The sequence below is a fragment of the Rattus norvegicus genome, chromosome 18, assembly GCF_036323735.1.
Source record: "Rattus norvegicus strain BN/NHsdMcwi chromosome 18, GRCr8, whole genome shotgun sequence".
Lineage (NCBI taxonomy): Eukaryota > Metazoa > Chordata > Mammalia > Rodentia > Muridae > Rattus > Rattus norvegicus.
This window is the reverse complement of record NC_086036.1, coordinates 11,758,348-11,894,430: the sequence shown is the minus strand read 5'-3', so window position 1 is coordinate 11,894,430 and position 136,083 is coordinate 11,758,348. Positions and strand designations below refer to the sequence as shown.

The following is a 136,083-nucleotide window of genomic DNA, read 5'->3' as shown; positions in this document are numbered from 1 at the left end:
GGATTTGTTTCCGATTCACAGGGCCACTCTTAGTTTTGGTGATCAAGATCCTAGTATTTAGCACTAGGGTTTAATCAATATTGTGAAAAATTTATAGAAAAGATGACATTTAAATTATTTTCCTCTCATTAAATGTTTCAAAGAGGAAGTAGGGATGGACACCAGGCACATTCTGACTTAACGTTTGTGTTTAGGAGAATGAGGGAGCCCAGGGAAGTCCTCACAGGCATCAGGGGCCTCGACAAGAGTATCGAACTGAACTGCACATGTCTGTAAATATCTGCCACAGCTTAGGAACCCCAGAAATTCTGCCATTAGGTGAGACGCTGGGACACTTAACACTCAGTCAGTGATGCTTGTCTTGTTGACAGCCTCTCTCGCCTGCTGTGAAATCTGACTTCATAAATGAGAGAAGCTGTCTGCAGAGACCGAGAACACCAGCTTGCAACGTGCTGCTGCTGCCTTTAGGAGATTTCTGTGTGATTGTGTCTGAGATGCTGGGGACACACGTCTGCATAAAGGACGCTGAGGAAATATGGATCTGTTCTTTGCCTGCCTGTGTCAGAGCCGAATGTGCTGTGAATAATTACAGTTCTGTACTGGAGAAGCCCGTGAAAAGGGCTGTTATGCCATTAAGAAAAATGTTAATAAAACTGTGATGTGGATAGAATGTACTTTTAAACATCATATCTGATATTGCTGATTACAAGTTCAGAAAAATTAACCGATTTATCTGCTCAGAAGGGATTAGATGATAAAAATCACTTACAATTTCTCGTATATCACATAGCTGGTGTTATGCTGTGCTTTACTCCATAAAATGTGAAAACTTTGGTTTTATTTTGAAAAAAATCATTTTTCTTTACATTTGATGGAAATATTGCTGATGATGCTGAGGCTGATTCAAGGTCATGGAGATTACCAAAGTAAATCTACCTAAAAGTAAAAATCAATGATTGATAATAGAATCCTCAAATTTCCTCAATTCCTACGACTTGAATACAACTTTAATAGACATGTAATGATTAAAAAGCAGTTTCTCTGCAAAGATATGGCCATGTTTCTGCAGAAGCAGTATTCCTCTAAAATGCACACAGACTATATCAGCATTCTTCTAAAATGCGCGCGCGCACACACACACACACACACACACACACACACACACACACACTATACCAGCAGATTTTATGTGGGACACTTTATAAACCACACAGTAATTCTTTCCATGGACCTCTGACACCTAGGTCCAGCCCACGCTGCTCAGTGTCTTTCAGAGGAATAGAGGGGAATGTGCCTGCATCTACAGACCCTTCATACCACGAACCAAGGACAAATCCCCTTTACTTATTAATTTGAGGGCAAAGCATTCTTTCGTCTTATTTGTGTTTCAAATGGGAATTTCTCTGATTTCAGTGAAGTGGAGGCCTCAGAGGTTTTATTGGTCATTCGGGCTTTTCTGTGATTGTACACCTGGCTCAGAGGCCTCCTTGCTTCTACTCTCCAGCAGCTGTTGGGCATGTTTTTCCTTCTGAGCCTATGTGTACTCTGTTAAGAAGCTAGGGTACTCGCCCATGGGCTGTTGGGGTGCTTCTGTGAAAGTTAACATTACTGGATGCCAAGAGTTGTTAAGTAGAAAAATAATTTATTGTTTGTGATACCTGATGTTTACTGCAGTCACTGTGTCTGCTTTTGTTGGGACTAAGGCTCCTGTCACACTGCTCTGACATGATCTGAGTATGTGATTCACAGCACCAGAGACACTCAGGAACCCTCGCCTACATATGATAATGCATCTCCACACTGGTAAGATAGTCAGGGGGGAAATGGAGAATCCTGTCTTGTATTTGTGAAAATGGCATCTATTTCAATGTGTGTGGGGGTGATCAAGGCTCAATGAGATGAGGAATATTCCCTCTTCAGCATTCTGCATAGTTGGAGGCCAAGCCTTTTGCCCCTGTAGCAACACTGCCATCTGCCAGGTTCCTGACTGAGAACCGTGCAGGAGAGCTCGAAGGACAACAGCACCTTCCTAATGTTTCAGTTTATGATTGTGTGTGCTTGGCTTCTTCATAGCTGTTCTTGGTCTCATGCAACCTGTGGGCCATGGATTGGGCACACAAGGGGTTCCATGGAAACACTCCAAAAATATACTTAGAGCTGTCCGAATTCGTTTGTGCTATTGAGAAAAGCAAATTGTCTGGAAACCCTAACCTTTACCTGATTACATTTGTTTAGGGCCTGCCTTTATTTCACGTGTGCAGTTATATGTGCTAATTCTTTCTAAAGACAGAGAACATGTGTGTGCCTGCATGCACATGCACACACACACCCTTCCCCTACGATGCAGCGCTAATTCATATCTATGACACTGGCCTTCTATCTTATCTGTGCTATTAGTCATGGCTGTTGTTGAGACGATCTAAGTGTTTTCATTTGATTCTTTACTCCTAAGACCAGCTCCTATTGAATGTAAGCATGTCCAATAGGTAAGTAGAAGAAGCATGAGCTACTGTAGTTAGACATTAAGAGTGCAAGGCACATAGCCCGATAAGGAGGAATGCAAGTCTGGCTTTCAGAGGGGTAATCGCTAAGGAGGTCTAGCTTGTTTTATGCGTAGCAAGTGGGATCAGCCCATGGACACAATGGCAGGCTCCGCTGGCTTCTCAGAAGCTTCCATTTTTATTTTATTTACATTCAAATTTACATAATAAGAACCAACTTTAAAGGAATAAATGGACAAATAGTCTTTTAAAGTGTAGTAGATAAATAAGGGTTTAAATATTCTCCAGAGAAGACCCTGAAGCTAACTGCATGGACTTGCTGCTAGACAACCCAGGTCACTTCCGCTGTTGCCCCCAGCCTGCTGGTTTCTGAGCATGAACAATTTTCCTTTTATTAGCCATGAGTGGGACAAAGCTCGTGTGCTAAAACTTGACTCTTGGCTAGATCCAGAAGACCAAGAAGTTCACAGAAGCCTTAGAAATTCCCAGCCTTACCTGAAGAATTTCCCAGGCTTATGCATCTATAGGACCTTCCTATTCCTGGCTTCCCACAGAGTTCATGTAACTCGAGCTTAACAGGAACAGGAGTCAGATCACAGATCTACCTCACCGCCCTTGGTTACAGCAGACAATATGGGCACCTTACACAGGAGTCAGGAACTCAGCTTCTTAGTTCTGAAAACTTTCTGAAAACAATTCTGAGGTCCAAACATCTGCTGGAGGGAATATTAAAATCGACACTATCTGGAAACCATTCTGAGGCTTGAGGGGTATAGTGACGGGGACTCAGTAGACCTACCCATCTGAATGGGTTTAAATATAGATCTTCTGTGTTGGGAATATGGCCCATGGTTAAAATTCCATAAAGCCTAGGGTTTGTATCCTCACTGTCTATCTCAGAGTGAGGTAACTACCTTAGATCTGAGAGCTTCAGACTTGCCACAATTTAATTTGTCTAATATCCCAAGTCCATGCATAGTGAACTTCTCTTCAAGATCTCTCTCTTTACATATATATATATATATCCAGGGATTTGTAGACTCTACCAAGGAGCTACATCTTATTAGCTCATTCCTAAATACAAATGCCATAAACTTCACAGCAACTCTGAAAGCTAGAACACAGAAGAAGAATAATTTTAAACGCTCATGGTAAAATGACTGTGTACCCTGAGTTCTGCTCTTAAATAAACTTTCAGTTCAGTATAAGGATGCCATGGTTAGATACTCGATGTCTTAACCATTTTTCCTGATGTCTTTTTTTAAGTTAGTAAAAGATTTCATTAAAATGAGAACTAACCTAAAAATGAGATGATATGGAGCTAGAAGTTAGGAGAGTCAGCATAAGAGAGGAACATGTGTGGGTTGCTGGAGAAAGGAAGACAGTCTACCCAGAGAGCCACGAAGATATCAGTACAGAGAAATATGGGAACTCCTCCCCAAGAAACATCTTAGGCTACTGATGCTTGAATTGTTTTCTCTTCTCCTTAAGACTTCAGGATGGCAGATATATGAGTTCTGGCAGAGAAAAGTCTGAGCTATCAAACTCACTAGTATCTTAGTGTACCAAGAGTGTTCTGCTGACTGTGTGCTTTCTGTCTAATGGCACATAGCTTTAACTTGGAACACTGCAGCCTGGGGATGTACCTCATTGGTAGAGCTCTTGTACAGCATGCGTGAGGCCCTGGTGCTAAATTAATATGTGTTTTCCAATATTATAGTTCAAAAATGTTTACATGAGCTGGACAGTATGGTGATATTTGAAAGGAAATAATTCAAGACTATCTTCTGTCAACCATAAGGTTGTCTTCCTGATTTTTACCAACATGCTTGCCTCACTTTTTTAATCATTCAGGATTTTGCCTGAATATCAACAACACTTGGTTTAATCTGTAAAGTAACAAAACAAAACCGTAAACCACCCCCCCAAACAAACAACAAACAAAAAACATGTCCACAGTCATCACTTTATACTAACTTCCTTTCTTTATGACACATGAATTCCCAAAGTGACATGTGCATGTTTTGTGGCTGGTTCTGCGCTTTGTCCAAGAACTTAGAACATGCTCTGGTATGTATTTCATTCTATACATACTATAGAAGGAAAGACCCAGCCGATGGTGAGTTTGGCTGGAGCAAAGCCCATCTCAGACATCATTTTCCCTCCAGTCCTTCACCCATATCTGTAGGTCTAGCTATTCCAAAAGCACATGCTGGCTGAATAAATAGATAAATGAAATCTAGGACAACAATCTCACAGGACAAAATAAAATATAATTTTACAGTATTTGAGGACTTAACTAAAGAGGAGTGACTGTCTCACTGAGGCTCAGGATGCATGGTTAGATGCATTTTTCTTCTCCATCAGGGAGTTTCAGAACCTGGGCTTCAGGTTCTGGAGACATGTGGACCTTCCCTTGAGAGACTGGATAGAACCAGATGAGTGTGATTCCTGGCACGACTAAAAAGGTGAATGGGCACACTCCATGGTCGAGGTCAACTCTGTCCCTGTGCAGTCCTATCCAGGCTGGGTGCCCTGCTCCTTTTTAAAAATAATTTATAAATACTCAAAAATAAAGGCAGATATATTTTCATCTTCTATATGAATAACACCTTCAAGATTCTATCAATTCTCCTTATAATAGTATGAAAAATGATGAGTATTCAGAGAAATGGGACCATCTGTGGCAGAAAAATTGTTAGGTATGGACAGGTCTTGGGAAGATAGACCTGGGAAGTTCAGCAATAGTGTGAAGTGAGGTAGAAGTTTTGACATTTTTACTTCTCTCTGCAGAAGTGTTGCACACTAATTATATATGTATGTATATGTTCCTATATATTTCTCCAGGGTGAGTTTCTTGATCAAATCATATATATATATATATAAGATATCCATTAAAGAGATAGAAAGAACCCAAATCAAGGTTTAAGAAAACCCTGATGAAAATTAGATGTCAATGCTCATGCTAATGTTTTAAAGAGCCAAGGGTGTGCTCTGGGAGGTGTACTTTCAGTCAGCAGTCTTGAAAAAGCAAGGGATGTAGTTGCCCTTAGGCCAAAGGCAAGACCCAGCTCGCTGTTTATGTGAGCCTTAGTGTGGAGTCCCACTTGAATACTCAAATGAACTAGATGAGTAAAAACTTAAAATATGGTTCAGAATAGAAGTAAAATCCAAGTCTAGGACACACACACACACACACACACACACACACACACACACACAGAAAGAGAGAGACAGACAGATAGACAGACACACACACAAATACACACACACAAAGAGAGAGAGACAGAGACAGAGACAGAGAGAGAGACAGAGAGAGACACACTATAGGGGATGCCAAGATAACGACAAGCTAAAATGAGTATTTTATTTATATGAATACATTAGCTATTTTGGATTATTAATAAGCATTCACAAGTCTTTTTTGAAAACTTGACTGTTTTTATGCTAATTCTGGTATCTTGTTTGAAAAGGAACAAAGGATTACTCCTGGTCAACAGTAATTGCCCAATCTTAAATAATGGGCAGAAAATTTGGATAGATATTTCTTAAAAGAAGACATTTGAGCAGATAATGATTATATAAAAAGGCCAAAACGGTCACCATCAAGACAGCGAGCATCACTGAGACGCCACCTCACATTTCTTAGAATGGCTATCACCAAAACACTAAATTAGTGTTGGTAAGACCACCTACATACTGTGAGTGGAAATATGGGGAGTTTTAGCCATACCAGAAGACAATGGAGGCTCTTACAGAATATAAAACAGACCTGGTGATCTGGCTAAATGAGTTCAGGCAGTTAGGACAAATTCTGATAGCTCAGGCAATATGCCTGGAACCACATAGTAGAAAGAGAGAACCATCTCTCAAAAGTCGTCCTTTGTCCTCTCTATGTACACTTCCCCACCCAAATAAATAAACCTAATAAAATTTAAAAGATTAGAGCTCATGTGGTGGCATTTGGCTGGAATCCCAGCACTTGAGAGGCTGAGGTCGGAGGATTACCCAAGTTTAAAGCTAGACTGGGTTACCTAGTAAGACTTTGTCTGAAATAAACAAATGAATGAATGAAGAAATAAGTAGTAAAACTGCCAAGTGATCCAGCAGTGGCCTTGCTACTAAATATATATATGGATGACACAGAATTGCAAAGAAATGTCTACACTTTCATGTTTGTTACTTTGTTATTTCTAACACGAGATAAAGAAATGAAAGCTGCTAACAGATGAAAAGTAAATGAAGTGTGTGTGTGTGTCTATGTGTGTGTCTGTGTGTCTGTGTCTATGTGTGTGTCTGTGTGTCTGTGTCTATGTGTGTGTCTGTGTATGTGTATCTGTGTGTGTCTGTGTGTGTGTCTCTGTGTGTGTCTGTGTCTGTGTGTGTCTGTGTCTATGTGTGTGTCTGTGTGTGTGTCTCTGTGTGTCTGTGTCTCTGTGTGTGTCTGTGTCTATGTGTGTGTCTGTGTGTGTGTCTCTGTGTGTCTGTGTCTCTGTGTGTCTCTGTGTGTGTCTGTGTGTCTGTGTCTGTGTGTGTCTGTGTCTGTGTGTGTGTCTGTGGGTGTGTCTCTGTGTGTGTGTGTCTCTGTGTGTGTCTGTGTGTGTCTGTGTGTGTCTCTGTGTGTGTGTGTGAGTGTGTGTGTGTGTGTGTGTGTATTCTTTAGCCATTAAAAAGAAGGGATTTTTTTTTCTACTTTTACAGTGTACATGAACCTGGGGGACACCTGGCTAAGTAAAATAAACCAGTCACAGGAAGGCAAACACTGCACAATGTCACTCACATGTGAAACCTGAACTTTCAAAGTAGAGTAGTAGGTGTCATTTATTTGATCTCTGTTTTTCTTAATGGTTTTATTTCCTAGTTTTTATTTATTTCTTATTTTAAATGAGAGTTATTTTAATTACAAATGTTTGTGGGCATACAATGTGGTAGTTTTTTTTTAATGTAGTATACTGATCAGCCAGGATGATTAATGTTTCCATCTGCTCATTACTTTGTGTTCAAAATCTTCGAGCCTCTTCTAGTAATTTTTATGATTTAGAGCAGGTTGTTATGAGCTGTGGCCATCACACTATGCTACAGAAAGTGGTGGCTCACACTTGAAATGTCAGTAAATTGGAACTACTTTCTGTGATTTGTCTCTGAATCAAAGAATGAACACATTCCCCTACCATCATTTATAGGCAGGACTTCATTTTGGCCATTGGATACATGTTAAGAGGATTGTGGATACTAAAACCTTCAAGTGATTTAGCCTCAAAACAAATCAAACTTGACTTGATTTTCATGTAAATGATCACTTTAAGAGAACAGAGGAAAATATGCTAACTTAATTAAGAGTTACCACATTAAGGAAACCATTGTATTTCCTACTCCAAATGGTAGTGACACAGATGTTAATTTAGCATTTTCTAAATCTATAAACAAAGTCTGTAAGACAATGACTCTGGACAAAAAACAAGGGTGATGTGTGATCTTGTCAGACATTATTCAACACCGAAAGGCTGCATATGGCCTATAGAGTGTAGAATTCCTTCACTATAGAGCATCATTCGGAGAATTTGATGTATCTTAATTAGATTAACACCAGAGAGTAATTACTTGGATGCAGATAATCTTTTACAAACTAGTAAGAACAAAGGTGAAGGTGCTTTTCTTGCATTTCTCTATTCCTTGCTTAGTGTCTAATAGAACAGCAAATCTAACTGCTGTTATCCTCACTCATCTCGTCTTCAACCACTGTTACACCATTCCAAAGCCTTATCTCTTATGCCTCAGACCATTCTATGGAAGTCTTCTACAGTCTTCTTACTCCTACTGCCAAGTCTCTGAGCAATTTTTAATATAGCAATTGGAGTGATCCTTCAAAATATTTAACCAGATTACATCTTCATAGTATTTAATGTATTGTTTTTTTAATTTTAAAATTAACTTTATTTATTTATTTAGAATGGGAGGGAAAATGAGCCACAATGCAGTTAGAGATCAGAGGTCAACTTCTGAGCGTTTGCTCTCTCCTTCTACTGTGTGTGTTTTGAGTGATTGAACTCAGTCACCTGGCTTACTGGCAAGTTTGGTCATTCGTCTACTGAGGATTTCTACCAGCCCTCACAGTATTAGTATGAAGCAGAAACATGTACATGCACAAATAAATCCTTTTGTGAACCAGCTTCTTCCTACCAGTCTGACTTCATATCATTTTCCTGGACTTCGACTGTCTTCCAGCCACCCTTGAGATCATCATAGCTAGTTAGGCGTCACTTCCTCAAGGACCCTGGCCATACTATAACATTCCGTGTCCATTACTCACAGATCACTCGTTTCTAACGAGTATTACTCTTGCTCCACTTTATGCAGACAGAGCATATGCTACTCTGTACTTACATAGTTTTGTGTTCTGATAGTCACGCTTTGTGCAAAGTCCTCCTTGGATATAGAAGGGATCTGTCAATTGTTCCTAACCAATGTCTGATAGCAATGGCGGTTGCCTATCACTTTCACAGATTACAGCAGCAAAGGCAGTAGGACGTCACTGGATTAGGACACGTTACAAAAAAAATTAACTAGGTCTTTACTTTTTGCTGGCTTTGAAATAACAATCTGTTAAGCTTTGAAAGTTCCCTCTGAAGAAGCTTGCATGACAAGCAACTGTGGGTGGCTTCTGGTGGCTGAACAAAAATCCAAAAGTTCAACAATCGCAAAGAACTAATTACTTGGAAGAGGTACGAATCTCAGGTAGTGACCCAAGCTTTATTCGTAGTTGATGGCATCTATACAAGACCTAAGCAGAGTTTCATGTTCCACTCGTGACCCACAGTAGCTGTGATAATAAATGTGTGTTGTTTGACTTGCAAAGGCAGTGGTAATTTATTAGAAAATAGACAAGAACTGTACAGTTTTATTGTCTCTCACTTGCTAAATTGTAGATTCCAGTGCATAGACTACTGGCCACATAGTCTTTAATGGTTATTTGTGAAAAGAATGGACTAGATTGTGAAACAGTTGAAATGATTACTGAAATGCAATAGTGAGTCAGTAGAAAGCACAGACAATATAAATGTCCAAATGATAAGGCTGAAGCTTAAGTAAACCTTGATTTCAACACCAGGTTCTGCTGGATTGCCACAACAAGGAAATTGTTTTACCTCTTTTTTTTTAATTGTTGTTTTTATTTTATTGTTTTCCTTCCTTCCTGTCCTTTAGATTTATTTTTGGTTTTATTTATTTGTGTGTGTGTGTGTGTGTGTGTGTGTGTGTGTGTGTGTGTGTGTGTCTGTCTACCTGTCTGACTTCCTGTCTGTGTTGTGAGTGTACCCATGCATGCCTGCAAAACCCAGGAAAGGGCATGGGATTTCCTTGGACCTGGAGTTACAGAAAGTTGTGAGCCACTAGATTTGGGTACCAGGAAATTGGATCCTCTTCAAAGCAGTAAGTGTTCTTAATTGATGAGCCATCTCTTTAAATACACTTACTTCTTAAATGATGATGATAATGTTTATTTCATGTAGAAAGTAGGTTATAGGGAGGGATGAAAAACACAGTTTTAATTAACACCTAAAGCATCATGAACAAATGAGAAGCAAAATAGGACAGAACTCAACTTTTCTATTTGTTTTCAATTTTCTTCCTCAAAAGGAAGTAGAATTTGTAAATATCATATACTAATGAAATTCTTAGTACTAGCTCACTGAGGGTGTTTGAATTTAAGAGAAAAGAAAGTTTGATATAAGGAGAGAAGACAGAGGCTATTTTGTAACTTCAAGCCATAATTTTAAAAAGCATCAAAAAATCATAAACAGTAAAAAAATCAACTTTTAAGAAATAGTTGGGGAATTTAAAAGCTATTCTGAAAATATATAACTGAGTGTCAGGTATCCATCACTTCTTGGTATGAATATACACTTTTTTTACTGGAAACATTTTATTGATGAGACCCCACCAGCTGCATAAAGTACTCCTGACATCAAGCACCTTCCTCCTTGGCAATGCCATCTTTCTCGAGTGGTCCCATGAAAGCTTTCTTCTCCTCCATGGTCTGGAGGCGACCATGTCCGAATTTGAAGGTGTTGTCAATGAACTTCAGTTCAATCTTCTCTAGATCCCGACGTGTGGTCTGGACCAGCAAGGACTTCCGAAGAGCAAGCACTCTCTTCTTGGTTCCCACCACACAGCCTTTGAGCATGATGAAGTCATTGGTCACCTCACCAAAATGGACAAAGCCAACCAGTGGGTTGATGCTCTTGTCAGACAGGTCATAGTCAGTAGATGCATTGTTCTTGATCAGTTTACCGTCCTTGATAGATGCGTTGTTCTTGATCAGTTTACCGTCCTTGATGAGGTAACCTTGACCAATCTTGTAAATCTTCTTGTTAATCTCTGCTCGGTGATGACAGCCGAGCCACAGAGAAGGCTACACCGGCAGGGTGCCAAGCTCCAATACAGGAAACTTTGTGCAGATCTCGATGGGTCTTTCGGGCAGTTTCTTCGTATGCCAATGACTGATCACCTCTTTGTAGCCTTTGCCTTTTGTCAAGCCGATGATGTCAATCATCTCATCCTGCCCAAACATCTGGTTCACAGGAACCTGCTGCTCCAGCCTCTCTCAGGCCCAGTCTAGCTTCTCAGCCACAGTGCCCCCAGTCACCTGGATCTCCATCAAGTGTGCCTTCTTCTGGAGCAGAGGAAGCAGACGCATCTGAGTGTGAGCAATTATGCGGATGACCTGGCAGTACTTCTTCACGCTGTTGAAGTCCTTCCCCAGCTGCTTCTTGCCTGTGTCACCTCGCCATTTCTTACAGTATTTGGTAAAAGCCTTCTTAGATTGGTGCCAGTTCTTATAGAAACGCCTTTTACACTTATTGCTGATGTGCTCAGCAAATACAGTCTTGTAGGTCCAGAGGCCTCATGGGGTTTCTACATATCACACAGTGCCCACAACCACCATGGGTGGGGTTTCCACAATGGTCACAGCCTCCATGACGTTTTTCTTGCTCACCTAGGTCCTGGTCGGTCAACTTCCCAGACAATGTATGGGTCATGCCAGCCTTGTAACCTAGAAAGGCTGTGAGGTGAACAGGCTTGGAATGGTCATCCTTAGGGAAACTCTTCACTTTCCCATGATGCCAGCTGCTGCACTTCAGAGGCAAGAAGCCCAGGGACCCATGCCTAGGAGCTGAGAATTTCCTATGAGACATATTGCCGCCACACGCCTCCGACAGAGCATGAATATACACTTTAGCATATATTCATTTAATGTTCACTATAAGAGCACTGCATAATGGTGCTCATTCAAAGATATTAAGTCACTTGCTTTCGGTAAGATACGTATTACTCGCTCTTTTCTTGACCTCTCATCATAACAGCTACATTTATACATTCCTGTTCTCTAGCTTCTGGAGTACTATAATCAATAAGAGGCATTGAGGAATATGGGAAAGAAGTAGGAGGGAGAGAGGGAGAGAGGGAGGGAAGGAAGGAGGAAAGAGGAGAGGAATGGAGGGAAGGAAGAAGGGAAGTAGGGAGAGGGAGAGAGGGGGAGGGGAAGGAGGAGAGGTAGAGCGAGGGGAAGAGATTAGGTTATGTCTCCTGCTCTCTTAGCTCCCAGGATTCTCTAGGAATTCTTTTCCCTTGGCTGTAATACCCACCAGGCAGGTCATTTTTATGATCTTAGCTACATAGTCATCTTTGGTTTATCTTCCAGTGGATACTCGAAATATCTTTGTCTCCTGATGGTCCCCCTGGTCTTGAATAATAGACCTTATTGTTATGAATCTCTTTAGTCTTATGGTCCTCTGATGGACAACTGAGCAACTCTTGTTTGAATAACCAACTTCCTAGTTAAGCTTTCTTTATTTGAGGGATTAATCCATTTTTACTTTTAGCTTTATTCCAGCTCAAGTTTTAGATATAAAATTCAAAGAATCTTCAAAGCCTGTGCTTTTATTATTATAATGAAAATCCTTTGTTTCAAAGGGCAGGACAAAGTAAGCATGGTTCACATGATCATCTGTCACAGGGTAATTAAATATAGTTAATTATATAAAGACATGAGACTGTCAGTGTTCATTATCACACCATCTAAAAATATTTTATTTTTATAAACATTATTGCTTAAATCGTCAATATTGCCTGGACTTTTTTTTGTTATTTTCACAGTATGATTTTTGCTAGGTAGTGTACCAAACTAATTGTATTTTGTTGACAAAATTTTATTTATTTTTTTAAAAGATATCTCAATGCCCATAGTTCTATAAATTCTAATATTCTTTCTCTTGCTATTCTATAGGATTGTAGAATCATAAACACTTTACAATTGATTAACATAATTAGTGTTGTTTTTAACTGAAGCCAAGTTTGATGAAGGAAGGCAAAGAAAATGACCTTAGTCTTGATGGTTCATTGAGAGCACTAGGGTCAAAGTAATATTTTTTTCAAAAATACATATTATTTATTATAATATCTATTTTTATTTTGACTTTCAGATTTATACTCAACATTGGAGACATATCCTTAAAAGATGGCAAGCTAATTACCTGCAATAATTACCTGAAATAATATAAGCCTGCCCAGATTTTAAATGTATTTGGAGTTGAATTCACAGCAATGATGATATGGATTGATTATACAGAAAATATTAAAAACTGAAATACTAAGGCTTTTGCTTGCTACTACATTGAACTAAGTAATGGTTTAGAATTTTTCACCCCAAAGCCATCGATTTAAACACTGCTTTGAATACAATATTATATATAACGACTATGACATTCCCAATACAGTCTTCATATAGCTTCAAATACAACTTTAAATTTTCACATAGTACTTTCTTGTGTTTTGAAGCAATCTGTAAAAATAAGTTCAGAAATGAATATGCATATTTATCAGTTAGCAATAGCATTCATATCTTTTCAATTATGAAAAATTCTTAGGTAATTCTTACTCCAGAAATTTACTGAATTGTGGGATTTCTGGTGGTCTTCTTGGTTCTTAGCTATTCTGTCATGTATAGAATATTATACCCTTTCGTATTTCATTCAAGTAAAAGTGTGATCTTATATTTTAATTTGATGGCCTCTTTCTTTGCATTCAATATAGACTAAATCCTCTATTGAGTTTTCAATTTTCATCATCTGTAAACAAATTTGGAATTGAGTATATATACCTCTGTTTTGGCCTTGTCTAGTTTTGTGATTTCTTTCTTTACTAAGAGATTTTTATTTTACCTCTGTATTAACTATATTCTTAAAATAATTTTCAGATTTCTCTTACATAGTCATTTGACCTACAATAGTTTATTTTTGATTGTTCATATCATTTATTAACGTTATCACAGTCACAGAAGCTTGCATGTTCTGACATTTTAATTTTTGAGCTCAAATATTAGTCTACTCTCCTCTCTCTCCCTTCTCCTTTCTCTCTCTCTTCACCTTCTTTCCTGAGTTTTGAGGTGACTGACAAAGCTTCAGACAATCATTAGGTGAGTGTTCATAGCTTCATGGATTTAGAATCCTGTGCTGTTGCTGTCGACATACTGGTCTAGCTAAGAGTCGGGAAACGCAGAGTCAGCTCCTGACTGGAAAAGCCTGTTGGCTTTCTCCAGCATCCCCAGTGACTTTGGCTTCACCTTTGAGAAGAGTTAGTTTGAGCTTAGGTGGAGTTTCCACTCTACTGCCCTCGCCTAAGCAACCAGCCAGGTTCCCTCCCATACTCAAGTGTCTAGAGGCACAAGTCATATGTCTACATTTGTGTGTGTGTGTGTGTGTGTGTGTGTGTGTGTGTGTGTGTGTGTTTATCCTTCTCCAAAATAGAATAAAGGCTTTACTCCACATAACTACTCATTCAGGAATCTATTTCTGAACACAGGCATGTTTATCTTTTCAACGCACATTGATACATTTTTCTTTTCATTAAAATGTGTTCTCTGTATGAGAGTGATGTGGCAGTCATGGAGTGCATGCTACAGAGTATCCTTATATCACCTCTTACTATTTCTTTCCTTTATTATTGTAATTGAAACAAGTATAAAGACATTGACACAATTGTCCTGGTTTGCTCTAATGACGATTAAAGAATTTAGTCTCAACTGCACAGAAATTCACCTGTCCCTGACTGTCACAGAATTTTAACATTTCAAATGGGCACTAAGAGAAAAATTCACTTTTAGAATAGTGTTAATAAATAGTATATGCAAGGCTCTGGGTTTGATTCCTAGTGCTACAACAAATAAAAATAAATGCAGTTAAAACTAAAATAAATGTAAAGTAGTGTTAATACCGTGACATTATTGGGAAAAATGTTTAAAAGATATTTCATACTTATTCTTCTTTCAGGAACTGGTTGGGTTCATACACAAATATACCTGGACAACATATCCTATCAAAACTCTTCAGGCCTCCTTTGAAATAATTTTCAAACCCTGTACTAAGATCTCTGTCGACCCTTATGATGTGTCTGTTAATGATATATTTGTTGTTTAACAACAGACAGAAACCACTGAGAAACAAACCTCTGATCTGTTGTTTAAGGTCGGTGAGCTGTTTGACAAACATGACCATATCAAAATTAGAGACCAGAGAATCTCTTTCTGTAACTTTTAAAATAGGTCTAAAAATAAGTTTCAAAACTAATATTTAGAAAATTTTCTATGGACATAGAATGGCTCAGCAAGGAAAGGTTCCTGTTTCTAAGCCTGAGGACCAAAGTTCAATTCCTGGGATTCACCAGGAAGAAGAAAACAACTTTTTAAATTGTCATCTGAACCCCACATGTGTGCTAGTATGTAGGCACATGCGCCAACACAGAGATACATAAATAAAAGACCCTCTTCTATGCCAGTGTGCCAGCTCTCTGGAGTGTGGACTCTCTGCCCCAAATGTTTGTTTAAACAGTAGATCCTGTTGTTTTGCTTGAGCAATATACAAAACTATTCAATTATGTCTTTGGAAAAGAAAAAGAATCCACAATCAGGATGTTTAGATTCAACTCTCTGGATTTACAGGAGTGTAAATAACTCTGGCCCTTGAACAAATAGCTTCGAGTCACCTAGGTGTCTCATGCAGCCAAATGGCTGAGATGGACACCGGGATGTGAACTGGGAAAAGATCCTAAAGTTGCCTTTAGAGTGTAATTGGCTTTCACATCCTCTCATGTAACTTAAAGGCATTCCCGTGTGTGTGTGTGTGTGTGTGTGTGTGTGAATTCTGACCTCAATTGAAAGAGATTGAAGAAATTGTTTTTAAGTAAGTTTTCTCATTGAACTGTTTTTATTGCATGCTCAAGTAGAAAATTCAACTTCAACTTTATCCCTAAAATAAATAGCATGATCTTTTCTTTTTTACTTTGTGCTTTCCTGGAACCACCATGCCAGTACCAAAGCACTCATTTTACTCCAAGGCTTTGGACCAGCAGAAAACACACACACACACACACACACACACATGCACACAAACACATACTACTACCACCACCCCAAAACAAAGCTTATCAAATTAATTCTTCAATCCCTACCAAAAATATGATCAGTGAGAATGGAAACTAATTTCACCCCACCAGAAATGATGAAAGGTCACCTTTAAAAGTGTTGCTGCTATATTTGCATATGTCTAGAATCATTTTGTCATTTAACAGTTAAATTATATTGTTATGTAAAGTGTTGTCATGCAAACGTTAAAGATTAATGAGGAATCAGCTTAAAGTTGATGATATCAGAGAGTTCGTCAACTTGACTGGGCTATGGAGTGCCCAGAGATTTGGTAAATATTATTTTGTGTGTATGAGAGGTATTTTTTTCTGGATGAACTTATCCTTGAATTGAAAGATCAAGTCCCCATAGGTGGAGAAACCTTATTTAATTGCAGGCAGGGATAGAGCAAGAGGATGACCCTTGCCTCCTGCCTTTCAATTAGAACAGTGAGTGGGGTTTCCTTTTGCCCCTGGACTCAAACTCAAACAACAGTTTTTCCTAGGTCTTCAGTCTCCAAGCATTCCCACTGATATTACACCATCAACACATTCCAGAATTCTGAGTCTAATTATACCCTAACTCCTTGGGTCTCCAGTGTGGTGACTCATCCTTCAGAGCCTAGGACACGACAACCTGCAGAAGGACCTGATTTGATTCTTTTCATTACATCTCTTCTTAATGCAAATGGTTTAGTTTCAGATACTCATTTTTGGGAAACAGAACCTCATTTTTAACATAATAGCATCCCTCCACACCACACACACACACACACACACACACACACACACACACACACACAACCCCTAGATATATGAATAAATGAATAAGTGCTAGCTTCAGAGTCCAGAATTGTGTGGTGGGATAGCTCTATTTAAAATAAAACAACATACAAACAAATGGAATTTGCAAGTGATCTCTCCTAACATCGGAGGAAAAAAAAACACCCTAAAGCTGAAACAGGATATTATACAAAAAATGCATTGGTATTTATTAGTGTAATTATTATTTTCCGTGTTAGTATAGTTCTTGTATCTTAGGTGCTAGATCTTGAGAGAGAAATAATATAAACACAAACCATTTTTAAAAAATTACATATCTGGGGCTCAGTGGGAAAAGGTGCTTATCACCAACCCTGGCATCCTGAGTGTGATCCCTGGATATTGCTCTGTGGAAGGTGAGGACCTAGTCTTACAAGATGTCCTCTGACCTCCATAGATGTTCTGTGACACATGCCTACACGTCCATAAACACTCACACTTGCATGTACAATAAACCAGCTAGTGTATAAAAATTTACATACCTTCAGATGATTGACTCTTTCTTGTTTAGTATACTGAATGAACCAGTACACATGGTGGTTATGGAAGACCCATCTCCTTGGACAGTATTTAAGGGGAAGTTGTTCATTTGCCATATGTCCGCCATCTTGCCAAGGAATAGAGGGAGAGTCTGATCACCTGCCATTGAAGTATGCGTGCTTTCCTCAGCAGGTGTCCGTCAAATGTCTCTGAGAGCTGAGTAGACCATGATAATAGTTGTCAGGTGCCTCCTTTGCTCCTCATGCCATTGTGGAAAGATGTGTTTCACGAGATAAAGCAGAAGCAAGACTTATTGACACCTATCACCTTTATTACACGAGCTCTAGAAAAGGTCATAACATGTGTTGCACCTTTGATTACAGTGGGTCTGCAGAGATGTTTGCTATGTCTGCTTTTCATGATGAAAGAAAGAGTGATAAGAGGGTGGACAATGCTGGGCTTCTTAGAGTACATCTGCAAGAGGCTGTCTCTGACATGTGAGGTCATTTCTTACCTACACGGTGAATTGCCTCCACACCCATGAAATCCCATTTTTCTCTGCTGACACTGCAACTTAAATTGATGTTGGTTGTTGCAAATGCCTTTGAGAAGGTGGAGCCAAGCCATTAGAAGTTGACGAGGGAGGCACTTCTAACACTGCTGGGTAGCAGCTCTGACTTGGGGTCCTATTTTTCTATGAGGAAGTGTTTGCTTGCAGGACTAATTTCTTAGAGCAAACAAGAAAAACTGTAAGGTGTGTTCTTCAGTTGACTTGTCTTAATGGTGGATAAATTATTTACAATTGGGTGAGCTAGCTCCCAAGAGAGGAATGTCTAAGTAGTTGTCAAGGCTGCCATGGTGTCTCTCTCTGGAAGTCCATGACATTACCAGGGTAATGACTTTCATGGATCATTCCTTTTACTTTTTTTTTTTATTTATTTACTCTTTGTGGATTTCATAGAATATGTTTTGATCATATACAGCTTTTTTCATCTCTGTAACCACTTAACTTTATGTTCTTTTTCTCCTTTAAACATCAACAACCCACTAAAAAAAATAGAAACTCTGATTTGTATTGGCCATCTACTCTGAGTGCCCTGCCCTAGAGTGTGGTTCAATAGCCAGTGTCACTCCATTGAAAGAACCTGATTTCTCTCTCACAGCAGCTATCAACTATAAATAGCTTCTTGAGAATCTGTGCTCACCTCTCTGACTACTTTTATAAATCTCAAATCTCTCTCTTTCACTCTCTCCCCTCTCCTTTCCACTCTTCCTTTCCCCTTTCTCCCCCTTTCTCTCCCCTTTTTCTTTTTCCCTTTCTTTTTGTTATGTTTCCAAACTTGTTGTCTACAGTGTGTGCATCCATCTGGACAGAAGCCAGAGGTCAACCTGTGGTTTGTAACAACTGACCACCTTGGTTTTAAGACAGTGCCTTACCCATAAATTAGGGTGCTGGCCAACGAGCCTCATTCACGTCTAGGTCTCCCAGGCAATGGGATTACATGTGTAAGCCACAATAATATCAGGATGTTTTATGTGATTTCTGGGGATCAAACTCAAGTTTTCAGACTCCCTAGCTCTTTATTCTCATTTTTCCCTAGTCCTTTATTTGTAAAGGATCAAGCAGGTGTGTTTTTCTTTTTTCACTAAGAAATATTAATATCTCACTGGATAGCAAATTCTAATTATTGTTAACAAATGAAAAGATTTGTAGTTTCTGTGGGATTTAACCTATTCTTTTCACACAAATGTTCAGGTTTTCTGCTTGTTTTCCATTTCTTTCTGAGGTTGCCAGGCAAGGCTTATTCCTAAAAGCAGTCCTCTAGCTTTCTTGTAATGTGTGGACCTTGAAGAGAAGCTAAACTCCTAATCTAATAAGCACCTCCCCTCTAATTCCTCTAGGATTACCTCTGGCTTTTACCATCAGGATCTCTTACTTCCTGTTTTGCGAAGGATAGCAGATGCAGACAAAGAAATGCTGCTGTGAGGAGAGCCATGAGGCACATTTCCCCCATCTGAATCATCTTCTCTGTGAGGAATGCTATCTTCCCTTCCCTTTCTGTTTTCTTTCTCCTACATAGACTCTCTTGTAGCAAAGCTCTGCCTTTTCTTTTGCTCATTCAATTCTCTAAGCTCCATACATAGTGGACTTGGTACCCATGCTCCATGGTACCAAGGCATCTGTGGCTAAAATACCAATGCACTGTTTCCTGTCAGTGTTCAGTCATGGGGAACTGGGCCACAAGATACTCTATAAGGAAGACTGAAGGTACAAAGTGTCAGGCAGGTCCAAAGGGTATCCCAGTCTCTACAAAAGGGTAGGCCCACTGACTCATCCAAAATTGAGTCTAGGCCCAGCTCAAATTTGACTATAGGAATATCTTTGGCAATTAGATAAAAACCATTACTCCTAACGAATTTGTGACGCCTGTTCCCATCTCCCAAAAGTAGTCTTTTTCATTTCCTCTGGCAAAAGGATCATATGCCTGTCCAATTAACATATACCTGTGGCACCTACCAGTATATCAAGGACTGGGCTAGGCTCCAGGCTCCCTCAGTCTTACTCACAAGTACTTGCAAGCTTCCCTTCTCCCAGCTCCTTATAACCTGGAGATGTCTGCTTTTCTGAGAGAGAGCCTTGGCAGTTTGAAACTTTTCTTTTTCCATCCACGGTGCAGCCATTTTGGATTCTCTACTGCAACTCCTCAAATACACAGAACAAGGTGGAAGATGTTCTCTGCATCATCAGCAGCTGAGAAATCCTCATTTTGAGACAAAAGTTTTGAATTCCAAGTATGTTTGGAAGTAGAATATCTAAGGTAAAATATTTAAGTAGGATATTTAAGTCACCCAACCTAACAGCTGAACTACAAGTTAAAACAGAGTAAAGAAATGATAGGATTGTAAAAAAAAAAATGGAAATAAAAATAATTTTCAATATAACATGGACTTTAAGACATTCGGACAAAAATTACGTAGCAATGGAAGCTGAATACACTCAAGGAAAAAAGAAGCCACACCCAGGGGAAGCACTAGCCTTGTGGGGTGTTTAGGTGTGACCAGCCGAGAAAGCTACTTTGAACAGTGCGAACAAGGACCCTCAAACTACTTTGATTCTCATGTCCTCTCCAACCATTTTAGTTTTTTTTCTTTCTCATTCTTTCTCCCTCTTCTTCCACCTTCTCTTCCTCCTTTTCCACTTCTCCTCTTCCTCCTTTTTCTTCTTCTTTTCCTTCTCCTTCTCTCCCTCCTCATCCTTCTTCTTCATGAGGGTCTCTTTATTATGTCTTGGAATTTAGACCAGGTTGGCATCAAACTCACAGAGCTCCACCCTCTTTCTGCTTCCAGAGTTCTGGAACTAAAGGCGTATGCTACCACACCCAATTCTTTTTAATGTTTTCATTCTTTTTTTTTTTTTTCCCGGAGCTGGGGACCAAACCCAGGGCCTTGCGCTTGCTAGGCAAGCACTCTACCACTGAGCTAAACCCCAACCCCCTTTTAATGTTTTCAAGTACATAAGACATGATTTTATCAATCTGTCATACATAAAGCCTGAAGTTTACTGAGGAGAGAAAGTTCATATAATTGAACTAAAAAATTTAAACTTATGATTCCTCTGTGTTAAGTTGACTAACATGTCCATCTAATAACTATAAAAATAATTCTTGCATCCTGTGCATGTACCAGACAAGCTAAGGAAAAGCCAGTTCATGTTAGACTAAGAAAATGCCTCTTCCAAGCGAGTGTACTGTGAGTCATGGTTCACATTTGAGTGTGGCAATTAAATGTCGCTTGATTCCCTTCTCTGACTTCCTATGTTTCTATTTTTTCTCTTACAACAATTACTTTTTCTATTAAGGTCAGAATAAAATTTTGCTTCTTCTTCAAGCACTTTCTGGTCACCTTTTAAGAAAATACATTTATTAAGATAAGAAGTCACTGGGTGTAGATTAACACATCTTTTAAAAAACCCTTGATACAGGTAAGTTCTTACATTTGTCCAAGTCTTTCTGATTTGCCTACGGTTCATCTCACTCTAAGAATTTCTTTTCTGTTTGCAGCTGAAACATTCCTGGACACATTCTAAAACCTGTAGAAAGCGCCGGGCTTGATCAGGCAAGAAGGATTTTTGAAAGGGAGTGTGTGCGCTCATGTTGGCAGCAAAGACTGATATTGCCTGTCGAGCCACTGGGCAATCTGAGGCTCAGAAATTTCCTTTCCGTTGAAAAAGCTCTCAAAGAAGAAATTAAATCACGCCAGACAAGAGATGCTTGTCTAAGAAATCAAAAGCATAGCAGACACAGGTCGACTCCCTTTCCTTCACTTTTAAGTCTCTCTTTCGAAATGGCTGCTACTTAAATGTCTACTTCCTGCCAACACTTTCATTTAGGGGCTGCTGCATCCTGGCTCCTGCCCTCAGAGTTGCTATGCTGGACAAACTGTGTAAGGCGTTGTTCTGCACCATTCCAAAGTCTGCCAATCAGCACCTGTGCCTCAGCCACATTCAACCAAGACCAGCAAGACCAAAAGACACAGAACATTCTTGTCTCTCTGTACTGGGATCACATTTCCAGGAAGTTTGGTCTGATCACCTCCTTGGCAGTTCTCTCTGCAGTGGCTATCTCAGAAAGCCAGGTACTGCCCTCACATGAAGCTATTATTAGGCCAGTGCTGTGCCAAGTACAACATACAGAGAAAGGCCAGGAGCCGTTGAGGTGCTCGGCTGCACAGGTCCTTGCAACGTAGGGAGTATTTTCATTTCCTAACCATTTCCTCTTGGATACTTACAAGAATTCCATACGTCAGTCACAGCACCCCTTGTTGGCATTTAGTGTAGGCTCTGCCCTACAGTTACCTAGCAACAACCAGGTGTGCCTGCCTCACTATAAAAGGGGCTGCTCGCCCCCTCCTCTCTCTCTTTTTGCTCTCCTGCCCTTGCTCCCGTACCCTCTTCCCTTCTTTCCCCTTTCCTCTCCCTCCTCTCTCTCCACACACTCATGGTTGACCTCTACTACTCTCCCCTCTCCCCTCCCCCCTCTCTCCTCTCCCCTCTCTCCTCTCCCCTCTCTCCTCTCTCCTCTCCTCTCTCCTCTCCTCTCTCCTCTCCTCTCTCCTCTCCTCTCTCCTCTCTCCTCTCTCCTCTGTCTTCTCTCCTCTCTCCTCTCTCCTCTGTCCTCTGTCCTCTCTCCTCTCTCCTCTCTCCTCTGTCCTCTGTCCTCTCTCCTCTCTCCTCTCCTATCTCCTCTCCCCTCTCTCCTCTCCCCTCTCTCCTCTCTCCTCTCCTCTCCCCTCTCTCCACTCTCCTCTGTCCTCTGTCCTCTGTCCTCTCTCCTCTCTCCTCTCCTCTCCCCTCTCTCCACTCTCCTCTGTCCTCTGTCCTCTCTCCTCTCCTCTCCCCTCTCCCCTCTCCTCCCCTCTCCTCTCCTCTCTCCTCTCCTCTCTCTCCTCTCTCCTCTCTCCTCTCCTCTCCTCTCCTCTCCTCTCCTCTCCTCTCCTCTCCTCTCCTCTCTCCCCTCCCCTCTCCCCTCTCTCCTCTCTCATCTCTCCTCTGTCCTCTCCCCTCTCCCCTCTCTCTTCTCCCCCTCCCCTCCCTCCTCTGTGCATTTCTCTCAACTCCCCCCAATACCCTGAGGGAAGGGATGCCTCAGTATTTATAAAACACTACTCTGACTCCGTCCTCATTCTATCCCACTGCTATTACAGGGACAAATTGAACTAATAAGGTTTCAGGAGTAGCAAATCTCAAACCTGCATCTTCAGACTGCTTGCATTCTTTTTCACACACAGAGACCTGTTTTTTTGCTTTCTCTATGATCCCTTAAGCCTCTCAAAGTACAGTCTCCTCAAAAGCTAAGAAAAATAGAGAGGAAGAGATATATGCCAAGGGAAGGTACTGAAGATGAATTTGAATTAGAGATAAATTGGCTGTTCCTTTTAGAACCACTCTGAGTGCTTTCTTCCATGAGAAAATCACTTGCCTGATAGGACCAATCCTCTAGAGCAAAACACCTAAGATTATGCCAAGGATGCCACTGCTATCCCTGACCACTGAGCTGGCAATCTTACTTCAGCTGCTTCTGCCCTTGGTTGGATGACCACAGCTCTGTCCCTCCTGTGAAAGCTGGCTCTGTTCTCTGTGGTTTCTCCTCCCCTTCCCAGGCTTGTGTTTGTTTGATACTAAGGAAAACAAATGACCCCATCTCCAGTTCATGACACATTCTTTGTGTCAGGTTTAAATAGGAAGTCTTAACTTGTGTCTTGTCTGGGCACCCGTAACAATCTGTCTGCGGTATCTACACCCCTTTGAAACCGCAGACCAAACCTAGTTCCAATTTCAAATGGAAAGCTCGTTACTGGACTCAGAACCCTGGGCTTGTGGATGAATTCCAGTTTGTATCAGCAGGCATTCCAGAAGTCATGTGTGTCAACGGCCTTATTGGCTGAATAATTAGAAAATGTGGAAAACCTTGAGCAGCGTTTGAAAGAGATTGATTACAGAGTCTCATACTTAGAAATAAAATTTAAATTATGTTTATGTGTCATTCTCTATATTGGCCCTGAGCAGGTGGCAGCATTTCCCCAGAAACCGTTCTGAAAACAGAGCTTGCAGGGCTGTGTTTATTTACAGCTGTTTGAGCCACACTGCCGTGGGATGTTTAAGACTTGAAGTGTACCATGGTCGGTTCTGATAAGCACGCTCCCGTTTCAAGGAGGCCGGCTGCATTCTATTTGAGACAAAGGAGAAATCAGAAGCACATAAAGACGTCGGAAGAGAGGAGTTAGCTTTGGCCTTTACCCCTGCTGCCCTCTCTCTGTAAAGATTTCCACAACCTGAAGTCAACATATTTTTTACTTACTTAAATCACTGTATTTTCACTTGTCCCACCTCCCATACATTCACTTCATGAGAGCAGAAATACCATTTTACGTGAAAGATACGAGTGATGACCGAAATTACCTTCCAACAGTGCCTTGAGTCACTTCACTACATGCAAAGGCCCACTATGCTAGCAAACTAATCGACTAGAACGTGGGTGCCCCTGAGACTCCAATTCCAGGGCTGCTTATTACCAAATGATCATCTACTTAAGTCCACTCATTCGGAGCTTATCGATTGACTGTCAGGATGTCAGGCACCTCATTACGTGTGGTAATTAATAAAAAATGCAGTTCTACTCTTCTTGCCTCAAGGAATTTATTACCTAGGAAAAATAAGACAACAGCGCATCACACAGGAACTACTCCCCTAAATGGGTTACTCCTCCATTGTGAAGACAGCCACTAAATTCTTGGCCGTATTTAACGATGACATAGAAGTCTGCTCACATGCTTGGGTAGAGTGAAGCATGTTGCACAGTGTATCAGTACCCTTTCAATCCGTCCACCTTTGACTCTTCCCAAAGATGTCATTGCAGCCACTCCGAGCGCCCAGTTAGAAAGCCAGCAGCTCTTTAAGTGGTATCATTGGGTGTGTCTTCCAAGTCGCCACACTTTTTTACATCTTTTGTCACAGAATTTACTGATCTCCTAAGGGCCACCATAAAGAAGGCGTGAGAGGGGGACTGGAACACATAATGAGTTAGGTTTTTATTCCTGGGTTCTTTTTAAACAGGGCCTAGAATCTTTGGCGAACCTGGGTTACAGTCGTTAATACCGGGTAGGCAAAAATCCCATGTTGTCAGCAAAACTTTGATGGTATCAAAATACATGTGAGTCACCTAATTTCAGCCTTTTGGAGGTGGGGCTTGGGAAACTGGAAAAGAAGCTTTGCTCACCCGCCAGAATGAGACACCACCAGGCTGTGGGACAGAGGGCTCCTTAATGGCTCTCTCTGAATTCTCAGGCGTAGAGCTCAACATGAGTGAGTCTGCGCAGTCCTGTGGAGGATTTCCTTTTGCTTCTCTGTCTTCTGAGGCTGTGGGAAACAGGCTCCTGTGAATCCTGCAGTCTCAGGCAGATCAAAGATGAGCAGAGGTGGAGGTGCTGGACGGTTTCATTGCTCCAGGCTGATTATTCAGTCACAGGAGATTCCACCCAGGGAAGTTGCTGAGCCTGTTTGCGGCTGCTGGGTAGAGCCTTTTAAAGGGACATCGCCCCGTTCCTGTACAGAATTTTATGAAAATGATGCTTGGAAATGAAGTGCATGCGATGACTTCTAATTGCCATCATCCTTAAAGACTGTTTAAAAAGGAAAGGATGAACCAGACTTTGTTTTTCATCAAACAGTCCGTTCCAGGGGCGGATTCCAACGTGCCTTTTAGGCAGCGTTTTAAACCTGTGAGTGGATGGGGACAAGTTGGAAATGTGCCGTGTATTACTGTGGGAAAATTACGATAAAGCATAACTCAGTGAATCCCAGTTTGGAGACTAGACACATATGAGTACACACACACACACACACACACACACACACACACACACGCATGCATGGACGCACACGCACGCACGCACGCACGCACGCATACCACGAACAACTGTGCTTCCAAAGCCCAAAGGACGACGTGTTCTTGACTCCTAGCTTATTTTTATTCTTTCTTGAGTGAAATTTGCCTGGACAAAAAAAGAATTAAGAAAGGAACTCTTACACAACCAACGTTGGTTTTCTGGGATCTTTGACAGAAATTCGGTGTCTTCCATGCAACTTCTTCCTGGGTCTTAACAGGAGAGTTGAAAATGTTCTTCTAAAGATTATAAAATTATGACCTGGTTCAGAGGTGCGCTTACCTGTAGTCCCAACTACATAGGAGGAGGCGGGAGGATCACTTGAGACCAGGAATTAGAAAACAGACTGCTCAAACAGTGAGACCTCCATCAACAAACAAACAAACAAACAAACAAACTTGTTAATAATTAATTGTTTGATCTAATTTAAAGACACTTGGTTTAGGGAATGATAAGCAGAATAATATGGGAAGCTTTCTCGATGGGTCTTCATACATCATGCGCTCTCACTTGTGCTCGCTCTCTCTCTCTCTCCCTCTCTCTCTCCCTCTCCCTCTCCCTCTCCCTCTCCCTCTCCCTCTCCCTCTCCCTCTCCCTCTCCCTCTCCCTCTCCCTCTCCCTCTCCCTCTCTCTCTCTCCCTGTAAGGGCTTATGTACGTGTTCATACATGTGGAGAGCAGAGTTCACTGTTTTACTTTTTTTTTTTTTTTTTTTGTGACAGCATTTCTCACTAAATCGTCTCTCAATTCAGCTGTACTGACAGGCTAGCACGGCTTTTTATACATATCCTAGAAATCAAACTCATGTTATCATACTTGTGCACTAAATACTTTATTGGCAGCTATCCCTCAAGTTCTAAGAGCTCATGTATTTTCTTTTAGTATTTCATCTTTAGCAAGAGATCATCATCATCGTCAATGATCATCATCATCATCACCATCAGCATCACCACAATCATCATCCTTGAGAAAGCATGTTTCCAGCCAGCTGTTTAATACATTATTGATTACATAAAAGAAACCAAAACCGAACCCAAACCCAAATCAAACTAAAAGCCCAACTTTCTTTTTGCAGTGAAATGGATCTGAAGTTGGAGTTTGGTGTGTAAATACTTTGCTTTTCTGTTGATGGCACGGGCTTTATAAATGTCTATTCTTTATGATGCATAAAGTCTATAGTGGAATGTTTTTTGTGGTCTAATGAAGATTTCAGCATCTCCTATTAAAATATTACTAATTTTGGGTTAAGGAGTAGAAGAATGTCTTCACTGTTTTTGTATGTCACCAGATTCAGGTAGAATGATGGATAACATCTGATATCAAATCGTCTATGTTAAGGCACTGCATCTCATAAAAATATCATCCTATGGAGTCACAGGAAACTGGAGCTGTAGTTCTGCCCATGTCATGTAGATGAAGAAACTACAAAGCAGAGAAACTTCCAGTTAACAATGGGTGGGGCAATCATAAACACATTCAAACCTTGTCTCTGACAGTGCCCTTTGTGTACATCTTTTAACATTTCCACTATACTTACCCACATCCTTGTAATTAAGAGTTATTTCTTGCTAACTATAGCAGACTAGTCTTCCCAAGAGAAGCTATTTTGAGGAAAAGGAAGGATTGTAAGAAGGGGAAGGGAGGAATCAGAGACGCCATGTCTTTGCTTTCTAAGTGGAGGAGAGAATGTCTAGTTGCTTGGGGTAGTTGGTTTGGTATCACCATTACCTGGCTTGGACAACTTCAGAGAGAAAACCTGTATTTTGGGGTGCAATTTCAGATTTGGAGTAGAGTGGCTTTGGCCATGGGAGCACAAGGTAGAGGCTGTTCACATAAAGGGCCAGGAAGCAGAGGGCTAGAGGCTGAGTAGAATATATAAAAGCCTGCATTTGGGTGCCTGTTTCTTCAAGCTAGTTCCTACCTGTTAAAGCCTTTAGAGTCTCCCAAGTGGTATTATCTGCATGGAGAAAACATTGAGAACACAAGCTTGTGTTTAATACATTTCAGAGTCAAACCTTAACCTTCTACCACTGACCTCAAAGTTTAATCTTAAGAGCTCCCTCCCACATATACACAGTTCCAAAGTTCAATCTGAAACCTAAGACAAACTCTCCACTATGAGTTTCGTGATATCAAAAAGAAAGTTACATACTTTAAATATAACACAGATTAAGTGTTCCAGCTCCAAAGGGGAGAGAACCATAGAATCACAAGGGATGGATGAAGTCTAATGTCAAAGAAGAGCTAAAGTCATTAGAACAAACAGTAAGTGCTATCTAGCATCCAGGGCACGTAGTGTGGTTTGAGCAATCACACCCCTGTGGCTCTGCTGCCACACATGTCCTCTCAGTGAGGTTAGCAACAAGCATTTCCTAAAGATTTCCTCAGCTTATGCCTTGTGTTCCTGGCATCTCCAGTTCAGTGACTCCATGGTAACTTAGCCTTCATTCCTACAAATTCAGACTTCAGATTGTTAGGCACTCCCTGCAGGAAATGTGAGGTGAGATACACACCTGTTCTCATAAGCACTCCTTAGCCAATTGGGTAGAAACATCCATCGCTCTGTAATGCTTGAATTCTGCAAGCTTGAAAAACTCGCACCTTCTAGATGATGTCAGGTTCTGCTACTAGCTTGAGAAGTAGCTTGGAAGGCTTGGAACATAGATGCAGAAGCCTTCTGAGTACCCTGTCAGCTGAGTCTGGGGCCAACAAGGGACCAGGAGAGGGGCCTTTAATGGGTGGTCCTTGTTCAACAGAGTATTTCTGTCACAGTGTGTTTACAAATAGAAGTCTTTCAAATGTGTTTTTAATTCATCCTCTGGCATCTGTGATGGGGGAGGATCCTTGCTACTGTGCCAGTTGAAGGTGTATTTAATGATGCTTCTATTTAATATACTAACTGTTTAGCAGTTATAGATTCTTCACCTGCAGTTGCCTTGTCCACCATTTTCAATGTGTTGGCATTCTTTTCTTCATTAAACTCAATGTCCCCCACATATTTCTCTTCTACTTTCTGAAATAGATTCCTACTGTAAATCTGGCTAAACACAGGCAGCAACAACCATGCCACAGCTTACATGTTATTTTATTAAAATTTACTTCGTTAAATAAATTGGTTTGTTATTTTTTTAGTTCAGCCGCACACATGTTTTCAGTACATGGGTGAGACACAGCCAGGTCCTTGGCCGGAATGTAACATGATTGGTCTTTAGCTGAAGTCTCCAAAGAGTCTGTTCCCATCTGAGACTTCATGAGCACTGTTTTCCCTTCCTGAACTGTCATCAGAGCTGCTTGTTTACACTGCAATTCCAACCCCATCCACATTCTTCTCACAAAGCAAGCCCAAAGACCTAAGAATCTCATGACCAGATAATAGTTTCAGCAATGATCCCATCACTTATGGTACTAAGTGTCTGTGACCACATGACTCCTAGCACTAATTTTTTGTTTGTAATTTTTATATTGCTGTGAGAAAGCTACTTGATACAGATGATTTGGGAGAAAAGATTTATTTTGGCTTAGAGTTTTAGACATTTTAATTCACTTTAGCAAGGAAGGCACTGTAGCTGCTCCATTCATGGAGGTAGACCAGGAATTAGGAAAATATGAGGTGAAGGATCAGGAGGAGGAAATTCATCACATTCATAGGGCTCTGTGTGTGTGTGTGTGTGTGTGTGTGTGTGTGTGTGTGTGTGTGTGTGTGAAGAGGAAGAGAAGACTATGCAGCAGGACTAGATGAGATATTCACAATCTTTGCCTTCAGTGTGTGATTCAGCTTGGCTCTATCTCCTGAAATAGTGCTACCAGTGTGGGGATGAACACTCAGATCATATGTGGGGCATCTTATATTTAATTTGTAACTGTATTTGTGCTTGTGTTTATGTTCAGTTAAGGAGGACCCCTGGGGAGGTGGAAAAAAGGAAACGAGGGAAGAAAAGATTATGGGATAGGGGGAAAAGGGGATAACATTTGAAATATAAATGCATAAAATATGCAAGAAAAATAAAATTAAAAAAGGCAGATTCCAAGAATATGAGGTTGATTGATTTTAATAATGTGAAGTGGAGTGACACATCTTTAAACAGTAAAGTCATGCTCAAAGAAATGGCTTAAATGAGAAATGTTCTCCCTAAACATGTGTGTTTGAACACTTGGTCACCAGTAGGTGACACTTTTAGGAAGGTTTCGAGCCCTCATGAGGAGGAGCCTTGCTGGAGGAGGTATGTCTCTAAGAGCAGGCTTTGGCTGTTTATTGCCTCACTCCATTTTCAGTTCACCCTCTCTACTTTCTGCTTGAGCCTCCTCCTGCCATTCCCCAGCCCCCAATCTGGATGCTCACTCTGGAAAGGTGAGCAAAAAATAAACTCTTTCTTCCTTTACTTGTTTTTGGTCATGGTGTTTATCATAGAAACAATAAGCAACCAACACAACATAACACAACATAACACAACACAACACAATACAATACTACACAATACAGGAGTAATTTCTAGCTTATGCTGATTAATTTAAAAGAACCTCTGTATCTTCACATTCTATTTCATTGACATTTTCAAGCTTATAAGATGAATGTAGTTACAATGAGAATGACAATTAAGAAGAATATGATTGAAAAGACTATTTGGTTTGGGGGAAAGGATAGGAATTTTTACTATATGGAATCAAGAAGTATGCAGGTTCACCTCCTGCAAAGCAGTTTGAGTGTTGAAATCGAGAAAGCTGACACACACTTTTGTTCATCAAGTGCAACACAGAGTCTGAGCTTCCTCAGTATATGTGTTTGTAGAAAAGGAGCCATAAACACCTCTCATTTCCCTGAACAAATAATAATGTATGCACCTGAAGATTTATACCAAATGTTAACTGACTAGATTCCTTTTCTTAGACTACCTGGCTTTATCTTTACTTCAGTAAACCATGAGTCAGAATGGATGCAGCTGAAGGCAGAACTTTTCTAAGTTCAAATGATATTTTATCATCTACTCATCAAATGACTTCAAGTATCTTACTAATGTAGCCAGGTGTCTGATATTACACCTGTTTCATCAAATTCATGTGGTCCCTGTGAAGACTGAAGAGGTGAATGCTACGGTATGATCAGTTTAGTGCTTTGCATCCGAGATCTTCGTCCATTTTCCCCCACAGTGGACTCCAACAGTCTAACTAGTCTTCAGTCCACGCTATAGTTAAGGTTCCAGGTAAGAGTACTTTAGGATTCCCACTTCCACTAAATCCCTGCATTCATTAGACAACCTTTTTCATCACTAATCAAATGTCTGACAAACTTCAGGGGTGAAGGATTTCTTTGACCCCCTATTTCAGGTGGAGCTGTAGCTGTGTGTGTGTGTGTGTGTGTGTGTGTGTGTGTGTTTGTGTGTGTGTGTGTGTGTGTTTGTGTGTGTGTGTGTGGTGTGGTGTGTGTGTGTGTGTGTGTGTGTGTGTGTCAGCTGCTTTTTAAGATGTCACTGAAATGCTGTATCACTGAAAGCAGTGATGGGATAGAATAGAAATTAGGAAAGACGATGGAGCCCAGCACCTGCCCTCTAGGATCCACCTCTTCCAGGGAGGCCCAGGATGGAGTCTGCTCTCTGGGATCCATCCGCCCCAGTAAGACCCCACAATTTCTACAGTAGCTCTCACTGGGGTTCAGCTCTTCTGACCCATGAGCCCGTGGGGCACATTTTACATACACATTATGGCAATCAGAGATTAATTTGAAACCTATCACTCCTAATTCCTAGACTTGGTGGCAAAGCATGAATGGGGATCTTCAGTAAGTCTTCTAAATAATTGGAGTCACTTTTCCATCCGTATATGCTTCTTCTACACACAGTGACTGTTTAGTCTCCTGATCTATAAGTCTTTAAGTGACGAGTAATTTATATGAGGTCTGGAGAGATGGTTCAGCAGTTAGGAGCACTTGCTGCTCTTGCAGTAGACCTGGCTCTGTTCCCCAACACCCACATGGTGGCTCACAACCACTTATAATTTTAGTTCTAGGGGATCTGATGCTCTCTTCTGATCTCCATAGGCTTCTGCATGTAGTACACATGAACTCACATAGGCACACACACATGCACACTATAGGTAGATAATAAAATGAGCACTATTACAAGTATTTCTCAGGTATTAAACTGAAATGTAATCCACCCCAAGTGATTAGAGAGTAGAAAATTCTAATATGGGAAATGTTTGCTTTTAGAAAATTAATACAGAGAGTTAATATTGACATTAACTTGGGCTCCCATTATTCAAATAGTATTTTTTGAACAGATAGAAAAGGAAAAGCATAATTTTCATATATATTCTTCTAAAATATTCCATAAAGGCTCCCAGGTGGGAGGCATCTACAGATGGAGTCCTCATGAGAGAAGCCGTAAGAAGAGGGAGGCGTGGGAACGCTGTACACAGCTGAGGATTTCCCAATCTCCATTTCGTCTGTAGGCATCAGCACCAGGCACACTAATGAAGCTGACCTCTGACTGCTTATCCCCTCACATGACATTTGGAATAGTTGCTAGAATGTAATGCAATGGAATAATTTTATTGCACAGTGCCAAATATATTTTCTTAAGTGTCCTTGCCAGTCTGGAATGTGATGTTCTGTTCCTTTTGTGGTCTCACAGATGCTTCATGGCTTAGGCACTCAGGCCATGGTTACCTTCCTGCTATCTATGCTAACACACCGCTGAACTAACAGGGGTAATAAAAGAATTACAAACCCAAGAGTCGTTATGAGATGACAGTGAGTCACAGAGCAGTTGTAGAGTTCACCCCTAAACACTATTGGTGAAGTGTTAAGATAATAAATAAAATATGCAATAAATATTAAAATAAAGATTTAATTTAAAATTATAGTGTTAAAATACCTTATATTCTATGCTAAAGTATTGAAAAAAGAAGACTGGGAGTTTTAGGGTGGTCGGAGAGATATGGTATATGTCTGGAGTCTAAACACCAGAACAGCAAGTATTTGGTGATAATAAGGTTCAAATTCAGGTTTTTGCTACACAGCTAGACTCTTTAAAGAAAAACAAAATCAAACAAAACTAAAACGCAAGTATTTACTCCACTATTCCTTTCTATCTTTTCATATCTTATCACTAATTAACGTTCCATTAGATGATGGAATCTTCCTTTTAAATTATTCATCAACCATGGAATACATTTTCCAGAGTGAAAGAGAAAAAACTACTTACTTTTAAAATGTCATTAATTTCTACTTATTTCAAAGTTAATTTATTTTATAGTAGCTAAAGTATTGAAACTATAAAACCAACCTAGGTCATAAAATAATAGGAAAGAGGGCTGCGTGAGACAGCTCAGCAGGTAAGGACATCTGTTACCAGGCCTGACGGTGTGAGTTCAGTACTACATGATACATGATTCAAGAAGAATCTCACAGGTTACCCGCTGACCTCCATTTGTGTGCTATGGCATACCTACTTATTCTCTCTTTCTCTCTCTCTCCCTATCTCCCTTCCTCTCCCCCCTCTCTTCCTTTCTCTCTGCCTCTTGCTCTCTCCCTCTATCTCTTCCTCTCTTTCTTTGTACACACACACACACACACACACACACACACACATATACACACACACACACTCCAAAAAATCAAAATAGTATGAAAATTTAAAATGTTGATTAAAGTAAAGGAAAAAAAAGACCATAAATTATTTGGGAGTTGGGAATAAACAGGAGCAGTTGGAAGGAGAGATCACACAGTATAGAAATTATGCTAATGTAGTACATATGGTAGGAAATTCTCCAAAACAAAATTTAATCTACAACACCACCACTATATACTATGGGAAAGAAGGGGGCAGATAATGTACACCCCAAAGGGCTGGGTCTTGATAAGTTTCAATATGAAGCAAACATTGTTGAAGGCTGTGCAGGAGGAACAACAAAGGGCTTTAGAATTCATAGACTCTGGCCACCAGTCAGTACATGGATGGATGGATGTGTTTTAGATTTTTATGATTACTTTTAAGATAAATAATAAAATAATTGATTCTTTTTTGTAACTGCAAATTATACTCTGCAAATAAGAGAAATTGCTAAGAAAACTACCTTGCTTGTTCATACTTTGTTAATCTGTAACAAGTCGTTTAGTTACAAATGTCTATGAGTTCTTGGCAACAAATTTTTTAACCTGTGCTGCATGATTTTCTTCATGTAAAGGTATGGGGAACATACTGGTTTTTCATAATCATTCAGTAGAAGAAAAATAAAGTGTAATCACATTGTAACTTTATACTGCTTGAAAGGATTTGCTGGGATATATATGGTATAGGTGCCTGCTCCACCAAATATGTATGCATGTGTATATATGCAAAGTTGGTTGGAGCTTTGCTCCATGTACCCAATGTGTGAATGTGTGTGTGTATGCATGTAAGTGTGTTTGTATGTATGCATGTATGTATGTGTATGTGTGAAATTGTTGGAGCTTGTCTTACTCCATCCATTCATCCATCCATCCATCCATCCATCCATCCATCCATCCATCCATCCATCCATTCAGTGTGTGTGTGTGTGTGTGTGTGTGTGTGTGTGTGTGTGTGTGTGTAAGAGAGAGAGAGAGATTCTCTCTCCCCTTTCTTTTTTCCCTTTTTCTTTTCAATAGCCTTTTGTGGGCCCCAAAGGATTTTTTCAGGGAGCAGCCTCATAGTCCCCAGCCAATTGTCAACTCTACTCCCACCTCAGTTTACCCTGGATGTCAAAGCTGGTCTTTGACAAAGCAAGGCCAAGAAATAAAAGTGGAGCAAGACCTATTTCATGGTTCCAGCCTAAGATTTCTAAGATTCTCCATAAGTGGGTGAAGCAGAGGGAGTTTGCTAGGGGAGGCCGTGTCTATTTACACAAGTTAGCCATGTAAGGGCAGCATATTCCTGGGTGTACTCAATTTAAGGTTGTAGTTCAAGATGAAAAGGATGGTGGACGTATTTGGATATGCTTAAGTCAGGACAAGGAGGACATTGGAAAGGATAAATGGCAGACAAGAACACCTCCGAGCATGTTCATCTTCCAAGTAAACTTGGCCATTTTCAAGGTTTGCTCTGATTGAAGTTTTCCCCTTGAGGGGACCTACTTGCTTAGTTGCTAACAAATGGAGACTGCAAAGGCACGGTCACATGAAATGCTCTACAGAGTCACCAGAGGCAGGACGATCATGAAACTTATTCTAAAACCAATATTTTTCTTATTTTAATAGCAAGAAGATGCTGAATACGTTTCCACAACAGTTGACAGCAATTCTTAATATACTTAAATATCAGCAGCATGTGACCTTGGAAATGATGAATGGTGTATAAAGCACCACCCAGGCCCAGATCCACCCCCAAAATCTACCTCATCTATGAACTGTTGGAGCCTGCAAAAGGGCTGGTCCTGCTGATCCAAAGCTGCAGGATCTCCATGACACAGGGCAACAACAGGATATCTGAGAGGATCACAGTGAGGATCCAGTATTGACAGTGTAGTAGAAGCAGAAGCCTCAAGCCAGACTAATGACTCGTTGTAATGAACATTTGCCACCAAAGAAGTGTGGACACAAGGGTACTCTGTGAGACACACCGTGACACACTACAGCTTCTACTGCAAGATGTTTCCTATGCTCCTCTTTAAAAAAAATTCTTTTGTGCGGGAGATTTCTAGGGCAGAGGGAAGATAGAGCAGATGAGATGTGTGGAATTGAGGTGGATGATGTGAAGCTCACAAAGAGTCAATAAAAATTTGAAAAAATAGACATGTATTGCATTAGTTAAACGGTCATAAGTGGTACACTATGCCATCACTGCACTAACATATTTATTTGCTTGTAGAATGTAATTCTGCAGAATTTAACTTTATTACTAAGGGAAGGTGTTATAAAGGATAGACTAGGGAACTGTGCTGAATGTTTTTGCATTCTTGTGGTTTGTTTCTGGCTTCATTGGTTAAATCAGTATTTTATAAAAGTGGTTAAACACACACACATCTATACACGGACACGCACATGTGCACATACACACAACCTGTACACGCACACGTGGACATACACAATCTGGGGGCTGGGATGTACCTCAGTTGGCGAGAGCTTTCCTCCCATTGACAGAGCCCGGGATTTGATTCCTAGCACCACATAACACCTGGGCTGATGGCGTGTGACTGTTATGCATCTAGTAAGTGTAGGAAAGAAGATCAGAACTAGGAGGTCATCTTTGGCCATTGGCAAGTTTGAGGCCATGATAGACCTCAGACTTCGTCTCTGAACTGAGAGGGAAACAAGCTTCTCTGTAAATTAGAGTAGATGTTGTATATTTCACTTTCATTTTGTTGTTGATAGTGGTTTAGGTCATCTAGAACAGTTTCGAATCTAGTAAGGATTTAGGGCAACTTCAGAGTCTTTCTTCCACTCAAAACCCGTCCTTCTTATTAGTAGTCATTCCTGTAGTATTTTTCTGGTCATATCTCAATGTCACCGGCTAATAACTTGCATTTGAAAATAATCACCCTTTGAAATATAGCTTTGGAGAAAACCCCATTTTATTTATTTTTTTACCAGAAGGAAATACTGTAATTTATTTACTGCTTTGGATCTAGGTTTTAAAAGTTTTAGGAAATGAACACTTAAATAATCTACCTTAAGAATCAAAACGTGGAAAATGTAACAAAGTCATTAATTATATTTTCCTTTGTATATTTTGTTGGTGGTGGGTTTTGTTTATTTTTTTTCCCTGAGACAGGGTTTCTTTGTGCAGCCATGGCTATCCTGGAACTCACTCTATAGACCATGCTGGTCTCAAACTCAGAAATCCAGTTGCCTCTGATTTCCAAGAGCTGGGATCAAAGTTGTGCACCACCATGCCTGGCTTCCTCTATACGTTTTTAGGGACTTAGGTCTTTTCCTGTCTTATAAAAATAGTAAATACGGCTTGAAAAATGCATACTATTACAAGATGTTCTAATAGTTTAAAGGACCTATATTAACTCATATATATGATTTAGATTTCCATGATTCAAGCGTACTAAAATATTCCAAAAATTAAGATTAAGAAAAGAACTAAGAACTGTCTTTGCTGAAGCGAAGTAAGAATTCAGAGTCCTTGTGGGTCTCCCACTCATTCCCTTCCCCAGATCGGGAACCTCATCTTTGTTGGTCATCACACCTGCTATGTCTAAATGTGCCCACTTCGTATGAGTCACCAACTCTTGCAGGAATGCAACAGCTGTACATGCACCCGCAGATCTGTATCTTCCAAGATCGTTTGCATCAGCAAGCTGGCAATCTATGACTTGTCTGGTATGATGCTCAAAGAGGGGCATCCTCCAGACTCGGTCCCCAGTTTCTACACTGGCCTCATAAAGTTTGTTCCACAGCCAGGGTGAATTGGTAAAGACTCCAGTGGCCCCTGATCCCAGGGCTATGCCCACCGCACCTGTTAAAGTGGCAGCATTGATGATGACCTTGGGATTGAAGGTGTGTGCATAAGGGAGTGCATCGGCCAGGATGAGCCTGCCCTCGGCGTCAGTGTTGTCAACCTGGATAGTCTTCCCATTCCTGCCTCTGACAACATCCCCGGGTTTGTTGGCCTTTCCGCTAGGCATATTTTCACAAAGAGGCACCAAACCTATGCTATTAATGGGCAAATGGAGCTTTGCTGCAGACACGATGGTCGAGCATATTGTTGCCGCTCCTCCTATCTCAGCCCTCATGAGGTCCATATTTGCAGAAGCCTTGATGGAGAGACCTCCACTGTCAAAGGTAATGCCCTTTCCCACAAACACTATGGGCGCTTCAGTTGCCTTGGGGCTGCCTGCGTAGTGGATTTCCAAGAACACTGGTGGCTCTTCAGACCCCTTGGCTACACTTAGGAATGAACCCATTTCTTGTTCCTTTATCCAGGATTTGGGTCTGATATGGACCTCTGTTTTACTACTGGCACTTTGGAGGTTTTTTTTTTTCCAGTAATTTCAGCAAATCTGGTTGGTGTCATCTCATTGGCTGGAGATTCCATCAGCTGGCGGGCCAAGTTCTGCTCGGAAGTAAAGAGGACTCCTTTCTCCCAGCCTCGAGATTACCACTTCCTGGAACTTCGCCGACACAGCCACCTTCTTTTCCTGCTTTAGGTCATCATACTCGTAGAGACCATTTTAAATATTATCACACAAGGTGTGCTTCATAGATTCAGAAAAAATGGCAAGATCCCTTTTAAACTATTCTTTAAAAAAGGTGTGATGTATATCATTTAAAATAATTCTTCCAATTTACTAATTCCATATTTAGGTCCTGAAACCAACAATTATTGATATCAAGGAATTTTATGTAATTGTTAGATTTTTGAATGAAAAAGTTGATTTATTTTAAAAATATAAGCCCCAAACTTATTGCCTCGCCTAAAATTACACTTATAAACATATTTACTGTTGTGTGTAATTTTAAATGCATGCTTGCTATTTCTCTAACGTTCTTTCCCCTCTCCCAGCTAGGCTCTGTGATCAGCAGTCGCCCGCCTCCCTCAGCTCCACCAATTGCCAGCTGACGCTTTTCCCATGAACCTCGGAGCTGCAGTTGTTCTCCACTGGTCAACCACCCCAGACCAAGCCTCTAACAACCGCCGGGGCTGTGCCCTTTCTTTTGCCCACCTGAGTCGCCAAGGATGAAAAACACCAGGCAACCTTAATATTTTAAAACTAGTCAGATAACTCAATGGCTGGGAGAGAATTTTGTATCCTAAACTTAACAGTAGCCTTTCCCATCCTCCTTAGCCTCACCTGGTGGCAGAGACTATAGGTGCCTTATATGACCTACATGTCCGCTCCACAGCCTGGCCCAAATCCGCAACCCTCCCCGAGTCCTCTTCTCTCCCTCCTGGGACCTGGAAATCCCACCTTTTTTCCTACTCCCAACGATTAGCTTCTGCTGTCTTTATTGACATAATCAAGAAACAATTAGGGAACCAGATTTTTTTTTTATTAACTTGAGTATTTCTTATATACATTTCGAGTGTTATTCCCTTTCCCGGTTTCCGGGCAAACATTCCCCTCCCCCCTCCCCTTCGTTATGGGTGTTCCCCTCCCCACCCTCCCCCCATTGCCGCCCTTCCCCCAACAGTCTAGTTCACTGGAGGTTCAGTCTTAGCAGGATCCAGGGCTTCTCCTTCCACTGGTGCTCTTACTAGGATATTCATTGCTACCTATGAGGTCAGAGTCCAAGGTCAGTCCATGTATAGTCTTTAGGTAGTAGCTTAGTCCCTGGAAGCTCTGGTTGCTTGGTATTGTTGTACATATGGGGTCTCGAGCCCCTTGGCAGGAAATAGAGAGGCAAAGATTAAAACAGAGACTGAAGGAACACCTTCAGAGCCTGCCCCACATGTGGCCCATACATGTACAGCCACCCAGTTAGACAAGATGGATGAAGCAAAGAAGTGCAGGCCGACAGGAGCCGGATGTAGATCACTCCTGAGAGACACAGCCAGAATACAGCAAATACAGAGGCGAATGCCAGCAGCAAACCACTGAACTGAGAATAGGACCCCCGTTGAAGGAATCAGAGAAAGAACTAGGAACCAGATTTTAATATCAGCCCCTCCCCCTAAAATTTACTACAAGTGTTTTTGGCTTTTAGTATCTAGACTCTTTTTGTGCCTTTCTTTTTTCCCCTCAAAGATCTGGTTTTATTAACTGATTTATGTGATCTTTGAAGCCTACACAAACATTTGACTTCATAAGATACGGTATTTATAGCATAGCTGGACTCAACAATGGTTCTGGGGTGTGTATACATGCACGAGTGTGCGTGCGTGTGTGTGTGTGTGTGTGTGTGTGTGTGTGTGTGTGTGCATTGAGTCAGTGTCTCATGTATCCCAGAATGCCCTTAACTCACTCTATATCCGATGCTTACTTCCAACTACCAATCTTCCTGCTCCTATCTACCACAAGCTGGGACTGCAGGCCACACCAGTCAAGTCTAGCAAACGTACCTTCTGTACAAGTTTCACTAGAGAAAATGCAGGAGTGTAAGTTCTTAGAAAACCCGAAGGAAGGGATATTTTAATTTCACAATAAAGCTCACAGACTATATCCTCAGGGATTTTAATGACCAAACTTTTATTGAGAATTCATTAAAAATTGTAAATGATTATTGAATAATATTCAGTAATGCATAATAACGTGAAAATGGGAAGTAAAGCATTAGTTCCAACTTACAGGTCTATACCAAGTCCATGTTGATAAATCACACGGTAGTGCTCCCTTCAGAAGCAACGCATTCTTTTAAAAGTCCTGGTGGAATAGGAGCGCAGTTGAAAACCACGTGAAGCCTTTCATGGTAAAGGTGACATTGCCTGGGTCTCTGCCCTCTGCCTCACCTTTCCTTTCCTTGTGCAACCACTGCTCAAGCTCGTGGCATCAGTTCTTCCTTTGTGCTAAGGATGACACACTCCATATCCTGTCCTGTCATCTTGCTGTTACTCTTGTGTGTCCATCTTTCTATGGACACGCCATCCTGACACGGGGTCCAAATGCAAGGTCAGCCACACAGAGGATAGAAAATTGTGTGCCTGTCTTGTCTAGGAACAAGAAATCACAAGTCACATTCAGAAAAACATACATACATACATACATACATACATACATACATACATACCATACATACATACATCTGTTTGGGACTCAGTGATCTCACTTCTTTGCCATCTGTATGCACAAATGATCCTAAACTATGTTGGTCCCTCTTTCTCTTTAGCATGTCCATGTCTTATTGCGTACTTACCTCACATTAGTCTCTCTTCATCTCCCTGTTTTAAATGCCTGTCAGTGAATCCAAGCCTCAAGCCTCAGGACTCCCCTCTGTCTTACTGGTCAGTTATGAGCCCACTTCGTCGCAAGGCCTCTTGGGAAATGCCAGGGGCTGATCAGCGCGTCTCGCACTTGCCACATGCAAACTAAGCAGCTAAGTGTAGCAGAGTCGGGCACAGAAAGTGAGACAGTTCTCTCTAGGTATTACGATGTCAGGGCAGTCTTGGTGTCTGTGACCTATTTTGAGTGAGGTGCGTACACACCAGTTTGCAGGTAGATTCCTTTCTCACTGGCTCCCGGCCAGATCTCTCTCCACAGAGCAGAATAGGACAGAACATCTGGGCAGAAAGCTGAGATGTAGCCATTGGGGAGGAACTTAGGTCTAGAGGTGTCAAAGAGAAAAGATTATTATTTTCACTTAAAGGAATGTAGTTTTTGAGATGAACTGAAGCCATTTTCTATGGAAGAGGCATTCTCCATGTTGACTTGCATTCACTCCTTGGCTATAAATTCTACTCAATCTTGCCTCTTTAGAAGGAGGCTCAGGTCTTCTCTAGCTGCTGGTTTTGGTTTCTTTTCTAGGATGCTGCAGGTGCCAGAGAAGCTTTCTTTTTTTTAACTACTCAGAGATAAGCATGGGGTAACGACACAAAATATTGCTAGCTGGCATTCTGCAGCCCACATGGGTGCTTGCTGGACTCTTAAGAAGAGATTTAGCGATCCAGTGTGTCCTCTGTGCAGCATCCTGATGCACGCATGGCTCTAGAGCGCTAGGCCAGGCTCAGGAGGTCTACTCTGCTCAATGCCATGGTGAACAGGCGTCTTCTGTGCTCATGGTCCACTTCCCATGAGCAATCAAGTCAGAGGCTCAGCATGGTGCAAAAGTATGTCTGACAACAACTCCAGATCATCATAGCCCTAAGCCGTGTGGGTTTCTTGTCTCTGTCTCTGTCTCTCTGTCTCTGTCTCTCCCCACCCCTGCCATCCTTCCCTTGCTCTTATAATTTGGTTTAAGGGTTTGAGGATAGGGGTGGGGAGCCAACTGCTCAAAACTAGACTCTTTACTTTCTTTAATCTCCAGTGTTTTGCTCTTCATTTTTTTCCTACTGGATTGGGGATTAAATTGAACAATAGCACCTGGTGATTAAAACAATGCGAAAAACAACTGGCTAGATGGCAAGGTCCTAAAACTCATGGATACATTCTTGGGTGAATAGATGTGCACACATACAATTTATATATACACATACACCACACACACACATACATACATACATACATACATACATACATACATACATACATACATACACTTTACAACAGTTTGGATTGTGTTATGGGCTAGGGAAGATAATCTCAACTGTCCATCCTTCCTCGAATTGTTTATAGCCACTATTTTGCTATTATTTCCTTATTTGTTTTTTGAGGCAGAGTGTCTCACTTTCCTAGAACTCACTGGATAGGCTAGGGACTGGGCAGCTAGTAATTTTCCTTTCCTGCGTGGTGGGATGACAGGTGCTTTTTTAAAAAACAAAACAAAACAAAATAAAACAAAACAAAGCAAAACAACTGTGCTCTCCAGCTGGTCTCTCCGGCTTGCATTGTTTTTATTTATTTTTACTGCATAAATATATATTTTGGTGTTTTTGTTATAATACCTTTTAAAAAGATTTATTTATTTATTATATATAAGCACACTGTAGCTGTCTTCAGACACACCAGAAGAGGGCATCAGAACCTATTACAGATGGTTGTGAGTCACCATGTGGTTGCTGGGAATTGAACTCAGGACCTTTGGAAGAACAGTCAGTGCTCTTAACCACTGAGCTATTTCTCCAGCCCTTGTTATAATAACTAAAATACTAATTTCTAGATGAAAAATTGGCCTGACTAAACTGTGCTGTTCTGTGCACAGTGGTTTTCATTTATTTCTATATTATTAATTAATTAATTAATTTATTTATTTAATTATTTATACATGCCTATGGAGATCTGAGAACAACTTTCAGGGGTTGGGTCTCTCCTTCCACCATGTGGGGGTCCTGGAGGATCAAACTCAGGTCTTCAGGCTTAGCAACAAGCACTGAGCCATCTCGCTGGAGGCTGTTGGGGAAGTTCTGGTTTCTTCAATGCTTTTGACAATTTGATTTTCCGAAGCAGATAACTATGTATGTAGCACACTGTAGGTAAATAAGTTGACTTGTACACTTATTTACTTATAGTAAATTTACTTATAGTAAATAAGTCATTACTATTTACGATAACATTTCAGTCAGGCTAATTTTTCATATAGACATCAAAAACTAAGATTTTTTTAAATATTATAATGAAAATCACAAAAAGTACATGCTATGCTCTGTCTGTTAGCATCAGGCTTTCTTGTGACTCTGGATCAGTGTCAGGAGTGACCATTGTCCTGATCTTATGCACCATTTTACACCACATCTTTCCCATTTGGCTTTCTTTGTTCTTTTACAGTGTGGGACATCACACACACTATGTAAAAGTTCAGCCGCTGAACTATGTCCCTACGTCCTATTTGGTTATTTCTAATCTGCACCACTGCGTTCAAGAGGGAACTGGCAAGGGTTATTTAAAAGAGCTCACAGGAGAGGCAAATGACTTCTGAGGGAGAAAGCAAAGGCAGTTTGAGAACACGAGGTGTACACGCCTGAAGGCTGTCAGAACTATGGCACTTGTTCAGCAGCTCGGCCATTTTCTGCTTTGCTGTTGTCTTTGCCAATGCAAACTCAATGACAATTCTGACAGAAGCACATAAATCACAGCAAAGGGAAACCTTTCTAAGTTGAGTCTCTAGACGCTAGTTTTCATTGAATTCTGTTTTAAAAAGTGGGATTTTCCTTGAGTTTTAAAACAATCTCACTTTTTATCAGACATTTCATGAAAATTATGTTTGAATAGCTCTAGATGGGATATTCCATCACACTGGACTTACTCAGAAAAAGCCCGTGTGGACATATGATAAGAAAAAACTGCCTTAGATGCACTTTGTAGAAGTTATCTTCTATTAGCAATTAAATCTCCCATCCAATCAGAAGCATATTTGCCTAACCCAGAGGCTGTTCTTCCCTTTTCACAGAGGGAAGGCAGCCGGGACGATCCGCTTGGAGCCCCTGGGACTTTTGGACATGGTTTTGGTTGGCGATGACTCATTGACTAGAAAAGCATTTTTTGCTATTGGAGAGAGGAAGACTTGTTTAAACAGGGCATCGTTAATCCCTCTTAACCAGGAGGCCACCTGGGTGACAATCCAGCACTTTTCACGCTGTGCTTTCATGTGGGTGAGTCATGGTGAGACGTTACAGGATTCAGTCATTGTAAAACCAAACAAAAACAGAACAAAATGAAACGTTAGAATAAATTGGTGGGTTCATAACGACCAAAAGTAGATGATATTTTAAGCAGTGTATTATTATTATAAGACATTTTAAAAGGTCAAGACAGTGCTTCGTGAAGTTGGGAACTCACTAACACGCAGAGTATGTCTCCGAGGAGCCGTAGGCTTACACCCTCTTTTCACAGCACCTTGTTACCATTGCTAGTGTCAGGGGCGGTGGGACTGAGTCCAGGCCCTGTGGGTGCTAAGTGCTCCTTCCTTTTTTCTCTGTGTCTGGTGGAGAGACTCTGATACAGCCTCTGCTTGTTCAAGGGAAACCTTAAAGGGAACATGCTTTAAGCACACGACATGCTTATCAATTCTCACATGCAGACTGGTCAAAACCGGTGTGAACAAAGAAGAGACATTGGTGGGGGCATGGTTGTCAGTAGAAGGCTGACTTTGGGGTGATGCTGAGAGCACGCCTACATAAGACATCATCAGGGGCTCCCTGTACGTCAGGAAGAATTTTGCAAGATGTGTTTGTGTGCATGCTCAGAAAACACACAAATTTACTGACCCTGGAACATGTGCTGTTTGCAGAACTGCAGTCAGAAGTTGAGAAAGTGGCCGAAATTTCCATAGTTTTAACAAGAGCAGAAGCCAAGTCTAAATCCTGAAGCCGCACCAGCTAGTCCTCATTTTAAGGCCAACTACGGAGGATGGCGATTGACTCAGCTTTCTGAATTGTTTTCCCCTCCAACAATATTGTTTGAATGCCAAGAGAATAAAAGGAGCAGGGGATGGGAGGTAGGGGTGGGGCAGTAATGTATGGGAAGAAATAAAATGCCAGGAGGACATTACTAGAAAAAATTGCCTATAAAAGTAACTGTCAAAAAAAAAAAGTGTTCACGTGAAAATCATAACGGACAGTAAAGCTGTAAGTTAGGACTTGGAAATTATTAGAGACCAAGGAACAGATCCCAAGAATTATAATACAGGAAAAAGGCAGAAGTGAGGAGAAGTTAATCAGGCTCCTACCAGATAGCTCCAGAAGATACAGCTTATGTGGTAGAGACATTTGAAGGTGAGAGATGTGGAGGTGAGGGGAGGAGGGAAAAGGGGGAGAAGGAGGAGGGGAAAGAAGGATAGAGGGAGTAGATGTGAAGGGAGAGGAAAGGAAGGCACGGAGCAGTAGAAACAGTAGGAAAAACCATTCTGAAACCTTTTTGGAAAGGCATGGAAGGGATACCTCTCAAAACTGTGGAAAGCGCACCAGCTGTGGCGGATGTCAGGAAATTGTTACTGCTGACGGACAAAGCATATTTTATGTTTATATTAAAGGGCCCAGCCTTATTCTCTCTCTGGAGAAGTCTTTGCTCATTCTGGGACATATGCTACTGTCTTTACACCTCTCTCTCCTCTTGATGCTTGTATTTAAATCTATGTTAAAACCTCTTCTTAGTTAGCTCCAACTTGCTTCATCAAAAATAAACAAACAAATCTTAAACGACATTAAGAAACTATACTAGGGGCACCCATTCTCCTATATATCACCCCTGACAATACATCAGACTAGAGTTTAGATATACATACATACCTGCCATTTAATTGGAGTGATAAATCAGATAGTGAAAGTAGGATTTGTTCACTTGTGCTGCCTGTGTGGCAGACATTAGGAATCGGTCCAGGTCCGAAACAGGTCTTATATTCACGTTAGAGTTTTTCTTCTTCTTTTTTAACAAGATTAATTTTGTGATCTATGTTGTGAAAATGCCACATTTGTGAATGAATTGGGATGTAGAAGAAAGAGTAATAAAAACATTCTAATGGTTTCTACTTAGTTTTGGACTGAGGTACATACTTTACCTATTAAGGTAGACCTGGCCTCCAGGTTCTCCCAGGATCCCTCAGTCTTTACCCAGAATACTCTGCTCCCAACCTTGAACATTCCAACCCAAGAGCTGGGCTCCTCCTACCCCCAGAAGAGGCTCCTCCATATATAAACCAGACATTTTGCTTGCTCTCTCTCCTTCTTCTTCTCCTCTCTTTGCATATGCCCTTTCTCTCTTTCTCTTCTGTCTGTCTGTCTGTCTGTATGTACGTGTGCATGCCTGCTGCCTAGAGAGGTCAGAAAAGGGCACCGAGTTTTCTGGAAACAGAGTTACAGATGGTTATGTGCCACCATGTGAACTGAGATCCTCTGGAAAAACAACCAGTGCTTGTAACCACTGAACACTGACAACTTCTTAATTACCTTATATGTTAGCCTTTTGTATAATATTAGAGTATAAAATTGGTACGAGAAGTGGTACAAACATCACACACATAAAAAGAATTTATGAAATTTTAATCTGAAAGATCTACTAATAACAAGGACAAAATGTGGTACACCGGAAAGATAACAACCTGTTCGCATGCAGAAAATGACCAACAAGAGTATCACATGTGATGCCGTGCAAGACACATAAATTGAACTAGGTGAAGTGGCTAGAAATTTCCAGAAAGAGTATGTGAAGAAGCATGGGTGAAGTTTAGAAGTTGGTAAATACATATGCTTAAGAGGGGCATTAAAGATAAATAAACACGCAGTCACATAGACCCAAAAAGCAAAAGTCTCAGAAACAAACAGTCCTAGAAAATTGTCTCCAATGCCTACATAGCAGGGATGACAAGCTCCCAGATATCAAGATGAGAGGCCAGCAGACTGGGAAAGAGGAAGGCACTTTCATCAGAAAATCGAGGAATCAGCCTCAACCCCCATCCAAGTTTCATGGGCCTTTTCATTCCAATTCGTAGTTTTTGCTGGATTCTCCCTCTTCCTGTCTATTTGAGAGTTAAGGCAGAGGTAGGAAGGTTATTGATCTGATGAGGAAGCCCCATGATTCCACCAGGGATCCTGAACTTTGAAGGGGATAAAATAATGATCAGATTTTGGATTACCTCCCTTGAAAACCAAATAGTGCATTTAATTTGTGGAAAGAAATCTACATCGAAATGACTTTTAGCTAGAGTCAAACTCTGTCAAGACAGTGCCACTTTTCTACCTAACTCCTTTCTCCTGTGTTCTGTAGTGACACTGTTTGAGTCTGTTTCTCTTTACCTTTCCCAGGGTCCTTTGTGGATAGTAGGATTGTGGTTCCTCCTGTAATAGGAGCAACTTTGAAAGGTATAATTCCTGCTTTATCTTTGTAAAGATAAGTAAGAACTCAAAGCCCGAGGTTGAAAGATATGTGGGACCAACTCCTGGAGTAATAAAGATGAGGAAGTAGGTGCAGGCCTGATCAGGTCATGTGCAAACTCAGACGTTATTCTGTCAAAACCACTCTGGGGTGGGGGTGGGAAAAACTTAGTGAATGAGAAGATTGAAATAAGAAGTTTGGCATTTATCTAAAGGCCAGAGTTTTGGTTCAGTTAACTGTTGCCTGGGTACCCAGGTAAAGACAGTAAAATGGTGGCAAATCTGGCTTCATTCCCTTAAAGATGAGAAATGGGATAACCTTACCATGTGTGTCTGTGTATGGATAAGGAGCAGAAGAGAGTGGAGGGCTCTCTCCTGGGATCCACAAAATTCATGAGCTAGGACAGGGAAACACAATGAGCGATGTCACAAAAGAGGAAGTGCTCCTAAAGCCGAGAGAGCATTTCCCCATTCTATCCCACGGGTATGGCCTTCCGAGAGACAATGGTAGTTATGACTAAACGCTACCGTGTGTCTGAGGCCTTGCACATCGTGTTGCTCTTTGATCATTCATCAGGAGAGAAAAGGAAAAACGGTGGCAGACGTGCCAAAGTTCATATCAGCAACACTGCCAGGGCTATGGTTTTTACAAGAGAGAATGTGATTCTACCGAATCCCCAGCTGTGTTTAGTGAGGGTTAGATCCTGCTGAAGAACATTTGTTCTGCAGAGTACCTAAAGTAGCGTCTCCAGTTATGCACAGCCCCCCACCCCCCATACACCAAACTGTATAACCAACGAAATCGTTTTTAAGTATTTCAGGCCATAAAGCAACAGACTTTGCTCCTGGAGGAAGGCGGCTTTATTTGGAGTGGGGGTTGGGAAAACTTCACCCTGCAGCAAATAGGGAAAGGCAAAGGTTCTCTGAGAGTGGAGTTGCGGTCCACATTGGGGCAAACAACCAGACTAACAAGTTATTTAACCATGAGCTAACAACCCAAACGAAGGACATGGTCCACACTGTAAACATCCCTGACTGAGGGAGGGAGGAGAGAGAGAGAGAGAGAGAGAGAGAGAGAGAGAGAGAGAGAGAGAGGCACTCTGGGTAGAAAACTGCCCATATCAAATGCATTTTTTTTTAAAGCAAATTCTTATCTAATCTAGAGCGCAGCTGCTGCTCACTCTGGTGACTGCGTTATAAAACCTTGTAGAAAATCAGGTTTAAAAAGAAATCAGCGCTATGCACCATAGGGGTCAGCGATCCTCAGTCCACTCTTAGGTATGCTTTTTACTCAAACAGGACTAACAGCAAAATGGGAAATTCAGAGAAACAGAGAAGAAGGAAAAAATAATCTAGACTTGTTATGGTATCCAGATTTTCTGGTTTCTATGAAAATGTAGAACAGGCAAAAATAAACAAATAGTAAAAAGCTATTTCTGTGTCAACTTTCCTGACTGGCATGGCATTTAGTAAATGAATATTAAATCAGATACTTCATATGTGTTAAAAGAATCCAAGAAATTAGGGTACGTGTGTGTGTGTGTGTGTGTGTGTGTGTGTGTGTGTGTGTGTGTGTGTAAGGAACTGCAGGAAATGCAAGGACAGCCCCTGGAATGGGGGAATGCCAGTAATACAGCAGAATCCCCCTGAAAGAGAGTCTAAAGCTGACAAGTATGCAAACAAGTGTTGACAGGATCCAAGAAGCTGGAAGAAATTTAACTCTCTCATCAATTTGTGATGGGAAAAAGCACCCTGTGGTTGTGCAGTGGTTAAAAATAAGACTTGAGCCACCTGACTGTACAGATGAGACACAAAATGTTATGCTGTGCTCCTTGGCTAAATTCTTCTCACTCAACTAACCTTCTTCCCACGATCTTCATGGGAGCCTTCCCCAGTAACTAGGAAGGGTTGTGTAGATCATTTACCTTAGTCTTTCTAACTAAAACACAGGAAAAATGGAAAGGAAAAACATGAAAATACAGCTCAAAGTCAGATTTTTTTTTAATTTCTTTTATTTTTACAGTCCAGATTTTATTCCCTTCTCAGTCTACCCTCCAACTGTTCCACATCCCATACCTCCTCCCATCCCCCACTCCCCCCATCTCGTTTCCACAAGGATGTCCCCCTACACCCACACCTGACCTCTAAACTTCCTGGGGCCTCCAGTCTCTTGAGGGTTAGGTGCATCTTCTCTGACTGAACCCAGACCCTGGAGTCCTCTGCTGTATCTGTGTTGGAGGCCTCATCTCAGCTGGTGTATGCTGCCTGGTTGGTGGTCCAGTGTCTGAGAGATCTCCGTGGTCCAGATTAATTGAGACTGCTGGTCTCCCTACAGGTTTGCCCTCCTTCTCAGCTTCCTTGGGCTTTTCCCTAATTCAACAGAGGGGTCAGCAGCTTCTGTTCATTGGTTGGGTACACATATCTGTATCTCAAAGTCAGACTGTTAAGTAAAAAATTTAATAAAGTAATTCACATACCTATAAACTACATATGACCAGGGAGACAATTTAAGTCATATTTTTCTCAAACCTGTGTACAGTAGATGTAATGAAGGGCCAGTGTGGAACACGAAATATAAGTGATGTATTAGAAAAACATGAAACCATTCCTTTTATATCCTGGGTTTATATGCCAAGAATTAGAAAGAACATAACTCTTCATTCTTAGAAGTTCATCATGGGGGACCTGGGGGTAGCCACCAGCAAGTCCCAGATGCCAGGAGAGCAAGAGGCTAGGATTCAACAGGGATGAGATTAACTGAAAGGCCCAACAAGGGGGAGGGAGAACCTGTAGAGACCACATCCAGAGGTTAGGCAAGGCCCCTGGTTGAGGAATGGGGCCACCCACTCATCTCCAAATTTTTAACTCAGAATCACTCCTGCCTAAAGGAAATATGGAGACAAAGTGTGGAGCAGAGACTGAAGGAAAGGCCATACAGAGACTGCCCCACCTCGGGATCCATCCCATATACAGACACCAAATCCAGACACTATGTGAATGCCAAGAAGTGCTTGCTGACAAGAGCCTGATATAGCTGTCTCCTGAGAGGCTCTACCAGAGCATGACAAATACAGAGGCAGATGCTCCCAGCCAATCATTGAACTGAGAACGGGGCCCCCATTGGAGGAGTTAGAGAAAGGACTGAAGGAGTTGAAGGGGTTCGCAACCCCATAGGAAGAACAGCAATATCAACCAACCAGACCCCCCCCCCCCCAGAGCTCCCAGGGACTAAACTACTAACCAAAAAATACACATAGAGGGATCCATGGCTTCAGCCGCATATGTAACAGAGGATGGCCTTTTCTGACATCAAAGGGAGGAGAGTCCCTTGGTCCTGTGAAGGCTCGATGCCCCAGTGTAGGAGAATGCTAGGGCAGAGAGGTGGGAGGGAGTGGGTGGGTAGGTGGGTGGGGGAGCACTCTTTAGGGGAAGTGGGGGAGTGAGATAGTGGGTTTCCAGAGGGGAAGCCAGAAAAGGAGATAACACTTGAAATGTAAATATATAAAATATACAATTAGAGCAAAAGCTCATCATGAATAGCCAAACTGCAAATTAACCATTTTTTCCAGAACCTACCAGAAAGCTGAAGATACACACAGCAGCTATACTGGGATGTTAAGAGAGAAGTATTTGCTTAAGGGAGTAGGGATCCTGCCAGGTGCCAGTCCTAAAGATGGGAAGAGAAGTAGGGAGTGGGGATGTTGAGAAAGACCCAAATCATCATGGCCAAATTAATTAAAGCAAACATTTTTATTGTGTTAAATGGGCACTCTCCCTCCCTCTCTCCCTCTCCCTCTTCTCCCCCCCCCCCACACACACACACAAAGTGGTATTCAAGAGATTAGCATTGGATATGAGGAAGACAAGGATTTGATAGCTTAGGAGTAGGGGCGTTTCCAAATAGGGGGTTTGGTGGACAAAACAGTCTGGGTTATAGGAGGTGAACAAATTAGTCATAATGGCCTTCTGAAACAAAGACATAATTGCAAGGTGGTCATAGCGAGGTAGTCATAACAACCTTTTGAAACAGAAGTAGGGTCAGAAGATAGTCATAACAGCTTTTTTGAAACAAAGCTGTGGTTGCCGTTTCCTGTAACAGGCAGTACAGAACCATTTATAGTTAAGGTTACAGGTGAGGCATAGCCCAATCCTTGAGAAACAGATTTAATGATGAGCAGGAATGAGCCTACTTTGTTTTTATTATAAAATGGATTTTAATCCCAAGACTGAGGAGGCCTGGTTCATAACAGTAAGAACTGGTTAAAAAATTCAGTTAAGAAATTGACAGAAGTTAAACGTGAGCTACTGAGAGGACAGAGGCCCTGGGGCAGTAGATACAAGAGATGTTTATATATTTTTCTTTAAGGATTTCACCATAATATATTGATGAGATCCCTGACAGAGCATTCTTTGTGCGGTGTGCCCCAGGAATGGGTAGGTCCTGCAGGATGGGCCAGAAGCTCTTAGCAGTCTTCTCTCTCATTTTCATCTTTCAAGAGTCTTAAACCACAGACCAAGGTGCACAGCTGTACCCAGGCACCTGGCTGGGGCTGGTTTGAGGAACGCTAATGTTTCCTGTGCAAAGGAAAAGCTTCCTGGTCTTGGAAGAGGGGCAGGGATATGCATGGGCTGCAGAATTATAGCTGATTGGTGGGAGATTTAAATGCTCTGGTCCACTGAGTGAAACCACAGCTACCAAAGATCACAAACAGCTCAACTCATCCAAGAATGATTCAATCCTTGATAAAGAAGGCGCATGCTAAGATACACCTCACGCACACTCCCTCGAGACAGTGGTCACAGTGTGTGCAGTGGATCAAAGCTCAGCCAGAATCCTCATGAGAGAGGGAGGACAACATACTGAGGAAGAAGCAGACTAAGAGGGTCAGTCCCTCTGTGAGGCAGGGTATCACAGTGTGAGTAACACTGTAACCATAGCAACTGGAAACTCAATGCAAACCCCCTCCTCACAGACTAAATCACAACTTGAATGACCATCTTATTCTGTTGAACCCAGTATGTGGATACTGACTTTCACTGAAAGGAAATCATTCATTTCCCAATGACTTAACATTTTGTTTAAGTTAATCCTTTTCTTCTTCTTCACAAATAACTATTGCCCACTTTTCTTTACTGTTTTAGGAAGTACCAGGTTGTTCATTCTCCAAAGAGTCCTAAAGCTCAAGCAGTATCTACCGGGCACACACGCACTGTCTTTACCTAAGCACAGTCCTAGTGACTGTCTCTCTGTGGGATAATTTTCATCATTACATAGCTTAGCTGTCCCGTTTGCATTACCTGGCTCTCTAAGGAATAATGACAGCAATTTATAATTACGATCAGCGTGATTGGGACAGTCCTTTGACATACTTCCTTAGTTATTTGAATAACGCACACACACAATTAGAATGGACACAACCGAATTCTCGGGTGCTGGGGAGCCATCATTAACACATATTCATTTAGGCTACTGTGGTCATAAATGGACTTTCCCCGTGTTTATTTAATAGCCTAACTTAGGCTCACCAACCTGGAAGAAAAGTGCATAATTTTAATTCGAAGAGGAGGTTAGGGCAAGGTCTAGAGCAGGCATGCTGCCTCCTGCCAAGTAACCACTGATGTCGCCAGTAAGGGACGGAGGTGCCAGAAAGGGAGCCCTGGGAACCAAGTACAAAAGGAATTTCTGCTGGCAGCAGGGCGCCATTCTCTTTTCGTAAACAAGCTGGGATTTGATGCTTACAATTAAAATACATGCTTTCTAAAAATATGAGACAATTCTTGGATTCTTAAAGTAAAAGCACTTGCTAACTTAACTGTGCACCAGGTCACCTTGGGAAACCAAAGCCCATTGTATCAAGGTTGAGCATGGACTGTGGAGGGCTTGGTAGCACACATCTGTAATGATGGTACGCAGGATGCAGAGAACTGCAAGTCCGAGGCAGTGTGCACCACGTAGAGAGACCCTGCCTCAAAACTGAAACGAAACCAAACATGAACAAAAGGAAGCAAAAAGTGATAAACTGGGTTTGAGCTATATGTCCAAGATAGACATTCTTGTCTTCTTGTTCTCTTTTTACACCTTGTCCTGTAGACACCGGTTCACTCAGAAACAAAGCCAAGGGCGTCCCCAGGGAAGACCTCTGCTTCCTTTGCCGCACCTGTTTGCATTAGGTTCATCATTTCTAACTGCAGTGTCTCCTGGGAGAGCAGATTCTTCTGGGTCTTCCTTCCCGTACTGTGGTACTTGTCACCCTCAAAGGCTCTCTCCATTTACAAGGAGTCTTACTCGAAGCCCAGTGCATTGGCCTCTGCAATCGGTCTTCCTGAATATTTCAGTTTGATTCTAAATGTACTATTATTGCTGTTTTGCTCTCCAACCTCTACTATTCTCTAAACCTTACTCTATCTTAAGAGATTCCTACTTAAGTAATATGACAACATAGAAACCAGGTCTCACATTACGAAGATTTTGAAATAACATTTATTTATTTATTTGTTTTATGCTGTTGAGATTTGGCTTAGGTATTGTAATGCTAAATTCTATGTCAGAAGGTCTAGGCCTAAGAGTGACTTCTCATGTTTACAAGGTTTTGTTGTGCAAACCTTGTTCCTTGGTTTAAAACTATTGGTTAAACAAAATTGGCAACAGTCAGTTACTGGAGGGATTAGAAGTAGGTGAGTTTGGAGTGACCTGGTTGGAGCAGAAGAAATGAGTGGGGAAAAGGAGGAAGGAGAGGGGAAGAGGAACCCACCATGAGGGAGGAAGAACCATGAGCACATGGCCAGGAGAAACAGCAAGTATCAGGAACACACATCTGGGGAGGCAGCCAGGCCTGCAGTTAGAAGAGTAGATTAGGAGCGACCCCCATTAATTGTTAAAGTCAAATAAAATAACCATAGTCTGAGTCTCATTTCTTTGTAAGCTAGTTGGCGATAAGCTTAGATTGTGTGTACTACAATTATGTGAGTGTGTATGGGGTGTACATGCACCACCGTGTGTTTGTGGAAGTCAGAGGATAACTCAGGGCCATTTGTTGGTTTCCACCATGTGGGTCCTAGGAATCCACCACAGGCTGTCAGGCATGACAGGAGCTATCTCTGGCCTCCAAGAGGATTTTGTTATTTAATACTAGAGTTACATGTGTCCTTGATTCAGCCAACAATATAAAGAGAATGCTGAAAATATGAAGTGATGGCAAGATGGGTTCGAAGACGAGGAACAGTATGAGTCAGGAGATGGTCTGTGTGACGAGTTAGAGGAAGACAGGAAAACTTGTTAACTTCGTTGTTGGAAGTAGGAGAGGAAAACAGAGACAGAGAACAGCTTATATGTCTATAGAGTTCTAGCAGGGGATGATTTAAAGAAGGTGACGGTCAAGGATGAATTTCAATGCCCATAAGGTGTTTGCTCTGTGGTATACAGATTACACCGGTGGTAGGAGTTGGGAGCAGACTGTAGCATCAAGATGCACTGGCGAGCTTTATATGTAAAAGATTGCATTCAAAACCTAAGACTGTAGGTCAGCAAACAAAGGCCTTGATTTCTCCGTGACTTACTTAGTATGCTCACACATACTAAGAGGGTTGTGATGAGGATTGAGACCTAATGCATGGGAGGGAGGCACCTGGTACACAGGCTTCCTTTCAGGCCCGTGAATGGAAATCAAAATTCTTATGACCGCTGTAAAGAAAGGCCTATTCTAATTACCCATCAATGATTAACAGTGACCCACAATAGAATAGGCATTATGGGGTATTTACATGGGGCGTTGTCTCGTGCCTCGGGGAGTTGGCCTGACTGACTTCGAGTCTAGCAGTCCATTCTGAGGAGAGTATCTTCAGGGAACCTGGGTTTGAGAAAGGTTTTGGAACATCTGCCCTTTTCACCTGTTTTGCTCTTAAAAGTAATCCTGAAAGGAGACATGGATGCAGAACTTAAAGAGTTCATGCGGCCAGGATGAGGAGATGGGCGGGAGTTGAGGCAGAGGAACCAGAGAAGGTGAAGGAGGGACTCCTCAAAGACACAGGGCAGGGGAGCTCAGGCTGCTGAGTAAGCCAGTACAGTAGACAGGGTGCGGCATGTGAGCTGTGAGCTGAAGAGGTCTTTCACCTTAGAAAGAGGGTGGATCCTGGGAAGGGCAGGTGGCCAGAGGGTGGGGACATGGGCCAGGCAGGACTGGAAAGAGACAAATGGGAAATTGCTGGGCCTGGTTGGGTGGAGCTCAGGCAATAAACCATTGCAGTCCTTGGAAGCAGCCTGTGTCTTCGTTAACATAGTTGCTCAATTAAAGGTCCCCCTCCCCTGCTTCCTTACACTGCTGGTTTTAGTCACCCAGTTACTCATTCCTGAAGGCAGCTGGACAGCCCCACGCTGCTCCAGGAGTGAGTGGCACACAGGAAGATCTGTTTCACTTGAGCAAGTACAACCAGCTTTACACAAGTCACTGAAACCATCTGGGCAGGACAGGATTGTTCTGGGATTAATTATATTACAGAGATGGGCTGCTAATGAAACGGAATGCGCCATACATATGTACATGTAGGTTTAGATTTTTCTGATTTAAGTGCTTGCTTTGATAGGAAAACTGTCGGAGCCTATCACTTGGGAACGGCGAGGTCGCTGCACGCATGGCCTTGAGGCGAGGGAGAGATAGGTTCACGTCCCAGTCAGCCCTACCTCTCGGCTGTGAGGCTTTTGGAAGTTACTTACTGTCTTCGGATTTTAGCTTGCTCTCCACCTAAGAGGTGGCATGGGAACTAGCTGCAGTGTATAAGGTAGCTGATATTGTAAATAACAACAACAACTACAATAACAATAATAACAACAACAACAATAATAATAATAATAATAAAACAATAAAAATAGTCCGCAGTTACTGTTACTTTTGAAGTGCTATACTAGTTGTTTGTTTCCTGGCGCTCTATCTCCGTGCAAAGCTACTCAGTTCGCATCCTTACTGTGCATTCACAGAGGAAGTCAGAGTACAGAGAATCCATTGCTGGATAGGGATTCTGAGGTTACAGGCAGTTGAGCTGCTATTGTTAGTCCAAGTCTTCTGAACACCATACCTTGTGTCCTGTCTAGGTGAGCCACGGGACACAGTACAGCTGTGTCACACAGACATTTTATGTTCTTAGTCTAATGCTTCATTTTACCAAATAGCATGAAAGGCTCACTGACTTCATCTTTAAAGAAAAAAATGCGAATTTTTAAAAATATGATTTAACCGATGCAAGACACTCTCACATGTTGATGGGACGCAGAACATATCAAAGCTACATAAAATTTAAAAATTAATCAAGGCAAGCAGCATGAAATGTGGTCCAAGCCTAGACGGAAATACTTTGGCGTGAGAGAAATTTAAAGACATTTTTGACTATGTATCTGGGAAGTTTCGTCAAAAAACTCTCCTGTCCTGAGCACCTCAGCAAAAAGGCATGAAGTGGAGAAAAAATGAGCAAGAGTTGAGGGACTTGTGGCTGGAGCTATGAAGGCTAGGAAATCCCTGCTGAAGTCAGCAGTGGTTTTAAAAAACACATTTGTCCGCAAAGGTCCTGTTCCCTTCTCTCTGTGAAATGGCTGTGACCAGGGCATTTGAGAGGGAGGGAGAGAGGGAGAGAGGGAGGGAGGGAGGGAGGGAGGGAGGGACGGAAAGCAGAAAGATGTCTTGAAGTTCTCCAAACATTACAGCCCTCAGCTTGCTGCTTTCAAGCTGCCGAGGGTAGCCGTGAATGTAGTCCAATATAGACCGGGAACTTCTCCAAAACAAGGTTTTCTCCTAACACAGTTTTGCAAATCTTTTTTTTTTTTTCTTTTTTTTGGAGCTGGAGACCGAACCCAGGGCCTTGCGTTTACTAGGCAAGCGCTCTACCGCTGAGCTAAATCCCCAACCCCAGTTTTGCAAATCTTAATTGTGATCTTTGTACACAACGTGGGCCAGATGTACCGAAAGCTTGGAAATCCCACCAGTGCCTTCTGAGTGTCTTCCTCGTCTGTTAGACTGCCCTCTGGGTCCCATTGCTCTTAGACTCTAGCTCAGTTTATAAGTGCAAGCTTAGCACCGCTCTCCTCTTCCTCAGTTCTGGTTCCAGCAACCTCCACACTAAGAGCAGATGGAGCCTTTCGTAGTTTCTCACCTGCACCACCACCCCTCTCCTGTAGCCCTTCCCTTCCGCTCCTTCCCGCTTTGCAACACCTCTCAGTTCTCACTCCACTCCGTCCTTTCTTTCGTCCTTTCCGTCAGATCCATCCTGCCTTCCCCACCCACCAGCATGCAAAGTGGGGTACCCAGGTCCCCATTGCGTTCCTCCAATGAGTGCCCCTTGTTCCCCGCCAAGGCTGTCCTCACACACTACGCATGTTTGCCCGAGACCGCTCACCGTATTCCATGTTCTTGAGGGCAGGGACTGTAGCTCTCCTGTTGCCATCAAATCTGCAGGGCTGGACACAGGTCTCCCACGCAGCAGAGCGAACTCTCCATAAATACTTGTGGAGTGAGTGAAGATACCCTTAAGTGTGCTTTGCTATTTGTGAAGTCAATGTCTCAGGAAGAAGACGGAATTTATGAGCAGAGCTATCCAGCAAATTGTAATTAGTCCTGACACAAAGAACATGTATATAATCATTCCTACATTTCTCACTTTGGAGTGATAATTATTTTTTGCAAGTTCTGAGTGTTTGTGAACTCATGAATTCTGAGCAATATCAAATGTGGCAGTAGATGGCTCCTGTTTACAGCTTATGAGAGTAACAGTCTAGAGATAAACAGCTTCACTGGGGACTTCTCTTTTAAAAACAAAACAGCTTAAGAAAGGACGGGAATTGCTTTGAAGAAGAAGAGACTATGGACAGCTCTTAAGTATAATTTAAGTGAACTCTGTGTATAGCCTATATATCTGAAATACACATGCAATGCCAGAGGCCCAGCTCCTGGTGTCATTAGGACTTAGAGGCATTGGCATGTGGCATGAGGGACACAGTATGTGCGTATTGAAGGACTGTGTTCAAGGCCTTTGCACAGTTGAATCTCTTTGCTCGTTTTCCATTTCACATGACAGGACACTGTCATGCCCAGTGGTGAAGCAGCCAGCGTAGGCACGAAGGAAGGAGTTTGTCTGTCAGCTAGCCTGAGCAGACTTCTGACACCCATATGCCACGGATAGAGAAATTGCACTCATGTCTGCAGAAACCTGCCCCCCTGAGTCCCCACCGACCCTTCCAAGCAGGAGGCTGCCTGCCCTACCCAAATAAGGAATGTGTCTGTCTGCAGGAGAAGTGTCAGTGTCAGAAGGTGTCAGAGGAGCTGAGAGCAGAAACCAGTGTTGTACGTCACATTCCTTACATGAAATTAGAGTTACTGGTCCTAGCGAGTCTTCTGAAGATTAAATGTCATAATATGTATGAACTGTTAATGCAAGATTTAACCATAGGAAACTTACTTTAAATCAGATGGTGTGTGTGTGTGTGTGTGTCTGTGTGTGTGTGTGTGTGTGTGTGTGTGTGTGTTGTAAGAAAGGAAAGAGCTTATTTTGGCCAATAATAGAGGTGTAGTGGTGAAGGAGACCTGGCAGTAGGAGCAGGAAGCAACCGTATCACTTCTTGTCCACACACGCAACTCACCACATTAACCACATTTGCTTTTTTTATGTTTTATTATGAGACAGAGTTTCTCTATGTAGCCCTGGACATCCTGGAACTCACTCTGTAGACCAGGCTGTCCTCACACTCAGAGATCTACCTGCCTCTGACTCCCAAGTGCTGGGATTAAAAAAGGTGTGGGCCACCACAACCTTTTCTTTTTTCAGTTTCTTAATAGTTGAATAACATTACATTTACCATACACGTTATTAAATAAATAAACTTTTATTCACACTTGAAATCTCATTAGTAAATTATTTAATGTCTGGGCCCTTGATTCACAAGTTAACACTTCGTTTCTGCTTTTCCCTTTAGAATTGAATATTAGCTGAAGGCTAAACTGTGTGTGTGTGTGTGTGTGTGTGAGTGCGTGTTTGTGTGTGTGTGCATGTGTGTGTGCATGTGTGTTTGTGTGTGTGTACATGTGTGTGTGTGTGTGTGTGTGTGTGTGTGTGTGTGTACCCGGTGTATGCCTGATGCCTTCACTGGTCAGAAGAGGGTGTGAAATTGCTTGGAACTAAGAGAGATAATGGCCATTTGGGTGCTGGGAATCGAACCCAGATCCTCTGCAAGAGGGAGTTTTCTTAATTGCTGAGCCACCACTTCAGTTCCCTAGACGTGTATTTTTATTTGAGGGAGACTAATGGTGGTCAGTTCTTTCAAGATTGTATTCTCTCTTCCCATAAGTTTCACTTTTGATTCCTCTTTTCAGATGAAATGAAACAAAAATAAATGCGTGCAGTAGGCCAGGCACAGAAGGACTCGTGCTGCAAGATCTTATTCTTTCTTAGTGTAGAGAATTTCACAGCGACAGCAATGTGCTGGTCACCAGAGGCTGGGCTTGGGGCGCTCAGGGAATGCTGGTTAAATCACACACAATTTCAATTGGGATGAAGAATTTCAAAAGGCCTCTTTTACAGCACATTCACTACTGAGAAAAATAGCACGTTGGACATTTCCAAATTGTTAAGAGGATTGATTTTGTCAGTTCTCAAAAGACCTTATCTTTGTTTCACCCCAAATAGTAAGGATATGAGGTCATCCAGTTTAAATAGCATGGTTTGCCCATTCTACAACACATAGTTATGTGAACCATCCTGTAGGACGTAATAACTTTAGGTAGCTATTATTTTTCAGTTAAAAGTCAGTAAACACACATATAACATTTCCCTGATTCCAATGCCACCCCTTAAAATAGATTCACGATTGGTCCCTGGGTCCCTCAGCCTTGTCATGGAGTGGGAGAATCCATGTATTGCTGTCCCAAGACTGCAAGCCCTCCCCTGCTGAGGTTTAAAATGCTTCATATGACTGACCTGGGTGGATACAGTGCAGGAAGGTAACTAATAATCAAGATGTTCACCCACTGGAGAACTCTGCACTCTCAAAACAAAACCAACACCAAAATAGCTCTGAAATGCGAATGACATAAAATCCACAGTTCTTTCCCAGTTTTCACTTAAAATGTTTAAAGTGTGTGTGTGTGTGTGTGTGTGTGTGTGTCCCTGTCCCTCTTTGGTGTATGCCCGTGATAGCTGCTTACTGCTCACTTCCAACACTCAGCATCCCTATAGGGTAAGTGCCCGGCCAGTGCTTCAATAGTGAGAGTCAAATGTGATAGTGTCCACACGAGCTTCTTGTGCTTTCTATTTTGCATTTTAACTATGGCCAACCTTATCTGGGGAGGTACCTTCACTAGAGTCAACAAAGAGATGGTTCTCTACTAAATCATAGGCCAACGGTATTGTCAGGGGAGCCGTCAATTCAACTCCCCAAAGCTCGCATTTTAAAAATGAATACATAAGTGTATAATACGAACACGGAGGGCTTGGGTATGGAGAGCAACCTGTAGGAAGGCAAGTAGGCTGTGAAATCCCACACTTAACTATGATGAAACCACCGCCCCTTAGCTAAATTGCAAATGCCAATCAAGTTATTCCTGATTATCCAAGTCTGCAATCAAGACTTTCGCCTGGGTTTGGTCTGAACTTAGAGGGCTAATGGGACAGACAAGTCTTGACAAGAAAAAACCGTGGGCCTGGGTGGTATGGTTGAGACTCTCACATGGATGGGTGCCCAGAAACCATTGCCAGCGGGGCACCTGGAAGAGATTTCCCCTTTAGAAAATAAGCATTAACTTCAGGGTTTGAGACACACAGAGCGTTCTCCACACAAATATTCAATCACACCCAAATCTTGTAGTTTAAGCAAATGCAACATACTTTTACTTTCATATAGTATAAAAGTTTTGATTTTGAAAGGATTTTATAAGCTTCTTTTGCAACTTGATTTTTTGCAATATAAATATACATGCTTTTGGGACAAAATTACTGATGTCATGCAGAAAGGTAGGTTTGAAAATTCCCAAAAAAATTCCTAATTTTTATTAGGTAAAAGTGTCCTGTTTCTATGACAGTGGAGCTCTGGAATTGTCACCTTTTTGCAAGCTTTATAATGAAGTCATATGCTATGAAGGGAGCATTAGAAGTTAGCAAGCAAGAATCTTGGAAGAAAGTCAAGTGTTACTTGCTTAATACAAGTTGAATGTTGATGTCAGATTTCTGAGTGATTTAGGACAGGAAGCTTGTTACATCTGAAGAGTAAAACCCAAGGGAATGAAGGTTTGGTGGTCCCGGGGTTGTTTTGAAATCATGAGAATAAATCTTCAATCTGTATCCATGATGGGAAGGAACACTGTCAGAATGATTACATTGATCCTGTGATTGTCACCTTATTGCTAAGGTTAAGAAAGTACACAGGTTGGACCTAGGCCTCCCTGCACATACATAGCTAGGAACAGCTTGGTCTTCATGTGGGTCCTGAATAACTGGAGTAGGGGGCTGTCCCCAAAACTGTTGCTTGTCTATGGGATATGTGCTTCTAGCTGTGCTACCTTGTCTGGCCTCAGTGGAAGAGGATGTGCCTAGCCCCACAGAGACTTGATGTGCCAGGGTGGGGACATTTCCAGTGGGGGGATGGCAGGGGGGAAGGGGAAAGGATTGTGGGAAGGAGTGACTGGGAGGAGGGACAGTGAGTGGGATGTAAAGTGAATAAAAAAGTTGGATCTGCAGTAATTTAATTCTTCCCAATGGACCACATGCAGGTGACTGGTTCTTCCTCAAGTCTCACAATGTAAGGAATACTTGTAGAAGTCACTTATACGAAATGAATAAATAAGACTCTTAGCCATTTTTCTTCTTTTCCATTGTGGCCTCAGTGTCTATCCAATGATGTTAGATAGTGTAAGAATGGGGGCATAGCGGATGTAGATCGCTCCTGAGAGACACAGCCAGAATACAGCAAATACAGAGGCGAATACCAGCAGCAAACCACTGAACTGAGAATAGGACCCCCGTTGAAGGAATCAGAGAAAGAACTGGAAGAGCTTGAAGGGGCTCGAGACCCCATATGTACAACAATGCCAAGCAACCAGAGCTTCCAGGGACTAAGCCACTACCTAAAGACTATACATGGACTGACCCTGGACTCTGACCTCATAGGTAGCAATGAATATCCTAGTAAGAGCACCAGTGGAAGGGGAAGCCCTGGGTCCTGCTAAGACTGAACCCCCAGTGAACTAGACTGTTGGGGGGAGGGGGACAATGGGGGGAGGGTGGAGAGGGGAACACCGATAAGAAAGGGGAGGGGGGAGGGGGATGTTTGCCCGGAAACTGGGAAAGGGAATAACACTCGAAATGTATATAAGAAATACTCAAGTTAATAAAAAAAAAATAAGTTATTAAACCCAAAGCTAAAAAAAAAAAAAAAAAAAAAGAATGGGGGCATAGAATTTCTATGGGTCGCCCAGATTTCCAAAGTTTGAAAGTGATTTCTAATTTATTTACAGTCATTTCCAGTGGATTTAAAGGCATATGCACAACATAGTAAAACAGAACGTTGTGAACAGTTTAAGCCGTTTTAGTCACCTGAAGACAATCTGACCAGTATCAGGGTCTAGCGGCATAGGCGTACTTGCAGACGGAGGCTCCTGTGAAGGGCGATCTTCATCTACAGTCGGTGCACGTTATCTTTTCCCAGGATGATATGTGGTAGACACACCAATGGGAGAGAAGCAAGATGTGTTTCAGTTGAACGTGTGCCAACGACAGTGAGTCACAGCGTCCTCGTCAGACAGGCAGGATGTCTCACTAGGAAAACGGGCTCGCCCCACCCACTCTGCTTACCACGTTTTGCCAGACCTCAGCACTCCGTCAACTACTTTCTAGACATGTCACCGTGATCCTTGTGGGTTTACAAGGAAATTGGTAAAGCTCTAGCCAGGGCAGGGGTTAAAGCATGACTGAGTAAAGGCTGACTCTGTGTATAGACTCAACCTGTAAGTGAGTGTGTGTGTGTGTGTGTGTGTGTGTGTGTGTGTGTGTGTGTGTGTGTGTGTGATTTAAAGCCTAAGCATTTTATTTGTGGCTTTTTAATTCATTAGCTATATTTTCAGCAGTACATATAGTATATTTATTTATATGGCTCATTTTCTTTAATGAAAATTATAAAAATATTTGTTTAGATTTCTTTTTACATTTCATTTGTAGGATTATATAGGATGCACTTACAGGGTTAAAAAAAAGTATGGGGGGAGTGCATGGTTTCAGTGTGGCCCAGGCTGAGCTACAACTTGCTCTGTGGTAGAGAATGACCTTGTATTCCTGACCCTTTCTACCTCACAAGTGCTAGGATTACCGGTGCTTGCCACAAAGCTTCTAAGGAACTTTGGAACTTACCACACATTTTTATTTGTAGATAAGAACATAAAGGCCATTCCTACCTTGGGATGGAGCTTTAGTTCGCCTTATGTGACAGCCAGGACAGAACTCTAACCCCTCTACTGATTTCCTGACGATTAATAATATAATTACTTTAGGGTCATATGAGATGCGTGACAAACTATTGTTAGTTAAATTTGTTTCAAAATTAGGAATTTGGGTTAAATTCATGTTTTCCCATCATAAGCATCCATGAAAACCACATAGAAACTTAAAAATAAATTAGCAAAATAAATGATAACAGTTAAACACTGATTTCCTGGTTGAGCCAACCACTAAAATATTTTTAAAAATTCCATAAATACTCATAATGTATGTGTCTAGACTAGTATTTGAGAAAACTAGGTATTGAAACATGCACCTGTTTGCATTTCAAGATGATTGGACAGAAAATAGACTAAATATCCAGCTAAAATAGTTATCATGTCCAGTTACACAGAGAACGTAATCTTAATTTTATTCCTGAAGAAACCCAATTTTAATTTCAAGCTGCTTTTTTCCAGGATTTCCATGGTCACAATTTTATTATAGACTATGTAAGAAAACCCATAAACTGGTATTAAAAGGCATGCTTTATGAATTTTGGGGGGAAGGGTCAGGGTCTCAGTATGTAGTTCAGATTGACCTCATGATCCTCATGTTCAACCTCCCCAGTGCCATGATCATAGCTTGGCTGTTTACATGTATACGTGTAGGAACTTACAACTGATACCCTGTACAGAATGGCTGCTAGAATATTAAAAATAGTGACTTGATATCTTGATTAAGTTCTGAATAATACACAAGAGAAAGCATTGAAGCCTACTCTTTAGTTTTCAGAGTTATAAGGATCTCTTATTGTTTTGTATCCAAGAACATTGTAAAAGGACAGAGATCACAGCACTTGGGGTTAATCAATTGCTATCAATAGTCTTGTGCCAGGCAGAATCCCAGGTCAAGATAGAAGTATAGGGAGAACATTTCACATAGGATCTTTAAACCCCAATGGTCTAAGACCACTTCTTTTCCCTTTTTATTATGTCCTTGCCATTAGTTCAGAATGCGGCATAATTCAAACAACAAGAAAGATACTCTGACTGTGCTACTTGGCTGTGGTGTATGTGTAAGGTGTGTGCATGGGTAGTGCACATAGATGTGCACATTCAGGTTAGCAAGGTTTCCCACTGAACCTGTTGCTAGGATGGTGTCCTTTGTGCCACTAGAGATCCTCCCTTTTCTGCTCCCCACATTATTGGGGTTACAGGAACATGCAATCAACCAGGCTTTTTACATGGGTGTTGGGAACCAAACTTAGATTCTCAAGATTACACAGCAGGCACTCTTACTCTTTGTGAGGCCCATGTCACTTTGTGACATCCCAATAAGAGCAGAGAAGAAGGCTTTAGGCCCCAGGTATGTGCATGGCCCCAGTGATGGTGAGCATGTTCCTTCTATGTACCCCGAGAATCACTTTGCTTCATTTTCTGACCCAGTCTCCTTCCTCTTACCTCCATGTTTCAGCATGATATTTTAATTATAATACTCTCATCAAACCAAGTGGCTCAAATGAAGCTGCAGACTTCTTAATATTGATTTAAATAACAACTTAAGAGCATTCATTTGTCTACTGGTGAAGGCACAAAGTCGATCTGTTGTTGGATAAGTGGGAGTGAAAGGAGAGACAAAGGGGAACAGTAGCTTGTAGATAATGATGGAGACCTTCTCCTATGGGCTCTTTTCTATTCTAATTCCACGCTCTGCGATGTAGTAAGTATGGACAATGTTTCCATAACTTGTTTATAAACAAACACTCAAAACGCCTTATGTCTCATATCCAACTTAGAGAAAACCCAGTCTTTACTTTTCTTACATAATGATCAGAAGAGGGAGATAACCCTGGCAATTTTGTTATTGGCAATTTTTACAGAAGTCTTAAGTGCCGAATATTCTCTGAAAAGACAAAAAGGCAAGTGGATGGTCACAACAACATCAAAAGCCTCTTTGACAGTATATTCTTCCAAGAGAGGAAACGAGGGACTAGGTCCAGATGTAGTGTACAAACCACCATACTGTAGCTTGCAGATACCATTTTGTACAACTAGAGCTACATTTTTTTAACCTGAAGAGTTTGCATTTTTTATTGGATTTTTTAATTTACATTTCATGTGTTATCCCCTTTCCTGGTTTCCTGTCCATAAACCCCCTATCCCGTCCCTCCCCTCTGCTTCTATGAGGGTGTTACCCCACCCACCCATCCCTTCTTGCCTCCTGCCCTGACATTCCCCTACACTGGGGCACTGAGCCTTGTCGGGACCAAAGGCTTCTCCCATTGATGCCCAACAAGGCCACCCTCTGGTACATATGCAGCTGGAGCCAGAGTCTGTCCATGTATAGTCTTTGGATGTTGGTTTATTCCCTGGTTGGTTGGTATTGTTCTTATACGGGTGCAAACCCCTTCAGTAGAGCTAAAATTTTAACAGAATAAATTAACACTGTAATTTAAGCTCGAAATGCCAGTAATTTGGGATGTATTTATATCTGATATAACTATGTTAAATATTTTCTTTCTGAGATAGGGTCTCATGTAGTCCAGACTGACCTCAGACCAACCATGTAGCCAAGACTGACCTTGGATTCTCAACCCTTTTGCCTCTGCCTCTTGGGGGCTGGGATTAAAAGTATGTGGCATATTGATTTATTCATTGCTGGAGACAGAAGGGAGGGTTTTGTGGATGCCAGGCAAACACTGTGCTAATGGAACTGCACTGTAGCCCAGGGAACGAATGTTTTCTAGCTTTAGACAGTAAAGATGTCCACATACGCCTCAGGTTCTAATGGCAGTTGCTTTATTGTGACACATGTAGAGCTGTTGGTGTTGTTCAAGTGAAACTTGTAATGTGCGGAGTAATGCTAGATGCAGTGTGTTTTTATCTGCCTTAGTCTGGTTGACACAGTCATTTCTAGTTTCTGTGTCTGTAATCCAAAACTTTGAGTCATTTCATAGACCCAACGCACTTTTAAGAGTTTGCTGAGATTCTATTTCTTGCATCTTGAGATTCTATTATTCAAGGTATGAATAACAACATGAATAATAACGCATGGTGACAGGTGCTACTGACCCCAGTGCCAATTTCTGTTTGTGACTGACATGGGAAAAATGTGTTTGCATTTGTAGTCACCAAATACTTACTGAGCACACTCAGCACGCTATGCTTGGCATTTGAAAGAGGGATTATGGGATGGCTAGAATGAACTTGAGGAATAGTACCTCTGAGTTAACAAGCACAGACTCGTCAGAAAACACCAAGCTTAAATTATACTTTCTACTGACTTTTGATGAGAAGTTCAGGAAAGAAAGTGGCAGAGGAGATTTATTTTCTTGGCAAATAAAGAAATTTTGAGATATCAAAATGAAAAGCACATTAGGCATGACAAAAATAAAGGTTCCTGGTCTTAGGTCCCTTTTGAAGTGGGAACTTCCTGTATAAGACTATGCTGATCACTGATAAGCAAAGGGTTCTTGAGTCTTGACTCTAGCTGAGGCAGTTTTGACAACTGATGGCTGCCAGGGAGAGGAGACTCAGTTTAATTTAAGGGCGTGTGTGGCCCTGGTTGATTGAATGTGCTTCTTGGATGGCTCCATGCCCATTTGAATGTGTGCAATAGAACATTCTGGACTATTAAGAAAAAAAGAAGAAGAATAAAAAGAGGACATTAAGTTGAGAGGTGTCTACAGGGTGTGAAGGGGATCCATGAAGAGTTAGGGAGAGGTTTCCAAATGATGCAAATATATTGTATGTGTGTATAAAATTCTCCAAGAATATTACAATGAAAACCAAAATAAAAATAAGACAAATATATTTGCTGGTTAAATGCTTAATTTGGCAGTATTTAACCTGAATGGTGAGAGGGAAATCTGTGTTCTGAGCTCCTTATCCCCTTTTAGGCTGTGTAGTAATAATGCTCATTGTGTTTAATTGAGATCAATCTGAACAGAAAGTTTTGGCTTTCTCTGGTTGTTAAGTGCATGTTGTCTGCAGATGCAAGGACTTGCATTTAACCAGACAGGCAGTCAGAAGGAGCCAAGTTCCTGCCTTTTCATTTTACTTCTTTCAGAAATAGAATATTTGGGTCTTTGAAGCACCCTGAATTGTAGAAAAGCCCTCATGTCAGAGAGTTTGGGGTAAGCATGGTGCTGTGAAAGTCCCACATTTATCTGAAACAACTCATTCGAGAATTTTCTTTCAGTATGATCAAAAGGGTATGGAGGATAGAGAGTTTAAGTTCTAGAGCAATTTCCAGGTTCCCAACTTCTTATGGGGTACAGAAGTGGATGTATCCACATGTGTCAATGCACTGAGCTTCCCTAAAAAACTGTGTGATGAGTACCGTCTCTGAATTCCTTACTTGAAGCTTGGACAGGGTGAACATAGGTAGCAACTGCCCACCATACACTATTGCTAGTTCGTCTTTTAAAGATATGTCTTTAGATGTGGAACTACACACTTATATAAATCTGATGAACTTGCACCCAATCTAGAATTGTTTTTAAGAATGACAGGTCCAACGCCATAATTATGTGCCAACAACACTGACACTCTCTGTGTAAACCTGGACTTCTGGTCACCATCACTTAAAAGCATCAGGGAGTTCTTGCTAAGAGACGACTATCTTTGAGACCAGAGAGTCATTATACCCCAGTCACCACTCTTACAACCTCTGTCTATGTGTAATAAGTGAAAATGTCATTTTATAGCTTCTTCTCAAGACATTTTTCCATAAGGCATGTTTTCTGCCAAACTTACTAGGGCTCTCTGCAAAATTCAAAGAAAGAGATGATTTCCTTAACACTCCAGAAGAGAAGTAGCTCAGGCCTAGTGTCTTATGTCACTAAGGTGGGACACTTTCCCTTAGTGTATCAATGCTGGATAGGCTGTGAGTGTTATCTTATTGAGTCCCCTGGTATTTCTATGTCTTCACATCTTGGGAAGAGGCAAAATGACCGTAGTGTCCCTTTGAGGTTCCTGTAAGAGATGACTTGATAGTATAACGTACTATACTGGCCTCGGGTGCTACTAGAGTCCACATTAGCACCCAGAGGAGGACTTCAAATCTCCATTGGTTCCTGTTTCTCCTAATGATGCTCATTGTATTCAATCATTAAAAGTTTTCTCAATCCAGAGTGGAGATTCATTTTCTTTTGTGGTGACTTAACAAGCGAAACTTGTTCTATACGCAAGGTGGGATGAATCAAGTTCTGACATGGGATAAACACTGGTGATACAGGCAGAAACCTGTTCAACGACACTTTGAAAGAGGCAACCATCAAACAGAATAAGATTCCAAATTTGTCAGCATTTCCTAAATGACTCTAGATTTTATAATATTAATGTGCCAGAATCCTCTAAAACTCACAAGCCTGAAAAGAAATTCTAATGTTCTTGTATGTTAAACTGAAGAACAAGGAGTTTAATGTTGTCTTTATTATATAAGTAAGTTTATGTTTTTAGCTATACAATACACTGTGACAAATGAATAGATTATTGGAAGTAGTATGTTTTCTTTAACTCCTATTAACTTACAGATTTGAGAATCAATTGTTGGATTCCACTGTGTTCTGGATTCTCAGAAGGGTTTTGTTGACACAATAAGTAAAAGAATCATAACCACTTAACTTTGCCACAGATATTTATGCCATTAATACTTTTTGCGGTTTAGTATAGGAAAAGTACTTTAAACTGCAAAGTATATTATTCTAAGTTAATTACGTGGTCAGAAGGCTGTGTAGTGAGATGTTTGAATTAATATTTTCTATGTTGAGAAAGTCACTTTAGACCACCTTGAAATACTAACAGAAGACAATTTAATAGCAAACGAATGGACTTTTATGCTGTTAAACTCTTTGCCTATGGGTTCAGTTAGTCACACTAGCCTTTTTTTATGGGCATCTTTGGTTTTTATTAGTAGGAAATGAGACTGGGTTTTCCAGACAATTTTTCACAGTAAAAGAGAAATGGTACAGAATCTCATTGTTTATGATTGTAAGTTGGGAGGTAGGGCTAGAGAAGAGCCAACTGAAGCCACCATGAAAGAGTCCCAGCAGAACGGTTGCAAAACCTTCAGTTTGCATCAGTCTTGCTTAGGTGCTTACTAAACACAACATTTCCTTGATCTTGTCCTTTCTCATTTCAGGATGGCTCTTCTTGTCTGGCTTGAGATCAAGAATTTCTGGTTTACTGAGAGCAACTGGTTTTTTCCCAACATGTTTAATCTAGATGCTACTCAGAGAAATCCTCCCAGTCATCAGACACTAGAGCCTGGACTCTGGAGCCAAGTGTGATGCCATAAAGGTATTAGTGTGTGTTCTTTCTTCTCATTCAGTCTGTGGTGTTGGAAAACATGTGTTAAATAAAGGCTATAAAGTTTTATTTGTTTGTTATCCCACCTTATCTTTTCAACTTTGTCACATACACCCTAGCGTCACCCTTTCAGGTTAGATCCTGTTTGTTTTCATTTCTTTAGAAGGCTATATGTTGTGAGTTCACAAAATTCCATTTCTGAGATTGAAACTACAACTGTTTTAGAACGTTCTTGGAATATATTCATTCTTATTTGAGAGAAGAAAGTTTACTTAAGTGGCTAAAGAGAAACTGCCTGGATTCAAATGCCTCCTGTATCATCAACTAGCTGTGTGTCCTATGAGAGTCACTTTATGCCCTGGGCTTGTTGTTTTTAACATGGGATAATAATAGCATCCGTTCTATGTCTGCTAATATGTTCATTCTCCATGGTTCCAAAACTTGTGAGACATGAATAAATTAAGAGATGCAAGACACTTGGGATACTGGAAAGAACCTGTTAAAACCATGTAAGGCTTACTTATCATTCATTGTGTTTAGACTACTAAGTCACTTATCTGGCCCTTATAAATTTATGCAAAGGGTTTAACTATTGAATTTAGGGAAATGAATATTTTCTTCCTTGATCTTTAGGAACCATTGGCTTCTTTACAGAGAGATAAAGATATAATTGTACTACAGAAAACAGCAAACAATCAACGTGCAGAGTCCAGTATCAAAAGGTCTATCTACAAAACACCCCACACTAAGTTTTGGGGAAAGATTCTAAGAGCCAGAGAATCAGGGACTTTCCTGTAAGATCATGTTTCCTAATAACATCAGAGGCTATACTTGTAAAAATGTCTCACTAACATGACTGCCAAAATGTGAGTTTAACAAGGAAGGCAAAACTAGTTGAGGAAAAGCCCAAAAGGCCTCAACTATACACAAAGAACTGGAGGCAACTGAATAAAATTGGGACTGGGAGGGATTGTCCTGGCCAGGAAAAGCATACCATTGGTTATCCAGTGCCAAGTGGTCATCACTGAAAATATGCATGCAACTGACATTATATGAGTTATATTCTTAAATGTAACTCAATATGTTATATTTAAGAATGTGTATATACATATACGTATATATATATATATGTGTGTGTGTGTGTATGTATATATATATATATTTGAAATATGTATGTGCACTCAATAATGGTTGATGACAAGCTGAATTTGAAAGAGAGCAAGGAAGGGTATATTGTAGCAGTGAGTATAGCTACAAGCTCAGTGCTCCCAGCAGGTAATGCTATTCCAGCCACCAGCCCAGGAACTCTTTAGATTCGTGAATGGAAGACACACACACACACACACACACACACACACACACACACACGTACGCACACACACATGCACATGTACACACACACACACCAGTTAATTTTTAAATGCCTTGACTAGCTCAAAGGCTAGGCACTCCTAAGCCTTCTCCTGCTACCCCAGGCACAACCAGGGAAGTGGCCAGTAGTTATCCACCTGAAGTCTCACATGGCTGGTTGGCTTTCTCTCCTGTGGCTCCTATGTCCCATCTTCCACCCCACCCCCCATTCTGTCTCCCCTTTTCCAGGTTCTAGCCTATATAAATCTAAAGAGCCTGCCCTGTCTCCCTTTGCACAACCATTGGTCACTAGCATCTTTATTGATTGATCAAAAACCAATTAGGGACAAGGACCTTCAGCATTTGGACTGACAGATTCCCCATTTAATCAAAGCATTAAATCCCTAAAAGGTGAGGAACTTTTCTATTCAAATTAAAAGAGCTCTTTTCTCAGGCATAAAGCAAGCATAACAATAACAATTATGTAAATTGCAGAGTATGATATACAACTAACATCCAATCCATCATATTTATTACCACCTGAAAACCATGATTTCAGCTCTATATCCTATCTCTCAATGCTAAACAACTTAAGTTTGCTTATGAAACTATAACTTGTCTTCAACCTCATCAGAAATCCAAGAATGAATTAAATATTACCTGGATATTTAGGAATCACAAAAGCATAGCTTCCAAAGCTTAAACCAATTGTAGAGACAGCTGACTACTTGGACAGTCGCCCATTCCTCGAAATGTCAGAGTATCTGTCTTTAGCCCTTTGGCCCAGAACCATCTGGCAGATCCTGAAATGAAGCAGGAATATGATAGACTAGCTTACCATGTCTTGGCAGAGCTTAGCAGTTGACTATACCTCATTTGTCCTTTTTGGACAGTATTTTGTCTGCAGATGATATAGATAATTTCTGCCCAGTGGCTACCTGGCCACAATAAGTAACCTCACCAGGAGGAGGTGTCAGTATCAGTATCTTCTTTGAACTATGAAGCAGGTACAGTCAGCAGCAGATATGTATCTAGTCAAAATTTCTAATAATAATGTCAGATTCTGTGGATTTTGGATGTTTTTGAAAACTATATATATATATATATATATATATATATATATATATATATATATATATATATAAAGTATATCAGAACTGTTAAACCTTGACTACCCTTAGCTATTTCTAATTGAATAATATTGAAAACACCTTAGTATAATTAAATCTGAACCTAATATAACCATAAGTTTACTATTTAGCCCTTAACTTTTAGTACTTAATCATCTTAAACAGTTTATAATAGCAGCTATAAAAAATTGGGTCAAAGTCTTGTGTTCTTAAATGAGTTGCAAAGTCACAATGACTATCTAAGAGTAACAATACTAATTTCCAATTTTGCATCAATATACAAATTTATACCAATGGAAAATCTTAATTCTATATCAATATGTAAGTTCTGTACCAATGTGAGAAATTATAACTCTAATTTTACACCAATTACAAAGATTTCTAACAAATGTAAAATTATGGCTACACAATGCTTTGCTCAAGAATAAATGTAGTAATCCATTCAATCTATTTCCTCCCTGTTCAAAATTATGACCATTTACACAAATTATCCCTTAAAATAACAACCTATTCATAATTTGTAAAATAGTCATAACCAGATACTCAAACCCAAGGAATAGGGCTGACAACTCTCCATGGCTTATTCCTGCTGAATAGGAGCTACGAGAAATTCTTTAAATGGGTGAGAAGGGGTAGGAAAATGAGAAAAATTGTTTAGGCTTAAGAAACCTAGCTTTATCATTTGTTATCCAGTCTCTGTATGCTTAGAAGGCTCAGAAATTGACTGAAGTTCTGATTGGACCAATCTGAAAGTTTGGCTGAGGCAAGATCATCTGGAATCAGTAGCAATCCCAAAGTTGTTCTGGTAGCGAGTCTCTGCACAGTATCAGGAGGTGGGAGGATGGATCAGCAGGTCAGTTCAGCATCTCTGAGGATAAATCTTGTCAAAGGTGTACATAATATAATATATGAGTCTCATAGCCAAAATTTTAGTACCTTTAAGATATTCATATGGATTGTGCAGGGTGCACCGACCAGTTCAGGATGAAATTTTGCTCCTTGTTTGAACAGGTGGAAGGAAGGAAAGGAGGTAAAAGGAAGGGAGAAATGTTGTAATTAAAATATAGTCTCAAAATCTTAAGAAGATAATAATGAGATTGAAGAAATGGTGGGAGAGAAGTGACTTCACAAACATGTTATTTGTAAGTGAAGCTAAACCTTTCTTATCCACATAGAAAAATGAATTCAGAAGATTCTCATTTCATACAACTTTGCAGCTAACCCTAATAGCATTGTGATTCGTTCGTTCGTTCGTTCGTTCATTCATTCATTCATTCATTCATTCATTCATTCAGAAAAGGTTTTGTCACAGACTCATGATGAAGATCAAGCTAGTTTTGAACTGGAGATGATCCTCTTGCAGTCGTCTTCTGATTCCTAGGATCACAGGCTTGAACTACCACAGCTTTTTTAAGCATCTAAAGAGTACAATAGTCTTACCATTAACAACATTTTATTGATGTAACAGGTAACTTCATACTAACCTTGTTGTCTCCTCAGGGCCTCTATGGTGGTCTGTGGTGCATTCTCATTTGAGATTATATTTGAATTTTTCAAGTGAAACATTGCTTTAAGAGTGAATAGTGGTAGGGGTTGGGGATTTGGCTCAGTGGTAGAGCGCTTACCTAGGAAGCGCAAGGTCCTGGGTTTGGTCCCCAGCCCGGGGGGGGGGGGGGGGAAGAGTGAATAGTGGTGTTTATAGGAATGCCTTGATAAGTTTGTAGGTGACATAAAAAGAGGATTTGAAGAAACAAGACTGGGAAAAGAGAAGCAAACAAAGGTATTCGGAAGGTTCTAACCACATTACTTATCAATATCCACATATTGTCCTCCCTCCCCACAATTAGATGGTAAGATCTTATGGATGAAGATAGAACACACTGTTGTTATGGGAAATAAGAAATAAAAATGGAACTGAACTGGAAGCTTCCTCTTTGCTGGATAGCTTTCATAGTACTGAAGGATGCTATATAGGAGAAAAGTCATCAATGGGCTTACCCAATGGCAGACCCTGTGTGTACAATACTTCCCTGTCAGGCTAGAGGTGTTCACTGGTGCAATAGTGGTATGGCTGGCACAGGATGAAGCAACCACTTTCTGATTGGATTTGAGGCCTGCTTCACGGTAGAAAATTCATACCTAGTGCTGTAGACTCCACCAAAGGCCCTGGCTCAGGAAAGCGTAGGTCTTAAGGCAACCTACTACTGTTGTTTTGCTAAACATGTTGTCAAACTGCCTTATAAATATTTATGTTTATAGCCATAAATTAGTGCTGATGTCAGCCTTGGTCAGAGAAGTTTCTGTTTGTCATGGGAGATGCTTAATGCTGAGACTCATAGTTGGTCCAAGTACTGAGTATAAGTGACTACTGAGTGCTTCGCTCTAAACAGGACATCTATCTCACCCCTCCAAAGTGCAGAGGGAGCAGGAGGAATTTAAAAGCTGTGGCTTGGGGAGGAGTGTTGTAAAATGCTGTCTTTTGATGTGATATGGTTGTTGAACTTATGAACTCACAGCTACACTGGTTGTCAGCACAAAGCTTGAACAAGGTGGAGCCAGCCAGCAGTCCATCATGGATGGGGAAGAGCTCCATAAAGCACACCCACCATGGTGATCACTTGCCTTATCTGCCATTTTCCTCAGCCACTAGTAGCCACTAGTAAGTTGTACTTGTAAATAAAACTTGCCCATGCTCATTCGAGCAATTCTAATCAAATTTAGTAGGTCATCAAACAATCAGGCAAGCAAACAACAAGAACAAAAAACAAAAGACAAAAGAGTAAAAGTAGAGGAGACTTGAGAAGGGCTTCAATAAGAGTTGTGGGGAAGAGAGAGTATGACAGGTGAAGGTGAGATGACAGAAACACATTAAATACGTCTGTGAGAGAAAATAGTTTCTTTTCTAGTCTTGTGATAAAATGCAGTGACCAATGTAACTTGTAGACAAAAGTGTTTATTTTGACTTACAGTTTCCAAAAAATAAGAGTCTATCATGGTGGGACTTCATGGCAGGGAGTTGCAGGAGCAGGAAGGCTATAGACCACATCTCAGCTGCAGACTGGAAGCAGAAACCTGAAAGTGGGATGAGGCTATCACCTCCCAAATCCCAACCTCAGCAAATCATTTTCCAATAGTACTGTATGTCCTAACAAAGTTCCATAACCTCCCCAAACAGTGACACCAACTGGGGCCATGTGTTCAAATACGTGAGTTAATGGATATTTCTCATTCAAGCCACTACAGTGTCAAAGAATTGTTATGCATGTGCGCTCTCTCTCTCTCTCTCTCTCTCTCTCTCTCTCTCTCTCTCTCTCTCCCCTCTCTCTCCCTCCCTCCCTCCTCTCTCCCTCCCTTCCTCCCTCCTTCTCTTTGCATGTGCACGAGTGAGCTCTAATTTAACTCCCCCTTCCATAGGATGATTTTGTGATCAATACAGGACTCATAGTATGTAAGACTCTACCTGGCCACACCCTGATACACACACACACACACACACACACACAGAGAGAGAGAGAGAGAGAGAGAGAGAGAGAGAGAGAGAGAGAGAGAGATGAATTCTAGGTGCTAAGGATCTGGAAAGCAGATAACAAATGTTAGGCAAGGTTGAGAGCAGAAAGGAAGCTGCTATGTGGAGGCCCTGACTTCAGGTGCCACCTCCCTCCCTGCCCCTTCCTGCTTGGTCCACCGCATGAGGTGGCCGTTCATTCACTTCAGGTCATCACAATAACCATGTTGTTTGCACATATTATCCTGTGCTCCACGGGAAGCACCAGGTGGAGACTATCATTATGCCATTAGATAGGTAAGAAAACAGAGGCAAAGTTACACTAATTCTTTAGTTCAAGGGCTCATAGCTGAGGAGAACCAGAGTAGCAGAATTAGTGTGAGAAGAGCTCCCAGATGTTAGACACTATGTGACACTCTTGACATCATCAGTCCTCTGACCTTGGGAATGGAGGGAAGAAAGATGACCTATTTGTATCTGAGAGCAGGAAAGTCAAGCCTTGAATAGAATGGGCTGCAAGTTGGAACCAGATCCATAAAGATAGTTTGTGTATGCAGAGAGACTATACAGGGAGTATGACTAGTGGCCAAGGCCATTATCCTCATGATGGCCACGGTTTGCACCTTACCTGGATTTTGCCTGTGACTGGGCCATCATACCATTGAAAAACCACTCCATTTAGAGCATGTTCATTGACAGTAGGAAATCGTAAAGGTGAAGAATGGGTGTTCAAACTAAAGTAAAACCAGATCAAGCCTTCATTTGACTATCACCTAGCATTATTGTGAGAGGAGAAAAGGATCTAAAACACAAAAGAAGACAGAAAACTGGAAGACATTGAAAAGAAACACAGAAAATGAAACCTTAATGTTTGCAAGTGACATTTAAATCATCCCATTGCTAAACATGGAGTTAGTCAACAAGAGAGGCCTCTTTACTGGAATTCCAGAGGAACCTTTGGTAAACATAGCTTTATAACTTTATTTTGTTTAAATATTTCTACTGAAATGACTAAAGTTCTGATTACTGGACACAGGCTTAATCAATCTTAATATTTCCTTTTATCTTCTTTATAAAGTTTTTGAGTATATCCTCAGGGTATCATGAATCATAAGTACATGGTCTTGATGAGTCAACATTGACCCTGTGTCATATTTTTCTACTTTGTGGTAGACCTTTGTCCCAAGCAAATGTAATAGATTTTCATGTAGAAAAAGCAATTCAAAATATCTTCAGAAGAAATGTTTAAAAATCAATATACTAAATAATAAAAATATTTCTAGTTCAACAACTCTCTTGAGGTATGTATAATGTGATGGGGACCAAAATGCTAGGCAAGTACTCTGTCAACTGATCTACATCTCCAGGAAGAGTTCTGGTCTAAGAGACATCACTAGACTTTTCCTAGTATGAGCTGTGGAACACCATATATACATATGGTATGTACATATACATACATACATACATACATACATATACATATATGCACAATGGTATCAATGTGTTTTTGTATTTGAAAAAAAGAGAAAAAAATAAAAGCAAACCAAGACAAAAAACAGCTTCCTTCTAGGAGGCATAGCTTCCTGTCAGAAGGAAATATAATGTAACATTATGGCTAAAAGTCATTTTCTATTCAGCCATCTCCAGCTTCCCTTAGAGTGCTGGAAAAACTCAAATACAATTAATTTTTTACATATTCAGCATAAAATAGGATATACATAAAATTGCCTAAATAAAAATATACAGCATCTCCATATGCAGAGGATTACAAACATTTACTTTACTAAGTTTTATATAATGATTGGTTGGAATCCTAGCTTATGCTTGAGTTGGAAGACTAAAAATCTGGAAGAATGTTCACACGAGCATTGATGGAGTTAGAAGTTTTGAACCAATTACTGTGTTCTACACCCTAATTCAGGGAGAGCTGTAAGTCAGTTGCCAGAGTATTTGGTCCCCTTCAGGAATGGGACCAGGCATGTGATATCCCTGTCTCTCCTCTCAAATGCTGTGGTTCCAGACACACAGCCATGGTTTCTGTTGTTGTTGTTGTTTTGTTGTTGTTGTTGTTTTGTTTGTTTTTAACATGGGTTCTGGGGATTCACGCTCAAGTCCTCATGCTTGCATGGCCAGTGCTCTTACCTACTGAGCCACCTCCCCAGCTCTGTCTCCAGCCTTTTATTCCAGTAGCAGTGCCCTAGCTGGCATGAGTAGGTGAAAATTCCATGTCACCACTCACTAGCTCTCTGACTGGGAAGAAGTTATTTACATCCCTATGGGTCTCAATTTACTTGTCTATAAAAATGTGATAATAACAGGATCCATTTCATGGATTTGTTATGAGCATGAATCCAGATGATACATATGAAGAATTTAACAGTATGTTTGATGCATAGAAGTCAAACAATGAATGATAGCCATTATAATTAAGGCAGTGTTCATTGTAATAGAGATATAATGGAGTTGTCTAGTCCACCTACTCTCTTACCTTTGACCCTTGGTTTCTGTTTAATGTGACCAAGAAACCTCAAATATTAATTTACCACCACCTCTTCATTTCAACTGGACTCTTGATATAATTATCCAAACAGAAAGGACCAGAGTGTCTGCTTTTTATGGTCCCTATCGGGAGAATATTTTTTGTCTTTTACACAGTAGCTGTGTCAAGATTCACCCCGTTCACTGCCTTCTATAGCATCTTATTTAGAAGTGACTTCATTACTCTGAGAAAATCTGAAATCAAGACTTGAGGACCCCAAACCATCTTCATTGGCTTATTTCTACCCTGGCATCTCAACCCATCTTCCCCCGTACTGTTATCCAAGATTAGGAACTCAACATCTGTTCTGTTTCCTGCCTCCTCTGCTCTCCTAGCCTTTCTGCATGAAAACACAAATCATGTTGTTACTTACAAGAACTCCCCAACCTGGCTGCTTCAATTTGAACCTATGCCTTATTCCTTTCATCAGGATTAACTGTAATAGCATACTACTCTCTTTAATTTTTCAGTTAACCCGTATTCAGTTAGAAGCAGTCCTTAATGTGGAATGTGTGTGATGATTAAACCACTGGCAGTAAAGTTCTTAGAATATGATTTTGAATATAACAGTTGCACAAGAAACAGCCACTACCATCTTCTTCATGTAAAGACATTCTCCTTAAAAGACTTTGTGGGAGGCAGAGAAAAAGAGATGGATTTTCTCTTCCTACCTTCTGACATTCTGAATCAACAGAGTCATTAGTTCTGAACAAATTGAAATTGGACAAAGGGAAATGAGTGGCATCAGAAACTCAAGGTATGAGCCTGAGTTTGAAATGGCAGTGTCAAATGTCCTGCGTGACATTGCTAGTGGTAGCATCCAAGACATATGGTCTCTGTGGCAGGTCATTCATTGTATTTTCTTATAGTGAAGTTTCCCTGGCCACCTCCAGTTTTGTGAACCTGGCTTGTCAGATTTTCTATGGATTTTTATGATTTGTCTACAGTTTTGTGGATGAGTCACTTTTCCAGCTTGTTAGCTGGTGTCCACTTTGTTGGATCTAGACATCTGGGCAAGAATAGTGTCTTGTATAGTTTGTTTTCTCGAGTTAAGGTTTTATGTAGTCCAGGTTGGTTTTGAGCTTGAGCTCCTGTGCCCACCTCCAGAGATCAGAGTATAGCACTACTTTCTGGTGTTGGGAATCAAACCCAAGACTTCCTGCTTGTGAGGCTAACACTTAGCAATCTCAGCTATATCCCCAGCCTCTCTTGTAGCTTCTTGAAAAACACTGTCCACTAGAACACATTTTTTAAAATTCTCTTCTATATGTTCCTCAGCTTCACATTTCTGCCATGTTTCTGCCAAACCTTTCTTTCTTTTCTTCCTCCAACATGATATTTCTGTCTTGTTCTGTATTTCTCTCAAGAGTTCTCCTTGTGTAGTCCAGGTTGGCCCCAAGCTTCCATCACCCAAGTGCTGACCTAATCTCTCAGACCATTTAATTTCATCTTGTTTCTCCATCCCATTCTTAGATTTAGTTCCCCAACAATGTAAACCCTCCAACTGGTGGAGCTCATCCATGACAACATCTTCAGCTATTCTGAAATGACACAGATCCAATACCTGCTGTTCTGTTTAAGCCTCTAGTCCTAAGTGCCAGGCTCAATTTTTGACCTGCCAACACCTGGATGAACAAATTTCCATGCTTGAACTGGCTCTTATTGCTGGCCTTTCTTTAAAAAACCAAATCACAAGGGTGTCATCTTGACTCATTTTCTTTCCATTCTTTCCTCCCTTTGTGAGGGTTTTGTAACAATCTTTTTTGATGATTGAACACCTGGTGCTTCTAATCTGTGCTGCTTTTCAGTGTGTACAATGTGATTCTTGTCTCATTAGTAATTTCAGAATGAATACACACACACACACACACACACACACACACACACACACACACACACACACTTACTCATGTCTCCTAAAGTATTCCTAGCCAAATAATTTCAGTTGAAATCAGTTAACTCTAGGGCCTTCTTGTTGACCTTACTTCTAAGTATGGGATGCAATAAAAGTGAAGAACTTAGATATTGAGCTTTCCTTTGAGAGCTCAGGGCTGGCAGGAAGGAATATGATATCACCAGACAATCCTCAAACGTTGATTCTCTCAGTCTTGCCTTGTCCAGGTTGTCCTGTTGATCTGCATGTTCCCACAGACTTCACATAGGCATCTGGCTGCCCCCTTACCCCTGTTCACAGGCCTTCACCAGTCCCCTGGAACACCTACCACTTTATTAGATTAGAATAACGAGTTCTTCATAAGTTACTCTTCGGAAAATACAGTCTTGATATCACAGCATTTAAAACAAACCCATATCAATTTTAATAAGATCTAAATGGGTGCAACTCTATGTCATATAACGGAAAAAATTGAAGACTTCCTATCCTTCATATTGCTTAGATCAACGTTAATAGAATTCCAAATTTTAATAAAGGTGGTTTTTTAACAGGCCTCAAGCCTATTTTTTTAGATTGTTTACTTAAAACAAACAAGATTGTAAGCACATTAAATTTTGTATATGCTTCTGTTGGTAGGTAAACATTAAATTCTGTGTGTGCTTCTGTTGGTAGACATAACAACATAGCTAGTAAGCACTGGTTAAGGAAAAGGATTAAACAGAGTTCAGTAAGAGGAACTTGTGATGGAACGAAGGTTATAAGAGAGATAAACACTTTTAGAATCCTTTTTTAGAACATTTTTATTGATTGACACTTCTGTCCTGAGAGGGAACTTTTGATCTTTCCAGGCTACTCCTTTTTCTCAGCTTATACCATGGAAGCCCTTCTTCCCAACTCAGCTTTTGCTATCATCTTTTTGCCTATAACTGCATTTAATTAGAGCCACTTGCCTGTGCAATCATAAGCATGTATTTATTGGAACAGGAACAGTGGCTACACCACTGATGACAATGACTGTCCCTCCCCCAACACTCTTAAGTGTCAATCATTCCTCAGGGAGAGTTGGGGCTTCATAAGCCCTTTCCCCATCCTTGACAAAATGTTGAGCGCTAATCTTGTGCAGGTCTTGTTGAGATAGTGATGGCTGCAGTGAAGTCATGAGTGCCATGGCTATGCCCTGTCTATAAGATGTCTTTTTCCCCTCTTTCTCCTTGCTGTCCCCTCTGCTGTGATACTCCTTGAGCCTTGGAAGAGCTGACATAGCTGTTCACTTAGGGCTGTGAACTTTATGATCACCTATTCTCAGCGCTTTAGCCAGTTGTGGGTTTCTATATTAATCTTCGCCTCTCTCAGTAGGAAACTTCTCCAGTGAGATCTAGATGAACCATTAATCTAAGGGTATACATACAAATGTTTTAAAGACAGTTTGGTAATATGGATGTTGAGCAAATCAACAGCAGATGGTTTCCCCCAAGGCACCCAAGAGCTCCTCAGCTCTGAGCATTCGTCCAGGTTAACAGTATGTGGCATGAATTCCCTCCTGTGGAGCGGGCCTCAAATCAATCAGAACGAGATTGGATACTCCAGTACCTAACTGTAGCACTTGAGAGTTCACCTCGCCTGGCAGGTCATTATTGTAATTTGTAGGGTTCACAGCCAGGTGATAGCATTAATGACTTTCCTCTTGCAGCAGCCTACATCTTGCAGCATTTCAAAAGCTTTCCAGATTAGATGCAGCCTGACTTCTCTATGTGCACTGACCAATGTGTGCACTGTCTTTAGCAATAGGGTTTTACTATCAGGTCCGTGTGTGTGTGTGTGTGTGTGTGTGTGTGTGTGTGTGTGTGTGTTTAATTGTTTTATATTTTTACATTCCAAATGTTGCCCCCATTCCTGGTCCCCTCTCCAAGAGTTCTTCACTCCAGCCCTCCTTACCTTTGACTGAGATGGTGTTCTCCCCTCACCCCTACCCCCCACTCCCACACACATCCATCTTCCCTGGGGCACTAAGTCTTTTTTTTTTTTTAGCTATTCATTTAAATTAATTATTATTTATAACAACACATATGAGTAACAGTGCACATTTCATTAAGTTAATGATTATTTCATACATGTATGCAGTATGTACATGATTGATCCCATACCATTCTTTACTTCCAAAACTTCCACACTTTTTTTTTTCTTTTTTTTTTTCCGGAGCTGGGGACCGAACCCAGGGTCTTGCGGTTGCTAGGCAAGGGCACTAAGTCTTTATAGGATTAGGTGCATCCTTTCCCATTGAGGCCAGACAAAGCAGTCCACTGCAACATATGTGCCAGAGGGCATGGACCAGCCCATGAATGCTCTTTGGTTGGTGGCTTAGTCTCTGGGAGCTCCCAGGGTGTGGGTTAGTTGGTCTTCCTGTGGGGTTGCTAGACCCTTCGGCTCTTTCAATCTTCCCCTTAACTCTTTCACAGGGGTCCCTAATCTAAGCTCAATGCTTGGCTATAATTATCTGCATCTGTCTTAGTTTCTGATGGAGTCTCTCAGAGGACAGCCGTGCTAGGCTCCTCTCTACAAACACAACATACACATACATCTCTCTACATACACAACATCAGTAATAGTGTCAGGGCTTGGTACTTGCTCATAGGATGGGTCCCATTTTGGGTTGGTCACTGGATGGCCTTTCCTTCAATCTCTGTTCCATTTTTGTCCCTGCATTTATTTAGACAGAAACACCCCTGGGTCAAAAATCTATCAGGTTCTTGATGAGCAGTCAAAATCACAAGGAATAGCCTGTATTAGTTTGGAGGCCTCTGTGGCCTTCCTGACTAAAAACATACATACATACATACATACATACATACATACATACATACATACACACACACACAGATTTGTCAAAGGGTAATTTTCTACTATTGGAAAATAAGCATTTATGCACGCATAAATTATTTAATAATGTGTCAGTAAGTAGCAGAATTAATGAAGATGCTTCTGAATGCAACACAGTTAACTACACAGGGGAAACACGTGTAATACACCTAGTTTACCAGGCATTCTTAGTTTAACAACCCAGGAAGTCAGCATGTGTGTATATAGTTTTTATCCTAGCTCCTTTGTGGCTGACAGGAGCTACAGCTCACTCCTGCTGCCCAGCAGTTCCAAAGAACACCTCAGAGTAAGAAACGAGTAACAGAAGGACCAGGACTCAGAATCAGAAACAGGTTTTACAGAATACACATTGCTTTCAGACCATTGAGAAGTGGAGAAATGGCGAGTACAGTTGTTGTAAGTCAGAGTCCGCCTGCAATAAAAGTGAAAGGTAGCTGCCTTTAAGAGGAAAAAATAGAACTACAAAGATATGAAGCGATGCCTGCTAAATTTTGAAAGATTAATATATTTGTTACTATCTTGATATGATTAAACATTCAAAAGGGAAGAAAGAACATATAAAATTTGTCCTAGATTGAAATTGATGAAAGTGTCTTTTCTTTTGGAAAAAAACTTTTGTACCTAGAGATTTATTTAAAAAATTCTACCCAGGATAAAATCTCAAAAAAGGAAGAGGAAAAGTTTTTATTTTCCAAATATTTTTTCTTATTTAAAGAAGAGAATTATGACCTTTAGACAAAATTGTCAAGTTTATAAATTGTAACTTTGTAAATTTAGGATTATATTTGTATTTTTCTAAATATGTTATAGTCTAATTGAAAAAAATTAAAGCAAAGCTTGTCTCACAGTGTTAGCCTACGCTTTTTATTTAATTTTTTTGTATTTGAATTTATTGGAGTTAAAAAGAGCATTTTCTCCCTTCTGGTTATCTATTCAAAGCTAAATTCACGAAGTGGCAAGTCGTGGGAATATACTCGCTCGTTTGTGGTTGTGATTCTACCCCAGATTGCTTGGCATCATCACAGGTGTTTCTAGATTCGGTACAGAGGCTGTGCACTCACTGAGACCTCCAGGTTCTTCCTTAGAGTTCTGTCTCGTGGCATGGAGTTTATTAGATCAGTAGATTGCAGTCTTCTTGGCTCCTCCAACCACCTGTAGGAATTCGTTTGTTTTTAAACGCTGGAGTCCCAATTCTAGAGATTCTTGTTCTATTGGTCTGCAGTGTATTTCCTGGGGAGATGTGAGCAAAGTCTGTTCACCCTGAGTGAACAGAGGACAGAGCAAAGAAATAGTCCCTCTGAGATCTATCTTGGAGAGCCGGTGAGTTGAGAGGGGATATTATGGGTAACTCTCAGGCAGCTTCTCACCAAAAGGCCCACCTCATGTAGAAGATGACTCAATAAAGCTACATCCCTGGAGTTCACGGCACCACGTGTTGGCAGTTCCACCAAAGAAATTCTCTACCTCTTTGCAGTTACTTATTGTTTATATAAATCACCCTAGGGACGTGCCTTTGTGAATTTTATAACTTTGAGGTTCTTGAACCTATTAAGTTTTGTCAACTTCCTGGGTCTACATATGTTTCAACTAGGAAGAAAATAGTAACAGAAATGGGTCTTTTAATTAATAATTTTAGAAGGTCTATAACTGATTGACGTGTTGAGATCTAATTCAGGTTACTCATGGACGCCATCTTTGTGCTACACAAGCACAAGGCCTGGAATTTAGATCTGCAGCATAAGATCTGAGCACTCCAATGCATGGCTGTAATCCCAATGCTGGGAGGAGGGGACATGAGGATCCTGGGGCTTGCTGGCTAACTAGCCTGGCGAAAGCAGCTTCAGAGCCTTTCTAAAATCATAAGGCGGAAAACTGGTTAATGAAGACATTGGGCTTCTACGTGCAGGAGCAAACATATGCATGAACATTTGCACATACACATGCATACACACCCAACACACAAAAGAATCCACATGTTTTTCACCCATTGCTTTAAGAGTCGGTGGTGGATCCATGAAATCCATGCTTTCCACAGCCCAGACCTCTCTGTTTCCATCTCTGGGAAGCACTGGCTGATGCTATTCCGGTCAAATGAAAACAAAATGGACTGGTCTGCTTTGTGCTGAGTGGCAAGACTTCCTCAAACTCACTTTAATCTTTATACTTTATCCCATGTGTTTGTGTATAGTCATAAATAGTATCTCCATTAATACTTTTAAGAACATTCTAAATAAATTTGTGTTGTACATGCATGTTTTATCCACATAGAATCATATCTACACAGGATATACAGTGGTTTAGGTTGTGGTGAAATTTGTGTGTACTCAGTCACTCTCCACCATAAACCATCTATCAGGGAGGAACATTGCTTTCTTTATTATCATTGGCCACTTCTCATTAGTTCTGAATCTGCATCTTCTGTTCAAATGAATGTGGCCTCCTTGGAGTCTGACAGCGTCGTATGCAGAATGCGAGGCAGTCAAGCATGCTTGCTTCATGTTCTTCGTGTATTGCCTCTGGATGACCTCATCCTCGTTCCCACTTGGAAGGTAATTGGGAAGGGTGGGGAGCTCCTTCCTGCTGACTCCCCTTTCCAAGGGATCCGCCCAGTAGAACTCCACTCAAGGCTTAAACTCTTCTTAGACAATTTTCTATGAACTAGAGAACAACGTGTAACTGCCAAGTGCAGATGGGTAGAGCAGGGAAGTGGAACTCCTTCCACATCGTCATAGCTTAAGCATTCTGTATGGTAGAACAGCTGTGTGGCCATCTTAAACTGCAACACCTGGCCCTAAGTGCAGAGTTGTGTAAACCAACCTGCACGCTTCAGAAAAGCACGCTGCTCTGTACCACATCCTGATCTCTTGAAACACAAATGAAAGCATAGAACCCATCTTATCTCAGCTACCTGCCTACCCACACAGTGCCTCTCTTTTCTTTCTTCCTAATCCAATAAAAGGTCGCTAATCCAGAGTAGAGGGGCTCTGACTACTTGCATGGTATCAGTTCTTCTTAGACTATTCTAAAAAATTCTGTCAGTGCTAATAGATGCTTGCTGTTCCCTTACTCCCTATTTCATGCTATTCTGTAACAGTTATGGTATCCCAATTCATAAGATCTGTATATAAAGGTTTGCACTCTAGAACCAGCAGGCGAGTCTAGAATACACACATTTCACTTTTAAGAAGATGTATATATAGTGACTGGTCCAGATGCAGACAGCACTTCACACTTGGCCAACAGACAAAAGTGAATTTTGGAACAACATCAAGTCAAGAAAAGAGCCAAGTCACATGTTTTTGAGAGATAGCACATGGGGCCTCATTACTTAGTTTTTTTTTTCTCAGTGTAGTCTTTCCTGTGTGTTCACAGGTACTTTTCATTTAGCTATTTATACCTTCTGCTGATCCACTGATTTTTTTTTATTTCCATTCAGTGTGAGAAAATGGATGTGTGTTTGTGTGTGTGTGTAAGGTCATCATTGGGGAGAAAAGATTAATGCAAGAACATGAAATAAATCATCAATGTTGTTCTGGTTAACCTTTAACAACCAACATGTGCCTCAAGACAGTTTCTGGTGCAAGACTGCACTGAAGACAGCTTTTCTCCTGATTCCTTTATCTCCTCTAATTGCTCCTTATCTCTGAAGAGATCTCACGAATTTCTTCCTTCAAGACAGTGAATCTAAGAGCATCTTTCCTTCCCTACCTTGCGGGGTTACTTTCTCCATTCTCTATAAGAACATAGAATAGTTCTCCACCCCATACTATGCTGTAGTCTCCTCCTCAGCTGTTTTTCTCAATATTCTCTGACTAGAAAAAGCCATGCCTACATCTGAAAAGATTAGAGCAGCCCCACAGGCTTAGAGAGGAGATGCTAGGTATCATTTGAGAAAAGTTGGTCCTCTGTGAGCTAGTTTTCTCTTCAATCCATTTCCCTTCAGCCCATCTCCTTGTTCATATGTCTTCCCAGTTTCTGCTCTTTATAGAATTTTCTATTCCTTGTGCAATAAAATTCTAAGATAGATATCAGTCTCCATTAAAGGCTATAGTCTCATCTTCCTTAATTTCAGCAATATTTACAGTAAAAAGGACCTTTGATTGGTTTCTCTTATTAGTGTGTGTGTGTGTGTGTGTGTGTGTGTGTGTGTGTGTGCGCATGCGGGTGCATGTGTGCTTTATATGTATTTAACCCTGGAGGCCAGAGATCAATGCTAGGTATTCTCAACTGATATCCATCTTATTAGGGGCATTCCGGTCTTTCACTGAACTTGGAGCTCACCTATTTGGTGAGACTGACTAAGCACTGAGCCCTAGGAACCCACCTGTTCCCCTGTGCACTGTTAGAATTACAGGTATGTACCACCATTCCTAGCTTTTTAAAAATATAGGTGCCAAGCAACTTATGCCTGATTCTTGTGTGTCACTTTATGCCACTCTCTGTCCTTGTTCTGATGTCCATTTGGTTTATCAAGGACCCTGGCTTACGCTTTCACCTGGCATAGATCACCTGGTGTTCACCTCATTAACAAGGGACAATAGGATGGTCTCCAGAGTATTCAAGGCTACCTTGAACTCCCCACACACTGCATTCTGTGCTAATATATGCATGAGACCACATACTCTTTTCTATCTTTCATACATAGACTCCTTTTCTGTTTTCCAGTACAGTATTCATCTTCATGTACAGTTTCTCTGCCCTGTCTCTTTGCTTTCCTTAAATCTTCTAGCAGCATTTTAGACACAATGGATGATTATTCATCAGTGCAAGACATCAGTGTGGACAAGTACTTACAGATGACTTGCAAGGTATTGAGCCCATTCCAACCTGAATTCAGACTCTGAGAATGAAATCCGGGCGTTCTCAAACTCAGCATTTTTTTTATTCTCAAGTTCCCTGACCTATGCCAATTCAGGAGGCTCGTCTGCTAGCAATTGATTGCAGAAGCATCATAGCATAATGATAATTGGAGGCCAGTAGCTAATTGTGGCTATTTCATAGAGGGTGTATGCTTTAATGAGTGGAGTTTCTTTTGTCTAATGGTAATCACTCTTAATCCATTTACACAAAAGAAACCATAGTTAACACAACTGTAAAGCCTAGAGTGCGTTGTTAATGTTAGCTCCTCTAAAGTTAGTCTCAGGTTACTACGATCTCTTTTTCTTTTCCCATCCTACATCTATTCTATACATTATAGTGGCCATACTTTTATGCATTCATCTGTAAGTGAAAAGATCTTATTTACCTTATTAATGAGAATAGAAAGAGAGCAGCATAAAATATTCCTTTCTAGTGAATGTTTTTCTAATATATGACACCACTACAAATCTTTAAAACCTTAAGTGTTTGTCATTTTTAATTAAAATTCACCAAGAGAGTACAGAATTTAGAAATACTAGTGTCTTAGCTCATCAAGGACTCCAGCATCCAGTTCTTAATATGTTTATCTTACAGGAGTTAATTTAAAATATTGCAAACATAAGATTCTTTCCAGCTTTAGAAGTAATTGTAGGTCTACTCAAAAGTTGTATGTACACAGGTGGCCTTGATAATGAGTAAGCAGTAGAAATGACTTAAGTGCTCAGTTAAATTGGTTGTGATGCATTTATATGAACAAAGTTGTGTTTTTCTTAAGCCAGTTTGAATTAAGTGTGTGTGCTAAATCGAAAGCCCTAAATCACTCTCAGAGGTGCTGACGTTTCTTTTCTTAGGCTTGACAACAGTTTTGGTAATAAACGTGAGTGATCACTTTATGTAAAATTAATTAGTAATCTGTGTAAAAACCCTTAAGGAATCATTCCTAGTAATTTTTTCCACAAATAATTTATCTTTAAATTTTAATAACCTTTTATTCAGATAATTTCCAACTTCGATATAAGTGAAGGGCTTTTCTCTCTAGGCATTGAGAATAGTTTCTTATGTTCAATGATGGGCATTGAATGATGAGCTGATTAGAATAGGCAGTGAGGTTCTAGTTAAAAATAGACCCTAAATGCTCAACTTTGAAAGTCAGAAGAGACTAATCAGAGGAAATGGCAAGAAATGAATTGTTTTTGTTGTTGTTTGTTTCGTGTTGTTTTGGTTTTGTAGTATTCTGAATTCAAGACTCAGACTAGGGAGGCTGGTTTTACATGAGGTTTCTCCACTCCAGGGCTTGGCTCCTTCCCCTCACGTGTATTCCATACAAAGTAGTTTCTTAGAGCTTTATCAAGCCTAGTCTCTTAGAATAAATTGACCCAGACCTTAGTGTTGTTTAAAAATAACTGTTTCAGGGTTTCGAATTTTTGTCTTAAGTAGTTCTTCCTATAAATTGGCCATGTGACAAGTTTCTATGAAATGTGTTGCTGTATGCCCATAAAATACAGTTTAGGTCCATACAGAGATATAACTTAAGCCAATCAGTAAAGGAGTCCACGCACCCTGTGAGGCTTCCCCTTTACGACTTTTTGTGGTAAATGAGAGATTACGCAGACACTCTTCTCCGTTGTCGCTGAACTACGAACTTAAGATCTGTTAGTCACTTTGTTAAGTGCTAAGATCTTTAATATCTGCTGCAGTGTCCTTTTCTTACCCTTTAAGTTTTGTGGAGTCTCCAAAAAGTGTACTTAGTTTTAGCTTTTTGCGACTGCCAATGTTCTTTTATGTCCTTGAATGGCATTCCATGGGAGCAGGGCACGAAGCCTAGTATGTGGTTCTATCAGAGGTAGAGGTGAACGTCCACATCTCCAGAGCTGAGATTTCCCACCTGCATTCCCATACCAGTTTATGTGGTGCTGGCAACTGAACCTGCGGCCTAAGCTGTACCTCTAGCCCACTTCTGCACTCTTTGTTCATGAATACAGGGATAAGGTTTACTTTCTCGTTGACTAAAATGAGTCCTTGTTTGTCTATTGGGAACAATGCTTAAAAGTTTGCTAGGCCTCTGGATTCATAGCAGTGGCCTAGCAAATAAAAATTTAGTTCCACTCATACACCTAACACAATACTTGACAGTATTTAACATCCTCCCCCAACTTCCATTGCTGCCATTAAGCACAACAGATATTGAACATACTGATTTAAAATAGAAGATGCTAATTTCTGCTGTTAAGAATCATTGGTGCTTACAGAAACCTGAATGCTATGATATCATTGCAGCAGTACTCTACGGCAGCTCCCATATTGTAATGCACACCTAATTAGGATGAATGGAGTGACTTTTTGTGATTAGTCTAGTAGGTTTTAGTTGTCAGGCAGGGGGAGGGAGAACAATACAAGAAGAAAACCATACGCGAACTATGGCTTGTTACATTATTATTATTATTATTATTATTATTATTTTGTTTTTTTAATGAGGTTGATATAGTTTGGATATTTCTTGTGATGTCTAGAGAACTGACTCCTAGGAGACAGAAAATAATAGGGGACAGACACAATGCACCTGTGGCATCCACTGGAATGTAATCTCTCTGGCAAAGCTGTAGTGCTTCGTGGCTTAGGCTATCCCTGAATGCTTTGATGAGAAGATAACTCCAGATGGAAATGATTGCACAAGCTCTGCCCTCTGATTTGCCAATGTGCCTGACCAGGAATTCCTTTTCTTTACTTTTTTTTTTTTTTTTTGCATAGGCTTTATGCACAATTCCTGTTTGCACCCAGGGGGCAAGGCAGGTTATTAAGGCCAAGAAGGAGGGAAGGCTGTGGGAGGACATAATAACTGGGAGGACTTCACAGCCTCTACCTGGGGGTAAAGGGAGGAGGGCTGAGCATGGAGGGTGTTGTCTTTTAATTCTGACTATGTGTTGAGTGGCAGGAGAAATTTTGAAAGCTGCTTTGAGGAGGAGCCAGTGCCTGGGCATGGAGTGTTCTGTGCCCCGCTCTCCCCACTTGTAGGAAACCTTCTCTCCATGCACAAGTAATTGGACTGGAAGGAGTACGACTGGCAAAGGAAAAGAGCCATTCTGTCTCCTCCTCCTGTTCCTTATCTCTCACATCCTGACTTTCTTCCAAAGCCGCCTCAGCTGTGCCAAGCTGGCTGCAGAGCGTCTTGACAGGTGCCAGCATCTGCTTAGCCTCCCTGTGCACTCCAGGCCTCTCTATTAGCTGCTCACCGTCCCTGGCCATTGGGACCGCTTCAGATGGCTGCGGCCTGTGCTGCCCCAGGGAGCACCTTCTCTAAGCAGCTCCTTTTCCTTCTCCTGGTGAGTAACATCGGAAGAACGAGGCAGGCTCTTACCTGCTTCATCTGTCCTGCCAGCCTTAAAGGAGAGTCTTGGTAGGAATGGAGGACCGCACGGGAGGGGCGATAGTTAGAGGAAAACAAAACCTGATTTGAGAACAATTTATAGCTGAGGGGCTTGTGATCCAGGTTGGGAAGGGATTCGCTTGTTCTCCAAGCTCCCATGCACGCGTGGTGATGTCTTTCAAGGGAATCCCTCGTTCTGTTTGGCTGTGATTTTTTTTTTTTTTTTAATTTCCTGAGGAGTAGTGAAATAATGTTTTGGCATTCCTCCCAGAAGTTTCTAAGATTTGCTTGAGCTAGTAGGCACTCATGTATTTAGCATGTGATTCCACTGAGCCGCCGAAGGAGAAAAGGATTCTGGGTGAAGATATGAGTTACTCAAGATGCTCTTGGTTCTCTCAGGACTTTCAATGTGAGGATGTGGTTCAACTCCATAAAAGGAGAATGACAGCCAACAGAATTGGCATGAAGCTGCCTTCTGCCTGGGTTGGAACTGTTTACAGGATGCCATTTTTGCCTTGGGGAGTGGTAGAGTTTCTTAAATCTCAATTCCGAAATTCTGCCTTGTGACTTTCCTGGGTATCAAAAATACTTTGGTTATAAATTATATTTTCAGAATCCAGGGATTTTCATGAATGGACATAAACATTTTCTCCATATAAATAATTCATAGTGCAGGGTTGATGGCCACCTCCTCATCCTACCACTACCAGAGACTAGAGCACGTAGAGGCCACCTGGAGTTAGTGTTACTTAAGTGAAATGTAGTGAAACCCAGATTTTTCTTGCCTTTGGTCCTGATCCCTGTCCAGCCCATTATCCCTTGATTCATCCTGTTCCCTTTCATCCTAGAATCTCACACGAACTGGAAAGGTAACAAATCCTTCAGAGTCAATTTTAGACCCCAATTTAACTTGGAGGCAGAGGGACTACTGATGCTCTGTAAACTTCCATTGATTCTATTTACAGAATGTGCTTTCCTGCAGTGGGGTCCTAAGACAGGGAGGAGCTAAAATGACGACAGGCTTGGAGATGCAGATATACCCTATAAAACATATGTAGACCCATTATACACATGTATAATGAACATGCATGAATATATGCAGTTACGCGTCTGTTTCTAACTATGATGAACTTTTCCCACACTATGCATGTAGAAAATTACTAACCCACACTTTATCCTCAGCAAGACCTGAGGCATAGTTTACTGCAATTATTGGCCTTATGATGATGGTATTTCTAAAAAGCCAAATGAATAGAATGTCTGTTGTTTTCATAAGTAGTTATTTAAATTACAGCTGTATGCAAATGTGACCTATAAAATGGCAGATGGCCACATTATAGGCCTAGCAGATTTGTAAAACAAATGGACAACCCAATTTAAGCTGGTATGATGCATCTAGTAGTCTTGAGTTGAGTTAGAAGGATGTAGCATCTTTAATACGGCCATTAACCATTTGGTTTATCCCTACACAAATAGATGTGTAGACTTTTAGAGTGCAGTCTTCGAGAAAAAGTGATCACAAATTGATCTGTATGATTCTGCAAAATCTAGCTGTGCTCTCTTTTTTTTAATTGACATGGACTTATTTTAATAAAAAGAAAAGTATAAAGTGCTACAAAAAGAAATAAAATTGTTTTGAATTTATAAAATTCTCTGAGATTACAACTCACTTAAGAAAAAAAAAAGATACTTTGCCTGCTTTGGAGTTCTTAGGTAAGTTTTAAACCAGCAGCTGTGCCTTAAATATAATAAAACTTCAGAGAGTTCTGTGATCTCATATCACTTAGTGCGGTGTTTGAGGACACTTAGATCTTGAAGGGTTTTTTTCCCCTTTTCTAAGACAAATGATTTGATGACAGTGGAATGGTTCTAAGTGACATTTTTATGAGCTTAAAATTGCTTTTAATATTTCTCACTTCAACAGTAACCTCAAATAGCAATAATAATAAAAAAGATTGGAGAGTTGGTTTATCAGTGCTTATAGAATTCTATAATCCAGTACTTTTTCAGGCTAATGATCTGTGAGGTGTGTGAAGTCTTAGAGGCAATACTCTGTAAACTCAATGGATCATAATACATTCTGTTGCAATCATGTAATAGTGATGTAATCCTAAGGACTGTCCACCTAATTATTTCATTGATACTAAATGGCTTCCCAAAGCCCGTTTCCCTATACATATCACTTTCTACATGAATAAAAAGATGTAGATGATTTAAAAGTTAATTCTAAGACTGATAGTAATTTTATTAACCAGACAAAAATTGTAATGTGAAAAAATGTGATCAAATGTGATGTCTGTTCTTTTTTTCTTTTTCGAGGTTCTGGTATTACTTTGCAATGCGTGTCAGAAAGTTTCCCTTCAAGTTCCCTCTCATCTTAAGGCCGAAAAACCTATAGGCAAAGGTGAGACTCTGTTGAGAAAAGATGTAACTTGCTGCACTTGACTTCTGGCTGTTCTTGCAAACTTTGGGATGAAAGCTGTATGATTGCTGCTCTACATTAAAGCCAGCTATAGTTTCCATTTACACATGATGGCTGAAAGTAGTCAAACTATCACCTTTTCTTGTGTATCTGTATTGCTAGAAAAATTAGCAAACATCAGAGAATTTAAAAAAATTATCTTAGCTTGACAAAGCCAAGGCATCAAAACCAGAAGCATATTTTAAGTTATGTCATTTCTTCTGCTGTCAGATTCCCAATGTCAGGTTCTTTGCTGATGAAACATTAAAGAAACCTCAAAGTTGAAATACTCCATATAAAAGTGTATTCATTGTACCTGTGCTTGGTAGCAATGAATAGATATTTACTGAAAATGTATACGGCGTATTTCACAGAATAGCTTGTGAGAGTCAAATGCAATTCCAGTAAAATTTACAACTAGAGCCTTCAAGGTACATTAAGCACTGAGTTTATCAAATCTCAAAAAGATCTTATGTGAATATTATTTGCATTATTAATAAGAAATATTGCATAAGAATAAACTAGGTTTCTCATCTGTTGCAACATAACTTTCATCTTATTGCCAAATAAAATTTAACTTAATCTCAAAATCTACTGGCAACATCTTATGATAAATGTACTATAAAACTATGTAAGTCAACAATATATTATGACACACACACACACACACACACACACACACACACACACACACCCCTATCTTCCTTCAGATAGCTCTCAATTTCGAAGTCACCATATCCTCTTAAACCCATTATACGTTAAAAATGTAAGGGGAAATGCATTCAGTATACCTGATTTACTAATCATTATCTTAGCAACAGGGTCTACTGTATAGTTTTGAACATGGTCCCATTCTCTGTTCTAATCTTAGCATCACTAGGACTGGCCTATAACTCTGGCCAGCATCAGGAAGGAGGGTCTTACCACATGTCCTTAGTTTGAAAAAGTATCAGTATTAAAGCCTCAGGCTCCAAGTCAGTTCCTACCACGTGCATGTTACTGTCACACTGTCTTGAAGTTGAACCATTCTAAGGTAAGGACCTGTGAACACAAACCTCTGGATGCTAGGGAAAGTGGAAGTAATCCAAACCCAATGAGATTCAGAATTGTTTATTTCTTAGACCAACTCATGATAAACGTTATGGGAGCGATGTAGTTGAGGCTTGTCCTTCCTGGATGAGGTACTTGGTTCTCGCTTCAGCACTACTAAAGGAAGGAAGGAAGGAAGGAAGGGAGGGAGGGAGGGAGGGAGAGGGAAGGAGGGAGAGAGAGAAAGGAAGGGATGAAAGAAAAGAAAGGGAAGCCATAAGTTCATTAGTTTAATTTTCACAATCCCTACGTTTAGAATAGAAGGTATTTGGTGTCCTGCCCTCTTTCTGCTCCTCCTATGCATGTAGCTGTCATTCCTGTAAGACTCGTTTCCTTCCCATCTAACCTGACAATTGCTGTGAAATGTCCTCACTGTAGTGAATCTGGAGGAGTGTCTCAAATCACCCAGCCTGATCCTGTCCAGTGACCCAGCCTTCAGAATTCTAGAAGACGGCACAATTTATGCAACACACGACCTGCTTTTGTCTTCTGAAAAGAGGGGTTTCTCCATCTTGCTCTCAGACAGTCAAGGGCAGGAACAAAAGAAGCTAGAAATTGTACTGTCAGCAAGAGAAAAAAAGGTAAAGCATGGTAGGGTAGGATGTGCTTTCAAGGCCCTTGGTGCACCTGCAAGGCTCATGTCATCCTTCAATGATTCTTTTGTCTTTTACTCAACGTTCTCCTAAGAGAAGAGTGGTATTTACACTATTTATATAGTTATTATTGAGGATGACTAAGGCCAGGGATCAAAGTAGGAATATCAAAAGTTTCAGATCAAATTTAAGGTTTGGCAGGAAGAAGAGCCAACCTGAAGAAGGAGAACAAGGCAGGGGTGACTCTCAGAGACCAGTGAAGGATTCCAGGCAGTGCCGCTGCACCCTGGGCTTCCTTCCACTGACAGCTGGTGACACTCATCAAAGAGACCTGATCTCCTACTTAAAAACTCTGTAGGACTTTAGAGTGGATGTGTGGTCTGGCAATGGTGTTCTGTAGAGGTGTTTTGATCATAGGTTCACTTTCATGTGTTTAAGGGTGATGAATCTTGGGAATAAAAAGTTTGCTAAACTTCATATCTCACTTTAAGTAAACTCAGCATAAGGATATAGTCATCTAAAACTATAGATTACATTTATAAATAGATCCCCCAAATACACTTCTTTTGATCGAAAGACCACTCTTCCTTGAGTTTAAAATGCGTTCTGTGATTATAAAAAGAATTCTTTTTATCCAAATTGCATGAAATCTGTTTTAATAAAAGATATTCATATTTTTGTAGAGGTAAGGATTTTACCTGTACCATTCTATACAAAATGAAGCCAATTCTTAAATATTTGCTAATTGATCATCTACTGGGGAGGCAGGGAGACTCTACAGTTTCTCAAAGATATTTATATCAATGACTAACCAAATTCTGACTGCTAACTGGTTATATTAGAAAACAAGTAGAACTTGGGAATATAATATAATATGAGGTCAGTGTGTGCATGCGTGCATGCATGCATATGTCTGTGTGTGTGTGTGTGTGTGTGTGTGTGTGTGTGTGTGTTATTTACTGAAGAGTATAATACAAATATAGTACAAATGTTTTGGAGATTATGATATTGTCATGTATTACTCTTACGTATTTTTCCTATTTTATGTTGAATGGGGAAAACCCACAGTTTTAGTAATACTCAGTGATGCTGTATTTCTTCATTTCTCATCAAATGTAGGCTTTTAGGAAGAGGCATACCAAGGAACCAGTGCACAAGCGCAGTAAGAGAAGATGGGCTCCCATTCCGTGTTCACTGATGGAGAACTCACTGGGTCCATTTCCACAGCACGTTCAGAGGGTCTGTTCTATGTTCTTTTACTTCATATGTGTTAAATGTTTCCACCATTAAACTTTCCTTTTTAAAAGGCAAAGTTTTAATGGAGTGGGGTTGTAGCTTAGTGGTAGTATGTGTGTCCAGTATGCACAAAGCCCCAAACTCTATCCCCAACATCCAATAAAATACATAAATAAGTAGTGTGCAATCCACTGAATGAGAAGTATAAATTATCAATTATGTTGACATCATCTATCCATCACAATGTAACAATCCCACAGAGTTTTTCATCCAAATACTAACTGTTCAAAGATTTTATTTATTTATTTATTTATTTATTTATTTATTTATTTATTTGGGGTATGAGCACACAAGTACCATACAAACACATGTGAGTCAGCAGGCTGCTAGAAGCAGTTGTTTCTCTACTTTTACCATATGGATTCCAGGGTTCAAACTTAAGTAGTCAGGTCTAGAGGCAAGCACTTGTATACTTGAGCCATTCGACCCTGTGCTGGATTTCTAAGCATTAATCTGTAGAGCTTCTGTCTACTAATTCTGCATAACTCAACTCTGGCTTAAATAAACAACTATCCCCCAAACTACCCATTTGGTGGTGGTGGTGTTGTTGTTTAGTAAGTGAGATGTCTCACTGCTACACAGCTAAAATGCAAACACAGGGAAGCTTTGGAACAGTCTAAGATCTGTAAAATTAATCGTGCAAGAAGTTGTACTACCTCAGTAGTAATCATACAGTTTTCAACCCCCCAAAACCTGAAATCACAGAAAGGTTTTCTGTACCATGTACACAGAAACATAATATGGTAAGATGCACTGCTCCACAGGCTTCAGAACCACATGGATGTGTTCTGAACATTAGGGATCAAACAAGGGACAAGAGCCTTGATTTCACATGTGGAAGAATGAAGATAAGATTTCTAATAAAATGGGCAAAGGAACAGAGGAAAGAGAAAGTGATTTAAAATAACCTCTCAGAGACTAGATTAAGATATTGATCATGATGTATTTGTTCTCTCTCCAAATTGTTTCTTCTTGTTACAGATCCAATCTGATTTTAGCCAGAATTATTCCATCTTTTACTCTATCAGCGGACCAGGTGTGGACAAAGAGCCTTTCAATTTGTTCTACATCGAGAAAGACACTGGGGACATCTATTGTACCCGAAGCATTGACCGTGAAGAGTATGACCAATTTATGGTACGATTACTGAAATATTTATTTAACATTAGGTCTTTATTACTCATGTTTTAATATTTAAACATCGATTTTTTTAAAAACAAATACTGTGTCAAATAATTTATATATATAAATATATATAAAACATTACTAATATTCACTATAAACTGGGGCTAGGCTGAAAAAAGAGACAGTAGGTTTAACAAGGGAAGCAAATGGGTAGAGGATATATAGAAAATATGACAAATTTTCAAGCACGGATGCTTATCTACAAAACTCTGGAGAAGTAACTGAGATTGTCACTGGGTTTTAAGGTCTTTACAATAAAATACTTCCATTACTGTTAGCCAAGCTTTTCTGTTGTAAAACACATGAAATTTAAAAAACAAGATAAGCAAAATTGGCACTTGAGCACATGCCCAGAAAATCCGACCTACTTGTCCTGAGCTGGACTGTATCACCCATGGCGCTCTGAACGCTCTGAACTTGCGTGTAGGTTGGTTGGAACTATCATTTCGGGCCTTGCTTAGTGTTGTGCAATGACCCAACTCCAACACCCACCCACACCCCTTTCTTAAGAAACTTAACCCTTGAATTGTACTTTTTCTAGGCTTCTAGAACTTATTTACCAATCCATCTTATTCTTCTTCCTAAAGACAAGTCCACATATCTGTTTAGCATTCTAATCTTTAACTGGTATATAAGAGACAGCCCCATGCCTTAGGAGGATGATATTGAAAGACACTACTTAAGGCCTTAAATTTACCAACTCTCAATGAGAGTAATAGTTTTTCTTGCTGTTGGAGTTTAACCATGAGAAATGTCTGTGAGGGAAGTCCAGAGGGGAAACTTAGCAGCGTTTCTTCAGAGTTTTAGCTTCAGAAAGCCACCTGTGAAAGAAAGTAACTTATGTGAGGAGTGGAGAGCTCCCAAGAAGATGATGCATTTACAGTAGAAAAACTGGTTTAGAGCTAGGCATTCTGGACAGGCCTGTCACCATACCAATGCAGAGGGGAGGCCAAGACAGGAGGACTGTGAATCCAAGGCCAGCCTGGGCTATTGGGTGAGAGCCTATCATAATAGCAGAAAGAACAGAAAGAAAAAAGGGGGAGGAAGGAAAAAAGGGAGAGGAGAGAGGAGGGTAAGAGAAGAAAGATGGGAAGATAAAATGTTATTCAACACTTAGAATGTGAAATACAAGGGAAGGAGGGCAAGGAAAGAGCAGAGGGTCCTTGGTAAAGAATTAATAAAGAGGAGACTAGAATACTGTAAAACAACTCATTAAAGTAGCATGAGTTTGAAAACAATATGCAATATTTCTGTTGTAGATATTTCATGACTGAGGACAAAGGTGGGTCTGTTGTAACACTTTCTGTACTCTATGCTTTCACCAATATAAAAAAACATTTTAAGAATATTTATTGAAGAGAGAGAAGCCAAGCTTCATTGTAACCATTTCAGTTTTAGTGTTTGAAGTGCTGGGAGTAGATCTCAGTGGGCGCTGGCCATAGCTTGCGAGCAAGTACTGCATTGCAGAATTACCCTAACCCAGCATGGCTGTCACTTTCATCTCTGCTGTATTTGAGCCTGGTGATTAAACACAGAGTCTTACCTACATGAGTTAAATGTGTAGCTTATGTCCAGTCCTATTGCAATCACGTTTACCTTTATCTACATACAAGCGAAAGTTCTGTAAGAGACACACTGGATGCTTGCTGCTTAGACAACGCCTTCCCCGTAAGTAGGGCAGTTACCAAGGATGTTCTCTACCCAGACCTAAGAAGCCATCTGCTTGGTGCAGGATCTACTTCATTCACTATCACAGTTCTGATAGGATCTGATTTTCAACCTCTTGTTTTTTCTTTGCTTCTTAATACTGTCAGAGGGAGGGGACAGAATCATTAAAACAAACCTCTTTGACATTAAGTTTTGTTACCGTTTGACACTTTCATACATTCACACAGTGAATTTTCATCATTCTCTCTCTTTCATCCCAAGCTCTTTCCTCCTGCAGCTGTCTTCTCAGCCACACCCGTCTTTCCTCGGAGTTGTCTTTCTGTGTGTGGCCACAGCATTACTTTCTTGCTGTATGCTTTGCTAGTTTTATGCTTTCGATGATTATGCTCTTGGGCATGGGGTCTTCTCTGGAGTTTGGTTTATACGCCCAGCCATGCCCCATTGGAATAAGGCCTATTGCCCCTTTTCTTGCTGGTATCAATCGCAGATAGCTTCTCTATTAGAGATAGTGTTTTATGTCCATTTCCCCTTCTGATTTGAACCTGCGTAGATCCCTGTGCTTGCTGTCAGAGTCTCTTTGAGTTCACGTGAACATTAGTCCTGTTGTGTCTGGAAGACACCATTTCCTCGGAGTCATCCAGCACCTCTGGTTCCTGTGATCTTTTCAAACAATTCATTTTTTCAAGATATATTCTGTGGCCTGTTCTTCCAGTGCCTCTTAAGTATCTGTCACTGTTCCTTGTAACTTGGTGAATCACAACCTCTAGGAATCTGTTTTCTTAGTTTATAGGCTGCTGATATCTATCCTACCTACCACAGATGTTGACAATGTGACAATATCACATGCAAGCAGGAGAACTCCTTAGAGACATGCAATATACATACTCCGGAATTTTATAGCGGAGGTTTGGATGCAATTGCTTGACCGTTTACTTCTATTTAATTTATATAAAATGTGATTTTAATAATGAATTGCTGTATTTAAAATAATTTCACTTAACTTATATGTTTCTCCAGGACCTGTTTCGGTGTGTTAGGTGTTGCAGGATGACAGTCGTAATCTATTAGACATTTTCCTGCTTTCATCTAGTCTTAAATTTCAAAACCGGCATTTTGAGAAAAACACACACAGTCTAGGGGGAGATGAGAGGAACTGATGGAAGACTGAATAGTATAATATTCGAATATTCTAAATATGGTTGTGAAGCTGTAGTGTGATGATAGGGGTGGTGATGGTGGTTATGGTGATGATGTTGATGGTGACAGTGGTGGTAGTGATTGTGGTATTTCTGAGAGTTATGGTGGTGAAGATGGTAGTCTTAGGGTTATTACTGATATGAAGCATATCAAAGAAGCATTTAACTGGGGACTTACTGACGGTTCCAGAGGGTTAGTCTGTAATCATCATGGTGGAGGGTATGCTCAGAGTCAGGTAAGCAAGGCACTGAAGCAACAGCTGAGAGCTCACATCTAATCTGAAAGTTGCAGGCAGAGTAAGAGGGAGCCTGGGCTTGGAATCTCAAAGCCCACAGCCAGAAACACATTTTCTTAATGAGATCACAATACTAATCTTTTCTTACTGTCCACAGACTGGGACCAAACATTTCTATGTATGAGTCTATTGGGGGTCGTTCTCATTCAAACTACTGTAATGGTGGGGATGGGGGTGTTAGGATCGTGGGATTAGGTGAGGGGGCTCATTTGGGAGGTAAGTCAACAGCCACTTACTGAATGCCCATTTTGCACCAATACATCGACACAAAAATACAAAAGTAACTGTGTAGAATTTATATGAAAAAAAAAAAAAACCCAAGCAAATCTTAAATCCTGGTGCCTAGGATCAAAAGGCAGCCCGCTGTCATGTAGTTAAGGATACAAATACGGTTTTATTACCATCTTATTAAAAACGTATGTTTGTAATATAAAAATAAGAAAATGCAGGTAGAGCCGTCACCCAGAATTATGACATAATATATGCATATTAAAATTGAGACATGTTTATAAGCTTTGCTAGTCATTGTTACAAGCATATCTACCGGTGGGTCTACCTGTGTTCTAACAAGTTAAAAACCACAGTTAGTTCTGAGAACACTTATAGCTCATGGAACTGAGAGCACATGGAACTCTGTAGAAGAATAATGGGTTGGGGATTTAGCTCAGTGGTAGAGCGCTAGCCTAGCAGGCACAAGGCCCTAGGTTCGGGCCCCAGCTCCGAAAAAAAAAAAAAAAGAAAAAAGAAAAAAAGAATAATGAGAAATAACTTTTCAAGGCGGCAGAAGGTACAGGGTGCATAGAGAATGACTGTGCATTGTATGCACGACATCATTTCTTAGCTGCACATACCTGTGTGTGTCTTTAAACAATGCCTCTGCCCTACCCCTGCCTTTTTTGTGCACGGTTTGTCACGTAAGAAGCAACTGACGATGTTTCCGCCCTTCAGGTGTATGGATATGCAACCACTGCTGATGGCTATGCCCCAGAGTACCCTCTGCCTCTGCTCTTCAAGGTAGAAGATGACAATGACAATGCCCCATATTTTGAAACCAAACTGACAGTTTTTAGTGTGCCTGAAAATTGTCGATACGGTGAGTTCACATTAAAAATCCACATTTCATTAACGTGTGTGTGTGTGTGTGTGTGTGTGTGTGTGTGTGAGAGAGAGAGAGGGGGGGGGGAGGGAGAGAGAGAGAGAGAGAGAGAGAGAGAGAGAGAGAGAGAGAGAGCCTGCCTGTCTACTGTCTAGGTTCTCTCCTTGGACTATGGAATTGGGGTCTTGAGCTCAAATCATCCAGTTCAACAACAAGCTGTTTAGCCAGTTTCATCACACTGGCCCGACATTTTACAAGATCATCGACACTTCAAAAGTACTGTATGGTAAAATGATTGCCAGGCATGGTGGCACAAACCTTAAATCTCAGCACTCAGAAAGTAGGGATCAGCGATGTCTGGATATTCAAAGCTAATCAGGACATCGTAAGGGCAGCTCTGGCTACATAGAGAGACACCTTCTCAGTAAAAGTTGAATTTTATAATTTTGCTTTATGTACTTTTTAGCATTTTGGATTACATATATCTTTGATTACATTTATATTTGAGTTATTCTTGCTAGAGGTTTTAATTCCTTGTATGAAAAATATAAGACATGTTTTTCATAGTATATACCTAGCTGAAGTTCCAAGGAAGAGAGGCTTGGGAGAAGTTTGCAAGAGCAATTATACAATGCTCAGATTATCTGTAAACAACTCTGGTGTGTGTGTGTGTGTGTGTGTGTGTGTGTGTGTGTGTGTGTGGCTTATATGTGTGTCTGTGTCTTTGTGTGCATGTGTGTTTTGACAATCTTCTGCAATGATACCTGTATTTTTTGTTTATAACTCAATTATAATATGATTTAAAATTTGACAACATTGGCTTTATCTAAACAGGAACTTCAGTGGGACAAGTGACTGCCATAGACAAGGATGAGCCAGGAACCCTACACACTCGTCTGAAGTACAAAATCTTGCAACAAATCCCAGATCACCCCAAGCACTTCACCGTCCACCCAGACACGGGTGTGATCACTACCACCACACCTTTACTGGACAGGGAGGTAATGGTTCAGTGCACGAATTCATCAGCAGTCACTGTTTAAGCTGGTAATTACTGCCAGGATGATTACAGTACAGCCCATGTGCTTCCTCCCTGAGCTTTCTTCCCAAGCTATGCCCAGGGAGGGACTCTCTGGAGACATCTTTGCATCTGCAGAGATGCTGAGATTGTACAAGGATAAGACAGGTCTGACTTGCTCTCATTGTGCTGATGCGAGGTCCTGATAACACTTACTTTACTTCAGTTTTGCTTTTGAAAAAGTAATTTCATTATGACGTATGGCATTTGGTAAATTGATCAGAAAGCCAGAAGATTCCCAATTGTTTTCTTCCCTAGGCCTATACAGGTCCATTGTCTATTCCCAGTTCCTTCTCCTTATCTCAGGGAAACACACACACACACACACACACACACACACACACACACACACACACGCAGAGACAGAGGCAGATGGAGACAGAGAGAGAGAGAGAGAGAGAGAGAGAGAGAGAGAGACAGATGGAGACAGAGAGAGAGAGAGAGAGAGAGAGAGGCAGATGGAGACAGAGAGAGAGACAGAGACACAGAGACACAGAGACACAGAGAGATTCTTTACAGTTTCGCCTTTTCCAGGGTGTCGCAGTCTGAGCCACACAACACGAAGCCTTTCCATGCTGGCTGGTTTCTCCTATGGGAAGTAGTCTGAACTTCCCAGGACTTTCAGTGGCTCACTACTTTACAGTACAAGTTATTCTTTCACTGTCTGCACATAGGAGTGCATTTACTCCCCTCACAGCTATTTCCCTCACTTCAGAACCTACAGGTTTTGCTTAAGTTTTGTCAGACATGAATGGATAAGCTGACATTTTAAATGTTAAAAAAACTGCCGCTGGGTAGTTCCTTCATTTACTGTGAGTAGAAAGGGAGGTTTTGTTTGTGCTTGGCTTTAAGAGTAGTTTATTTAGCATGGCAGGGAAGGTGCAGTGTGAGGTATCTGTTCACACTTCAGAGTCAGGAACCAAGGAGCTGCATCTCTGCTCTCTTTCTCCATTTCCCCTTTATATAGTCTGGGGTCTTAGCACACAGGACAGTGCTGTCCCTTAGCACACAGGACAGTGCTGTCCCTTAGCGCACAGGGTTGTGCTCTCCACACTCAGTGAAACCTTTTGACATCCCCTTTTAGGCAGGCCCAGGTACGTCTCCTAGGTGATTCTAAACCTAGGAAAACTGACAAGTGAAATTAGCTGTATAATTTGTTCAATTCCTTGTTTTGAATTTGTATTTATGGTGTTTTTATTAAAATTATCCAGGGCAGGACATGTAGTTGTGTTAACACATACATATATAAAAAATGTAAAGCCTGTTCACAATATAACCACAACACACAGAGTATATATCATAACTGTCAGTGAGAGGAAATAGATGTATTTACGAATACCTTTCCTCCCTCCCTCCGTACCTCCCTCCCTCCCTCCCTCTCTTTCCTTCTTTTACAGAAATGTGATACTTACAAACTAGTGATGGAGGTACGAGACATGGGGGGCCAGCCCTTCGGTCTCTTCACCACCGGAACGATCACCATCTCACTGGAGGATGAGAATGACAATTCACCGTGTTTCACCCAAAGTTCTGTGAGTGGACTTGTGTGCTTATTGAACTAGATTCCTTCATATTTAAAAGAAAAAAAAACCCTAGAGTTTGGCAACTTCCTAAAACAGACATATTGTTTTAAATAGTAATCACTTAAAAACAGATGTGGTTTGCACGAGAAGGATAGCTGAAGTGCTCAAGTTTCTGAGGTAAGGAAGTGCCTTCGTTCCTGACCACTGAAGAGCACTTCTGTTCTGGTGTACCTCATGTGTTCAGTGTTTTCTTGGTTATTATTGTCAGTTTGGGGACCCTTTTAGACTTTGAAGAAGAGGCCTTTTCTCCCAAGACCTGTGTATTTCAAGTTATGAAGCAGGAAAGAGATCAGCCTTATATGCTTTGCTGGGGTCAGAGTGATGTCCTGCCCATAGCTCCTCCTGTGTTGGACTTTAGCTAGCTAATTATGGCAGACATGCTATATGATGAGATTGTTAAGGAATGACTGTTTTTCTGACTTCCAGTGAGTAGCTTTGCACTTTTTCATGCACCTATACTAGAGTTTTAGTCAGAGAATAAGAAATCTAATATAGTGATGGATACTTCATTGTCAAAGAGCTCATTCACATACCTAGGTGCGAGCCTTTTCATCGTACGTCTTGTCGTAGTAAAGGTTTTAATTGCTGTGAGGAGACACCATGGTTACTGCAACTTATAAGGATAACATTTAATGGGGGCTGGCTTACAGTTCAGAGGTTTAGTCAATTATTACCATGGCGGGAAACACAGAGGCATACAGGCAACCATAGTGATAGACAAGTAGCTAAGAGTTCTACATCATGATCCACAGCACCAGAAAGAGCAGTTAGTCACTAGACCTGGATTGAGCGTCTCAAAGCCCACCCCCAGTGACACACTTCCTCCAAAAGGCCACACCTACTCTAACAAGGCCACACCTACTCTAACAAGGCCACACCTACTCTAACAAGGCCACACCTATTCCAACAAGGCCACACCTCCTATTAGTGCCCCTCCCTATCTGTGGGAGCCATTTTTTTCAATACACCACACATCCCTTGCAGATTATAATTTATTCTTTTAGTCTTTTAATATCTTATGCTTCCTTAGCTTTATTTCAGAGTAATGTCCATGATTTAACTTCTCAAAAAAAGAAGAAACTTTTCTCTTAGTAATGTTTGCTTGTTGATCAAAGTAAGCAAAGCAGGATTATTGTGAAAACCAATCATTCTGAGCTGCTGCCGTGGCTCAGTTGTCTAGCACTTGCCTTGCCTCTTCAGGCTCCAGGTTCAATCCGTACTACTGTGGGAAAAAACAACAAAAAAGCAATATATGCTCTCACCATAGGTATTATACAATTAATGCATTAGCACAGTTCAATTGGTGTTCGCTATGTCTAAAGACGGGGTGGACTGTAAGTATAATACAGGATCAGAGAGGAGGCAAATCTGAGATAGAAAGAGAGCAGGAAAATCACCTCACAGAATTTTAGCAGTTAAGAGATGGGTCACCTTTGGTTAATGGAGGGGATTTGAAAACACGATAAGAAAGAAAGAAGTTAGCCAGACATGAAACTTTATAAACACTTTTCCAAATTATGAGCACATTACTCCACATTATATTCTTTACATAGAACTTTAAATATAAAGATGACATTGCTAAAGCTGTGGACATATACTTAGAAAGGCGTTTTCCCTCAGTATTTTGCAGAAGTAGACGAAAACAGAATTGATGTTGAGATTCTAAGGATGATGGTGCAAGACCAAGATTTGCCCAACACCCCCCACTCGAAGGCGGTATACAAAATCCTACAGGGGAACGAGAATGGGAACTTCAAAATCACAACAGATCCAAACACAAATGAAGGAGTCTTGTGTGTTGTCAAGGTACGTAATAATCGTAAAGCTATTCTTTACAGCATCCAAACCTGTGCTTTGACATTGGTATAAATGGTATCTCTATCTATGGACCCTTCTCCAGGGAGTTATAGGCAGTTAGAGGACACATGGGAAAGGAGTCACTCGTCAGTGGTATAGCCACTCCATTGACAAATATGCCTGGAAAGAGGACTTGGGAAGAAGAGGAATTTTGTGGAGTGGTAATGGAATCAAAGAATATAATGAGAGTTTTGATAAAAGGAATTATATACATATGTATATATAGTTGATGTGTAATACATGCATTTAAATTAATACCATATGTCTATATCTATTTCTATATCTATATCTATCTATGTCCACAGTAGTGTTGTATGGTGTTGAAATGTTTTACAGTGGTGCACACAGAGCCTTTTCTGTTATTTCACTCTTTCTAAGCGGAAACTCATAGCAGACACACACTTCACCCCTCTGTACATGAAGTTAACTAAGCAGAGGAAGTTGAATCTATCAGTGGCCTTGATGGGCAGCACTGAATGTAAACACCTGGCTGCTCTCTGAATCACTATGTCCTTGTCCTGCGTGTTTTTCTCCTTTAACCCCCCAGGGTAGTTTCAAGCTTTCCAAAGAAGTTATTTTTCTGATAAGATGTTCATAAAATGTCCTTTAATTTTTACACTGTCTATTCTTTCTTTTCCCCTCTTGCCTGTCTTCTGTATTTCCTTCCTTCACCTTTTTCTTTAAATTTCACTTGCTTCAGGAGTCTTACTGGGATTAGACACAATCATGCTGTGTTCCCATTAGTGTTTAAAATTACAATAAAGATGAAGGTGGGATCTTCCAAAGTAAAAAAGTAGGAAGGAAAATGGTCAACTCTTAAAAATTGATAAGTTAACCATTTAAAAAGGATAATTAATCTTTCAATTAGCGCCAGCTTTGGGCAACATTTTAAATCTAGAAATTGCGTTCCCTGTCTATTAAATCTTGGAATCATAGCGTCCTGTATAACAATATGGGGACTGATCAGTGTATGTTCGTTAAACAGCCATTGAACTATGAAGTCAGCCGCCAAGTCACTCTGCAAATCAGCGTGCTTAACGAAGCCCAGTTCACTAATGCCGCCAACACACAACCCCCAACAATGTGCACCGCAACCGTCACTGTGAAAATTAAAGACAGAGATGAGGGTCCTGAGTGCTTGCCACCAGTCAAAGTCATTCAGAGCAAAGATGGGCTCCCAGCTGGCCAACAGCTCCTGGGCTACAAAGCGATGGACCCAGAAACAAGCAGTGGCGAAGGCTTAAGGTAATGCTCTTTCCTGAAAACGCCCGCATCTTCCATGGAGCCTGAACTTTAGGAGTGGTTTGTGTGTCTTCGCTTCGGCCATTTGACGTTTGCTTTCTGAAAACCTAGGTATAAAATGGTAGGAGACGAAGATAACTGGTTTGAGATTAACGAAAGCACAGGAGACTTGAGAACCGTGAAAGTTCTAGACCGAGAGTCGAAGTTCGTGAAGAACAACCAGTACAATATTTCCGTGGTGGCGATGGATTCAGGTGAGTGCCATTTTCTAAAAGTGAAACGTGAATGTAGAATGTGACTGTGTCTAGGGCAAATTTTAGTCCAGACACTGTTTCCTCGAAGGTACCAATAATGTACAACGCAAAACGCTGTGTTGAGTGTAATGGCTCAGGGCACTGAGATCACCCATTTAGTCCCCTGTGTGCCCGCCTTGGGCAGAGCCACAAGAGAGTAAAAGACTGAAGTCTAACTTTTAGTACTGGTTATTTATTTCTGTTGAGGGATATCGTTTCCTCTCAGAATGCCTTGTCTGGGGCCTTTAGTTTTTTTAATTGTCCCGGTGAGGGTTACTATCACTATGATGAAACACCATGACAAAAGCAAGTTGGGCAGAAAAGGACTCATTTCATTCAGTTACGTTTAACAGTTCATCATCAAATGCAGTGAGGGAGGAAGTCACACAGGGCAGGAACCTGGAGGTGAGAATAGACGCCAAGGCCATGGAGAAGTGCTGCCATGGAGGAATGCTTGCTTAGCATGGCTTGCTCAGCCTGCTTTCTTATAGACTCAGGACCTCCAGCCCAGGGATGGCTCCACTCCTCATGGGCTGGGCTCTCCCACATCAACCACTAATTAGGAAACTGTTCCATAGGCTTGCCTACAGCCCAGTATTAGGGAGACATTTTCTGAACTGGAGTTCCCTCTTCTCAGATGACTCTAGCTTATGTCAAGTTGACATAAACACTAGCCAGGAAATTTACCTTACAGGTCTTTGCTTATATATGGCTTTTGGTTTCCTGTTTTTACAGGAGTTTTGTGTGTGCAGATGTGCATGTCTTTAAGTCTGTGTGTGTTTCTTGTACTTTTACTTTGGCTTCTTTTTTCTGCTTATTTGTCCTATTCTGTTTTGCTTTTATTATTATTATTATTATTATTATTATTATTATTGTTGTTGTTGTTGTTGTTGTTGTTATTTAGATGCCTGTTTGCTTTCTAAAGAGAGAAAAAATAAGGTATGGGTTTAGGAGAGAGGGGAAGTCGGAAGGAGTTGGGAAGAGCTGGGGGAGAGGAAACAGTAATCAGAATTTATTATATGAAAAAAATCTATTTTCAATTAAACAACAACCACAAACATTCTAGGACCTAGAGTGTCTCCTTCAAACACTGTCAACTGTGAAGTGATGATCTTAAAACTCTTGAAGTAAACTCCTGCCTACAGGAACCATATATAGTTTAAATAAACATATGTATATAAATGTGCTAACAATGTTTGCCAATGTACACATGTACTATTATGCAATACATTATATAAACCTAAAGTTAAAATAAGTAATAAAATATGAAAAGAAGTTATACTTTGATTATGTGCATACCCTTTAAGAGAAGTCCTCACAGAGATAAAAGAACATCATCTTGGGACTTTTCAGACTGAACTAATTCTTTTGCCTATTCGGTTAACTCAAGAAGGTGTCAACTGTTTTAAGATGTCTAAGTTGAACATGTAAAATGTATTGTCAGACAGTAACATTGGCTATGTCTGCACATTTCCTTAATTTGTTCAAGTTAATAACACAAACCCCCAGATATTGTTGGCTATATAGCCTATTTTAGCTACAATTTTTTAAAATTATATAAAAGTATGTGTGTGTGTATGTGTCTGTGTGTGTGCACATGAGCAAAGAGGCCATTGGTGACGGCTCCCCAAGGAACTGGAGTGGCAGGTGCTGTGAGCCACTTGATAGGGACGCTGGGACTTGAACTCGGATCCTCTGGAAGAGAAGTACACCCTCTTCACCACCAAGCCACCTCTCTGGCCTTGTTGATAGTTTTGAAGCAAGAGCTGGAGCTGCTGAAAGAGAGACAGACAAAAAGTTAACCAGGGAAGACGCCGGCGACTTCCTGTTTCTGCAGACAGGGCAAGCTGACTCATGCCCACTCTGCCCATTAAGGCTTCTCTCGCCTCTCAGCCCTGCTGCCTTTGGGATAGAAATACCGGGTTACATATCCCCTTCACAACCATGGAGACCAGGAGTTGCGGGGAGGTTTAGTCCTCCTAGTAATGAAAGCTTTGACGCTTTATATTCTAAGCATTAAAGAACCCACCTATCAGATAAAAATCATCTAGCTTTCAAAATCTGTGCTCCCTCTTAATGAGAATGTCATTACCAAGTGAACTACCTGCATATTACCTTTCTCTTTGATCCACACCTCAAACATACATTTCTTTTATAGAGTTATTTTACTATAAGTTCCAAAATTCTGTAGAATAACGGGTGGGGGATATTAGCTGAGAAACATATTAACTTAATATATTTTACAGTTCTGGGTGATGTGGGTTTTTTTTATGTTTGCTCTACCTATAAGTAAAAATGAAATCTAAATGTTTTACACATAATTATGATGTGAAAGAGGGCTCTCTGTCTGCTTACTTTTAGATGTTTAAATTCCAAGCACAGGATCATGGGAACTAGGAGTCTTGAGATGAGGATTTGATCTTTCTAAGAATGAAAGCTTTTCTGCTTTATATTCTAAGAGAATCTGTGGTATAAATTTTTTACCAGTAGAGAACACTTAGGCGTCTCTACACATTGAGAGACTCCAGAGGCTTTTGGGGTAAGGCACAAAGAGGGGAAGACTACAGAAATCCTGGAAATTCTTATTTAGAGAGGAGAAAATTACAAGAGCAAAATATAAGAAATTAACTTTGTTGCTTAGTACTGAAAAATACTGAGGGTAAGCTTGGTAGGGTTAGTATAAAAGAGAGAAGCTTAGGCAAAACAATGTCCCAGAGTCATACGTAATCTAGCTTACGTCCTTGTATTTCTCCTGTGCGTCATTCTTGTCTGTCAGGCTAATCTCTCTGCTGTGTGTCTTGAGGACACTGTTTTATGCACCTTACTCCTAGAACATGAGAGTAGCAGCCATACCCTGAAGCTCATGTCCCTTAAATTATTCAAATGAATAGCAGTAACAGCTTCCGTGATTGTTCTCTGTTAGTCTTTCTTTGATTTGTAATACTGCAGTTTAAGCATTATTATATGCTGGAAATAATATGATAATTATTGTTTAGTGCTGTAACTCTGAAATTGTGCCTTCACTTTTTCTCATTCGTATTTTTTTCTTCTAAATTGGTTAAGAGCTCAATTTTTTTCCCATACCCACCCTGCCACCCTTCTGGTAAACTGTCCCTTTATCAGGCATGAAGATGAGAATTCGGTATATATCTGTTTAAGGCAGATCTTTAAAAGTGACATGGGTATGCGTATATGAGCTCCCGCATGCATGGTCTTTAGAAAGGTAGAAGGCTCTGGATCCCCTGGAGCTAGAGTTACAGGCCGAGCTGGGCTGATCTAAGACTTTCGCCACAGAGACCCTGATGAAAGGACAGAGGGGACCTAGTTCTGTGTCTTTGCCCAGGAACAGACTGGGTAAGATCCAGTCTACGGCTGGGTTCTGTGTCTCAAATGAGTTAAGGTTTCAATTCTTGAGAACTTTTTCCCCTCCTCCTCCACCACCACCATTAGCGAGACTGAAGCTCTCAGTCTCAAAGCCTCTATGTACTTAATTTCTGACACTTGAAGTATCCTATGCTCACCATGTGCTCTGTTAGCCTTCTGCTGAATTTGTCCCATCTCCCCTTATAAGCATATGTAAGATCCTTACTTCTCAATAGTCCTGCTTGGCATAACACATTGCTTGTGCAGTAACTCCCGAGCCCAGCTTTCCTATCTCTAACTTCTCTTCTCGTCTTCTCCCTTAGGATCCTTTCACTGAAGAAAGACCTGTTTGTCCATGTCACCTCACATGAATGTTAGAATCTAAAATGTGGTCTTGGCAAGAGCAGCAAGCACTCTTCCCTAATAAGTCCCAGCTAATGTGTCATGGTTAGACTTGCTGTTCCTCTGTGGTTTGAGAAGCTCATAAGCCTCCAGGATCAGGCAGTGAAATTAGCTACTGAGGATTTTACAGTTTTGAGGTGTACTTGATGCTTAGAACAACTGAGTTCAAACCATATAAAATACCTTCTTAGTTTTAGCCTCGGAACAAGTCTTAAAAGTCTCACTGTGTAGCCATCGTAGCAAAGCATTTTCTTATTTGAGTCCAAAAGGAACACACACAGTCTTGGGAGCTAATGAGTGTGCCACAACGTGAGAAGGAACAATGTGGAACCTTTCTAATCATAAAGAGCTCAACCCAGGTCTGACTTATAATAGAGTGAGCTTCGGGAGATGGGAAACATACAGTGATGACGACTACTGACTTTAGACGCTCTTTCTAGAAATGCTATGGATTTAGATTTTAGTTGGCACAAGTACTTCTCAGCTCTGTGGCTGGTACTCCCCACTTACTGACACGTATGAGTCGCCTAAATAGGAAATCTAAAGTAAGCTGTTGGACCAGACAGATGCATGGAGATGCCTCTTCTGATGTTCTACCATTTCCTGTAAATGGAAAATCACCCTTGAGTGTCCTAGAAATTTTCCCAAGTTTATTTTCAACTCTGTTTTGACTATTAGACTAATGTCAAGCATCTTCTGTTCTGTTTTTATCATCATGTCTCAAATGGAGCCTCTTACAGGAAAAACATTAAATGATAAATATTGGTTAAATGTAGACTTAAGTGAATCTCCATTTCCTTTGCCATCAGAGTGACCTCCTTTTATTTATCCTAGTTGGCCGATCTTGCACAGGAACACTGGTAGTCCTTCTGGAAGATTTTAATGACCACCCACCACAGATTGACAAGGACATAACCATTTGTCAGCAGGAAAAGGATTATGCCGTTTTGGAACCCGTAGATCTAGATGGGCCAGATAATGGTCCACCTTTCCAGTTCCTTCTGGATAATTCTTCCAGCAAACTTTGGACTCTAGAGTCACAGGATGGTAAGTACTTATGCTACATATTGTAAGTAATCCCAGTTCAAGATGGCTGACAGCCTGTGCTCTTACCTTGGCTTGTCATAATAAATACATATATACTGTAGAAAGTTATTCATCTTGGAAAAATAAAATGCTTTAATATCTTTTTGTCATCTGTCATCTATCTACCATTCATCTATATATCTATCATCTATTTGTTTGGCAATTATGTACTTAATAGCTATCAGTTTATCAATTATTGACCTATGTATGCATATGTCTGTGTAACAATCATCTATCATATATACTATATATACATATCTACCTATGCCTCCTGAATGCAGGGATTAAAGGCATGTAGCACCATGCCCAGCATGGAGATCAGTCTACCTTTAATTTAAAATAATGTCAACCCTTTTCCTACTTTTCTAAAACACTAAATAATTTTTAAGAAAGAAAATGAGCTATTAATTTTGTTGCATATTAATTTCTTGAAGTTAGTAAGAACAATGTTGTTGAAATGTCGTATTAATACATACTCTATCTACCCTTTTCCCTTTAGGTAAACGTGCCATTCTTCGGCAACGACACAATCTTAATTATAACTACTATTCTGTGCCAATCCAAATACAAGACAGACATGGTTTTTCTGCAAAACATGTATTATCAGTGCGAGTGTGTGACTGTACAATTCCATCAGAATGTAGAATGGCCATTGAGGAGAGGGATGTTAAACCAAATGTAATCCTTGGGAAATGGGCCATTCTCGCCATGGTCCTGGGATCTGCATTGCTACTGTGTAAGTACCACTGTCTAAAGTGTACCAACCCAGTGCTGTGGAATACTTACATGCTAATTTCCTGGAGAAAACAACCTTTACAGAGAAGTTTGTTTTATTTCAGTTTCAGAGGTCTCAGCCCATAGCTAACAGGCTCTGTTGTTTTGTGCCCAATGGCCAGTAGCATGTAACTAAGCAACCTATTTCTCTTATGGCAGTTAGAAACCAAAACGAGAGGAAGAAGGGGTTAGGGTTGTCCTCAATGACATAATTTCCTTCTGTTAAGGCCCACCCTTTGAAGACCCTACCACCTCTTAACAGCACTCTGAGGTAGGGACCAAAACTTTACGATGTGGACCACCTGGGACAGTTTATCTCAGCTGTGATATTCTGGAAAAATATACTGCAGTTCTTTATCTTAAGGACATGTATCACTGTTGGTACATGTGCCTTTAAAACAGTCTTCCTTAAGTGGGGTTCTCTGACTGTGGAAGAAACAGTAGTAACAGCAGATTAAAGCTGTTTAGGTAAGTTTCAGAGGTCATGTTTTAACTCCTCGGAAGTTAATCATGAGACAGTGAAGATTTCTGAAAATCTGTAGAGACATTTTTAAAAAATACTTTTTCAATTTCTTTGTTTTTTTAAAATTTTTTGTTTATTGTTAAATTATTTTAATATCTTCCAGAATGGCAAAAAAATTATTTTACCTTGCTTCTAATTTTTCCTGTAGGCATTTTATTTACATGCTTCTGTGTGACTACTACTAAGAGAACAGTCAAGAAATGCTTCCCAGATGATGTAGCCCAGCAAAATTTAATTGTATCAAACACCGAAGGACCAGGAGAAGAAGTGACGGTAAATCAGAATTAAAGTCCCACTGAATAACATGATGACCCAATGAACATAACTGATTACCCTCTAGTAATAGTAAAGCCTAATAATTATTGACCTATACTGCACCAAGCAGAAATTGAAGTTCTCTGCCTATTTTAATTCATTGTCCATTTGTATTGGCTTTAAGGAACAATTCAAACAGTAAAAACACATGTTCTCCCTGTTTTATAAGATAAATAAGATATTGACGGAACCATATTTCCTCTGAAGGCCCCGAGAAGGATAGCTTAAGTTCTTTTCAGTTTTTGTCCCTTGGCTCATGGCCACGAAAGCAATTTTCATGGTATCATCACTCTATCTGACACTCCAAATTTTCCTTTTCATGTTAGATGAGAGACTAACTTCTTTGAGACTTACACAATTGCATCTACAGTGACCCTGAGGTTAAGACCTCAACATATGAACTCCTAGGAGGCAGACTTTGGCCCAGAATGTCTATGATATGATTCTTAGGATTATTCTGATTTTGCACGTAAAGAACAGAAGCAGAGCAAGTGACTTGTCTGTGGTAACAAAGAGTTGGTTTCTGTGACACTCATTCATTTTCTAATTCTACCTTTAGGAGGCAAATATTAGACTCCCCACACAGACAGTCAACATCTGTGATACAAGCACATCTGTTGGGACTCTTGGTGGCCAAGGAATCAAAACACAGCAAAATTTTGAGATGGTCAAAGGAGGCTACACCTTGGAGTCCAACAAAGGAGGTGGCCACCATACCTTGGAGTCCAGCAAAGGAGGTGTGCTAGGAGCAGCAGACACTGGCCGATATGCTTACACTGACTGGCAAACTTTCACTCAACCTCGGCTCGGCGAAGTAAGTGCTTAAGTCTTTAGGTGCCTACTATGTCCAATCCTAATATGATTTATAAACCAGGGTTTCCCAAAGTACCCCTCACACACCTGGATCACACCTTTTCATCTCCTGTACAGGGACAGACACTGGTGTAAGGGCCATACTCAGAGTTGAATTTAAAATTTTTGATTTGCAAGACTTTAGGACTAATTTATGTGTATGTCTTTGGTATATTAAAAGACTGATATCTTTTTCACTAAATATCATCAGAAAAATACATCTTCAGTGAAGAATTCGCTATAGTATAATGAACAGACCATAAATTTCCACCATTTTGCCAGTATGCTATAGTTCTATATGTAGTTATGAAATCTTGCCTACCTCAATCAACCAAGATAGTTGGGTAGGCTTTAATCTTAGGTTCCATTCTGCATGTTTTTCTTGCTTTTGTTTCAGATTGCTCAGGCTGATATGAGCCAAATGTTAGATAATTACAACTATATAACATGAATATATTATGCATGTTATATATAACATCAATGTATTAGGCCCTCAAAACTATATACGGTATAAATGCAAGAACCACAGCCTACACTGGTTCTCCCCCACATATACAAAGAAGCCATTGAGATACAGTTCAACTAAATACACCTTATATTCCAGTGAGAACTTGTAAGTTATTTATGTGATATATGCATAGCCTTGGTTCTTATAAATGTGGTCACTTTGAGCATTTATGTATTTGCTATATTTTAAGAATGAATATAATATAGACCAATCATGTGCATTTTTTATGTATAGGAATCCATTAGAGGACACACTCTGATTAAAAATTAAACAGTAAAAGGTAAATCCAAGATATCATTTTTATGCTGGTCTGTTTAGGTGTCTTTTAAAAGTCATAATAAACTGTGCTCTTTCTCCATACAGAAGGTGTATTTGTGTGGACAAGCTGAGGAACACAAGCATTGTGATGACTACGTTCGCTCATATAACTATGAAGGCAAAGGCTCCATGGCTGGTTCTGTGGGTTGCTGCAGTGATCGGCAGGAGGAAGAAGGGCTAGAGTTTTTAGATCACTTGGAACCGAAATTTAGGACATTAGCAAAGACATGTGTGAAGAAATAAAGGTGCTAGTTAGTAGAGAAACATCTGCAAATGAACACAGGGGTGTCACTGGATGTAAGAGGATAACAGCTTGTAGTAGCGACTTTGGGTATTAAAAGAAAGTAAAGTCATTTGTAGATAAGGGTGCTTTACCAACCATAGCTCCCCAAATTCTCCTTGTCCCCAGAACTTGCCTGTTGTCTAGACAGGATGTTGTCACTGTTGCTTTTCTTTCTGTGCGTGTCTATGGCCTCTTCAGGACTGAACTGCGTGTGCCACTGAAATTCTGGTGATGTCTGAAACTTAAGCTCTTTTGCACACTGTGCAAGGCTCCATGGTAGAGTTGGGTATTGTGGAAGCTTAAAATATGAGTTTGCATTGTGTATATAAAAAGTAAATATTTTTCAAGGTCATGGGAATTCTGCTTCTAAAGTATTTCCTTTAGTGCCAAGATATTGTTTTTCCCTTTTCCAGAGTAGCTTCAGATAAACTTTTAAGTGTTTTAGGTATAGCCTTTTGTGTGCCTAACAAGCTCTACTCTCACTGTACATTTCCCTCATTAGAAGAGTGCTATCTTCATTCAGAGCCTTCAAAGCTTACGACTCGATCTCTGCCCACATGGCTATGTTATCATTGGGATCATGGAGCTTCTGTCTGAATAACATGGGTCAGAGCATCATGCTCACTGGACCTAAAACTGTAGAGATTTGTCAAGAATTCCATGAAAATGAAAACACTGGAATCCTGATTTCTATAAACTAGCTTAGGCTCACGGAATATATATATATATATATATATATATATATATATATATATATATATATATATATCACTGATCATACTTAATGTGGTACTACCTTACCACATTTATATGTACTAAAATATGAAAAATTATATAAATACTTTGGAAGGACTGCTAGCTCTTTAACTTGACACTGATCTACTATTTCATTGGCTTTTAACTGGTCTCTGTCTTTAAACTTCACTCCAACTAGCCATAGAAGCATCTAGCTGAAACCGATACAAGGCTTAGTCCTTACCGTATGTTAATACTGAGTTAATGTCCACATTGGGACACAATACTCAGTATACTTTGGTAATTACTCAGAGGAAAAAAAGTTGGAAGGCTAGAAATAATGTTAAGTGGACATGCATTAAAGATCATTAGTTCATTACAGGAACATCTACCAAATTTTATTGAAACAATAGCTATTTTAACATGCATGAATAAATGAGGTGTAACACTTTAATAAGATTGTTTTATTGATCTATAAAGAAAAAAAATATATCTAAATTATATTTTATTAGTCCTTTGTGGGAAAGTACAGATATGTGTCAAGTTACACTTCATGAAAACTACATTTAAACTAAACTTTCCTTCTTAACCCATTACTTTCTATCTATTGGCAAAATAGTTTGCTGTTTCACTTTAGGTCTTATTGGTCTTCATTAGGAAAGGTGATTTTTATTGTGAAATTGGATATTGGAATAAAATGAAATATAGCATTAGTAAGGCAGATATGATCTGTAAATTCCCCATAATGTGTGACTTTTACAGTCACTGTAAGATGATTTGGGAGGGGGTTGGGGATTTAGCTCAGTGGTAGAGCACTTGCCTAGCAAGCACAAGGCCCTGGGTTCGGTCCCCAGCTCCGAAAAAAAAAGAAAAAAAAAGATGATTTGGGAGTGATGCAATTTTTACTTTTTGAGGTAAATGTCATCTGACAATGTGAATTTTGACATTTTAGGCTCTTATATAGTACCAATTTGGAAATGCGTCAAAGGTCATAGTAAGTTATATTATTCAATGTAGTTATAGAATATTCTATGAGCAGTTGCAAATTATTCCCTTAACAATCACTTACAGTTGTTTGTGTCATCTTGCTCTTAGACTTACTGAATTATACGTGAGAAAACTTTTTTCTAAATTAAACCATACAATTTATATCCACAGGTGGATTTCTTACGCATCAAGAGAAGGCTCTCTAAAGCATTAGATGTTATTAGAAAGTTCGGAGAATTTATCTGTATCAAGCAGTTTTAGATATTTAATTTTTTTCAATATATTATTAAAACTTTTCTCAGAGGAATTATATTTATTTTTGGATTTATTTAGGCAACTCCAAGTAATTCTCATTTTTCATCAAAAATTAAATATTAACTGTATGATGAACTAAATATATGAAACCCTACCAGACTGCACCATTTAGTTTGCTAATAAAGTACTGTATTTCATATAAATTTGACTTTTAAGTAATTGTTGATTTAATAAATTGATAGCTATGAAATGTTTTCTGTATTTCAACATATATGGGGGAACATGCCCAGCTTTTATCTTTTTGATGTTGGCTTCAAATATTTCATGAGAGAGACAAAATACCCATGGGAAGAAAGATCAGGAGAGATGAAATGATACAGTTTCTTTAGTGAGCACGCTTCCTCAAATGCTCCCTAACATACTAAATGTTAATTCTCAATGTTTAAAAATACTGTATAGAACTTGAAACCCATGTGTACATTTACTTTGTAGAAATGTCATTTGGAAAATATTTAAATGAGTGCTTTAGATCTGGGAAGTTTTTCATTCCCTTTTTGTAGTATGTAGGTCATAGAAGTGGTGTATGATTGAAATCTGAAATGGAACGATAGCCATGGAATATTATGGCATTGACCCATTTATTATCTGCTTCTCTTATAAATCTAAGGGAACACAGTAATCACTAGACACCACCTTTGTTTTTCCTCTTGGGGGTAATGGAAAAAGTACAGAAGGAGAAAGCTTTCTATGAATACATAGATTCACAGTGTGTAAAGCCCAATAAAATAAGTGAAAATACAATAAAGATTTTCTGGAATAGATGCTATCTGCATAAAGATAAAAACCATGCTGTATTACCTCAGATCCTTTTAATGAACAACAATAGCCATTTTAAGGTGTGTTTATTTTTGTGTGTGTGTATTTGTGTGTGTGTGTGTGTGTGTGTGTGTGTATTTGTGTGTGTGTGTGTATGTGTGTGTGCATGTATCAGCATGAAAGCCCCCTGACCTGGCCCTCAGATTTCTGGTGTATTCATAATGAATGTTACATGAAGATAAAATGTTTAAAATTTGTATTACTTGTTATTAATAAATAGGAATAAGGTATCTTTTGATAAACAATATACAGTTACAAGTCATTTGTTCACTAACTTTAGTGATAGAGGATGAGAAAGCATCTCTTTGGTCAGCACTGGATATGAGAATCCATGGACACAGGATTTGAAATTTGTGTTTAGTTGTCCATGTGCAACCATGAATATCTGGAACTGGGGAATTTTATTCCTGATAGTTAGACAAGTTAAGCCACATAATGTGACACTATTAATTCCAAAAATAAATTTCAAGGCTACAGTTGAGGTGAGAAGGGTTTTACCTGTCATTCATGTAGAATTACTTACTCCCTTTTGGATTTCAGAAAAAGTTAGAGAAGCTGCAATCCAACTGGGAAGGAATGGAGGGGTGCAATTCAGGGGCAAATTGTTTCACACGTGTGAGCAGCTAGGTTTGATCCCTGGAACTCCAGTGCAAAAGAAAACCCAGAGTGGAAACGAAAGGATTTTCTTTCTTTGACTTTGCCTCCCAGAGAATGCTTATAGCCTGAGGAATTACAGACTAGAAAATGGCCTCACGGCTCAGAGTTTCCCTTAGAAGGTAAGTATTTGAAGACATTCCATACGTGGCAGCTGTACAAGGTCGGAAGTGGCTTGCATGTGATCATTTCTTTCATTGCTTGTCCAGAGCAGGACCAACAGCAGAATCCCGGAAATTATTTAAAATGCAAATTTTTGAGTCCTGGACCGAAAGACCTACACCGGAGTGTTGCGGTCTTTGTCCTTTGTTGTCTGCTGTAATGCTAAATGCAAGCCCCAAGACTTGGAGTCTGCGCATAGCCCCCATGACTCTGCCACCCAGTTAATTCTGATTAGTGAATGAAGATGCAGACAGCTAACAGCTGGGCGGGGGAGACTTAGTTGGGGTTTAGGTTTCCAGGGCTTGGAATCATGAGGGAGGAGGAGGAGGAGGAGGAGGGGGAGGAGGAGGAGGAGGAGGAGGAGGAGGAGGAAGAAAAAGACGAGGTAAAGGAACAAGAACAAGAAGGGGAAGAAGAGGAAGAAGAAAAGAGGAAGAAGAAGAAAGAGGGAGTAGAAGGAGGAGCAGGAGGAGGAAGAAAAGAGAAAGGAGAGCCACCACGGGTTAGCTGAGCCATAAAATCTTGTCCCTGAGGGCTGCCCAACAGAAGTTAAGAACAGCCCAAATGGGACACAGAAAATAGTAAGTAACTGGGGGTTATTGATAGAAAACTAGATTCTAACAGCATGGAAGATAGGCGGCTGCCTAGCTATTGTTCTGATTAAGGCAGAACAATAGTGTAAATATAAAGGTTTTGTGTGCGCGCGCGTGTGTGTGTGTGTGTGTGTGTGTGTGTGCGCGCGCGCGCGCGCGCGTGCGTGCGTGCACATTTAATCCAGGAACTCAATGATCAAAGTGGGGTAGAAGCCCCAGGTCAGGATTTTAAATAATTTACCACTACACAGGAGGCTCCGAGCTGGGATGCAGCCCTCAGGTTTCTGACGTAGCTCACCTCGGGACTCCCGTCCTTCTGCTACCCTTCATCTCAACTCTCTGCTTCTTCTTTCACCACCAGTGTCCTGTGGTCCCAGAAATGTGGACGACACCTGACAACCTATCAGGACAGAGGTGTCTCAGACCATGTCTGCCCTACTGAGTTAAAATCTACATTTTAGGAAAAGCACCAGATGTGCATGCACACGAAACTTTGATAAGCTCAATGTAAATGATTGGGTGAGAGGGAACACAGAACCTACTGCAAGTAAATGAAGCCATTAGGGCAGGCTGTCTAGAGCAGCAGGCCCAAGGCAAGGCTATCCTCGATGAGTTGACAACACACATTCAAAACCATCTCTTATCACTTGCAAAGTATCAGCTTCCTTCATCTCTCATGGACAACTGACTTTTTAGAGACTGTACAAGACCATTTACTGTAAGGGACATAGGGACAGAAAATGTACTCAAAGTTTAGTAAGGGACCTTTTCATTGACACAATTAATTTGTTTTTCCCAGTCAAAGTGAAGAAAAAAACACATTTAACAAAATTAAATTTTGATGTGTGTGTGTGTGTGTGTGTGAACAAGTGTGCAAGTATGTATAAATGTATATATGTCTGAGTGTGAGTGATTTGATATAAGTTTCGATCAGGCCTATGAAAGCAATTTTTACAGGCTTTTCTCTGCTAACCAAGTTGAATTACTCCAGTGCTTGAAAGTGATGGTGTTGAGGGACAGATGGCTTGTTGGGTCATATTCCTAGGCTGGGTCTCTCTTTTGTACACCTTGTCATTATGCATGCTTTTAAAGTTTTATTTGGTGGGGGCATGACTGATACAGAATTCATAGGTGTGACAAGGACACTGACAAAACCAGTCTTTTGTGTCAAGTTAATCACATTCTGTCAAGGTTGCTCCTTTATTTTTTTTTCCAGGCTGAGAAACCATGTAGAAAAAAATTGAGAGAATTCCTAAGAAGATGACTCAGTTGGTAAAAGCACTCCCTGTGCAACCTTGAAACCCTGAGTTCTCCATTGATAAGTGGCTATTAGCCCAAATGCTTGAATTACCCTAGATGCCTAGAACAAATGAAACTCAAGACGGATGATCAAAATGTGAATGCTTCACTCCTTCTTTAAAAGGGGAACAAGAATACCCTTGGCAGGGAAGAGAGAGGCAAAGATTAAAACAGAGACTGAAGGAACACCCATTCAGAGCCTGCCCCACATGTGGCCCATACATATACAGCCACCCAATTAGACAAGATGGATGAAGCAAAGAAGTGCAGACCGACAGGAGCCGGATGTAGATCGCTCCTGAGAGGCACAGCCAGAATACAGCAAATACAGAGGCGAATGCCAGCAGCAAACCACTGAACTGAGAATAGGACCCCCGTTGAAGGAATCAGAGAAAGAACTGGAAGAGCTTGAAGGGGCTCGAGACCCCATATGTACAACAATGCCAAGCAACCAGAGCTTCCAGGGACTAAGCCACTACCTAAAGACTATACATGGACTGACCCTGGACTCTGACCTCATAGGTAGCAATGAATATCCTAGTAAGAGCACCAGTGGAAGGGGAAGCCCTGGGTCCTGCTAAGACTGAACCCCCAGTGAACTAGACTGGTGGGGGGAGGGCGGCAATGGGGGGAGGGTTGGGAGGGGAACACCCATAAGGAAGGGGAGGGGGGAGGGGGATGTTTGCCCGGATACCGGGAAAGGGAATAACACTCGAAATGTATATAAGAAATACTCAAGTTAATAAAAAAAAAAAAAGAAACCCTGAGTTCTCATTCCCAGGCCCCATTTAAAAGTGGAATCCCTGCTCTTCTATAGCAGAGAGGAAAGGGGAAAAAGGAGAATTCCCATAAAACACATGAGACGTGTCTCATACAAGGTAGCAAGGGAGGGACAAAACCTGAAGTTATCCTCTGACAACCATGTGTGAGCACCTGCATTTATACATACTAATGTGTACACACACACACACACACACACACACACACACACACACAGAGTCATATGTACTTACCTAAACTCACAGTCACACACATGTACTCACACACACACAGACATATGCCCTCATGCATACTCACCCGTGTGTACTCACACACATTCACATTCACACACATATACACATATTCTTACACATAATACATTCACATACTCCTATACACTCAAACACCACACAGGCACACACTCATATATATACTCACATGCATATGCATTCACACATACCTACACATACGTTCACACACATACACTGACATACTTTCACACAGTCACTCACTCTTACACACTTACATACCACAATACTCATATACATGAACTCACACAATACTCTCACATACTCTCAAACACACTCACATACCACACACTCACACACACTTACATACACTCATAACTTTTACACACAGTCATACACACTCACACACACAATCTCACACACAAACTCATATACACACATTCTTATACACTTAACATGGCACACATTCACCCATACACATGCACATACATATACTCACACAACACACAGTCATAAAAACATACTCACACGCACATACAGACAAGTTTTCACTAGCTAATTAAAAAAAAATTGGAACCATGGAGAGCCACTTGGAAAAAGGAACTTGCGGTGAAACCTGATAACTGAGATTCAATCCTGGGGTCCACATGGCTGAAGACGACTAAATCCTTCAAGTTATCCTCCAAGTTATGCTCCATGATGTGCTTACACACATGGGTACATGGGTACATGGAAAATTGCTAGTTCAATGTAATGTTAACAAAACAAGTACTGTTTAAAATGTTGTGTGCACAGCTAGAATATGGCAAATACATAGGCGAATGCCAGCAGCAAACCACTGAACTGAGAACGGGACCCCCGTTGAAGGAATCAGAGAAAGAACTGGAAGAGCTTGAAGGGGCTCGAGACCCCATATGAACAACAATGCCAAGCAACCAGAGCTTCCAGGGACTAAGCCATTACCCAAAGACTATACATGGACTGACCCTGGACTCTGACCTCATAGGTAGCAATGAATAGCCTAGTAAGAGCACCAGTGGAAGGGGAAGCCCTGGGTCCTGCTAAGACTGAACCCCCAGTGAACGTGATTGTTGGGGGGAGGGCGGTAATGGGGGGAGGATGGGGAGGGGAACACCCACAGAGAAGGGGAGGAGTAGGGGTTAGGGGGATGTTGGCCTGGAAACCAGGAAAGGGAATAACATTTGAAATGTAAATAAGAAATACTCAATTTAATAAAGATGGAAAAAATGTTGTGTGTGTAACATAAACATACTACATAATATAAAAGAATTATTAAAATATAATGCAATTATTAATATCAAATGTTAAATTTAAGTTTTGTGGTTTGATGTAATTATATTTACAGTTGAACATGAAGAAGACACGTGTCACAGATCATCATATATCTGCTGCTATTTCATGGTGCTTTTGGCAGGGTATTGACCATCTGCTCCTAATAGCTATTTTTGAGGCTAATCTTATGGAATGCCTATGTGACTAGTTAAGACACCATTGTTTACCAACCTCCTAAACTAAGTATGACATTGTCTTAAATTCTGATGAATGAGAAGTGAAAGTTCTGTGCTTAGACTTCTGGGTAAGAGTCTAAAGAGAACTGATGCAAATAAAAAAGCATTTTTCTACCTACTTTACTATATGTAATATGTAACAAAATGACTGGGTCCCAAAAAGCCATTTATGAACATCAGATAAGAGGCTATGCACTGACAGTAGCAGAACTAAGACCTGAGAAAGACTAAAGCAAAGATTAGTTTGAATTCCAGCAATCAGGAGGCAGGAGGTTCTGTGGTTAGAGAGGAGCTTGGGCTGCAAAAGAAAATAAGATTCTTTTCTAAACAAACAAACAAACAATCAAACAAACAAACAAAGGAATAGATATAGATTAACAGATGGATAAATATATAGATGATAGGTAGGTAAGTAGTTAGATATACAGATAGATATAGAGTTGAGAGAGAGAGAGAGAGAGACAGACAGACAGACAGACAGACAGACAGACAGACAGACACAGGCACAGGCACAGGCACAGGCACAGGCACAGATACAGACAGATATAGATAAATAGAATAAAAGTTCCCATGGTAGCTTTATGGACCTTCAACCATACTATTAAGTAAGTTAATGAACCTCTGGGAAATGCAGACATAAACTTTTTTTTTATTTTTTTTTATTATGTGGCTGATTCTAAGCTGCTACAAATAACAAAGATTGGTTCTAAATTTCTTTTTGCCTAAACTAGAATTCAACAAATCAAGATTTCTAGCCCCATCCTCCTTTCCTCCATTTCCCTCTCTTCCTTTCCCTTTCCCTGTCTCCTTCCTGTCTTTGTGCCTGGGCTTATGTCTTTGTGTCTTTGTAGCCCAGGCTATTCCTGGAATTTGCTGTATAACCCCAGATGACCCTGACCTTGGGTTCTCTTTCCTTAACCTCCCTGTTGGTTAGATCAGAGGAGTGAGCACCATGTCTGCCAAGAACTCATTTTATTTTTTATTCAGAGTTCAAACTAATGAGGCCTGATAATATTTTAGGGTTCTTCTGACCACCCTGAAAGCAAAGTGTGGGGGACAATTAATCATTTACTGTAAGAAGACCAGGACAATAATAGACAGCTAGAAGGTACTCTCTTGCTGTTCCACTAAATGCAGAAGCCTGAGTTTAGAGGACTTAGGGGACCTGGAACTTTCTGATGAGATGCTGTGTGGTCCCTTTCACGCCCCTGAACCGCATTAATTAGATCTTTCAAGTTTTAAGAATAATTTTGTGGTTGATTTTATGAACTACATCATAATGCTCTTGCATGCAAGGGACCTTTGTCTATGCTGTACTTTAGCCCTTTACAACCCGGCTCAACTGTTTCACTTCTGTTCTTACTTTTTGTTATGCTGAGGACGGTATTGAATCTTTAATTGTTGCATTAAATCAAAACACCAAATAGAAACAACTTTTGTCAGTGTAAATTGATTACAATGTAAGAGTTTTGTATTTGGTGTGCTTTGTTCTCTGCTCTGTGAAAATTCCCCTTGAATGGCATGATATTGCTGTAGTTGCCTTCTATCTGCCAGATTCAATACTGACTTGCAATTTTATAGCCTGAGGCATGATTACGCTTTTCAGTCCATCAAAATTCTGTCTCTTGTATACATTTCAATCCCAAATAATTTTCTGTGCTTCCTTGAATAGACTTCAGCCTTAGAACTGGTAAGGGTGACCTTGACAGAGATGGTGGAGATATGACAAGTCAGTTTTATGGTTTCACTATATGACCAATGTTTATAACATCTTTCAATGAACTGCATTGGAATTCTGTTTCCCTGTGTTACAGACTATATAAAACATCTTATTTATTGCAATGGAAGGGCTGAGGTCTGAATTAGTCTGCAATAACATGTAATCAACAATGGCTTAAATAAAGTAGAAGTTAGTTCTTCTCTAGTACAAAGCAAGGCAAATGTTGGGGTTATATGGAGGCAACTTAATCGAAGATCTGAAGTGGTTTTTTGCTTACTATCTTTTATATAAATACAAGATGAACAGTGCAACTTTACCTGCCACATCTGTCTCTAAAGTGATTGTTGAACAGACAACTAATCTAGAACTCTACAATTATCTGACCATATAAAGACTGGAAGATGCCTGACGGTGGTGGTACATGCCTTTCATCCCAGCACTTGGGAAGTAGAGGCAGTTGGATCTCTGATTTCAAGTCTATTCTGGTCACTGAGAAAGTTTCAGGCCAACCAGGGCTACACAGAGAAAAACCAGCCAGCCAGCCAGCCAGCCAACCAACCAACCAACCAACCAACCAACCAACCAACCAACCAACCATACAAACAAATGAAAGACCAGAAGATTAAAGACAGGAAATATTTACAAATCTAATCATTTTAGCTCTTCAGTCGGTTGACATGACAGAACTGTACAACAATCATCACATGTACACAAAAGAGTCAAGGGCTTATTCCTCTCTGGAAAAAGACTTCATGGCTCAAGAGAGGCAGGAGACAGCATCTTGTTGTTACAAAAGTAAAGATGAGAGCCAAGAGAAAGCACAGACAAACAACACCAGCAGGAGAAGCAAACAACCAAGGTGCAGCAAGGAGACTGATGCTCTATGAATAGGCGGGGATTGGCGGTGAGCTGGGAGACCAGATAAGGTGCTCACAGAGGAGCTGAAGAGTCCAGCATACTTATGATCTGGGAGAGCAGCAAGAGGCCCAGGGAAGAAGTAGGGCTGAATTCCATGACTCTAGTTTCTTGATCAAGTCGAAGAAGAGGAGGATGAAGAAGTCATTAACCTCACTGAGGACAACAGAGTTCATTTTATTTTGGAGTGACGACAGCTATTCAGATTAGATATTTTGAGCATGAGCTACTTATGAGAGCTTCAGGCAATCCTTCCTATTTCTAACTTAGTCATAAAGGACGTACTAAATGTGCCTTTTGCTACTATTTAGTACCTGTGCAATCTATTCCTAAGTTTTGGAAGTAGGTTCAGGGCAGGGGTCAATAATTATATAGCTATAAAAATGACTAGTGCTCTGAGTGACTCTGTGGATATTCAACTGTGTGGATACTCAACTGTGCATATTCAACTCATGCTTGAGGACATGCCAAGCATTTTGTCTCATGTCTATTTCTTCCCACTCACGTAAATTCTTCTATCCTGACTCAAGTGCTAGGACTCTATTGGGAAAGTCACACTAATATGTTATCATCATCACCATCACCATCACCATCACCATCACAATCACCATCACAATCACCACCACCACCACCACCACCACCACCACCACCACCACCACCACCACCACCACCATCATCATCATCATCATCATCACCATCATCATTGACATATAGCTGATTCTATCCGTGAACTTCTGATCTTTCTGCCTCCACCTCTCCGAGTGCTGGAATTACAGGCATGCACCACTTTGCTCTATTTGAGGTGCTGTGTATTAAACTTAAGGCTTTGTGCATGCTAGGCAAGCAATCTGCCAGCTGAGCTACAACCCTAATTCCGAGGCTTACTTTCTCATAAAATATAATTAGTAAGAGAGAGCAATTTAAGTTCTATCTCAATAAAACTATTACAGCAAGAAAAACAAAGTGAGAAAAAAACCAAAATAGCCCCATGACTAACAGGTCGCTTGTTTTGTACTAAGCAGACATGGTTGAGTAGAGACTGATGAGAAAAGTACATTTCAGCTTCCAGGAGGTAGCAGCAGGCTGTGGAAAGCCTCTTGAGGCAAGCCTCAAGGGAGGACCATGAAGGCTTCTGAACACACTGAAATAGCCATGCAACACTTGATCTTTCAAATCTTGCCAACTTTTGGATATATTTAGCATTTGATTTCATTGGGATAAGAAATCTCTTTGGGATTTTTGTTTTGTTTTTTAAAAGTTTCAGAGGAAAGATCTTAGGACAATACCAACATAATCCATACTATTGACATCTATTAACTTCTCAGTGATGTATGGAGAAAGAGACTGTCTCTGTAGCCCAGCCTAGTCTTAAGCTCTTCCGTCTCAGTCTCTTGAGGGCTGAAGGGCAGGTTTGGGCTGTTAGATTCAGTCCTAAATTGTTCAATAGCAAAGATAACAAAGTTGCTTGTTGAAAACAGATTTAAAAAAAAAAAAGCTAAGTAAGACATTTTTAGCATAACCCTAAGGGGAGATAACGATGGTTTGAAGCAGAACAGTATATTGATAGAGATGGTGAGAACAAAAGCCCACTGATATTCTGTAGGTGCCTTTGGTAGGATTTACTGATTGACCTAGAATATAAGAAAAAGGGAAAAGCCAAACTTTGCCTTAACTGCTGGCAAAGGGGTGTTGGTCTTGATTGAAAGCAGAAACACTGATTTTATAAGACTTTGGGGGATATCAGAGTTAAGAATCGTATCAGACAGTTGGAATTTAGAATCCAGAGAGGTCTGTAACGGAGATTTAGACATGCTGGTCTCAGTACTCTGCCAAGACAAAGTTGGAGGCTGGATGAGCTCAATGAGGGAGTGAGAATACTGGGAACCACAATGGAAGACAAGTACTAAGTCCCACGGCACTGCAGTGCTGCCGTGTAGTACAAGGAAAAGGCACTGACTGATTAATGGCATGGGAAAGGAAAAGCAGAAGTCAAGAGAAGGATACGTTTCAATGATTCCTGCAATTCAGATATTAAGACAAAGCTGAAAAAAGAAATGTGCTCCATTTAAGTGCAAGAACATCTGTATTCTTGGGGCGGAAGAAATGGGGCTGTGTAAGGTCAAGACGTTCCTTGTTACTCTTCATGTGTGATGGGGAAGATAGAGGTGGTTTAGTGGACGATGTGGGAGAGAAGAGGAGAGTTTTCCCATCAGGGGCCTTGAGTGTAAATGAATGAAGACTTAAGAGGAGAGCCTGCCTTTAGTCATGAATGGGACAGTGCTTACTACAGAAGAATGATCATGAGGAATGGAAGAAAGGATCAGGTTCCTGGCACAGGGGCCCAGGTGTTAGGTGGACAGAAACTTCTAGAAGTTTTCTGTAATGTCCAAGTGCTCTGTGAAGCAGGAAGCTGGTCAGTAGTGAAGTAGGCAGATGTTCTGAAGTTTGGACAGAGGAGAGGTATGCAAATATTGCAAAAGAAAAGCTCTAGGCAGATTCTTTTCCCACCTTCACATTGGATAATTGCTGAGCCCACCCAGAAGCAAGAGGGTCTGGCCTATCCACCATACTGTTGTCTTTCCCACCATTATCCTTTATGACTCTGAATGTCCTCTAGGCACAGTGACAGCTGCTGTTCCGACTCTGTCAGCTGCCCCGTCAACCATTCTGAAAGCCCATTGTTGGGAGCTTCTTTAACCACACGTACTTCAAGATCAGAGCTTTACATTTTATTAACAAAACTTCAACATGAGCAGGTGGAAGCTGGTCATTAAGGCTGTTTCTGCTTCATCAGTCTGGCATCAGGGTGCACTTCCCTTGGCTATGTGTTTTTGGTCTACGTTTGATGGCAACCGCATCCTCTGTCTACTCTGTCCTTCTCCCTTGCTGTCTTTCTCTGTCCTTCTTCCTCGTTGTCTTTCCTGAGACCCCTCACTTGATCTCCACCTCCTACCCTCTCTACCCAGTCATAGGCCCCAGCCACTTATCAACCAATTGGAAATTAATGGGGAGCATTCTTCAAAGTACATTGGTTAATCCAGAGACCCAATAGCAAGTGTGGTGTGAGATACAGTATTCAGCTTCTGAGTACACAACACACAAGGCAAACTCAAACAATTATGAAGACTTGAATCTGGCCTACCTTGCAGATATTTTGTTTGTTTATTATTTTGGAATAACCTGTTGGAAATCCTGGACTTTATGATTATGTATGACAACTGTCAGCCACAGACACGTACTACCAGTTGTGATATACAATATATGTGTAAAACCAATTCTTCTAGTTTCTCTCATTTGATCGATACTGATTTCTTCTCTACTTACTTGGCTTATTAATAGTTCCTTTCATTATTATTCCTTATTACAGGATAGAAACAATTCTATAGTGCTAATGAGAAGACATGTAATAAAAAGCAATATACTGGTCAGCTTTCCCACTGTTCCTCTTAAAATGGGCAATATATTCACTGTTTTCTCTTTGTTAGCTCTTCCTCTCCTGCTTCTGCCCTCCACACATGTATTTTTCAACTCATGTTTATCTCCGTGAGGAGTTTGTTTAGAATGTATTTTTGCATAAAAGCATGCCACTGCTGTAAATTTTGCCTATTTATATTTAATTCAGAAATATTCTATTTTAGCTATTTGACTAGATTCTGTACTTAAGAATGAGTAATGCTGCTCTATGGAGCTTGGTGTTTCCTACTTGGAACAGGGATTGATGGGAGACCATGAGTTATCTACTTGCTCTCTGAAGGTAGTTATCCAGGTTGTTCCCAACTTCCTTATAATAATGAGACACTCTTGGACTTGCACAATAAAGGAGCGATTGCTGAAGCAACAGGATATGAGGGTAAAGTTAGCTTAAAATTCTTCCAAATGTGCAATTCTATCAGGGTTCTCAAATTATGGAGAACTTGTCAGCTTTTGCTATTATTTGGCAACAGGATAATTTAACATTTTAGCATACCATTCTCTGATTGTTGAAATACACATTTATAGCCTTTGAGATTCCTCTGTTTTTAAAAGGCTTGGTCCCTTTCTTGCCCATTTGTTCCTTGAGGCTCTGCTCTATTCTTGCACATCTGCTGCAATTCCTAGTCTACGCTAGGTATGTTTTGTTTTTTTTGTGTCTCACACACACAAAAAATTCTCTCAATCTAACAACTGTTACAGTGTCCTTTGCTAAATAGAAATTTTGAAATTAAGTCAAACCAAAACTCTTCAAGATTTCTTTTTCTAGATAGGAAAGCAAATAAATGGGATGTGGTGACCAGCAGGAGAAATGGAGTAGAGAGGGGTTGAGGTTTCCTTTGACTTTCCTCCCATGTTGTTGGGAGGACTGAGCTGGGTTTAGTGAATGAGGTAGGGGAGGAAGGGCAGGACTTTTGCAACAATGCCCTTGAGCCAGTGGAAGCAGAAACAGGAAGGCACAAAATGAGGGGCTGACATCAGCCAGGAAGAAGCTGGTGCTTCTGTGGGGTGTAAGAAGTCGTTTGGATTTATTTTGAAAACTCCTTTCTACCTACTTGTATACGGCTGTTCATTTTGCGCTGTCTTCCAGTAACTTTATGGATCTTCAGAAGCTCCTTTGCGTGTGTGGTTGAGTAAGTGCCTGGTTTTATTTTTAGTCTAACCACGAATCTCTTCTCTCCATCCCATCTCTCAAGGATTTCTCCCTTTCTTCACAATGTCTGTGTCAGGCAAGATCCTCCAGAGGGGCTAAACTGGCAGAATGCATCTGTATTACAAAAGAAGAAATCGCAACTAGGTTGATTTACATGATAGAGGCTGGACAGTGGTTGTCTGCCTGCCCAGGAAGCCCCGGACCCTATCATTGGTCAATCTGTGAGGCCGGGTGCTTCTGTTTGCCTAATATGACACTGGAGGTGGAGGGAAACTGCAGTAACAAAGGACAGGTGCCCTCACCTGGAAGAAGGAAAGGACCTGCACTCCCCCACCTCAGCCTAAGGTGCTTGTCACCTAGGGGTGTATCTTTTCTTTTATGGAATTATAGAATTTCTCTCAAGTGACTTCAGGATTAATCACTATAGTATCTGCTGCCACTTTTATTTATTTATTTTAAAAAGATAAGATTAAGGTCTTAGTGCACGCTCATTTTTCTTAAGTTATAAGCTAAAGTCAACCAGAGTATTTGTCTGTTCTTCCACACAAACAGCAGTGGTCATTCCTTGAAGGCTCATCTTTGCCAATTAAATGTGTTCAGTAGGGTTGATATGTATTAGGAATTCCTGCCCTAATAAATATGACCCAAGGTGTTAATCTAATATGTCAATATCCATGGAGAATACTAAAAGAAATAATTACTTGTTCAAAGTATGCCCAAATGTGCATATTTGTCAACCATCCATTTGCTCATTCATTTCACAAACACTTAAGTGTTAATTGTCTGGGAATTGTGCCAGTATGGGAGACATGAGGATGAACTAAAAAACATAGTTATTAAATGTAATCTTTGGTGAAAAGGAACTAGTAATTAAAAACTCACCCTAACAAACTTACCATAGTAATTGTGATGAGTGCTTTGACCTGGTTTAATGAAGAGGATTTTACCTTGTCAAGGGATAAATGAAAGTTGACATTTGTAGAAAGGAGCACAGGATTTCTTCAAGCAGAAGAAAGAACACACCATAGCGCTTACAGCAAAAAGCCTCTGAAGGCAAGGGTCTGAAAAACACAGACGCTTGCATGTGCATGTGTGCATGTGTGCACACGCATGCACCAATACTGGAGTGCAGCAATGGTTGTAAGTCACATAAGGGACAAGGGACAGTCTATAAACAATCAGAAGAGAATACACAGGCACAGCCAACAAGAAAGAACACCAGAACGAACAATCTTTACTTGTTTGACCTGGGATTGGAACTCAAACACACCCTCTGTCACTGGCTCCCTTGTATATATGCCATCTCATTGACATTCATTTGGAGAAGCAAGCTTAATAGAAGTATACACGCAACAGTAGAAGATAAATAGTTTATTTAACAGAAATGCAAAACTGTATTCCTTGCATTACAAAATAATTCATTTAAAAGAAAAACTAGTGCAATTTTTCTAAAAGTACACAAGCTTTATATAAGCAGCCTCATTTTATTTTTATTTTATTTAATCTTTTTTACAGTCCAGATTTTATTGCCCTCTGACTGTTCCACATCCCATACCTCCTCCCACCCCCAAGCCCCCACCAGTCTCCATAAGGATGTCCCTACCCCACCCTCACCCCCTACCCCACCAGACCTCCCCACTTCCTGAGGCCTCAAGTGTCTCCAGGGTTAGGTGCCTCTTCTCTGAGTCCAGACCCAGCAGTCCTCTGCTGTATATGTGTTGGGGATCTCACATCAGGTGGTTGGTGATCCAGTGTCTGAGAGATTGTGGGGATCCAGGTCAGTTGAGACTGGTGGTCCTCCTAAAGGGTCGCCCTCCTCCTCAGCTTCTTCCAGCTTTTCCCTAATTCAACCACAGGGATCAGAGCTCCTGTCCATTGGTTGGGTGTAAATATCTGCATCTAATTCTTTCAGCTGCTTGTTGGGTCTTTCAAAGGGCAGTCATGATAGATAGGTCTCTTTTTGTGAGCACACCATAGCCTCAGTAATAATGTCAGGCCCTAGGGCATTCCCTTGAGCTGGACGCCAATTTGGACCTGTCCCTGGACCTCCTTTTTCTCAGGTTCTTCTCCATTTTTTTTCCCTACAGTTATTTCAGACAGGAAGAGTTACCGATCAGAGTTTTTGGCAACTCCATTTTTCACTTGATGTCCTGTCTTTCAACTGCAGGAGGGCTCTACAAGTTCCCTCTACCCACTGTAGGGCATTTCATCTAAGGTTCCTCCCTTTGAGTCCTGAGAATCTTTCACCTCCCAGGTCTCTGGTACATTCTAAAAGATGCCCACACCTCCTACCTTCCATTCTTTCTGCTGGCCCTCAGGACTTCAGTCCTTTTCCCTCACCCAATACCTGAACATGATTGTTTTAGTTTTACAGTTGCCAAAAGATATTTTCCCGTGCTGCAGAGACAGGGCTAAAGGATTTGAAGGGGTGAGGAGTTAGCGTTATGACTGGTCCTAGACCAAGTAAAGAGTGTCCTTCAGGCGCACACTCACAAGAACGAGACGGAGCCTGCAATGTAAGTGGCCAGAGATGGGGCAGGATGGTGTGGACGGTGTGGACTGTGTGGACGGTGCCCATCATCCTGACACAGAAGGAGGTGAGGAGCATTTACAGTATTTAGTCCGAGCACTTCACGCACTATACCATGTGATCCCCGTGACAACTCTGTGCTGTGGTTATCATCAGGTTTGCTGTTGACTTCTGCCTCTGCGGGACCTAAGCAGCGCACTTCAGTCTTGTTCTGTCTTCCTTCTTAGATTTGTGTCACACTTGCTCCGCTGTCATTCTGTATCAGGGACACACCTTAAGAGGTTGAGTCCTGCGGAAAGCCACATTCATCCGCCTGGTTCTCTTTCCTGGGCTCTGGCGATGGCAGGGGATAGAGGTGGGGATCTACAGGTGACTGCATAGCTGTGTAACTGAGGTTTTTGTTTACTTCAGTGTATTTAGCTTCTGAAACTAGGAGACTATGAAGCTATTGGATAGATTTGGTCCCCAGAGTTCAAGGTCTACAATATTCTTGGGTTTAAGGAGCTTTTGGTTCTGACTGTAATATCTATGTAACCGGCTTCTGTCTCAGCCGTTTCTTAGTAAATCTCTCAGGATCAGTTCAGCAGTTCAGATGAAGATGAAGGGGGTCCCGAGGGCAGCAGCCAGTGTCCTTACCAACCGTGAGCACAGAGGCCCGAGGAGTTCTCACAACAGGGCAGGACGAACAGAAAGCTGATCTTTACTTTTGACGCTCTTAGAGTACTGCAGAGCTGGCTTCTGTCTCAGAGTTCTGTCCGCAGCCGAACGGCAGTTCCTAAAGGAGCCACATCCATCCACACCTCTCAGTCTTTCACGGTAGGATGTTTCAAAACTGGTTCGAGGAGACGTTTGCAATGGCCAGCTAGTCTAATCCTTTACGGCAGAGCATTTACTTAGAGTCTGTAATTTTTATCTAATTCCTTGAGCAAACTTTCACAAAGAAACAAATAAAAGTTGCCATTGGAAAGCTCCATTTACCTGAGATTAATTGGCACATGGCTTCCTTTTCCTTAGTGAGGAGGAGCGTGAGGCATTCCAAAGGTATTGGAGGCTGAGGGTAGCAAAGCGTGTGTCAGTGTCCTGTTGGCAAGAGGAGTGGTGCTGAAACCCGCTGGCTTCTGTGTTTTCTAGAAAGCTCGGAGCTGGACAGTGCGATGTCATCACCAGTGAGTTGCTAGGAATTTATGAAATCAGCACTGGGCAAGCACAAATGAGCATTAAGAAATAAGAAAACAACACATGACAGTCAGACTCATGACCCAGACTTATTTCACTAGCAAGGGCTACTCATTTTATGGTTCTGGAGACAATAGAACACCTACATTGATAGAAACCACCAGGTCAGGCATTAACTATTAATTTTGAATTAAGCGTGTGGTTGCTGTTACCACCGTTCTGGGGCGTTCACAGAGGGGAAGCAGTGTCAATAATTGAAATGGTACTGAGCGCTGTGGTCAGCGCTTCACGTTTGCTCTCTGCGACTGTCTTTAAACCAGGCAATAAGGAAGGGACACGTTTGCCTTTCTGGTGAAGCCTTTATAGTGTCTTAGAAAAGAGGTGCAGATGAGTCAG

At 40.7% G+C, this 136,083-nt stretch overlaps 1 protein-coding gene and 2 pseudogenes across 3 annotated transcripts; 1 reads left to right on the top strand and 2 right to left on the bottom strand.

Annotated features, from left to right (window-relative positions):
- Nucleotides 1–10,464: 10,464 nt before the first annotated feature.
- On the bottom strand, nucleotides 10,465–11,695 carry Rpl3-ps1 (ribosomal protein L3, pseudogene 1; annotated as a pseudogene).
- Nucleotides 11,696–36,740: 25,045 nt separating this feature from the next.
- On the bottom strand, nucleotides 36,741–37,831 carry Lap3-ps1 (leucine aminopeptidase 3, pseudogene 1; annotated as a pseudogene).
- A 24,731-nt stretch (nucleotides 37,832–62,562) lies between these two features.
- On the top strand, nucleotides 62,563–119,720 carry Dsc1 (desmocollin 1). Of its 3 annotated transcripts, none has more exons than XM_039097287.2 (18): nucleotides 62,563–62,741; nucleotides 69,583–69,740; nucleotides 93,588–93,672; nucleotides 94,601–94,762; nucleotides 95,197–95,399; nucleotides 96,531–96,650; nucleotides 97,689–97,844; nucleotides 102,001–102,145; nucleotides 102,983–103,149; nucleotides 104,624–104,758; nucleotides 106,430–106,615; nucleotides 107,652–107,911; nucleotides 108,020–108,162; nucleotides 112,801–113,013; nucleotides 113,552–113,788; nucleotides 114,498–114,622; nucleotides 115,224–115,478; nucleotides 116,388–119,720. In XM_039097287.2, the coding sequence occupies exons 6-18, from the start codon at nucleotides 96,609–96,611 to the stop codon at nucleotides 116,583–116,585; spliced, it is 2,262 nt and encodes a 753-aa protein (XP_038953215.1). In that variant the 5' UTR covers nucleotides 62,563–62,741; nucleotides 69,583–69,740; nucleotides 93,588–93,672; nucleotides 94,601–94,762; nucleotides 95,197–95,399; nucleotides 96,531–96,608; the 3' UTR covers nucleotides 116,586–119,720.
- Nucleotides 119,721–136,083: the final 16,363 nt, after the last annotated feature.

Excerpts from the sequence above, each read along its gene's own strand:
- Dsc1 (XM_039097287.2), top strand. The coding sequence starts at position 96,609 with ATGGAGAACTCACTGGGTCCATTTCCACAGCACGTTCAGAGG. Across the intron at positions 103,150-104,623 it reads CACCTTTACTGGACAGGGAG|AAATGTGATACTTACAAACT; the intron begins GTAATGGTTCAG and ends CTTCTTTTACAG. Across the intron at positions 104,759-106,429 it reads CGTGTTTCACCCAAAGTTCT|TATTTTGCAGAAGTAGACGA; the intron begins GTGAGTGGACTT and ends GTTTTCCCTCAG.